We start from the raw sequence: 139877 nt of genomic DNA, 5'->3' as shown, positions 1-139877 counted from the left end.
CTCTTGAAAGTCCCCTGGACTGCAAGAAGGTCCAACCAGTCCATTCTGAAGGAGATCGGCCCTGGGATTTCTTTGGAAGGAATGATGCTAAAGCTGAAACTCCAGTACTTTGGCCACCTCATGCGAAGAGTTGACTCATTGGAAAAGACTCTGATGCTGGGAGGGATTGGGGGCAGGAGGAAAAGGGGACGACAGAGGATGAGATGGCTGGATGGCATCACCGACTTGATGGACGTGAGTCTGAGTGAACTCCGGGAGTTGGTGATGGACAGGGAGGCCTGGCGTGCTGCGATTCATGGGGCTGCAAAGAGTCGGACACGACTGAGCAACTGATCTGATCTGAATAACCTTGAAAGTGTTTGATAAGTGTCTTGTCACGATTATACCAAAAGATTGTGTGTCTTCTGACCTTTTGATGCCAGACGTGGAATGTTATTAACTTGGGAATATGAGGGAGAAGAAGATGCCAGTTTATTTCAGAGAAAGGAAATGATAACTGGAAAATATGTAACCTGTTAGCAATCCAAAAGGAATGTCTCAGTTGACAGTTGCATCTTGAAGTTGAGCCCATAATCAACTCTGCCTACCCTGTGGGAGAAATAAACACAGAAGCTTATGATTGAAGCTTGAAGTAGTCGTGAAAAGTCCAGACTACAAAGGGGAGGTAGGAAGCCCCCTCCCGGTGAGCGTGGGTGGGCGCGGAGACGGTGTCAGAGTGAAAGGGTGTCTTTGCGTTGCTCCCTCCCAAGTGCGCAGGTGGATATAAACTGGAAGAGACTGGGGGAAAGTGGCCTGACAGTCCTTCAAGCTAAAAAGCGTTTCATGATGAGTATTTCATTCGACCACTTATTCAACAATCATTTATTAAGTTTCTGCTGTGTTGATGGCAGGCCTTTTCCATTTTGATCAGGTGATTCAAGAACTGAATAAATAATCCAGGGATTTCCCTGGTGATCCAGTGGTTAAGACTCTGCCTTCCAAATCAGGAGTGCAGGTTCAGTCCCTGGTCAGGTAACTGAGATCCCACATACCACAGCTATGGGGGAAAATGGGCAAAAATTAACATAAATAAATAAAACTTTTTTTTTTTTTTTTTGGTTAAGTATAATCTGAAGAGCCTGTTCCTCACTTGGGTGGGAACTCAGACATGGGAAATGATCTTCTTTATCTTGGGAAGGCAAGGGGGAAATACACTCCTAATGCAAAAGAAAGGGTGTTTGAGGACACCTGGACAATCCCAAGAAGAGTTGCGAGGAGGCTAGAGAGAGGGTTGAACTTTAGAAGGTCATCCTGAAGGATTTCAAGGCCCTTTAAGAGCAGAGCCTTACCTTATACTTGATCAGTCTTGGCAAAGGGTAGCACTCAGCATTCATTAAAATTTGGAAATAGCCTTTCCTTTGAATACCTTTCAGATTCCCATTTCCTTCTTAGTTTGTCTGGGTAATCTTTGTATCACAGGTGGCTTCAGTGGTAAAGATTCTGCCTGCCAATGCAGGATCCACAGGAGACTTGGGTTCAGTTCCTGGGTCAGGAAGATTCCTATGGAGAAGGAAATGGCAACCTGCTCCAGGATTCTTGCCTGGGGAATCCCATGGACAGAGTAGCCTGGTAGACTATGTCCATAGCCTTTGCCTCGTAGGCAAAGGGTCTGACACAACCTAGTGACTGAGCACGCACGTGAATCTATATCTCAGGGGAAGAAGGGGCGGGGGAGATTTTTGGAAGTTAACACCCAAGACCTTCCCGCCCCACTCATCCTTCTCTCCATCCCAAAAAGAAAAAAAAAAAAATTCTTTCAGCTAAATAGAAGGGGTGGATTTTCCCTGGTGTTCCCCGGAAAAGAAGGTGCCAGCACCCTGGCCCGAGTTCAGATCCTGGGGTTGGTACCAGCAGGTGTGGGTTAACTCTGGTCATCAGCAGTCAACATTTGCTTCACCTGCCACTCCCATGACCGTATCACTGACAAGATCCAGGCAGAGATGAGTGTGGATGATGGTGCTGTGAATGTCAGTAACCTCAGATGCAAACTAGAGTTCACGCAGCTCAAAAGAAAAGCAAACCAGCTTCCTCGTGTATTCAGGAGGTGCCATCCTAAGCTACTGAGATGATTCACATTAACACTCACCTTGGCAACCCAGGTCAGGTTGCTGGGATTGAGATCCTTGCCAGGGGTTAATAAGTGACATTAATCCCAAAGGACAAATCTCACCTATTTCAGAGATGTGAACACGGCTGTGATGGAGTTGCTGATCATGGCATATGCACTGAAGACCGCCTGTGCCAGGAACATCATTGGTGTCATCCCCTACTTCCCCTACAGCAAGCAGAGCAAGATGCGGAAGAGGGGCTCCATTGTGTGCAAGCTCCTAGCGTCCATGCTGGCAAAAGCGGGTGAGTGCGGCCCACGCCCGGGGCCCCACACGGGCGGTTAGGACCCTCCCCGGGCCAGAGCAGTCCATACCCCACCAGCCGTAGGTGGTTGGTGGATACCTATTTCTCTGAGTGGTGTTGGGTAGTTTCTTTGTCTTGCTTGCTTTTGCATAATTCTGGTTAAGGATCGTGAACTTAGGTGTACATTTTTTTTCCTCTTTGTCCCACTTCAGAGTGACCTTGTCTGCTTCAGGATTCTTTTCTCTCAACTTGGACTTTTTCCTCATTCTATGTCCTGTTCATCTTATCATCATTGAAATTATAGCTGACCATCCTGGCATTCAGCTGTGATCTTTTGAGCTTCAGGTCTAGATTTGTTGAAACCTTAGCTACCAGGGGGCTTAGTGATAAAGAATCTCCCCCTGCCAATGCAGGAGCCACAGGAGACGCGGGTTCGATCTGATCCCTGGGTTGGGAAAGTCCCTTAGAGGAGGAAATGGCAGCCCACTCCAGTATTCTTGCTGGAGTAATCCTATGGACAGAGGAGCCTGGCGGGCTACAGTCCATGGGGTCACAAAGAGTCAAATGAGACTGAGCACGAAATTCTGTATGTACATAGTAGTAAAACTTTTTTTTTTTTTTTTTTTTACCATTTCTTCAGCTTATATACTCTCTTCTTCCTCCCTGATTGTCTTTCTGTATAGCAGATCATAGCAGATCATTTTCATCATATGTTTTTGTAGTGACCTACTTTCTGTTCAGTGTAACAGCCTTTCAATTGTTGGGATTTTATTTGCTTCATGTTTATTTAAAAACTCAAATACAGATCTGAGTCCTCAGAAACATACTTGAATTCCATTCTTTAAAAATGTGTAATGTTTTTGGAAAGAACAAGTAATTCTGGTTCTTTCCAAAGAACCAGAAATTTTGCTCTGGAAATTTTTCAGTGAGCTTGGTCACTTGCCATGAATGTACATTTTCTTTTGTTTAGCACTGTTGATTAAAAGAGTATGTTTTCACTGTTTTTCTGTAAGCGTACTTCCTAACCCGTTCTCTTAGGACATAACACAGATTTCTCTGGAGTCTTCACTGTCTTATCCTTGCGTTTTGTGGTTTCTTTCTTTCTAGTATGTATATTACTTTGCTTTTGCTTTCCTGTTCCTTCTGCATTTATCTACAGCCCTTCAACATTTCTTCCTAGATTCTTTAATCAAGGCCTTACTTGTTTACATCTATTTTTGCTCCAGTATTTAATGCCCCATTCATATTTTTGCTTCTGCCTGATTTTTCTTTTCCTGGTTTTCAGGCCCAAGCCAATGGTTAGAGTAGAAGAGAGCACTGCTTTTTCTAGGGGTAGTTTTCTAATCCACGTGGAAGGTTATAGGCTCCTTTACATCAGGCTTAACATTGTCTTTTCTAAGTTTTGTTAAGGTTGCAAATAAGGCATAGAACCGGCGCACTTGGTCACAGTGCCCCCTGCCTTCAGTCTTCTGTTAGGAAGCAGGCACTGGGCGTCTAGTTTGTGTCCACTGTAGCTGTCAATTTGTACGGGTGAACTTTGTAATTTTGTGTTTTAAAATTTCAGGTTTAACTCACATTATCACTATGGATCTTCATCAAAAGGAAATACAAGGCTTTTTCAGCTTTCCCGTGGACAACCTTAGAGCCTCACCTTTCCTGCTTCAGTATATCCAGGAAGAAGTGAGGAGCACCAGCAAATACCCCCTTGTCCTCAAAAGAGACCCCATGTAGTTCTTCTCTGGTACCAGGTTTCCATATTGGAAGGCGCAAAGGGTGATCACATGGTCTCTTGCTGAAGTCTTAATACCTGAGGCAGCCAGCCAGGGTCAGCGTTGAGGCACAGAGGATCTTTTATTTTTTAAAGACATTAAAGACAGATTTCCTTCTAAGTATCTTTAGCCATTTGCTTATGTTTTCTAAAATGAAGGTTTTAAGAATTGTTTTTTATCTTCTTGATGTAGCCTACTTTGGCCATGATGCTAATTGATAAGGATTAAAAAAGGGTAACTGTGTGAATGAGATTCTAGCATACTTATTTGCTAATATGGATCATTTTTATAAGAGGAAAAAAGATGTAATGCCAGCACCCAAGTATTTTTGTTTATTTGTTTATTTTTGATACCTTTTCAGTATTTTCTTATTTTTCCAAATCTAGATTCCAAATTACAGAAATGCAGTCATTGTAGCTAAGTCGCCTGATGCTGCAAAAAGGTAAATAAGCCAGACACACTCATCCCTTTCGGGTGCTTCTGAAGTCCAAATGGGCTGTGTTAGGACCCGGGGTCTGTCCTAATACAGCCTGTGAAAGCTCCAAGTCCAGCTTTCCCCCAAGTCATTGTCATACTCCAAACCACAGCTTTACCTCTAGTCTCCAAGTAACAGAGTGGTTCTTAGAATTACTCAGTTTTCCCTTGGGAGAAAATGAAGTTCTTCCTTCAAGTTCTCAGCAAAAGGAAAATAAGAATTCCACAAGCGCCTTTCAGGCATTGGTTTTTGAGACCTTTTTGAACAGAATTCTGAAGATGAGTGACTTCCCTGGCAGTCCAGTGGCTAAGACAGTGAGTTTCTGGTGCCGGGGTCTCAGCTTCCCTCCCTGGCTAGGGAACTAATATCCCGGCGTGACAAGCGGCCAAAAAATAGAGAAAAAACAAAACCAAAAAGCAACTAAAGATGAATGTGAGGCTGTTGGGCAAAGAGTAGAACCAAAATGCCCAGAATCAGATGCCAGCCCACTTCCCCTCTAGGGTGCCTCTTGAGATGTTTGCATTCTGGCCATAGAGAAAAAACAAAACCAAAAAGCAACTAAAGATGAATGTGAGGCTGTTGGGCAAAGAGTAGAACCAAAATGCCCAGAATCAGATGCCAGCCCACTTCCCCTCTAGGGTGCCTCTTGAGACGTTTGCATTCTGGCCTGAGCCTCACATTCTGACTTGTAGAAACAGTTACTTTGTGTGTCTCTAAATGGTGGACTGGTATTTTCATTCTGTGGTTAATGAAGTGATGAGAAAGCCGTGCCTGGGTCTTCCTTCTCATGCGTCTCACCCCTCCCGTTGGCCTCCTCTCAGGGCCCAGTCGTACGCGGAGAGGCTGCGTCTGGGCCTGGCTGTCATCCATGGGGAGGCCCAGTGTGCAGAGATGGACATGGATGATGGCCGCCATTCCCCGCCGATGGTCAAGAATGCGACTGTCCACCCAGGGCTGGAATTGCCATGTAAGAGCAGCCGTGTCTTGATTCTATTTGTAAATTGAAGACAGTTTTGAATAGTACGAGTGGCTAGGAGTTCATTCCTACGTGGATGTATTCTGGTATTTTCTGTTTTTCAAGTTTGAAATTTTATTTCTTTTTTTAGTATTAATATGATTTTAAAATTATTTTATATTGGAGTGTAGTTGATTTACAGTACCGTGTTAATTTTGAGTGTACAGCAAAGTGGTTTAGTTATTTGTGGTTGTTGCTGTTTAGTTGCTAAGTTGTGTGTCTGGCTTTTGTGACTGCGTGGACTGTAGCCCGCCAGGCTCCTCTGTCCATGGGATTCCCAGGCAAGAATACCTGAGTGGGTGGCCATTTCCTTCTCCAGGGCATCTTCCTGATCCAGGGGTCAAACCTGCATCTCCTGAATTGGCAGGTGGATTCTCAACCACTGAGCTACCAGGGAAGCCTAGTTTAGTTATACGTTTAATATTATATCTATTACACATATTATACATATATATACACACATATATCTATTTTTCAGATTCGTTTCCCTTATACGTTATTACAGAGTATTGAGTAGAGTCCCCTGTGCTACACAGTAGCTGTATATTGCTACTATTGTCCTTGCTGACTATTTTACGTACAGTAGTGTATATGTAACATATCTGTTTATCCCAAACTCCTAATTTATCCCCCTTCACACCTCTCCCCTTTGGTAACCGTAAATCTGTTTCCTAAGTCTGTGAGTTTGTTTTGTTTTATAAATAAGTTCATCTGTGTGCTTTTTTAGATTCTATTTATAAGTGACATGCTATCTCAGTATTTTAAAATAATTGAATGGTATTATAGTGATTTTATCTTTTGTGAAATATTTTGTTACACACATTTGTAGGCATTGAGGACAGTAGAGCTAATCTGGGTAGCACTTGGCTTTCCAAGAGTGTGAAATAATTTTGGCTTTAGTAAAAAGTTGTGTGTGTAGTGGTGTGAAATCTCAAGCTTTGTACTTCGGTAAGAGGGTGATGGCGCTTCCCAGGTGGCAGTAGTGGTACATACCCGCCTGCCAGTGCAGGAGGCTGAGGCACGGGTTGGATCCCTGGGTCTGGAAGATTCCCTGGAGGAGGGCGTGGCAGCCCACTCCAGTGTTCTTGCCTGGATAATCCCGTGGACAGAAGAGCCTTGTGGGCTACAGTCTAGAGGGTCACAAAGTGTCAGACATGACTGAAGCGACTTGGCACACTTGCACACGAGATGGATGTTGGCAAACGTTTGTCAAATATCAGGCTTTGGTGATCAGGTAACTAGCATTTATTTTAGTGATGTAGCCCTTTTGACCTGATACACCTGATTTTTTTTGTTTTTAGTAATTTTATTTGTTGATTTATTTTTAGCTGTGCTGGGTCTTTGTTGCTGCACGGGCTTTTCTCTACTTGTGATGAGCAGGGGCTACTTTCTAGGGTGCTTGAACGTCTCCTTGCGGTGGCTTCTCTTGTTGCGGAGCACGGGCTTAGCTGCTCCGTAGCACGTGAGATCTTCCCAGATCAGGAGTCAAACCCATGTCCCTGGCATTGGCAGGCGGATTCTTAACCCACTGCGCCCCCAGGGAGGTCTTGTGAGGGCCTGTTCTCTTAATGCTCTGATGAAGTCTGTCTCTTTTTTAGTAGCCACCAAATTGCGTGTTGAGTTTGTGCTGCTCCCAAAGCCAGTTTTGAGCAGGGACTGAGCGTACCAGGAGTGAAGCTTTTGTTTTCCTAGTCTTTTTTTTTTTTTTTTTAAGCCTTGACCCTAGCCATGTCTGTTTTCATTTCAAACTGACAGAATTTTTGAGGGGGAAAGGTAGGCTTACCAAAGAGTCAACAGGAGCATCAGACTAGAGCTGAGTTTCTGTTTCGGTCTGACAGGAGATACCAGCTTGCAGTCTTTTTCTTTTTTTACAGAGAAAAATGGTCAAGAAGGGACCACATGTCTTTAAGAAGTGGGAAGGTCAGCATAACCACCTATCCCCGTGGTTTAATTTACAGACAGGATTTGAGAAAGGCTTTTCGATGTTAGTTGTTTACTTCCTCCTCTTTTAGGTGATGCTTATACGCAGGGCCTTTGTGACTGGCCAAATTCAGGAAATCGCCTTGTTTCCGGAATGGGAATCAGGAAGTGCCTGTCGAAGTTTGCCAGTAGCATAGTGTTGGACTTCAGCCTGGCCGACGTGCCGGTGTGCGCACAGGGACAGCCGTTCTTCCAGGCTTATAGCACCTGTCGAGAGGAGTCGGCTCTGGAGGATGGCCTGCTGATAATTACTCAACTGTGGAATTACCGTGAATTTAGCCTCTTCCCCTTCCCTCACTACTCCTACAGTAGATATTTCAGAATTAAAAGAAGCTTCCAAGACTTCCCCTGTAGTCCAGTGGTTAAGACGCCACACTCCCAGTGCAGGGGGCACAGATCGGGGAACTAAGATCCTGCATGCCACGCAGAGTAGCTGGGAAAAAAAAAAGTGTTCCAAAAAAAGCAGAATGTCTGTTCTGAAATACTTCTGCCCGCTTGGTTTACTGGGGCTTCCCTGGCGGCTCAGCAGTAAAGAATCTGCCTTCAGTGCAGGAGCCTCGGGAGACGTGGGTTCAATCTCTGGGTTAGGAAGATCCCCTGGAGGAGGGCATGGCAACCCCTCCAGTATTCTTGCCCGGAGGATCTCCCTGTGGATAGAGGAGCCTGGCGGGCTATAGTCCATGGAGTTGCAAAGAGTTACTGAAGCGACTTAGCACACAGCGAGCTCAGTTTACTTAACCCCCTTTTCAGGTGAATTCCTCTGTCCCTTCAGCTTCCTGTAGTTTGCTTTGTATTCGGGATGGGCCTTTTTCACATGTAAATTTTGTAGTAGATAAGAAGCCTCAACTTTAAGGACCAGTTAAATCAGGAAAATCAGGACCAGTTAAACCAGGGGTTTCCCTGGTAGCTCAGATGGTAAAGCGTCTGCCTACAACAAGGGAGACCCGGGTTCAATCCCTGGGTCAGGAAGATCCCCTGGAGAAGGAAATGGCAACCCACTCCAGTCCTCTTGCCTGGAAAATCCCATGGACGGAGGAGCCTGGTAGGCTGCAGTCCATGGGATCCCGAAGAGTCAGACACGACTGAGCGACTTCACTTTCACTTTCTCTTTAATCAGGAAAAGGTGATGGACTTGTGATTGTCTTCAGCTTCCTAATTTTCAGGAAACTGATTATGTCAGTGGTGTAGTTATCTGATAGTGAGGTTACATTCTTTGTCCCAGTAAGGTCACCTCAGAGGAAAATGAAGTCAAGCCAGCTCTGGCAGCATTTCCCTGTTTACTTTCTACTTAGCGGCGTTTGTTTGTTTCTTTATTGTGTTTCTGTTCTGAGTGGCATTGCAGTGGGGCTGCTTCTCTGTGCAGGTGAGATCTTTCTAGCTCTGCTCCTCCACCCTCCATCCAGAGGTCCCCGTGCACTCAGGGTGGTCTGGGTCTTGGGCACACGGGGCTGCTGAGCCCTTGAAATGCGGTTGGTCCCAACTGAGAATCACCACGTGTGGAGAAGGCACACCAAGTTAGGAAGACAGTGATGAAAAAAAAAGTAAAATGTCTCTAATAAAGGTGCATGTCAATTATTTGTCAAAATGATAATATGTTAGGTATATGGAGTAAATGAAAAGTCTGTGAACTTCACCTATTTCTTTTTGCTTTGTGATATGGGTATGGAAAGTTTAAACTCGGCTTCCTTGCTGCTGGACGGTGCTCCTCTAGATAACCCATCTCTGGGAGGCCCTCGGTTAATTAAGGGAAATCCACATATTTTTAAATTGTCTGGGCTCTGCCACCTGTTCCAGGGAATGCGATGTGATGACTTCATTCACCTAGTGACGCTTGGCTGACTGGGGTCTTGTGATTTGTTTTGCTTTCCTAGTGATGATGGCCAAGGAGAAGCCGCCCATAACGGTAGTTGGAGATGTGGGAGGACGCATCGCGATCATAGTGGTAGGTCACCATCCCCCTGCCGTGCAGAGATCACATCAGTTTTAGTAGGTGTCCACCTTGGGATGGGTGTCCAGTGGTGATGATACGTATAAATGGCTCCGTCTAGCCTTGACCCCCCCTAGGACAAGTAGCAGAAACTTTTAACCAGATGAACAGGGATTATTATTACAACTTACACATGTAAAATGAGCACAGTAGTAGCACCTGTAAGTAAATTCAGTTCCACAAATAACCTTTGTCTTCAGGGCTCTGGGTTCTATGAAACCAGCTGACCCTACTCCTCACCCTTAAGTCTGTGGGCCATGAAGTGAGCTAGATGGGCCTTCCATTTTCACTGTTGAGAACGTGTGTCTCCTTTGTTACTTTAACACGATACCTGTGCTCCCAGCTCTTAACTGCCTCTGCTGGGCCACAGGATCCAGCCTTTACTATGGCTCACTTCATTGCTGTGTTCCCATCAATTAACTTCCTCTTGGGCAAACGGTAAATGAGACACTGGCTGTGCGGTTTTCATCAGAAGTGTGAAATCTGGAGAGGAGTCTTGGAAGATCTCCTGAGCTGAAGCCGGGAGGTCAGGTGTGACTGTAAGGCTTTGCCGCGCTCTCCTCGGAAGTTCAGTCCGCGCGGCTCTGTTGCCACTGCCGAGGGCTGTTCAGTCCTGTCTTTGACCCGGGCGATGGCTCTGTTCTTCCACTGGACACCCTCGCAAGCGAAGTGCAGAGAGGCACGTGTTTACAGACGGGGGTGGAGGGACCTCCTCAAGCCCGAGTGTGGGTCTCTCCGCAGGACGACATCATCGACGATGTGGAGAGCTTCGTGGCAGCTGCGGAGATTCTGAAGGAGAGAGGCGCTTACAGGATCTACGTCATGGCCACCCACGGCATCCTGTCTGCAGAGGCCCCCCGTCTGATCGAGGAGTCCTCCATCGACGAGGTCTGTCTGCTCTTTTTGAGGTGTTAAATCTTTATTTTATATGGAAAGAGCTAACATTATTTCTGTGTAAGGTAGACATCCTGGGTGAGCCATTCGGGGACGTTCACTTAGTCCAACTTAGAGGTCTGTGTGCTCCTGAGTCATGATTTGCTGCTCTGTCTTCTGTGAATAGTTCAGTGGTTCAGTCAGTATCACTTCCTCCCTCTCCAAAGGACTGAAATCATGCTTTGGGTGGCTAGCAGTCTGTCTGGGCAGATGTCAGATTTACAGTTAGAAATTGGGCTTGCCTGGTAGCTCAGCGGTATAAAGAAGGCACCTGCAGTGCAGGAGCCGCAGGAGACAGAGGTTCAGTCCCTGGGTCGGGAAGGTCCCCTGGAGTGGGGCATGGCAACCACTCCAGTCTTCTTGCCTGGAGACTCTCACGAACAGAGGAGGAGCCTGGTGGGCTACAGTCTATAGGGTTGCAAAGAGTCGAACATGACTAAAGTGACTTAGCACGCATGCACACGCAGTTAGGAATATATGTCTATTTTCATATAGACTTGCTCTCTGTACTTCAGTATAATTTGATTCTAAAGTACCATTTCTCTCAAGACCTAAATTCTTCCCTAATAGGAAGGTTTCTCACAGAGCTGGGTCTCGTCTCATCATTTCTGCATACATAGACCAAGACCTCCATAAGCTTCTCTTTTGAATCCCTTGCCTTGAATGTAAACCTTCCCTTGCGTAGTATTGGTTTGGTTTGTAACAACACACCCCGTGACACATAGGGTTTTGTCCTTTGAGACTTGGTCTGTGGGCACCACATGTTAGATACACGTTTCCAAGTGACCGCGTCAGGCCGCACAACGTCAGTGACGGTGTTCATTTTCTGTTACTGCGCAACCAGGTGGTGGTGACGAATACTGTCCCTCACGAGGTGCAGAAGCTGCAGTGTCCCAAGATAAAGACTGTGGACATCAGTCTGATTCTTTCTGAAGCAATCCGGAGAATCCACAACGGGGAGTCCATGGCGTACCTCTTCCGGAACATCACAGTGGACGACTAGCTCTGGCGGCGGCCTTGGCCCTAGAGCTCCTGAGGAAAACACGTGAAGAGCAGTGCCTTCAGTTGTGTACACGGGGTTTCCTTTCAAGGGAGGCAGATGGTTTTTCTTGCCAAGTTCGGTGGGTAGGAGGCATTAAGATAAGATAGTCCAGGGGACGACAGGGGCCGTGGGGGAGTGGCCTCAGCTGTCTCCTGTCACCATCCTGTCTCTTAAAAAAAGTTAGATGCCTTCCTGAGCAGGATCTGAAAATCTTGCTGATGTTGAAAGGGAGTGAAAGGCAGATGAAATCCTGACTCTCTAGCTTTCATTCAGTTGTTTCCACCGCAGGGACACGTCCGTGTGAATGTTGAACCTGGTTAAGGAAGCTGAGCACTGTTCCTATTCTACTTGTCGTCTTGCCGGTCAGCTTTCCCCAAGTCTTTTCTAGAGAATCCTATTTTTCTTTAAGAACCTGCTTGCCAACAGGCAGTGACAACGAAGCATTGGGGGTGATGCTCCTAGGGAGGACTTCACATTAGCAAGTCACGCCTATCTCTGGATCCCCGCGTTGCTCTTAAATTGCAAATAAAAGAATTTGCTGTGTTGTTAGTGTCTTCACTGCAGAGCTCCCCACTCTCCTGCCTTCTGTCCAGACGCTGCAGAAGCCAGTGCCTTGAATGCAGACGGCCCAGGTCCATGGCTGGCCCCAGCCCTGGATAGACATACCCCTCTGCACATTCCATCCCCTTACCCTCACGTTCCCTGAAATTAAATTCTTGTTGAATAATACGTGATATTTCAATGTTTGAATATTCATATCTGAATATATGAATGTTCAGTATTTGAAACCTAAGCATTGTTACTTTAATAGACCTAAACTGCACTTTTTCCCTGTGTGCTCGGTGACACTGAGGTTGGTTGCGTTACTTAGGACTGCATTTCATTTTTCTGCCAACATTTAAAATGACACAGTCCTAATTCTGTTATAGTTGACATCTTATTTGTCAGGTAGACTTTTTCTAGTCTGATCCAAGTCAGAACTGAATGAAACGGGAGGGAGCAGTGTCTGCCTGGAAATGAACTGCAGTTGCTCATTTGTTCCGTTGGTTCCTGAGATAATAAACGCCGATTCACTTACTTGTACCATTGCATTTCTCTGCGGGGAAGTTTCCTGGACATTTTTCTCCCTTTCCTAACAGCTAGGAAAGTTCCCCAGCCCACCATGGAGACTTGAGCACATTCCCTTTCTCAAGCACACAAAAAAGTTGCCTTCTGTTAAGAGTCCAAGTAGGAGGATCTTGAGAAAATAACTTAATTGTGAAATAATTCCTGTGGTTGTAGAGGAAGTGCCGTGGCCTGCTGTTACTCAGCAGACTGGTTTTGTCCTGGAGGTTGGGCCAAAGACCCTTCCCGGGTCTGTCTCATCAGCTGTAAAAGGGGAGGTTTGGAATCAAAAGCCAAGGTCCTTTTCAACCCCAAATTCCATTCATACCTCCTGTGAGTGTTCTCTGTGTCTCCAAGAGAGATTTTAAATGTACTTATTTAACAGAAGCATTTAAGTGTACATTTCCTGGGATTAGAATTGGAGTGTATTAGAATAAGCCCTTTGCATTGGCATTTGGTGAGTCCAAGGCAATGGCACCCCACTCCAGTACTCTTGCCTGGAAAATCCCATGGACGGAGGAGCCTGGTAGGCTGCAGTCCATGGGATCGCTAAGATTCGGATACGACTGAGCGACTTCACTTTCACTTTTCACTTTCATGCATTGGAGAAGGAAATGGCAACCCACTCCAGTGTTCTTGCCTGGAGAATCCCAGGGACGGGGGAACCTCGTGGGCTGCCGTCTATGGGGTCGCACAGAGTCAGACACGACTGAAGCGACTTAGCAGCAACAGCAGCAAGCCCACACATCTCACCCTCCAGTACAGCTGACGCTTAATCCAAAAGCTTCAGCTATGACTCTGTGACCTGGCTTTATGTTTTCTAATGTAGGAGTGTATGCACAAAAGACTGCAAAGAATTTTTCTCCCCCTATTTTTTGGCCACTCCTTGCAGCATGTGAGATCTTAGTTCCCCAACCAGGGATCGAACCCGTGCCCCCAGCAGTGGACACGCAGAGTCCTAACCACTGGACCACCAGGGAGGTCTGAATAATTTGTTCTGATCTCAACAACCCATCTGAAGGCCTGTTATGTGTCCGGCTCTGGGAATATAATTGTGAACAAAAATCCTTGGGTGGTTAACCCTCATGGAGGTTACAGACTGGTTTAACTCCATTTCCAAGAAACACTGCTTTTATTTTGGAGGGGGGTAGGGAATGAACATGGAGGAACCAGTTCAAACTAAAAATTTGACTTTGAAAAGTAGTGAAAATAATATCTAGTATAAGTGCCGGTGCAGGTTTTCTTTATCTGGAAGGTAAACTCTGCAAGCGGTACCCATTTCCTGGGAGACTCTGGTATGGGAGAATAAGCCTCAGTTGCTGAGAGCATCACTTTCCCCCTGGTCTTATCTCATCGGCCCTGCCTTGTAACCAGGGGAGATGCTGGCACGTGACCACGTGAGTCTGTTCTAAGCAAGGCCAGGGCAGCACAGAAAGTTCTGTCAGCTGGCGGCTAACTGGAACCACCTGGATACTGTGACTGGTCTTTAAGTTACCTTCCCCTCTGATTCAGCAAAGATATGGGAACTGTGCCCGAGGGGCCAAGGTCTCACGACTGTGTCTCTTGGATTGCCACTGCTCTGTGAAGGGAACACATAAAACCCAGTGGCCATGGGGCCTTTAACTTAAATCTTTGCATTACTGTGATACCACCCGCCCCCCTCCTCAGCGAGTGAATCAGCTGGTATCTAGGTGAGCCTTAGGGGGCCTCCACCCTCTTACCCCCAAATTGATGTGTTCCCTGGGTGGGGGTGGGGGTCGTTTACTGAGAACAAAAATTGGTGGCTCTTTGGGGGTGTGACCAGGGCTTTGCCGACCCATTAGAACAGGCTCTCCTTGGGTCGGGTGGCTTCAAGGACCGGCAGGTCTCCTCGCAGAGGCCAACTCTCCGCGAGGCGCATTCTTCCGTGGAATCCCCCGAATGCGCGTGGGGGCCCCCACAACCGGGCAGCGAACGGGGCCACGAACTTCGTTCCAAACGTCCGCCAGCTGCCTGGACACTGCACTCCCGAGTTCGAGCTCAGTGATCGGATGGCGGCGGGCTGACGGCAGAGGCTCTGCTGTCCCGGGACCCGGGTTTCCCGGGAGCGAAGAGTGGGAAGCCCAGTGGCCCGGCGCTACCTCTCCATCCTCCAGAGAGGCTCCAGACCGAGACTGGTGCCCAGCGCGGCTGAACCCAGGGGCAGGGCCGCCCCGGGGCCTCTCAGGGGCCCGGAAAGGCCCCGGAGGCGGGGCAAGCAGTAAGGCGGGCAGGGCCGCCCGAGAAGGCGCACGATGCCGCCCGCGACGGCGGCCCCCTCGGTCTCCCTCCGGGAGCTGGCCGACCTCGCCATCGGCACTCCGGAGGTGGGCGCCGTCAACTTCACGGCCCTGCACACGCTCCTCGTGGCCATGCTCAAGAGCCTCAACCTGCAGGATACGCGGATCGACTTCCAGTCTCCGATGCTCGACCAGAGTCGCTCCATTGAGTCCCCGCGGGTGTCGACCAGCACCCCGCAGCTGCCGGCGCCCAAAGAGAGGCGAAGGAGCAGCGTGGCCAGGGCGCAGACGCTGGAGACCCAGGTGAAGGACCTGGGCGGCCAGGTCCAGGACCTCGGCCGGCAGCTCAAAACCATGGGGAGCCAGGTGCAGGCCATCGTGGCGCACGTGCAGCACTTCCCCACCCAGACTGGCGGGCTGGACGACCGCGACTGGCTGGAAACGAAGGATTTGGCCCTGCTGACACAGGAGAAGGGGCAGACAGGGCCGACGAAAGGCAAGAGGGACAGCAAGCCGGTCTTCCAGGTGGGTGTGCGGGCGGTCCGCCCCCTCCAGGCCGCTCTCCAGCGCCCCGCCCCCAGGCTGAGCTTCCGAGACTCGTTCCTGGGAGGAGTCCCGGAGCCTGGAGCCCGGAGGCAGGCGTGGGACGGCCAGGCCCAGGCCAGGAGCCCCACGGCTCGTTTTCTACCTCGCAGGGCCCCGAGCTGCTCCAGGACCTCATGGAAGACATGAAGATTTTGAAGGAAGCCCATCGAAAGAAGGAGCAGCCTGAGTTGCAGCCCGAGGTGAGGGCGGCAGGGATTCCACCTTGGGAAGCTGAGTGACCCCCTTCCTGGGCAGCCTCCTTCCTCCCCGCTGTTTACCCGGGGCTCACCCACCACTTGTCAGACACCCATGCATCCTGAACAGACCCAGAGAGGGCCCAAGAACTCAGAATGTTCTGTAAGTGACTTTCCTTTAAACTAGAATAAAGGAGCAAGGTGGTGGGTGTTGAGGGATAAAAATTTGGTCCAAGAAAAGGGAGCTAGAACGCAGAGGGTATGAGTCACCACCCACAGCCCCCCACGCAACACCTCTCTCACTTGGATCTTTGTTTCCTTGGAGAGAGAAGCCAGAAGTCCTGAGCTAAGCATTTCCCAATGAACAGCAGAGTCCTGGCGCGTTTCAGTTCCAGGAGATACCAGGCCAGGCTCCTGTTTCAGGCCCATATGAGGCCGAGCCTAGGATTAGAGCTGGAAGAAGGAGGAGCAATTAGGAGGGAAGCCCAGGGAGAGAAGAGAGGTTTCTTCTCAGCCCAGGCTGAGAAGAGAGACTTGAGGGAGAAGAAAAGCTCAAAGGAGGAGGCCACCGAGACCCTAGAGGGGACTTGCCACCAGGCCTACGTGCCCATTTCATCTCAGGCCTCCAGCCCCCAGCCAGACTCATTTTTGCTCTGGGAAGCTTTTCTTTTTAAAGTTGCGGTGGTTTTAGGTTTGTGGCTTCTCCAGTGGCTCAGCAGTAAAGAATCCCCCTGCAGTGCAGGAGGCCCAGGTTTGATCCCTGGGTCAGGAAGATCCCCTGGAGGAGGGTATGGCAGCCCACTCCAGTATTCTTGCCAGGGAAACCCCAGGGACACGGGAGCCTGGCAGGCTATGGTCCATGGGGTCGCAAAGAGTCAGACACAACTGAAGCGACCAAGCACATTTTTAGATTTGGGGTTTGTCTTTGGCCTTTAGACTAAAGGCTGTCTTACCTTTAGATTTGTTGTTTCTGGAGGTTTGCCGAAGTTCTAAGGAGCCACTTGTTGTTGTTTTGCTAAGTTGTGTCCAACATTTTACAACACCATGGACTGTAGTCCACCAGGCTCCTCTGTCCAAGGAATTTCCCAGCCGAGAATACTGGAGAGGGTTGCCATTTCTTGTTCCAGGGAGTCTTCCTGACCCAGGGATTGAACCTGCGTCTCCTGCATTGGCAGGCGGATTCTGTACCACTGAGCCACCTGGGAAGCCCCAAGAAGCCGCTTTAAGTGGTAGCGATTTGCTTTGATCCTTCAGAGGCACTTTCCCCTTTAAACAGTGCAGACTTTCAGACACCCAGTCATCTTTGTTCTTGAGAGGTGAGGTCAGTCTGATTCCAAAGTCCCACTAGTGGGTTGTATAAAATGCATCCTGGGACCAAAGAAAGGGTCCCACCCCCACACCATTTTTGTCCAAGGCACGCAGCCCCCGGGTACCACTCACCACACCCCATGTCCCTTCCTCTTGTTGGCTGGGAAGAGAATGGGGAGCCTGGCTTGGCAAGCTTCTCTGTACCTTGGGCTCCTCTAAGACCCAAGGACCTCCTTTCCTCTTCTGCCGTGCGTGCGTGTGTGTGTGTGTGTGTATAGGGGCCACTGGAGGGGCTGTTTTGATCCTTAATCTTTGAACTCTTCTTCCAGCACCTCCTTCAACGGATTGAAGAACTGGAGAGGATAATTAGAGAAAAGGACGAAGTCCTGGTAATATCAGCCAGTTCTGCGGGAAAGGGTGGTGAGAGAGGGGGTTAGGGGGTAGGATGGTTGCCCAGAGCCTGGCCCCTCTCCCGGGACTCACCCAGATTCCCACCCCAGGCGTCCCACCCTAGAGTGAAGGGTGATGTATGTCCCCTGCCTCTTGGGGTGCCGTCCCTGGCGTGTGGGAACATCCCTTCCCTGCTCATAGGTCCATCTGGGGCCCACACGGGACACGAAACCAGCCGTCCACAATTCACTGGTTTCCTGAAGGACAGCACTTCTCCTTGGGGCTTTGGAAAGACCCACCCCATCCTGTCCTGTTCTGTTCTGTTCTGTTCCTAAAGCATCCTGGGATTAAACGAGGGGTGTGTGTGTTCGGTGTGTGTGTGTGCTTGTCTGTGCGTGTTGTCTTTTCACTGTCAGGAATTATTAAACCGGAAGCTGAGTGTGATGCCGTCTTCAGAAGAGGCCACCATGGTCACCTGGGAAGAGCTGGAGCAGGCGATTACTGATGGCTGGAAGGGCTCGCAAACAGTAAATAATGGTGGGGGTCCTGGGGGTGGGCAGCCTTGGAAGGGGCCCCTGAACCTCACAGTGTTCTGTTATGTGGATGTTTATGATTTCCTTCATGAGTTTTCTATTAATATTATGGATAGTTTTAATGTTTTTCTCCAAGCTTATAAGGAACTCTGCTCTAATGTGACATTCACACAAGTGAAGGTATTCATAGGGTAAAGTCCTAGAAACAGAATACATGTTTATAGTTTGGCTAGCTTTGGCCCAAATTGCCTTTCGTGGCTGTGGTTCTGATTTGGAGTTCCACGAGCAACGGAGGAGAGAACTTGTTTCTCAAAACTGGATTTTGTTTGTTTTGTTTTTAAAAAATATTTATTTGCTGCATCAGATCCTGGTTATGGCATGTGAAATATTTTTAGTTGCAGCACGTGGGATCTAGTTCCCCAACCAGGGGTCGAATCCAGGCCCCCTGCATTGGGAGCATGGAGTTTCAGCCACTGAACCACCAGGGAAGTCCCCAGAGCATAGATTTGATTTGCTTTCCTAGCTTTTCAAAGTTCCTTTAAAGTCTGTCCTAAAACGCATGAGTCCCTTCACTATCTGTGCACAAAGGTGACCAACCATGGAAATAAAACCCGTTCAGGGAGCCTTTTGCTGATGGTGATTTGTACACACGGGTGGCATCTGCCTCGAGGCAGTGCACAGGGTAACCAAACCAAGCTTTCTTCATCTGAATAAAGTGGGTATTTTCAAATGACCCTCAAGGACAAGGATCAGGTGCCCTTTTGGTCTTGACATTCCTCTTCCTCTGACTTTGTGTATCTGGATTCCTCAGAAAGGGTCCCACGGATGGACCGACAAGCAGGGGAAAGAGAGTGGGCCCTTTGGCGCCACCAAGTGGCCATCTGGGGTGCGCCAAATACCGTCTTGGTACAAAGACACCCTTCTAGTCTCCTTGTTTTCTGAGTTCAGGGCCCTCTTCGAGTAAAGCAGCATCAGAGAGTTCAAAGAAGAGCCTGCAAACCAAGTGACCAGCCTAGAAAAAGGTGGTCTCTGCTTTCACTGTCATTTTTTTAAAGCCAAAGTTTTTTTGCATTTACCCACATATCACTATTCTGTGTTTTGAGTGAGCAGCACATTTTTGGGGGTGCCAGCAGAAGACACCTGCAAGACCTAAAAATAAGCCTTGACAGAAGCACCTCTAGACTTTTTATTTGTCCAGAAGTAAGAAAGTGTCAGGGTTCTGACGGTTGCTCAGAATCACGAACAGCCCCAGAAGCAGATGAGAATAAATATAAATATTAATTTTTGAGAAGCAAGAGTCAGTTAGTAATCATAATGAAAGCAGTGGCGAGTTTCAGTCTCTCAAGCTGAGGAAATACAACACGCTTGAGCCCAATTTTTTTTTTTTTTTTTCCTTTGTTGGCAGTAACTCTAAGGTGATTGTGAGGTATACCGCCTGCATCATGAGTAGACAGGCAGGATTGAGGCTTGGATGTGAGTACAGGGGGTGGCGGGGGGGGGGGGGTGTGTGTGTGATGAGTACAGAGGAGTAGATTCCACGCTTGGAGATGCAGACGTGAGGAAGGACACTGTCCATGTAGCAACTACAGTTCAAGGAGCTCAGAATCCACGTGGAAGATGCTCATCCCAGGACCTGAGTATGGAAGGACACTGACCGCTTGTTCCCCAGGGTGTGTTCTGATGGCTGACGGGGCAGGTCTTTGCAGCTTTGCTCATATGCCCGGAGGTGCTGCTGATGCTTCTCTCCCACCTTCTTTTTCTCTCCTTCCTCCTCCTCCTCATGGTTTTCTTCAAGAAATTCTTGTATCACTTGCATCCCTAGGGGAGAGGTCTTAAAAGAATCTTCTGTAAAATAGAGTTGACTCCCTCCCATGATTCATCTTCTTTTAGAATTTGGTTTATTCTTGACCGCACTGGGTCTTTGTTGCTGCATACAGTCTTTCTCTCGTTTCAGTGAGTGAGGGCTGTTCTCTAGTTGTGCGGGCTTCTCACTGTGGTGGCTTCTCACGTGGCAGAGCCAGGCTCTCGAGTGCGGGCCCAGTAGCTGTGGCACATGAGCTTAAGTTGTTCCACGGCATGTGGAATCTTCCTGGACCAGGGATCAAACTAGTGTTCCCTGCATTGGCAGGCAGATTCTTTAGCACTGGACCACCAAGGAAGTCCAGAAGCATGGAATCTTAACCACTAGACCACCAGGGAGGCCTCTTGGTCCCCTGTAGATAATCTGTTTTCATAAACAATGCCTCAGACTCTGTCTTTGTACATGTATGCCTGTTCTTTTGTGAGAGTCAATACGGACAATTCCTGTCTTTAGAGTTTCTGAGTTTGTGCTTTACATTTTAAATACATGGTTCACTTCCCTACTGTGCATACTTCTACTGCCAGCCATGGGTCAATGGTGGAGGAGACTTTATATTGTAAACTCAATCAATTACTCATGTCCTTTATTTGTAGACTCAGTAAAAGTTGGAGTTGATCACGTGATTTAGCAGGTTCCCCCCCCACACGCACTTTTTTTTTACTTTATAGTTTGGCTGTGGTGAGTCTTCATTGCTACGTGTGGCCTTTCTCTAGTTGTGGCGAGTGGGGAATAGTCTCTAGTTGCAGTGCATGGGTTTCTCGTTGCGGTGCCTTCTCTTGTTGTGGTGCATGGGCCATCTATGCCCATGGGCTTCAGTAGTAGTGGTGTGCAGGTTTAGCTGCCTCGCAATATGTGAATCTTCCCAGACCAGGGATCAAACCCATGTCCCCTGCACTGGCATATGGATTCTTAACTACTGGACCACCAGCAGGCTCCCCCCTCCTGTCTTCTATGAGGAAAATTACATATAAGGATACCATTTACAAATGTACAGACTCAAAAATCTGGAGAACTGTCTTTTAAGCATGTCAAAGTCAGTCTTTGTGTCCAGCTTAGTTTTGTAAGGGTGCTTGTTTTTTCCCCAAGGGCTCTAAATCATCTTCATCAGATACCCCAGACTTCCTACCCTCTGACTCCTACCATGAGTACTTTTTCCTTAGAGTCACTGATTTCTTTCTTCCTCTTTCACCAGATCTCAGAGTCAACAACAGGACTTCAGCGGCGCAAAAGACAGAGTTCCATAACATCAAGTGACCTAATTGCAAGTGGAGTCTCCACAAAATACCCAAGTGTTGACCAGGCTATAGACTCTGCCGGTTTCATCACAAACAAGACCTTTTCAGGAACCAGCGGCATAGGATACCCCTTTGATGGGCCTCCTGGCAGGGAACGAAGCAGAGTTTCCTCTGCCACTGGGTTTCCGGCTAGAGAACAGCACTTAAGGGCCCGTGATGAAGCTGGCTTGGCCAGACCCCATCCGCCATCTATGTCCCAGTTGAAGGCAGAGCCAGATCGCCGCCGGTCTAGAGAGCAGCACAGCTCAGGGCATCTACGCAGAGATGAACGGGATGCCCACCTTGGCCCAGCGTATCAGGATGTGTTCTTGCCCAGAGATCGACACCCTCAGGTGTCTCCAGATCAGCACAGGGGAGTGTTCGCAAGCCAAGGCCACCTCTATGCAAGGCCAGATCAATATGGATTCGGATCGTTTGATTCGGATCAGCTTGATTTGCTGTATCCCAGCGCTTATGTGCCTGGCGTGGTTCCCATCAGTGTGGATCAGGTTGGAGTGATGCTGCCTGGAATGGATGAGCAGGAAGTGGTACTAGCTGGCATGGCTCAGAGTGATGCGGTGCCACCATTGGTGCCTGGCAGAGATCAGCCAGAATCAGAACAGCCTAGTACAGATCAGCCTGGTACAGTTCCGCTTAGCACATATCAGCTTCCTGGAAGGGACGAGAGTGGTATGGGACCACTTGGCACGTATCAGTCTGGAGTGGAACCTCTTGGTGTAGATCAGCATGGATTTGTAATATATCCCATGGATCAGCAAGTTTTTGTACAGCCCAGTTTGGGAACATCTGGCTTCATACAACCTGGCACAGAGCAGCATGAGATGATCCAGCCTGGTGCAGGCCAGGCTGGTGTGGTGCAGCCCGGCGCAGCCCAGGCTGGTGTGGTGCAGCCCGGCGCAGCCCAGGCTGGTGTGGTGCAGCCCGGCGCAGGCCAGGCTGGTGTGGTGCAGCCCGGTGCAGCCCAGGCTGGTGTGGTGCAGCCCGGCGCAGGCCAGGCTGGTATAATGCAGCCTAGAATGTATCCACGAGGTTTGGTACAACCTGGGATGTATCCACGAGGTTTGGTGCAACCTGAAATGTATCCGCGAGGTTTGGTGCAACCTGGTATAGGTCACCCTGGTTTCATGCAGCCTAGAATGCATCCACGAGGTTTGGTACCACCTAGAATGTATCATCAAGGTTTGGTGCAGCCTGGTGCAGGTCAACCTGGTATGCTGCAACCTGATATAGGTCACCCTGGTTTGGTGCAATCTGGTGCAGGCCAGGCTGGTGCGGTGCAGCCCGGTGCAGGCCAGGCTGGTGCGGCGCAGCCCAGTGTAGCCCAGGCTGGTGTGGTGCAGCCCGGTGTAGCCCAGGCTGGTGTGGTGCAGCCTGATGCAGGTCAGCCTGGGTTGGTGCAGCCCGGTGCAAGCCAGGCTGGAGTGGTGCAGCCCGGTGCAGGCCAGGCTGGAGTGGTGCAGCCCAGTGCAGGTCAGCCTGGGTTGGTGCAGCCCGGTGCAGCCCAGGCTGGTGTGGTGCAGCCCGGTGCAGGTCAGCCTGGGTTGATGCAGCCCGGTGCAGCCCAGGCTGGTGTGGTGCAGCCCGGTGCAGCCCAGGCTGGTGTGGTGCAGCCCGGTGAAGGTCAGCCTGGGTTGGTGCAACCTCAAGTGGATCAGTATGGTTTAGTACAGCCTGATAGAGGTCAACATGGCTTTTTTCAACCTAATATATCTATGCCTGGCTTGGTCCCACCTGGGGCATATCCTCCTGGTCTAGTCCAGACTGGTGCCTATCCAGGTGGTTTGATCCAACATGGTGCCTACCCACGTGGCTTCATGCAGCCTGGTGCCGATCAGCAGGGTTTGGTTCAGCCTGTAATAGATCCCCGTTGGGGGAGGCAATCTGGCACAGGTCGAAGCATAATACCACCAGGCACAGGGCTTCTCGGGTTTCCAACATACCATGCCGATTCTCAAAGTTTTACATCACCACGCCCATACCAGCAAGGTGTGGCAGCTCCTGGCAGGGATCAGTATGGTTGGGTGTCATCACTCCTAGCCAGTCAAGGTCTGACACCATCAGGTACAGACCGAGAAGGTTTGGTACTACGAGAAATGTATCGACAAGGTTTGCTGCAGCGTGGCCCAACACCACTAAGCACAGCTGTAGGATCTGCACCCCAGGATCAACAGCATTTGGAAACACCTGAACCAGAGCAGCGTGATCAGGCTGTTCCCGACTCTATCCCAGACTCCCAGTGCCTAATGTATGGTGGCCCAGGGTATCAAGGTGTAGATCAGCAAGTCCAGGTAGGTATGGGTCCAAAAGAACTATATGTCTTACGTCAACCTGGAGTTTCTGTTCAGACTTCCCCAAGCCAAGAGGCCCCCTTTCCCAGGAGCACACACTCCTTTGACTCTCTGAACCGAGGCTCAACCGAAAGGAGTGATACTCAGAGTGAGAGACATGAATCACTGGATAAATTGGCTCCTAGCTTCCCCATAGCAGTGGAAACATTTCGTATGATGGGAGAGATTATCGCCCTCTACATGGAGCTTAAGGAGAACATAAAGGACCTGGATGAGGAACAGGCTGGCCAAACGGACTTGGAGAAGATCCAGTACCTGCTGGCACTGATGGGTGGGTGCTGCATGCACAGAGGAGAGACCATTGTCCTCCTCCTCAGCTGATTTCATCCTTTTCTCCTCCTGAGCCTCTGCCTGAGACCCCCGAAAAGGGCATTTCCATTCTCAGCCATTCTGGGTTCTCCCATAGCCCTCAAGGGTCCGAGTTGTTGGTGTTTAGTCACTAACTTATGTCTGACTCTTTGCAGCCCCATGGACTGTAGCCCGCCAGGTTCCTCTGTCCATGGGATTTCCCAGGCAAGAATACTGGAGTGGGGACTTCCCTGGTGGTCCAGCGGTTAAGAATCCACCTTCCAGTGCAGGGGAACACGGGTTTGATCCCTGGTCAGGGAACTAGATCCCACATGCTGCAGGGCAACTAAGCCCACACACCAAAACTAGAGAGAAGCCCTCGAGCCACACGACAAAGACCCTGAGTGCTACAACTAAGACCCGATGCAGCCAAATAAATAAATATTAAAAAGAAAGAAAGAAAAAGAATACTGGAGTGGGTTGCCAGTTCCTCTTCCAGGGGCTCTTCCTGACCAAGGGATCAAACACACATCTCCTGCTTGGCAGGTGGATTCTTTACCATTGAGCCGCCTGGGAAGCCCTCAGGGTCCAAGGGATGAGATTAAACCGGTAGGAGCGAAGGACCCTCAAGAGAGGAGGAAGGCAGGTTCCTGTGCCTCTGCTGGACTCTCTGGAAAGCAGCCAGGAAAATGCTGAGCAAGAGGAAGACGACTGTGTTGGGTTGGATGGGGAGAGAGAATGTTGAAAAATTAAACTTAACCTTTGCACATTCACAGCTCTAGCCCCAGAGAATTAGGGTTTGAGTGGCAATTGTGGGTTAAATGGGTAATTTCCTTTAGGATATTAAGCATTAGGTGGACTTTTAAGGTTAAGGATTTTGTTGTCATTGTTTAGTTGCTAAGTTGTGTCCAACTCTTATGTAATCCCATGGACTGTAGCCTGCCAGGCTCCTCTGTCCATGGAATTCTCCAGACAAGAATACTGGAGTGAGTTGCCATTTCCTCCTCCAGGGGATCTTCCTGACCCAGGGATCGAACCCATGTCTCCTGCATTGCAGGTGGATACTTTACCACTGAGCCACCAGGGGAGCCCTAAAAAGACACTCCTTTCTTCCCATCCCCTCTCCACCCTAGCCCCCAGGAAAAGCCAGATAAATGATCCATGTTGTTCTTCATTGTGAGGCTGGGATTGGGAGCCATTAGAAATCTGATTTTCCTGACTCTGTTCTCCATAGTCAAGAAGTCCATACCCCCTGACCTGCAGGAACAGCTGAAGACCTTAAAGGCCTTGACCAAAGAAATTCGACAACAACAAGCAAAAGTAAGTAAGGGAGGGTCTACCTGCTTTGCCTTCCAATGCCAACAATCCCACTTTCCATTTTCATTTTCATGGACTACACAGTCCTGTCACCTCCGTTACTATCACATGGAACTTTACAGTCCCCTCCGATGGGAAACACACCCCAGGTTTCAGTGTGTTTCTTTCCTGGATCGAAAACCTGACATTCAAAGCTATTAAGATTCCACTGAGCCAGCAAGGTGGCCTGGGCTCCTTTCATTACATGTGGTCGTTTCCAGTAACACCCACTGTCCCTGGAGCAGCCTTGGAGTTTGTGGGACTGTCTGGGGCCAGCAGTCATGGCGAGGGGCTGTTAGGTCTTCAGTCCTTCTCTCTGTCTCTGTTTAAGGTTTTTATTTTGATGTGGATGATATTTAAAGTCATTATTGAATTTGTTACAGTATTGCTTCTGTCTTTTTATGTTTTGGTTTTCTGGCCCTGAGGCATGTGGGAATCTTAGCTCCCTGACCAGGGATTGAACCCATACCCCTTGCATTGGAAGCTGAAGTCTTAGTCACTGGACTACCATGGACGTCCCCAGTCATTCTCTTAATGCCAGCTCTCTACATCCACGGGCTTCCCTGGTGGCTCAGGTGGTAAAGAATGCACCTGCAGTGCAGGAGACCCTGGTTCAAATCCTGGGTTGGGAAGATCCCCTGGAGGCAGGCATGGCAACCTACTCCAGTATTCTTGCTCCCATAGACAGAAGAGCCTGGTGGGCTACACTCCACGGGGTCGCAAAGAGTCAGACACAACTGAGCGACTAAGCAACAGCATCTCCATCTACAGGGTAGACGGACTGAATGTCAGGAAGGGGCCTCAAGCTTTGCTAGAGGTTTGGATTAGGATTAGGGGGTGGGGTGACTTGCCCGGAGGTCCAGTGGTTAGGACTCTGCTTTTGCTGCCAGCAGCCTGGGTTCGATCCCTGGTTAGGAAACTAAGATCCCGCAAGCCTCACGGTATGGAAAAAAAAAAAAAAGAAAGGATTAGGGAATGAGGGAGGAGCTTGCTGGGCCTGCAGAGGTACATTCAGAAAGCAGAGATCTCAAGCCCTCCTGACACTGCTCTTCCATTGGATTTGTAGATGGAGAAGATGAGCAAGATCCTGGAGGGTCATGGGGAGAAAGAACTAGGAAAGGAGGAGAAAGGTGGCCCGCTGAACCTGCAGCTGGGTATCCTCAGGTAAAATCCCCTGGCCGAGTGCAGCTTGTGTCCTGGCATCACGTGTTCTCAGCTGGTCCCCTCATTCCTGAACTGACTGCTATCTTTGATCTGGATCACGTCTGCTCTTCAGATTGTCCGTACCTAGTTCAGGTTGCTAGCGGAAGTTTCCCAGGTTCTTAAAACAGTTCAGCACCAGGGCTTGGAAGAGCACCACTCTCCCCGGACAAAAAGCTCCCTAGATTCTGTCCACAGTTGGAGGCTTCAAAGCATTTGCTGGAGCCCCTCAGAGCAGTCTCTGTGCAGGGCCAGGCCTCACCCCCTTGAAGCCTCTCAGCCGGGCACGCTGGGCACCCGCCTCCACGGCAGGCAGGGCCTTGGACGCTTTAGGCAAGCCTGGAGAGGGGATGTGAAAGAGCACCGGGCTGCCTCCTGCATCCTTGATGGCCGGCGCTTGGCCATGGCGGGCCCTGGCCCCTGGGCGGGTAGTGGGCTGGACCATCTCTTGCGCACAGAGTCACCATGGCCGACATTGAGAAGGAGCTGGGCGAGCTGAGGGAGAGCCAAGAGAAGGGCAAGGTCAGCATGGAACATTCGGTTTCCGAAGCCTCCATTTACCTGCAGGATCAGGTGAGGACCTTCAGCCACAGGGAGGAGGGCCCTTCTCAGAGCTGGCTGAGGGCGGTGGGGATGCTAAATGCTTATCCAATATATACTGGGCAAGTATTTTCTCCCTTTCTGGGAGTTGTCTTTTCACTCTCCTGGGAGTGTCTGCCTTTACATCGTGAGTATTGGTCACCCCAGAATGTTCCCAGTGAGGACTGTCTGAACTCAGACCAGCTCTCTGAGTGCCCATAGAAGGATCAGATGGGCAAAGTCATGGGCCCAGGGGGCTCACGACAGGAACCCCTTTATGCTAGAGGGCCCATTCAGGACCCCCTCCAAGTTTGCCAGGATGGCGGTGTGCACCATTTCACCACCCAGGACTGACTGTCTTGGATAGGATGGCAGTTGATGGTGTGTTTGAGTCACGTGTTATCCCAAGGCTCAGGCTTGAACTTAGCCACCTCTGGGGCTCCCCAGGGCCACACCTGAAGGGCATCCACCCGCTGCTGGGCAGGCCCAGCTCTTGACTCTTCAGAAGAGTGTTAACTCTTCTGGTGGCAAGAGTCATGCTGAGCTCAGGCCAACAGGAGCCTGGTTGAAAACACAGACGTGTAGAAGAAATTGGGAAGAGCAAAATTCCAGGCCAAGGGGCCAGTCTAGCCCGGGCCACTACCTGTGTGTCCTTGTGTGTCTTTTTTGAAAAAGATTTCTTTCTTTGTTTATTGGCTTTGCTGGGTCTTCTTGGCTGCGTGCGAGGGCTTTCTCTAGTTGCGTTGAGCAGGGGCTAGTCTTGAACGCAGTGCAAGGGATTCTTACTGCAGCGTCTTCTCTTGCCGCGGAGCGCAGGCTCAAGGCGCGCGGGCTTCAGGAGCGGCTCTAGAACGCTGGCTCAGTCGTCGTGGAGCACCAGGTTAGTTGCTCCTTGGCATGTGGGATATTGCCGGACCAGGGATCGAACTGGTGTCCCTTGCTTTGCAAGGCAGATTCTTAACCACTGGACCACCAGGGAAGCCCTCTGTGTCTTTTGTGTCTGTCTGCCTCCGTGTCCCTTTCCTTATCCATCTTTCTCAAATACTGCCGTATCTCTCTTCCCTTCTGTATTCCGTTGGCTTTTTTTTTTTTAATTTATTTTATAATTAGAGGATAATTGCTTTACTATGTGATGTTGGTTTCTACTGTACAACAACACAAATCAGTCATAATTTTATATATATATATATATATATATATATATATATGTATCTCCCCTCCCTCTTGGAGAAGGCAATGGCACCCCACTCTAGTACTCTTGCCTGGAAAATCCCATGGATGGAGGAGCCTGGTGGGCTGCGGTCCGTGGGTCACGAAGAGTCAGACACGACTAAGCGACTTCCCTTTCATTTTCACTTTCATGCTTTGGGGAAGGAAATGGCAACCCACTCCAGTGTTCTTGCCTGGAGAATCCCAGGGACGGCGGAGCCTGGTGGGCTGCCGTCTATGGGGTCGCACAGAGTCAGGACACGACTGAAGTGATGCAGCAGCAGCCCCTCCCTCTGGCGCCTCCCTCCCCGCTCCCATTCCACACCTCTGGGTCATCACGGAACACCAGGCTGGGTTCCCTGTGTCAGTCGGCTTTCTTATCTCTCACACATGGTCCAAAAGGGCTGCCCCAGGCCTTGCAATGTCACATGCTTCCAAGAAGGGGGGCCCTAGGTTGGCTCAGCCCCTCTCCCCGAGGCAGGCAACACGTCACAGATCTTTGGGCGGTCTGGTGTCCACCCAGGACCAGTCCTTTATGGGGACAAACTGGGACCATGGGATCCAGAAGAGAGCAGGAGGGCCAGTGGAGGGAGCTTGTTCCCACCCAGGCCGTGAGAGACCCCTGCAGCGGTGGCGCTGGCCACACCCTCTCGTTTTAATGGAAGTATAGTTGCCCTACAATATTACATCAGTTTCAAATGTACAACATAGTGATTCAGTAGTTTTACAAGTTATACTCCACTGAGGGCGTCCCAGGTGGTTCAGTGATAAAGAATCTGCCTGCCAAGCTGGAGACATGGGTTCAATCCCTGGGACAGGAAGATCTCCTGGATAAGGAATTGGCGATCCTAAACGACTAAACAGCAACACACTCCATTGGAAGTTATTATAGAAGAATGGCTCTGCTTCCCTGTGCTGCACAGTATAGCTTTGCTGTTTATTTATACAGTGGTTTGTACCCCTTAATTCCCTCCCCCATCTTGTCCCTCCCTGGCCCTCCCTCAGCTGTAACCACTAGTTCATTCTCTAGATCTATGGGGTCTGTTTCTGTTTGTTGTATTCACTAATTTATTTTTTAGACTCTACATATAAGTGACAACATACAGTATTTGTCTTTGACTTACTTCACTAAGGATAATACTCTAGGTCCATCCATGAAAGTGAAGTGAAAGTGTTAGTTTAAGCTCACTCATGTCTGACTCTTGCAAACCCATGGACTCTAGGCCTCCAGGCTCCTCTGTCCATGGAATTCTCCAAACAAGAATACTGGAGTGCTTAGCCATTCTCTTCTCTAGAGGTCCATCCAAGTTGTTTTGCAAATGGCAAAATTTCGGTTTTTATGACTGAGCAGTATTCCGTTTTCATACATAAGCCACATCTTCTTTATCTGTTGATGGGAACTTAGGTTGCTCCATGTCTTAGCTACCGTATCTAGTGCTGCTGTGGACATTGAGGTGCGTGCATCTTTTTGAATTCGTGTTTTCATTTTCTTTAGATACATAACCAGGAGTGGAATTGCTGGATCATATGCTAATTCTATTTTTAGTGTTTTTAGAAATCTCTGTACTGTTTTCCATGGTGACTGTACCAATTTACATTCCCAGTAGACTTTTTGATGCTAGCCTTTCTGAGAGGTGTGCAATGATATCTTATTGTGGTTTTGACTTGCATTTCTCCAATAAGTAGCGATGTTGAGCATCTTTTCATGTGCCTGCTGGCCATCTGTATACCCTCTTTGGAAAAAATGTCTACTTAGGTCTTCTCAGTTCAGTTCAGTGACTCGGCCGTGTCCAACTCTTTGCGACCCTTTGGAGTGCAGCACGCCAGGCTTCCCTGTCCATCACCAACTCCCAGAGCTTGCTCAAACTCATGTCCATCGAGTCAGTGATGCCATTCAATCATCTCATCCTCTGTCATCCCCTTCTCCTCCTGCCTTCAATCTTTCCCAGCATCAGGGTTTTTTCCAATGAGTCAGCTCTTCGCATCAGGTGGCCAAAGTATTAGAGTTTCAGCTTCAGCATCAGTCCTTCCAAGGAACATTCAGGACTGATCTCCTTAAAAATTGACTGGTTGGATCCTCTTGCAATCTAAGGGACTCTCAAGAGTCTTCTCCAACACCACACTTCACACGCATCAATTCTTTACCACTCAGCTTTCTTTATAGTCCAACTCTCATATCCATACATGACTACTGGAGAAACCATAGCTTTGACTGCTGCTGCTAAGTCACTTCAGTCATGTCCAACTCTGTGCAACCCCATAGTTGGCAGCCCACCAGGCTCTGCCATTCCTGGGATTCTCCAGGCAAGAACACTGGAGCGGGTTGCCATTTCCTCCTCCAATGCATGAAAGTAAAAAGTGAAAGTGAAGTCGCTCAGTTGTGTCCAACTCTTTGCGACCCCATGGACTGAAGCCTACCATGCTCCTCCGTCCATGGGATTTTCCAGGCAAGAGTACTGGAGTGGGTTGCCATTGCCTTCTCCATAGCTTTGACTAGACAGACCTTTGTCAGCAAAGTAATGTCTCTGCTTTTTAATATGCTGTCTAGGTTGGTCATAGCTTTTCTTCCAAGGAGCAAGCATCTTTTAATTTCATGGCTGCAGTCACCATCTGCAGTGATTTTGGAGCCCAAGAAAATAAAGTCCCTCACTGTTTCCCTTGTTTCCCCATCTATTTGCCATGAAGTGATGGGACCAGATGCCATGTTCTTAGTTTTTTGAATGTTGAGTTTTAAGCCAACTTTTTCACTCTCCTCTTTCACTTTCATCAAGAGGTTCTTTAGTTCCTCTTTGCTTTCTGCCATAAGGGTGATATCCATCCATTTTTAAATCGAGTTGTTTGATTTTTGAATGTTGAATTGTATGAGCTGTTTATATGTTTTGGATATTAACCCCTTATCAGTCAGATCATTTGGAAATATTTTCTCCCATTCCATAGGTTATGTTGGTGGTTTCCTTTGCTGTCCAAAAGCTTTTCAGTTTAACTAGGCCTCATTTGTTTATTTTTGCTTTTATTTCCTTTGACTTAGGGGGCAGATAAAAAAAATATTGCTACAATTTATTTTTGGTTGCGCTGGGTCTTCGTTGCTGCTCGTGGGCTTTCTCTAGTTGCGGTGAGCAGAGGCTACTCTTCACTGCAGGGCACAGGCTTCTCACTGCAGTGTGGCTTCTCTTGTTGCAGAGCACAGGCTCTAGGCACATGGGCTTCAGAGTTGCCGCCCATGGGCTCAGATGTGTCAGGTGGGGTAGTTGCTCTACGGCATCTGGGATCTTCCTGGATCAGGGATCAAACCCATGTCCCCTGCATTGGCAGGCGGATTCTTCCAGCGGACCACCAGGGAAGTCCTATTGCTACAATTTATGTCAAAAAGTGTCCTGCCTGTTTTCTTCTAGGAGTTTTATGGTCTTGGTTTTACATGTAGGTCTTTAATCCATTTTGAGTTGACTTTTTTTGTAGGTGTCATTAGAAAATCACGTTTTCTTATTGTTATTTACATACTAAATGGGGAGAGAGCGTGTGTGAGCCCAGCGCTCCTCTGCCTAGGGCCTGGAGCAGGACCTGAGTGTTGCCAGGGTCCTCAAGTGTTTGTGGACTGACTGACAGACAGCATCACTCTGGGATTTAGCTAGAGGAGATACATTCTCACATTGCACCAATGGGCTGGCTGGAGAAAGGCACAGAAGCCCCCTTCCTGCAAGGGCTTAATCAGCACCTGCGCTCCCCTCCCTGGGAACACCGTTCACTGTTTAATGGACAGACATCAAGCACCTGCCATGAGCTGCATACCCTGCGAGGCACCGAGGCTCCAGCAACGGCCTGGATCACAGAGGTCAGGGCAGAAAGGCTGGCGGTGACTGTGACTCGCTCACTGCCCTGCACCCGCCCTCTCTCCCGCACCCAGTTAGACAAGCTCAGGACGATCATTGAGAACATGCTGGCCCCGCCCTCTTTCCCCGCACCCAGTTAGACAAGCTCAGGACGATCATTGAGAACATGCTGGCCCCGCCCTCTTTCCCCGCACCCAGTTAGACAAGCTCAGGACGATCACTGAGAACATCTGGCCCCGCCCTCTCTCCCGCACCCAGTTAGACAAGCTCAGGACGATCATTGAGAACATGCTGGCCTCGTCCTCCACGCTGCTGTCCATGAGCTTGAACATGGCCCCGCACAAGACCCTGACCACCCTGGCCCCCAGCCAGATCGACCCTGCGGCCACGTGCCCGGCCTGCAGCCTGGACCTGAGCCACCAGGTCAGCATGCTGGTGCAGCGCTACGAGCAGCTCCAGAACATGGTCAGCAACCTGGCTGCCTCCCGGCCCTCCAAGAAGGCCAAGCTGCAGAGCCAGGTGACGCGCCTGCCTCCCTCCTGGGTAGCTGCAAACGACTGCCCGCCAGGAGCCGCTTGGGGAGTCCCCGGGGGAGGGATGTTGGGTCTTTTGCATGATGGAGCCCTTGAGCAACCGCCCGAAAGTGCCTGGTCTTTCTGTAGGGTCACAGCGAGGGCAGCCATCAAGCTGGCCCTGGGGACAGGGGACTGGGGGGCAGAGCTGGGTCCACGGTGGGATGGGGACAGCATAGCTGGTGGAGGGGTGGAGCAGAGCCATTCTCGTGCCTCGGGGATGCTGACATAGCTTTAGGGTTTGTTGCCTGCTCCTTCACACTGGTCTTCTGGTCTGTTTCTCTCTTCTCCTATAAAGGGCAGGCCTGCTGTGGGGAGTGGAGAGCAGGGAGGACCACAAGTCCCTGAGACCTGTCTCTTGGACTCCAGAATCACACTCAGCTCAGGGCAGGAGGGGAGACTGTAGACCACATCCCAACTCTCAGGGGCCCCGGGGCAGCTCACCACCTCTACCGATCACCTGCACCAATGGACGGGGTCCCTGGAGGCTAGTCCATGGAGAGGTGGTAGTGGGCTATGACGGCAACCCAGGAGGCCTAGAGTGGGGTCTGATGTCGGCCTGTCCGCTGGGTGATGTTCTAAGGGCTCCCCTGTCGGGGGGGCGGCAATACCCCAGGTGGGGATGGAGGGGCTGCCCCAGGGAGCCTGCCTTTGTCCTGCATAGGATGAAGAGCTGCTGGGCCATGTCCAGAGCGCCATCCTGCAGGTGCAGGGCGACTGCGAGAAACTCAACATCACCACCAGCAACCTCATCGAAGACCATCGGCAGAAGCAGAAGGACATTGACGTGAGGGCTAGCAGGGTGGTGGGGAGCAGGGCTGGGGCGCGACCGGTTCCCTGCTCCTTATTCTCTGCTCCCTTGGCCTCCCAGGTGCTGTACCAGGGTCTGGAGAAGCTGGAGAAGGAGAAGGCCAACAGGGAACACCTGGAGATGGAAATCGACGTGGTAAGGCCAGGCCTGAAGAAAGGCTACCCAGGGAGGTCCCATCGCTCCCACTCTTGAAAAGGCAGAGAGAGGAGAGGAGCCCAAGGTGGGATGTGGGCTCAGCATCAGAGTTGAGCTACGTGGAGCAGGGCCCCGCCACGGCTCTCTCCCATCTTGGTGGGGGCGCATCTCGTCCCCGTCTCTGGGCAGAAAGCTGACAAGAGTGCCCTGGCGGCCAAAGTGAGCCGCATCCAGTTCGACGCCACCACGGAGCAGCTGAACCACATGATGCAGGAGCTGGTGGCCAAGATGACGGGGCAGGAGCAGGACTGGCAGAAGATGCTGGACAAGCTCCTGGTGGAGATGGACAACAAGGTGACCCGGGCAACGCCTCCTCCTCCGGGCACTGCAGACCGCCACCTGCTTCCTCAGAGCTCACCTGGTCCCCGTCCCCCACTTCCTCCCCCAAGCTGGACCGCCTGGAGTTGGACCCGGTGAAGCAGTCACTGGAGGATCGGTGGAAATCCTTGCGACAGCAGCTCAAAGAGCGCTCTCCACTCTACCAGGCGGACGAGGCAGCCGCCATGCGGAGGTGAGGCCCAGCAGGGGCGAGGGTGGGCCGGCTGGAGGGTCCCCATGTGTGTTCAGAGGGACTGGCAGATCCTATCTGGGACTGTCCAGCCATAGGAAGGGACAGAGCTTGAAAAGCTCTTGTAGCTCAGGCCGATTCATATTATAGCAGAGAGAGGGAAGGGAGGGGGGCGTAAGGTTCTCTGGGCACAGGTGGGAGGGGGTCCACAGCCCCCAGAGATCAGCTCCCAGGGTGACAGGCCCCAGCCCACCAGAGGCAGAGCCTGCGGGGGCAACTCCTCCTGGGGGTGCCTGGCTCATGGCAGCTCGAGTCCCAGCATTTCCATTCCTGGCCACCAGAGGGCTGTCAAGGCTTACACAGGGCACCCACCCCACCCCGGGGCCCTTGAGAGCCCTGCAGGCTTTGCGTTAGGGTAGATGGGTGCTAGATGTGTGTCCAGAAGTGGGCATCTCTAGTAGCTGATGTGTGCAGGGAGTGGGGCCCAGACCTGCCTCTGGTGGCCTGGGGCCCCGTCCCCCTGGGCGTTGAGTGTCCAGCCTACCAGCCAAACCCTCTGAGTTCTCCATCCCTCCCTCTGGGGCCCTCTGGGCAGGGCTCTCCCCATCTGCGTGTGTCCCATCCCTCACAGGCAGCTCTTGGCACACTTCCACTGCCTCTCATGTGACCGTCCCCTGGAGACACCTGTGACTGGACAGTGAGTACCCCCAGAAGGTGGACGTGATGGGGGCGTCTTCTGTCCTCCCTGCCTGCCTCCAGCTCGTCTGCTCCTCCTCTCTCTCTGGTCCACTGTATGCCCCGGGCTGCTCTTACCCCTCGGCCTTCAGTCCCTGGGGTGGGAAAGCTCCTCTGGCAGGTGGAGTGTGAGGAGTGGGTGATGGGTTTGGATGCTGGGGTTTCTCACTCCGACTCTCCCTTCCCTGCCCCTGCCCAGAGTCATCCCCATGACTCCCGTGGGCCCCTGCCTGCCCGGGCACCGCTCCGTCCGCCCCTACACGGTCTTTGAACTGGAGCAGGTTCGGCAGCAGAGCCGCAAGTACGGCGGTGCCGCGGGGTCCTGTGAGGGCTTTGCAGGGGGTCTGGAGGGCGAGAGTGGGGGCTGGGGTGGGGTGATGCTAGGGCGCTTTTTGAAGCAGCTCCCAGCTGTTCGCAGGGCAGGAGCATCAGAGCAGGAGGTGCAGACCTAGTAACCACCTGCCTTTGCGCCCCTGCCAGGAGTCCTGGTGGGACGTTGCCTCTGAGACTTCCCCCCTACCCCGGCCCTTTCCCTGCTCACACTGGGCCTGGGAGGGGGTGTGTTTCATGCCCTCAGGGGCTCCTGCCCTCCTCCCCACAGCTTTCCACCTCCTGAGGCCGGGGGTTCAGCAGAAAGGCTGGTTTTCAAAGCTGCCCTTGGAGCCCACGGGGGCCAGGGGTGCGAGGGGGTCCAACGGACTGGGCTGCTCTCCTCTCTGGCTCTCCTGCATGCTCTCGGCTCAGGAAACCCTCCCCGGCAAGCCCGGCCCTGGTCCCTGGGGTTCGGTGGAGGGGGCTCCCACTCCAAAGGGCCCTGCTTCCCAGGGAGGGTGCTGGGGCGTGGCTCACTCCTCCACTGGGCCCGCACCCCACAGCCTGAAGCTGGGCAGCAGCGGCTTCCCACGGGGGGACCTGGGGCAGGTGGAGCGGAGCGTGGGGCGCCTGCGCACCATGCACTCCAAGATGCTCCTGGACATCGAGAAGGTGCAGATCCACTTTGGGGGCTCCGTCAAGGCTAGCAGCCAGATGATCCACGAGCTGCTGCAGGCCCAGTGCCTCAGCTCCCCCTGCTACAAACGGTGGGCAGCCGGGCTGGGCCCGGGAGCCTGGCACCAGGGAGGGCAGAGAGTGTGTGTGTGTGTGTGTAGAGTGGGGCAGCGGGGAGGGCAGAGAGTGTGTGTGTCCGTGTGTGTGTGTGTGTGTGTAGAGTGGGGCACCAGGGAGGGCAGTGTGTGTCCGTGTGTGTGTATGTAGAGTGGGGCACCAGGGAGGGCAGAGAATGTGTGTCCGTGTATGTCCGTGTTTGTGTGTGTGTGTGTGTGCAGAGTGGGGCACCAGGGAGGGCAGAGAGTGTGTGTGTCCGTGTGTGTGTGTGTGTGTGTGTGTAGAGTGGGGCACCAGGGAGGGCAGAGAATGTGTGTCTGTGTGTGTCCATGTTTGTGTGTGTGTGTATGTGTGTGTGTAGAGTGGGGCACTGGGGAGGGCAGTGTGTGTCTGTGTGTGTGTGTGTGTGTGTGTGTGTAGAGTGGGGCACCAGGGAGGGCAGAGAATGTATGTCCGTGTGTGTCCATGTGTGTGTGTGTGTGTGTATGTGTGTGTGTAGAGTGGGGCACCGGGGAGGGCAGTGTGTGTCCGTGTGTGTGTGTGTAGAGTGGGGCCTCCATGTAGGAAGAGTATGTGATTGTGTATGTCTGTGAGAATGTGAGCGTGCGTATAAGTGTGTATGAAAATGTGGGTGTGATTATATGTGTGAACATTTATGTGTGTGTTTTTGAGAGAATGCAAGAGAATGTGTATATGTGAATATGTGTGAACATATGTGCGAATGTGTTTGAGAATCTGTGAACACATGTATGTGAATGTGTATGTGTGAGTGTGAATGCGTGTGAACAAGTGTGAGAGAGCACTGTTAAATGTATACTGTATGAGCAGATGAATGTGTGTGTATGCGTGAATGTGCGTATGAATGTGTGAATGCCTGTGTGTGCATTGTGAGTGTGTGAGAGAATGTGTGTATGTCTGCGAACTTATGTGTGAATGTGTGTTTAAGGATCTGTGAATACACGTGTGAATGTGTGTATGAGAGAGGGAGTGTGTGTGTGTGTGTGGCCCTCAGGAGGCCACCCTGCTCGCTCACCCCCTGCCCTGTCCTGGCTAAGCAGTGGCCCCTGGAGCACCCCCCTCACCTGCACCCCCCCACCCCCACCGAGGCGTGTCCCGGGACACACCCGCTCCCCGTGACTCTGCCGTCTCCACCGCAGGCTGCCAGACATGGCTGATTACAGCTACTCCTCCGCGCCCCGGCCCTGCGGGGGCAGCCACACCCTCACCTACCCCTACCGGCGCATTCGCCTGCAGCACCTTTCGCAGGGACTGTACCCCACCGAGGAGATCCAGATCGCCATGAAGGTGGGGACACTCCTGGAAACCACCACAGAGGCTCCCCCAGGGGCCCCCAGACTCCCAGGTCCCTCCTGAAAAGCCACCAGCAGTCCCCTGCTTGGCCCTCAGCCTCGGGGGCGGTTTCTTAATCAGACTCAGTCAAAGCCTCAGGTTCTTTTCCTTTCCTGGGAAGAAGACAGCCCTCCCGGCCATCTGGCCCGTCCCCTTCACCCTGTCACTCAGCCCCTTCGAGGGCTCTGAGCACCATTTGGCTCAGAGAGGGGATAGGAGGGGCGCTCAGGCGGCAGGTGGCCATGGGTACCCACCCGTCTCCACAGCACGACGAGGTGGACATCTTGGGCCTGGATGGACATATTTACAAAGGACGGATGGAAACAAGGCTGCCGGACCTCCTGAACAAAGACAGTGAGTGTCCAGATGGCCCAGAGGCCCTCGGGCTCCTTGCTTGGGTCCCGCAGGGTCTGTCTGGCTCCTGGAGGCCCCAGCACTTCTTGGGGCCACCAGACCCCGACTGCCTTCCTCCTCCACCTCCCTGACTCCAAACGCCCCCAGGTCAGTGTTTGCAGAGGGGGACAGCTGTCCAGTCTTAGCCAATTAGCAGGAATGCCGTGGCCCCATCTTTTCTGGCCAGCCTTCATCCGCAGGCTGTCACTCCAGTTTTTCCACCTAAGCCTCTGATCCCAGCATCACCCATTCTTCAAAACTCTTCCTGAGCCCCCTACACTCTGTGAACCTCTTGTGTTTTGGAATGTCCCCTTCCAGTTGGCCATCCTGGATGTGCTTTGTCACCTCCCTCTGGGTCTTAACAGGTGTGTATGCATCTTTCTAGTCACTTCCCCTCCCGAACTGTAAACCCAGGGTCAGAACTCACCCAGCACCTGGCATGGGGCTGCTGTCCGTGGGTAGATATTGGAGTGAGTGGATGGATGGATGGCCAGATGGCCAGACAGACATACAGGGGGATGAAGGGCTTGTTGTTGCTCAGGTGCTAAGTTATGTCTGACTCTTTGCGACCCCGGGGACCGCAGCACGCCAGGCTCCCGTCCTCCACTATCTCATGGAGTTGGCTCAGATTCATGTCCACTGAGTCGGTGATGCCATCCAACCATCTCATCCTCTGCCTCCTTCTTCTTTTGCCTTCAGTCCTTCCCAGCATCAGGGTCTTTTCCAATGAGCAAAGTGCTTGCTTATAAAGGGCATTTCCACGAATTCAGACTGAGAAGGGCGCCCGCTGAGGCAGGCTGAGACCAGCAGCCCACCGCCCTCTCCCCTTCCCCACGGCCCCCTCAGAGTGTGTCTCAGAACTGAGCCTCCCTGCTCCGTCTCCCATCAGACGCGGGGATGAAGCACAAGAACAAGCAGTCCCAGCCACACGGGCATCGGCAGCAGTCCCTCAGCAACGGCGGCCAGCTGCCCTCGCGGCCTCAGAGCGCCCAGACGCTGGCTGCCAGCGACTCAGGTAGCTCCTCCCTGGACGGAGGGTCCTTCTGGGCGGCACTGCCTGCCGACCCTCCTCCTTGCCCTGCCCGGCCCCTCTCCTGCCTGTGGCTGGAATATACCCTATTCCCCCGGAGAGAAGGGCCTGGGAACCGAGGGATGGGATGCGAGGGAGGAGAGAGAAAACCCTTCCCTCCTGGGCGTCTGCTTTGTGCCAGGTCTGTGGGCAGATACTGTCACTGCTCCCATTTCACAGAAGAGGAAACAGGGGCGGGCTTGCGGCCTGAGCTCTGGCTCTAGGCCCAAGTCCTTCCTCACTGCTGACACGCACCGACTCTCCTGGGCCTGCGAGGCCCCCAGGGTCCGTGCTTTCTCCAGAGGGGCCAAATCTGGCCTGAAAGCCCAAGGGCTAAGTGTTCCCCCGAGGTTTGGCTACCCATGGGGGCGAGAGAGGGACAATGGCCTGGAGCCAGGGGGCTAGACCACTTCCGGGTGACTCTGAGCACATCTCCCCCTCCTCCTGGACAGTTTCCTCATCTGTCAATAAAAGGGTGCTGGATTCTGGCTGCTAAGTTAGGAAGCCCCCTGCAAAGTCTAAGAAAGCTGCTGCGTTTCTTCTCATGAAACCTTATGTACCCACAATGCTTTGCAGCTACTTGCTGGAGGCCCAGGGAGCCCCACCGCACCCCCACCCAGGTCTAGAGCCGCAGCCCAAGGTCCTCTGCACCAAGCCTTCCAGTTCCAGCCCCCAGTGCCTGCAGGAGGCAGAAACCAGTACAGGGGTGGCAATGTGCAGCCTCGCCTCTGCCAAGGGTTCCTCACTGCTGAAGAGCTTTACACGTGTGAATCAATAATTTGAATCCTCACACGTTAAAAGATAGGGACCATTGCTGGTCCCACCTACAGCTGACAAAGCCAAGGCACAGAGAGGTTAAAGTACATGCCCAAGGTCACACAGCTAGAAAGCAGCAGAGCCGGAGCTCAAAGGCAAGCTGTCTGGCCCCCTCAGAGTGTGTCTCAGAACCAGCACTGGTGATGAAGGCAAATAGCTGGGGTGGAGGATGCAGCAGTGGGCAGACCGCGTCGGCCTGTGGCTCTGGCTCCCAGGACTGTTCTTGGGGGAACTTAGCTTCCTTCTCCCTGGCACCCCAGTGTCCACTCCAAAGGCACATTACGGAAGCAGGAGGGGGCGCTGTCTTAAAAAGAGAAACTCGTGCCCTGATTTAAGTCAGTGTGGCCCTAACAGTCCCTGTATTAATAGGGGAAATGTTAACAAAGAGGCAGGCTCTTGGCCCCTGACTTATTTTAACTCAGAGTATCAAGGAGTGTGGCTCAGGGGCTCGTAGGAGAGCTTGACCCTCCAGCATGATGTCCTGGCTCAGCCTGGTTAGTGGGGCTTTGGGCAAGCCAAGGTGGGCCACCGGTGGGTGTGGGAGTCAGCCTGAGCCATCTGGGGCCCCTCCTGTCCCGCAGCTCCTTCCCGTCATCAGAAAGACAGACCTGTCTCCACCGAGGGCCGTCTCTCCCAGCCGAACCCAGCCCACCTGCCCGGCGAGGCGGCAAACCTGCCAGCGGGACTGGACGTGCACAGGGCCGCACCTGGGGAGGGGCTCGAGGAGCCCACCCAGGGGCCGCGGGCCACCTCTGCTCACTGAGCAGAGCTATAAATAAACGCTTAGGAGAAAGCTCAGGGCCACGAGGCTCCTCTGGTCCTGGTTCAGGTGGGATAGCAGACTTCTTGCAGCCTGACGGACGTGGCTCCCCCAAACAGGGCCAGCTGTTCTCTGAGGGCACCAGGGCTTCAAGAGGACTGAGTATAGCACCCAGGGCAGGGAGGCGGCAGCGCAGGCCAGACCCCAGGCCCTAGGGACTGGCAGGCCTGCAGGGGTTGGCCCTCTCCCGACCTTGGCTGGACCCGGTGCTAAGGCCTTCTCTGGCACAGGCAGCGCCTTCCCTTTGGGTAAGCGCCCAGGGCACTGGAGGGTTTAGATGCTTCAGGTCCGTGCTCAGGCTGTACCCTGGGGCGAAGCTTTAAGGGTGGCCGCTGGCAGGCTCCTGGCACATCCTGGGGAAGATGGGGCCGCCAGCGCCTGGGAAGGTTCCTGGTTGCCACCTTCTCTGGCTTGCAAAACGAGGGGCCTACCCAGGTGGTGCTAGTGGTAAAGAATCTGCCTGCCAGTGAAGGTGATGCGAGAGACGCGGGTTCGATCCCCAAGTTGGGAAGGCCCCCTGGAGAAGGAAATGGCACCCCAGTCCAGTATTCCTGCCTGGAGAATCCCACGGACAGAGGAGCCTGGCGGGTTACAGTCCATGGGGTCACGCTTGGAGGCTGCCGGAGACTCAAGAGGGGCTGCTGGGTCAGGCTGTGTCCCTGCTCCCCTTCCCTCCCCAGGAAGAGGAGTCTGGCCGTGTCTGACGGCCTTGAGGCCTGGCCCTTGTCCTGCTCCATGTCAGCCTCAACAGACGAGGGGGCTCACTGCTGCCCGCCCGAGTCAACCGTAAGGGATAAGCCCTTGTCCCCAAAGCCCCAGGGACAAGGGAAGAATTGCCTCCCACCCGGATAGTCATGGAAGCAGTTTTTTGTCTTCAGATCTATTCTCATCAGCCCCTTCCTCAAAGGTGGGGTTCCCTCCCCCACCCCCAGGCCCCTCTGCCAGTGAGAGGCCTGCTTTAGGGGTGTGAGGGGCGGGGCGACATACAGCCACAGGAGGGCGTGGCAGGAAATAGCCCAGAAAAGGGTTTCACCGGAGGGTGGGGCTCGCTGGGGGTGTCATGGGTGGAGCAGGCACTCCCTACGGGAAGGGGCACCCCCCTTCTCTCCCTATCTGCTGAGATCTGATTCATCATAGAACCCCGGAGTCCCAGCGGGCACCCGGCACCCTTTGCTCTGCAAGCGGGAGGTAGGCGAGGCCCAGGCCCTCCTCTGCTCAGTGTCCTGGCCTAGAATCCAAACTCACCAGCTTGGCGGGGAGGAGGAAGGAGCAGCCAGGCCCCCCCACCCCACCCCCTCCCCGATGCCCCTGAAAGGACGAGGAGGCCCCCACTCCGCCTTTCGGCACCTGGGCCGCCCGCCCGCCCTCACCCAGCACTGGCCGCCCACGTGCCCGCGAGGGGCTTCCCCTTCCAGCCTGGGAAAGCACAGGTGGGCAGAGTGAGGGGTGCGGGTGGGAGGAATCCCACAGGTCTCCGACCAGGAAACAAAACCGAAAGGACAAACCCAGCCTCGAGCACGTGGTCACACGCAGAGTGGGCGGCGGAGGGCAGCTGCGCCCCAGTCCTGCTCCACGCCCGCGGAGGGGCTGCCCGCAGCGACCCCGTGAAGACACGAGGGCCCAGGAGGAAGGTGGGCCAGCCGGGGCACCCCCAGGTGTTCCTGCACTTTGGGTCTGAACGTGCAGACCTTGCAGGCCTGGTCAACAGCAAGGCCTGGGCTGCCAAGGAGGAGGGAACGCACCTACTCACACGTGCTGGAGGGGTCTGAGGGTTGGGGGGCGGCGGCAAGGGGCTCGAGGAGGAACCGCAAGCCTGGGGCCTGCCATCCAAATCCTGCATTTGGGCGGATGGGCTCCACACCCACCTGGCCACCTGTGTGGGCGAGTCTGAGGAAGGGCCCCACCAGGCCAGGAACTGCAATCACCGCTTCATCCTAGCGCCGGAAGGTGGGAAGGGGAAGAAGCCAGGCCCCTTGGGGACCCAACTCAGGCCTCTGGCTCCCTGAGAGCCGCAGCTGACCTCTGGGACGTGGCCACACAACACGCACATGGGGACAGGGTGCCCCGAAGGAGCTTGTGGGCAGGAAAAGCAGAGAGGGCAGAAAGATGCCTTGGCAGGGGGGGACAGGCTGAAGTGTGGGGCCACCATTGGGCCCCCCGAGGCAGGCAGGCAGCTCCCCCACCACCAACTGCAAAGATAGGGGCTGCTCCAGGGCTAAGGCTCAGCCTGTGGTGGGCTGTGAGGTGGTGGCCAGGGGCCAAGAGGAGAGGGTCACTATGACCAAGCCAGGACCTGTTCCTCCTCCTCCCCACCCCGACCGGATCCGACCTATCAGCCCCCCTTGTCAGAACACCCGACCCCGCCGCATGGCCATGGGGCTGGTCCCCTGAACCACAGCACAGCCAAGGGCCCCCCCACCCCTCTGCCCAAGGAGCACGCTCTCTGCACCAAGGCAAATAAAGGCACCGCAAACCAAGGAAGTTAGAAAAGTCTCTTTTAAGTTTTAAATTAAAATTTCACCCTGGTGAGATGATTTGATTTGGGCACTCCATCCAAAGGCAAGCCCTCTGCTCTGCTGCCTGTGGCCGGGCACACAGTGGGAGAGGCTAGGCGGCCCTCGGGTTGGGGGCCGGCTCACAAGTCCTACACGAGCCCTGCACAGCTAGCCGCTGAGGCGACGCAGGCCAGAGCGCCGCTGACCGGGGGTGGGCAGCGGCCCCCACACCTTCAGCCACCCAGCCCTGCCAGGAGTGCCTCCCACAGCTGTCACGGGGGGTGGGAAGGCCGTGGTCCTTCGCCCGATTCCAGGTGTGACCTTTGAAAGGAGGCGGTGAGCAGGCACCACGTGACTGCAGAATCACACCAACCGGCTCCCAAGCACCTGCCCTGGGACTGGGGCTAGAGGAAGGGGTGCTGGCCTACTGGGTGGCTTCTCTGGCCTTTCCCCACTGACCCAACACCCCGTCGGCTAGCCCCGTTCTCACATACATTAGTTATTTTTATATATTCATATATATATTATAGTTATATATTAAAAAGAGGGGGAAAAAAAAAAAAACTTGCCTGAAGAGAAACTCCTGAAGGATCCAAGTGGCTCAGGAAGTTTACTGTCCCCCCACCCACAAAAATTCTCTTATATAAAATCTTCCAGTGCGATCTTCAGGAAACCCCCGCGCGCCCAGCTTCCCCCCCCCCGCCCCTGGACCGCCCCCCAGCTCCAGCCCAGCACCCGGCGGCATCCAGTCTCATCTCTGGCCGTCCATCGCCGCCATGGCTTTCTGCTGCGTGCTCCCCTGCTGTGCTCCGGGGGGCCACGTGGGCTGTGGGTGATGGAGGTGGTGGAAGCTGTGGGCCGTGGGGGAGGAGGGCGGGATCCAGGCGGCCTGGTGGCTGGGCGGGGACGAGGCCCAGAAGGGGCTGAAGTTTGCAGGGGGTGAGCAGGCCACGGCGGTCATGGGGCTGTTGCTGCTCTGCAGGCCCTCGGAGGCTCGAAGCTTTGAGAACATGGCCAGCGCGTCAGGGAAGTTGGGCGGTGTGGCAGGTGTATTGCTGGGGGTACACATCTGCTGGGAGAGAACACAGGGGTCTCGAGGGCTGCCCACGTGGGCCCTCCTCCCAGATCCCCAAGCCACAATCCGAGGTCCTACAGAGCCTGCCTTCCCGTGGGGCTCACCCAGGCCTGACCCTCTTTTATTTCCCATTGTTCAGTCCAAAAGAGGTTTCAACAGCACAAAAGCACCCCTTGCACGGAGCCACTAAAAACCAAAAACATGGGGATGGATTCCTACAATTTTTGTCAAAACCAAAGTGTTTCTTTTTTGAAAAAATATTTGTTTGGCTGTGCTGGGTCTTAGTTGCAAGCAGGTGGGATCTAGTTCCCTGACCAGGGATTGAACCTAAGCCCCCTGCATTGGGAACACAGAGTCTTAACTACTGGACCACCAGAGAAGTCCCCAGAGTGTTTCTTGATGCTTGGGAATGACGTCCCAAGTGTCAGGAGCAAATGGTTAATTCCAGCCAGGAGCTAGGGTATCAGATTAAAGCTGAGACAAGGGAGGAAGCCCAGGGCACCACTGCTTAGTGCTTCAGCCTGGGTGAAAACCCAGCTGGCTCCTCAATAACCTGCCCTCAGATGTCCCGGGGTGGCCAGTCAAGGGAAGACAGCCAGATCCGGGGTCTCCCTCCAAGGCCAGCCCAGGGGGAGCTGTGCCTGCCCGGCGCCAGTGCTGGTTGGCGGGCGTCAGGGCCTCTGCCTCGTCACCTCACTTCTCACGGGGGTGCCAGGTCTTTCTGATTATTCTCTCTGTGTTAGAGATGAGGAAACTGAGCCCCAGAGCTCAAATCAGTTGACCAAAAACACAGCACAGCAGGGACCTCCCTGGTGGCCCAGTGGTTAAGAATCCGCCTTCCAATACGGGGGATGCAGGTTCAATCCCTAGTCAGGGAACTAAGATTACACAAGCCACGGGGCAACTAAACCCGCCTGCCTCAACTAAGACCCGATGCAGCCAAATACTTAAAGCACACCACCGCAGGGCGCAAGCCGAGCAGCTGGAACCTGGGGGACTCCCAGGTCTGCAGGCCCAAGCTCTTAACCTCCACCCAGCCCCTGCTCATCTGCAATTAGTCAATCTAGTGTAACTTCATGCCCAGGCTCCCCGAGGACAAAAACCAGGGATGTTGGTTTCCAGTGTCCCCAGCGACTCGCTGCCAGTGTCTGGGGGAGTCCACTCAGCCCCTCTCAGCCCTCTTCCCGGGGGTAGCTGCAAACATGCCAACCTCTGCTGTCTTCTGCCACAACCCTGAGCAGGGACTCCAGCCAGGAAGGGCAGGGGCCAGGCTGGTGTGCAGTAACTGGCAGCCTCTCTGCAAACACCAGGGACGGCAGACCCCCCCCCCCCCCCACGCTGGCCCCTGCCATGTGGGGAGCACAGAGGTGCCATCCAGGAGCACTTCGCGGGGGCCCAGGGAGGAGGCAGCAGAGAACACGACCTGCACAGAGCCTGTTGTGACCCCCACGGCCGCTTCTCCCTTTCCCAGGAAGCCATGGGAGCCCTTCTTTGAATTTCTCCTAATTTTAGCAACACCGGCCCCTCCCCCAGGCACAGGGCTCAGGGAGCAAGATTTGAGGACTCTTCACCTTGCAGTCGGAGCTTACACAGCTCAGCAGTTAAAAACTCCAGCCCCCAAATGGGGACAGGCCCACGGCGGTGGGGGGGAGGGCAACCCTCTCTGATTAACTGGGCTGACCCCACCCCCCCAACCATCAGCAGCTGGGGCTCCAACCCGTGTCCTCTCCGGGGAGGCCACAGGACCCAAGGCAGCAGGCCTGGCCCCACCCAGACCACTTCCCTCCTCCCTTCACTATTCCCCCACCACCACCCCCCTTCCAGGGCTGACTTCTCGGCAGCAGGAAACAATGAATGGGGGGTGGGGGCAGGAGCCGATTGCGTCACAACATCGTGACCGACTTCCCCAGTTCACCAGCCAGCGATCTGGAGCAGGCCTGTGCCCGCCTGCCTGTGTGAGCTCAAGCAACTTCCTTAACCTCTCTGGAGCTTCTCTCTGCTTCTATAAAACCAGGGGTTTGGACCAAGTCCTGTGAAAGTCCAGCTCTGCTTCTAACAGCTACGGAGAGCGCGTCCCAGTTCTCAAGCACACCCAGCATCCACTGCCCCCTCTGAACGGCCCACTGTTTCCTGGCCAGTGTTTTTCTCTTCTTCCTGGTCCTTCCAAATCTAACCCGGGAGCCCATCCCCCTCTTATCTGGGAAGATGCCTCCAACTGTTGATGTCCAGTAATCTACGGGACAGCTATTTATCAGTTACTCATGGCCTGGGGCACTTCTGGTATTTTTATGTAACATTTTCCTTTGATTTATTATCTCTTAAAAAAATGACCAGCTCCAAGAGGGCAGGGATGGTGTTCGCTCAGGTTCTGGTTAGGTACTCAATACATGCTACACTCATGGGAGACAACAATCATACCCTCTGTTACAGAACTGGCAACAGCCCTCGAGGGAAGCTTCAAAAGGATCACAAACCCTGCGGGAAAGAGCCACAGAACCTGCAAGGATCACCAGTCCCGGCTCTCGCAGGCGAGCCTCTCTGCTGAAGGCAGCACAGAGCCGCTGAGCCGGAAGCCTGGGCCTTTTGAAATGACCAGTTGATGGAACAAACCTCAAGGGCCCCTTTGAGAGGACACGGAGCCAGGACATTCCCAGGCTCACGCGGCAGCCTCCCCTCAGTCAGGTGGGGGTGGAGGCCCCCCGGAGATGAACCCCTCTTGTTTTACCAAGAGCCTGGCCTCAACTGCCACAGTCCTGCGGCCGGGATAATCCTCATCATACTCCAATGCTGTTTTGTTTTTTGATTTATACACAACGGGCCATTCCAAGAGAAAAGCTGGTTAAAGGGGTCAAAACAGAACCCCCACCACCGCTTGTCCTTTGTAACTAGATGAATACATGGCATCAAGAACAAGACACAGCAGAGGAACCCACGGCAGCTTCTCCAGGCAAAGTGGCCACTCTGAGAAGGGAGCTGTGGGCAAGGACACTGAGCGTGAGAAATGGCAAAAAATACACTTCAGAAGCCGCAACAGATCTGGAGTGTGTTTTACGATCCCTGTCGGGGGGCCCTCCTCCCCCAGCAGGGCACACTGGTGACTAGAGGGGGAAGAGGAGGCATTCAAACCTCTAAAGGGAAGGGATGTCCTGAGCCCAGTGGAGAGCAGAATGCCTTATGGCCAGCAGGGCAAAGGCCCAGGCCTGGCGCCAGCTTGGAAAAGAGAAGAAAGCAAATTCAGGCCTGAACCACTTCTGTTTCCTGTGCTTTGTATGTCTTCACCTACAGAGATTAAACGCATTCTTGGCTTATTTAGTCAAAAACCTGTAAGTCTTCCAGGCGGCTCGGGGTTAGGTCTTTTCCCACGAACAGGAAAGAGTGGACATAACTACCTAGGAAGAGCCCAGCTCCCAGGCCGGAGTGGATTTGTCCCTTTCCTATTACCCGTAGAGCTGGGCTGTTTGGAAGCGGTAGTGGGGCTGGGCGGGGGTTTGCTGCCACTCAACAGCAAGAAGTGGCGCTGCATAAACAGACACCCCCGGGTCCCAGTCCCCTGGGGGTGGGGGGGCGGCCTTCGCTCCCGCTCTCCGTTTCCCCCTCCCCCTCCCCCGATATCCAGTTATCCTGAGCCCCCTCCCCACACCTGCCTCCTGGCTACTCCAGCCACCCTCCTGGCCCCTGGCCTAGGAAGATCGACGGGGCACAAGGCCTCAGGTCGAGCCATAGTGGCCCCGGAGGCCTGACCGCAAAGTTGGGCGAGCCGGCCGGCCCCGGGAGCCGCTCTTTCCTGGAAGACATTTTGGCTCTTTGTTTACAACGCGGCGCGGCGCTCCCCGGCAACATGGCTGTCACTGCCGGCGCCTGACAGCGGCCCCCGGCCCGCGCGCCCGGCCGCCCCGGTGCGCTGCGCCCCCAGCCGCCCCGGGTGCGCCGCAACCGCGGCGAGACCGGCCCTCCCGCCCGTCGTGCCCGGCCACACTTACCATCTGGTGGTGGTGATGGCCGTTGGGAATGTTGGTTTCTTGGAAAAACGTGCTCAGGGCGGTCTGCGGACAAACACAGCGGCAGGGTGGCGGTTAACGGGGGTCGAAGGTAGGAAGCCCACGGGCCCCACCGACCCCACCGGCCGGGACCCTCCGCGGTGTCCGTGGCGCTGCGCTCCCGGCCTCCGGGTCCGACCCTTCAGCCGGCAGGCACGCGTCGCTCGGAGGGGGCGTCCCCCAGACCCCGCAAGGGTGCCAGGCGGCAGGGCCCCGCGCCGCACGCGGGCGCCGATCGCCGTACCGGGCGATATACATAGAGCTTCCCTGCCCCCTCTCCCTCCGCGGCGCGCGGCCGGTCGCCCCGGCATGCACCCCGACCCCAGGGCCGGCGGCCAGCGAGCGGGACCGCCCGGGAGCGCTGGCTCTCGGCCCGCACGCACCTCAAACTGCCAGTGGGCCGCCTGCAGCAGCTGCTTCGCCTGGTCGGCCGCGCAGCCCGCGGCCAGCACGAACTGGTTGATCATGACCTGGTGCCGCAGCTCATCCATGTTCACCGACATGGCTCCGGCCGGCGCGCACTCCCGGGCTCGGCGGCCGCGGGAGGCCGGCTGCCCTCCGCTCGAGCTCGCCGCCGCCACCCGCGGCCTCCGGACCCTCGGCCGCCGCGCCGCCCGCCTGGCGAGTGTTGTTGTCCGACTCGCGCTGCCGGCCGACACCACAAACAACAGCGCGGGGCGGGGCCGCGTGTCCCAACGTTCGGGGGCCGAGAGCCGCCGCCGCTGATTGGCCCGCTCCGCTCGGCCGGGGCCCGGTTCCCGTGCGGACGTTCGATTCGAATCCTGCGGCCTGCGGGCCCGCACTGTTTCTCTTTTTGCCTGGCCGCGCCCATTGGCGGACGTCGGCGCCGTGGGGCTCCCGGGCATTGGCCAGACGCTGTGTTTTGGCTCGTTTGGGCTCCTGATTGGCCCTGACCCGGCGTTTGGGGCGGAGCCGCGCCATCTGATTGGTCTCCCGTGAGTCTGTTTGAACTCAACTTGAAAACCTTGAGTGCCAGCTGATTGGCTGAGGCGCCTCTATTTGCTGTTGTAGTCTTGGGGGGTGGTGCGGCCAAGTTCATTCATTACTTCATTGAAACTGAACATGCTCAGCTGGAAAAGCAAGACAGAGTGGCTTTGACTCACTTCCTCTGAAAGATGTGGTCATCTCGAGAAACACAGTGATCAAAATAGGAAACAGAGTCTTTGAAGCTGCTCAACTCAAAATTATTTATTTTTTTTAAACTTTCAAGCCGCTTTACTTTTTTTTTTTTTTGGCTTTTTATTGAAGTGTAATGTAATCTCTTCATGCCTCCTTCCAGTCCAACCCACCCCAAAAGCCCAACAGCCTTTCCCTACGTTTTTAGGCCAAAAACTTGGCTTTCTGAAGATGTAAACTAATGTTAATGTACATTAAATATAATCGAAAGGAGAAAATGAGACTTTCTCAGACACCAATATTGAAAACTAAAAAAAAAAAAAAAAATGTTTTTCCATAAATTGATTGACCTAACTGAAACTTTGTTTCTATACAGGTACTGGCTCTCAACTCTAGACATTTAAAAACAAAGTTTATTTATATACACTGAGCTTCCATCTTCTGAATTAGATTTAACCTTCAAGTTTTGTGCTTGGGAATTGTCAGGATGGGAAAAGAACTAGGAGTTTAAGCAGACTGAAGACAGGCCAGAGAATTTAGAAAGGTAAATAAACATTGCTAGGAATTCACTGTGAGAATTTCTGTTTCTGAAAAACTTTGTAAGTTCTGGATCTAAAATACCAATCAAAGAGAACATTATAATTAATTATGAGTCTTCAGAACAGGAGGCTAAAAGAAAGGAAGCCATGATTCTATTTTGACTTTGCCTGAAGTGGATTTAACTCTCCATCTAAGAAAACCTAACCATATTAAAAAAAAAAAAAAAAAAAGAATATAAATAAGGAAAAAGTTACACCCAATGTTTATGTACTGAAGAAAACCAGCTTCAGGCACTAAAATGAGTTTGTCCCATTTAGTTAGTCCCTTTGTTTGTTTATTTTGAAGGAGCAGGAGTCAGCTTTTTGCCTGCCCAGACCCATTTCTGTTGCCGTAATTGTACTTCGCTCCCTCCAAGTTTGCATGGGCTGAGACCTGGAGTATGGCTGAAGAGTCAAGTACAGCTTGCAGCCCTTCCCTTCCAGTAATTGCAAGGTGAAAACAAAAGTGAGCAGCCCGCAGCTGCCGTTTGCCAGGGAGCCTGGGCCACAAGCAGCCTCAGAACAAGGAAGTACTGTCACGGTATGGCTCCAGTTCTCACAAGTACAGACAGGTGTCCAGCATGCCAGGGCCATGAGTAGTAGGGTCGAACTGGGCAGAGGCATTGCAGGCTGCAGGAACCCTTATATCTGTTTGTTTGTTTTGACTACGCCTTGCAGCATGTGGGACCTTAGTACCCCAACCAGGGATCAAACCTGTGCCCCTTGCAGTGGAAATGCAGAGTCTTAACCACTGGACCACCAGGGAAATTCCAGGAGCCCTTTTGTTTTGTTCTGTTTAGTACCTAAGTTGTGTCTGACTCTTTGTGACCCCATGGACTGTAGCCCTCTAGGTTCTTCTGTCCATGGGATTTTCCAGGCTAGAATACTGGAGTGGGTTGCCATTTCCAGGAAGACAAAGGTCCTGAAAACACCAAAATTGCCAAAGCTATTTTTTCTTGGGTATCAATGGGGTCTGTTCTGAAGCTTTCTTTAATGTTTACCATTTGCAGGGCACAGCTGTAGACGCCCAGCAGAGGCATGGAAGACCAGGCCCCCGAGCCGTTCTGGTTATCTGCTGTGGACATAAAGTCAACTTGGGCAGAGAAAGCAACAGAATTCTGCCTCTGATTTGTAGCTGTGAGTAGTGGAAATGCTTAATCAATACTTTGGCTTCTGAGAATCTATTTGGCAATGAATAGGAGTAGGGCTTCCCCTTCTCAGGCTGGGAAACAGGAGTGCCCCCCTCCTGGGAGCACAGGAAAATGAATGAGGTCATGTTTGTAGAGGGCTTTGAGCTGTTGGGATGAAAGCAGCTCCCCAAGTGCAAGGTGTTATTAACCGAAGGTATTATTATTTTCATCTGAGAGGACAGTGTGCAGCAGGCAAAACAGAGCAATAAAAACATGCCCATTAATAACGAATAAAGCACAGTAGTAGTCTCGGAAGGAACAAAATCCTTGTTACATCAATGGTCTAGGCTACAGAAAGAGCCATGATACAACAACTAGGAGAAACAGTCTTAGCTAGTATTTCCTCGGGGGCGGGGGAGGTGGGACGGGGGTCCAGATAACAAGGATGTTGGGAATGCAAGTCACTGAGTTGGTGGAGAGACAGGCAACAATAAATCGCTGGATCGTCACAAACAGTTGCAATTAACCAAGCATTTCTGGTGAGCCAGGCATCTCTTGAAGAGTTTATTGTTGTTTAGTCGCTCAGTGGTGTGCGACTCTTTGTGACCCAGTGGACTAGCCCACCGTATTCCTCGATCCATGGGATTTCCCAGGCAAGAATAGTGGAGTGAGTTGCCATTTCCTTTTCCAGGAGATCTTCCTGACCCAGGGATCAAACCCAAGTCTCCAGCATTGGCAGGCAGATTCTTTACCGCTGAGCCACCAAGGAAGTCTTTCAAAGAGTTTACTGTCTGTTAACTCATTTCAATCCATGACAATCCAGAATTCCATTTCACAAGCGAAGCAATTAAGGCACAGAGGAGGGGAGGAGCTTACCTAAGGTCACAGTAGTAAACGCTGGAGTGAAGCATCGGCCGGTGTAGTTCCAGAACGTTGTGGTTAACCATTACACCACACTACCTTCCTTAATCCTATAGTGTCACCTCAGTGGGGCTCACAAAGAGCCATCAAGGGCACTGGGACTTGCACAGGGGTTGCTTGGAAAGAAATGAGCCGCAGATGAGGAAAAGGAGGCATCTGCTCTCTTGGGCAATCATGGGGGCGGGGTGGAGAACTGACATTCCCAGGCCATCTCTGATGTACATTCCATTCCTATTTCTTTCTTCTTCCTCTCTGCTTCTTATTCTCTGACCCAAACAGATCCAACAAAACTGAGAGAAGGACTTCCTTGGTGGTCCAGTGGTTAAAACTCTACACTTCCAATGCAGTGGGGCGCGGGTTTGACCTTTGGTCAGAGAACTGAGATCCCACATGCTGTGTAGAACAGCCAAAAAATTAAAAAACAAAACAACAACCGAGAGGGGGAACTTGAGGATTCTTGGTATGTAAGACCCACCATATGCAGTCTCCTTGCTGAAATTTTGTACCCCCTGAACATCTTCTATAGTTTGAAACTTCCAATAGGCGAGGCTCAGACAGGGTGAGGAACTTATTCAAAGTCACTGCTTGATTTATGGGAGCACTAGGATTAGATCTTTCCTTCTTTCCTTCCTTCCCTCCCTCCTCAAATTCCTATTTCTTGTTTCCCTACTGTTGCTTCAAGATACCGAGACAATAGGACAGGGTGGCTGGGAGAAGCAGAAAGATGTTGAGAGGAAAGAATCATGGGAGAGGATGCAGTGTCAGGGAAGGGGTCGAATGCAGACAAAGTTCGAGGGGCAGCTGGGTTAGGCTGGAGGTTAGGCCTGCCTCTCCTTTTATGGACTTCTAAAGCAATTGCCAACTCTTGCTTGTTTGGCACAACCTATTTTTTTTTAACTTTTTTTTCTGTTGCGGTGGGTCTCAGTTGCAGTGCTCAGGCTTCTCTCTAGCTGCAGCCTGTGGGCTCTAGAGCACTCAGCAGTTGCGACACAGGGGCTCAGTAGCCCTGTGGCATGTGGGGTCTTATTTCTCTGACCAGGGATTGAACCTGAGTCCCCTGCATTGCAAGGCTATTTTTACTATATGATGGTTAAGGTAAACTTGGCCACTTGTTTTTCTAGTCTTTTTCCTTAAAGAAAGGGCTTCCGTAATGGCTCAGATGGCAAAGAATCTGTCTACAATGCAGGAGACCCAGGTTTGATCCCTGGGTCGGGAAGATCTCCTGGAGAAGGAAATGGCAACCCACTCCAGTATTCTTGCCTGGAGAATTCCATGGACAGAGGAGTCCATGGAGTCGCAAAGAGTTGGGCACAACTGAGCAACTAACTTTGCTTAATGGAGATAGGGGCTTGGTGCATAACACCTCTAGTCCAGGCAAATCCCAGTCCTCCTCTGTGATCATTGAGATTCATGTCTGTCGAGAATGTTCCCTGAACCCAGCTCTGTGCTATTCTTTATTTGGATTACCTTTTTTAATACAACAACCCAGTGAGGTGAGGCCTGTGCTTATCTCCAATTAACAAAGAAGAAAAGCAGGGTCAGAGAGGTAATAAGTGGCCAAGTCACCAGTTAGCTCAGGGTGCAGTTGAGGTCTGAACCCAGGTCCACGTGTTTGCTCCCAGAGCTTATGCTCTTCAATATCACAGGCTCCTTTCTAGCTCTGTCCACCCGCTGGAATCCACCTTCATTGATACAAAAACTGGTCTGTATTGTTGGAAGTAGTGGGAAGGTCAAAACCAGACCTCAGGGATGAGTTCATACTGGTTTATACCAGATTACATTTTCACTAGATGTCACATGTCCACAAGGGACAGAGTTCATACCACTCCCAGCAGAGTTAGTGGCATTTCCCAAAAGCAGAACTGGTGGCCTGTACTCTGAGTCCTGTACCTGCCAGCCCTGTGATAAGCTGGCCCCGCCTCCCGTTGCCAGGTGTGTCTTATGGTAGGTAGGTCTCTGGCAACCCTTTCGAAGGGACAACATCAGAGGGGGCCCTTGGCCAGAGGGCAGGAGACAGCCTTCTTAGGAAGGTCTTCCTTCTCTGGGGTCCTCAACTGTCCTCTTGGATTCAGGCACCAGCCTCTTTCAATGGGACAGAAATTGATGAGCCTGGCACTGGGCCTTTCTAGCCCCACCCATGCTTCTAAAACACAGGAGGAGGCCGGTTGTTATGACCGCCACTGACTTTAAGGTTTGAGACAGGCTTCCAACCTGGCACACCTTTTTTTTTTTTTGAGAACTATATCCTGCATTAGGTTTGTGTGTAACCTATACACAGTTTGAAGCATAATGAACAATCACCCACACACCCAGCACAGAACTCAAGACTACTACCTCTGAAAGCCATGCCTCTCCTCAAATGCATATTCCTTTCCTCCCCAGACACATAATCCTCAAACTTGCATTAAGCATTCCCTTGTTTGGTTATTTTTTGTCATTTAATCTTATGTGTATGTATTTCCAGACAAAGGTGATTATGAGTCTAAGAGATTGATTCCAGGGCACAAATGACTCACCTTTGCCCGGGCCCAGTCCCTCTCTCCCCTAACTCTGTTGGGTGAGCCCAACGGAGCCCCCAAGCAATACGAATCCCTGGCTCTTTTTCGTGACCTCAGACAGAGACACTGATCCAAACTAGCAATCATAGGAGATAGTCCAATAAAGTTCCTTGGAGGAGGGAAATCTAAGTTGGGAAGGATTTGGGTAGATAGAAAGGAGAAAGAAGAGAATTTTGGTTTTGTGGGTTTTTGGCTGTGCTTGGTCTATGTTGCTGTGCGAGGGCTTTCTCTAGTTGTGGTGAATAGGGGGGCTACTCTGTAGTTGCAGGGCTCTAGGCGTGAGGGTTTCAGTAGTTGCAGCCCACAGGCCCAGTTGCCCCTTGGCATATGAAATCTTTCCAGACCAGGGATCGAACCCCATGTCCCCCACACCAGCAGTGGATTCTTAACCACTGGACCACCAGGGAAGTCCAGAAAGGGACTTGAAGAGTTACCTTGAAAGCAAGTTCATAGCAAGACCCATTGGAGCTTCTGTTGGGAAGCTCCAGCTTCTGTTGGGAAGTGGAGGGGGGAATGTTAAGCTTGGAAAGGCAAGGGTTGGAGTGGATCTGTGCTGGGCAGCGGGGGAGAAGGGGGCTAAAGTATCACTTCCTTTATCCATGAAAAATGGTACATCCTTCTTCAAGTTGCTGCCAAGACTCTTCAAATTAGGTTAAGCTAAGCTATGCTGGGGTAACTACAATCCTTACTTGTCACCCATGCAAAGTTTGCTGTGGTTCGGTGACTTTCAAGAAAAACTGACCTCTGGGCAATGATATAACGATCCAGCCTATGGGAGCCTCCACTGCCTTGTAAACTACAGCCCTCAGGCTGCCTCCTGTTTTTGTAAATAAAGTTTTATTGGAACACAGCTACGCTTATTTGCTTATGATTCATCTATGAGTACTTTTGAACTATAGTGGTTGCCGAATGAACAACAAAGCCTACAACGTTTCCTGTCTGACCCTGTGCACCAGCCAGAACTTGGCAATGAGGGGTTGGAAGGTTGAGCACTGGCAATTAAGCACTTTAGTGCAGAAGTAGTACACCTCTGCTCATGGTTCATTGTCCGGAAAAATCACATGGCTACACCTAACTTCCAGGGAGTGGCCAAGTCGATCCACCACACACCCAGAAGTAGAGAAGGAGGGACTGGTGAACATCAACAGTGTCTAAACAACCTCTCTGAGGCCCTTCCACAGGTACCAGGCTGTCAGGCAGTGAGGATGGGCTTATTTTCCCTTGCTTATCTGTAAATCCCAGAGTCATAGAGGGAATATAAATGGACCAGGGCTCAGCAAAATGGAGAGAAATATTGGAGAGGTCTGGAGTTTACAATGAGATGCTACTTGAGGTTGCAGAAATTTTCAGAAACACAGGAAGCCAGGGTATGTTGAGGAAGGAGAAAAAAAAGGGAAAGCAAGTCCTGGAGGGGAAGTGTTTGTTTAAAGTCAAGTCCTTGGTTGGTTTTGTTTTGTTTTTTGTTTTTTTCTCAAGTTTTGTGGTAACAGGTACCTTCCTCCTTTGGGAATACAGGGCACCTTGGAGCAGATGATGGACTTTTGCTATTTCCTGACCCCAAGAGCTCACGCCACATAGATCATTCTCTGGACCAAGCAGGGTGCTGTTAATAAACACAGGGCAGCTTTCCACATAAAGAGGAAGGAAGTTTCTACTGAGAATGAGAACTCTGGGTTGTACACAACAACTGGGAAACTACCAGAACGCGCCTTTGTCACCAGCAATACCCATGTCCATCAAGCCTTGAGAGCAGCCAGAGGAAATCCTATGACCTGTCCTTGGGGAGCTGCCAGACCAGAGCCGTGCTACTGACCAGGCTGTGCACAGAGCCCAGTCATCAAACAGGATTGTGCAAGGATTTCTGTCCAGACCTGAAGGCTCTTAAAGAGCACAGGCGTCACCAAAGTGTCTATAGGAGAGAAGTTTAAGGCCAAGAAAGACCTAGGAGGGGTATCAAAGGGCTTGTTGAAAATGGTCCTAATTCAGATAAGGAGAAGAGGTAGAAGGAAGTGGGATGAGGAAGGTAGGTTAAACTTACAGGGACTTCCCTGGTGGTCCAGTGGCTAAGACTCCATGCTCCCAATGCAGGGGGCACCGGTTCAGTCCCTGGTCAGGAAACTAGATCCGACATGCTGTGACTAAAGATCCTACGTGCCACAATTATGACCTGGCACAGCCAAATCAATAAATAAATATTAAAAAAAAAAAACATGGAGAGGCAAAGTGAAGGTGAGGTGGAGAGCCATCCCCATGTGTTGCCCTTTTCACTGGTGGCCCTACAGAAAGAACTACTCTGCTAGCTGGGTGACCAGCAGGCCTGGCCAAGGGACAGGTTTTCCTCATGGAAGCTGGTAGGACTGGTAATCTGTGGGTAAGACCTGGGGCTTTAGGCTCAGGTGAACCTCAGGCAGGTTCCTGCTCCCTCACTTGGTTGAGTGAGTTTCAGGTTCTTCATCTGGGAAATGGGAACAATAACCATACTTATCGCTTCAGGGTTGTTTTGAAGATTAAATGAGATAACGCATTCAAAACTGCTTGGATGGCGTCATTGTTCAAAATCGATTATTCTTTGTAAGTATTTAGCAAGTCATTTATTGAATGACTCACATACAGGAAACAGGCTTCCCAAGTGGCTCAGTAGTATAGAATCTGCCTGCCAATGCAGGAGAAGCAAGAGATTCAGATTCAATCCTTGAGTCTGGAAGATACCTTTGAGTAGGAATTGGCAACTCACTCCAGTATTCTTGCCTAGAAAATTCCATGGATAGAGGAGCCTGGCGGGCTACAGTCCATGGGGTCGCAGAGTCAGACACGACTGAGCAGGAACACACATGTGGGAAACAGTGCGCCCAGTCCTTCTGAGGGATTCAAAGAAATCTAAGACTGGGGGTGTGCTGGCAAACTGGCTCTGGGGTGTGGGGCAAGCCCTGGTTTGCAGCTTTTGGTGGTTTCTGTGGTTTAAATAGTTCCATCACGACCAATTTCAAGCTACTGGCAGTTTAGCAATTGGCTGGCAAAATTCCAAATAATCCGCTCTAGAGAGCAGGCCCCCAACCCAATGGGCTTTCTCTGTAGTTAGCAGATGACACACCAGTGAAAAATTAACAGTAGTGGCTGACAGATACACAGCCCAGTCCATAGATGGCCGATCTAGAGGGCCTTTGAGGGCCCTGTTTTCAGGGTACAAGCAGGGATTTCTGAGATGCAGAGGGAGAAAAGGGCTCAGGGATAAAATATCCATCTTGTGTAAGGTAATAGGGAGCCACTGGAGGTACATGGGCAAGAGTATATGATGATGATGGCTGCATATCAGTCAAGTTAAGCTGGGAGTGCTTTTTAGAATGGATGAGAAGAGAGAGGATTGAGAGGCAGGAAAACCAGAGGGGAAGCTAATGAAATCGCTAGATCTCTTTTCATACACAGATTGCATCTTGGACTAGGAAAGGTAACAGTACACAACGAAGCAATATAACAAACATACACTTCGTGGAACATAATAGCAATCTGAGGCTTCCAGCAGTTTACCCTGAGAACCACGGTGGTGAGTAGCATCTCTGTTTATTACTCTGTCAGGCTGAACACACAATCTTTGAAGAACCCCTGATGAAGATAGTAGGTGTCACTTAAATGAATAAGCAATTAGCTCAGGAGTAAATGTGTCTTGTAAATGGAGTCAGGCTTCCCAGGTGGCTCGGTGGTAAAGAAGCCACCTGCCAGTGAAGGAGATGTGGGTTCAATCCGAAGTTGAGAAGATCCCCTGGAGAAGGAAATGGCAACCCACTCCAGTATTCTTACCTGGGAAACTCCATGGACAGAGAAGCCTGGTGAGCTACAATTCAGGGCGCTGCAAAGAGTCAGACATGACTGAGCACACACACACACACACACACACACACAAAGTCATGGAACTGGTCGGTGATCAAACTTTAGCGAAGAGCTGACTCACTGGAAAAGACCCTGATGCTGGGAAAGATTGAGGGCAAAAGGAGAAGGGGGCGAAGAGGATGAGATGGTTGGATGGTATCACCGATTCAATGGACACGAGTTTGAGCAAACTCCAGGAGACAGTGAAGAACAGGGAAGCCTGGTGTGCTGCAGTTCATGGGGTCGCAAGGAGTCAGACGTGACTTAGCACCTGAACAACAGCAACAGACTTTAGCAGGGAAGCGCCCTGAATGTGTATGTGACACTTTTAACTATTTGCTTAGAATCTGATCTAGCCCTCGGGGTGATCCTCAACCCTCTTTTCTCATCTGCCCTTTGGTTTCCATGCCTGGGAGGAGATAAATGACCCATCTGACCTCAGCTCCAGTTTCAGGGGGATAGAGGGAGGGTGTAGGAAGACTACTGCTCCCTGCTTGAGCTCGAGCTCAGTACTGGGTAATTTCCGTGGGAGGGTGGTGTATGGTGTGTTGGGCCTGGCATCCCAACAGGTGAACATGTATTCACGCTGATTTGTCCTCTTCTCCTGGCACTAGAAGTCAACCTACCCTGTAAATAAAGACACCAAACCAGCAATTCGGGTTTCCCACAGCGAGGCCCGGAGCACGGAGCCTGGGATCCCTGAGTTCTGAGCCAGGCAGCCACTGGCCTGAGCTTGGGCAAGTCCCTTGCCTTCCCCAGGCTAGAGCTACATCCGACCTGTCAGGTGAGGGGCCCTGGATTACATATCCTTCCAGCTTCTTTTAGACCTGATGTTCCAGCCAGCACTCGGTGTTGTCAAGAAACCCCGGGAGAAGGAAGAGAATTTGTTCTCAGCTTCTTCCTTTGATTTTCTAAGTAACCGCAGTTGAGCATAGAGGTGTGGAGGCTGTCGGCTCTGCCTCTTCCACATTCTGGTTTCTCTGGCTAGCAGGTGACAGATGCTGGGCTTTTTGCCTGCCTGGAGTGTTTCCCCCGGAGTAGGCAGAGCGGGCAGCGGATCCAAAGTGGGCTGAAACGTTAGTGGCACCTCCTTTAGCACAGATTTCATCACGTAGCACGTGCAGCCCCAGATGGGGCTGAACTCAAAACCAAAAGAAGGACAGGGAAGTGAAGGCAGAAGTGAATGTACGGAAACGAGCTTAAGGGCTCTAGTGTTTGACAGAAACAATCTGGGACTAAACTAAAGCAAAATAGAAGGAACTCTCCTGATTTCTTTAAATGAGTGCTTAAATGGGATTAATGTCCCAGGTCTCTCCTTTCTCCGGAGGCCTGGGGAAGCAGGGCTGGAGGCAGGGTGAGGTGCCTTGTGGGACACTGAGTGCCAACTTCAAGGTCACACCCCAGGCACCTCACTCTCCCCACCCAAGCCACACTGGGCAAGTGTAAACATTGTCTTTCATTTCAATCTTAACTTGAAAAATAGATTAAGAAGCTACAAACCCAACTGGAGTCTAAACAGTTGCCCTTTGTTAGAGGCACGCAGCTGAGCAGGAAATTAACAATGAGGAATTCACACTTGGCAAGACGCAAAAATATGAAAGGCCGATGGCTGATTTCCTAGTGGGTAAGGTTATTTTCCTCAACAGAGAGCTTTCGGTTGTCGGAGGAACAGTTTGCTGGGTCCCAAAACATTTAGGATCAGGCCCCCGTGTCCGCATCAGCCTGGCGTGCCCATCTGGAGCAGGATGTGAAATTCTCTGCTTGTGGTTTTAGCTTGAATCCACTGAAGCCAAGGGCCAAGGACTGAGAGAGAGAGATGAGGGGCTATGCGTTGAGATTGGGGCCCTTGTTTGTTTGTTTTTTAATTTGGCTGCTCTAGAACTTCATTTCGGCACACAGGATCTTCCATCTTCGCTGTGGCACAGGTTCGGGGCGGGGGGCGGGGGTCTTTGCTTTAGTTGTTGCATGAGAACTCTTTAGTTGTGACATGTGAGATCTTAGCCCCCTGACGATGGAACCCGAGCCCCCTGCTTTGGGAGCATGGAGTCTTAGCCACTGGACCACCAGGGTAGTCCCTGGGGCCCATGTTTTGGATACTCAGGATAGCCAGAGTTCTAACTTTCCTGTCACCCAGCCCAGGCAGAAGGATAAGGCAAACAGGCAAGAAGGAGCCTGTCATAGCTCCTTCAGGTCCCTGAGGCATGCCCCCCGACACCCCGGCTCTGCTGCCTTGGGAACTCTGTGCTACCATTAGGACAGCATCTATCAGCTCTTCACCGGCAAGTTCTCTCTCCCCCTCCTTGATACGGGCATCTGTGCAAATCTTTGAAATCAGTGGATGTGTCACAAAAGGTGGAAAATGCACGACGGGGCTGAAACCAGGACAGCCAAAACGAATAAAATTAAAGGCTCAAGGGGACTAGCTGACCTAGAAATTACTCATCCCTCTGTTCTCCTCCCCGCAGGCTTCTCCTTTCTCCCTTAGACCCAAGGTGGAGAAGAAGGGCTAAGACCTGATAAAAATACACGGGCTTGTTACTTCCCTTTCTTCATTGGATGATTAGAGGGAACCCCTGAGACCCTTAAGCGCTGGCTTCTCTCCTAGGGTTCTCCCAAGGGCTGCATCCGCGAAGGCTTGGAAATGGTTAGAATGCCTTGAGGCTATTTACACAAAGGATGTGTGGTATTTGCATGTAATTTCCCTCTGCGATCTGCGCCTTCTCTCCCCAGACCATTTGTTCAAGTTAAAAGTATTTTTATGACTCTCTTGATGGCTCTCGCTTCTGGATTTTTCCTCTTGTCTGTGCCATCTTTTCCCTCAGGACCTCTCCTTGGCCCACATCTCTGGCAAGGGGAGTCCGGAGGCACCAAGGAAGGACCCGGGAGGAATGCAGTGACGGCTCTTTCAAGGGTTTGCTTATCTCGCCTGCACCCTGAGCACCGGGGGAGGTTCTTTTTTCCAAAACGGTAACACTGTGTGATTGCACTGTAGACCGTGGGACTCTAACCTAATTCACAGAAAATCTCTTTGATCTGGAATTTTCTCTGAACTACCAGCATCCCTTTCTCTTCTGCCTCCTGACCCTAGTCAGCCCCTTACCATTATCACTTCTTCTTTTTTTAAGTCTTAACTCTTTTTTTTTTTTTTTTTTCCGGTTCTGCTGGGTCTTGGTTGCTTCGAGCTCGCTTTCTCTGATTGCGGTGGGGGGGGTGGGGGTGGGGGTGGCTACTCTCTAGTTGAGATGCTTGGGCTTCTCATTGCAGTGGCTTCTCTTATTGTGGAACACAGGCTCTAGGCGTATAGGTTTCAGTAGCTGTGGCATATAGGCTCAGTGGTCGTGGCTTGGAGGTGGGCTTAGTTGCTCTGGGATCTGCCCAGACTAGGGATCAAAGCCACGTCCCCTGCATTGGCAGGCGGATTCTTATTCACTGTACCACCAGGGAAGTCCCGATCACTTCTTTTTTTAAACTGAGTCTTGATTGACTAATGGCTTCTTTGTAATAGCTGGTAAGGATTGGAGGAAGAACAAAGTTATAGGCTTGGGGAGTGTTATCCAAGATAGGGAACAGGGCTTCCCTGGGGGCTCAGTGGTAAAAAAAAAAAAAAAATCTGCCTGCCAATGCAGGAGACATGGTTTCCATCCCTGATCCAGGAAGATTCCACATGCCTCAGAGCATCTAAGCCCATGCGCCAGTTATTCAGCCTGTGCTCTAGAGCCAGGGAGCTGCAACCACTGAGCCCACGTGCCCTAATGAACCATGTGCCCTAAAGCCTGTGCTCCACAGCAAGAAAAGCCACTGTGCCTTGAGAGCCCATGCACTGCAACAGGAGAGTAGCCCCTGCTTGCCTCAACTAGAAAAAAGCCTTAAGCAGCAGTGAAGACCCAGCACAGCCAAAAATAGATAAATAAAAATAAAATTGTATTTACATATAAAAAGATAGGGAACAAACCCACTTCCCAAGATCAGAGGCTGAGATGGGAGAAAAACAGATCGTTGCAAAAAACAGGAACAGAGCCGCTTGACTGAGCTACATCCTGCCTGATTCTGGCCGCAGATGTGGGTAAATCCACTCAGGGATGGTGCCCCCTTTACCAATGGCCAAGGGCAGGAAGGACAAAGACTTCTTTGATAATAAGATTATAAGGCATTTTACTCTGTGATGTGCTAAAGGCTTTCTGCTTTGAGGCCATACTGATTCTTCATGACTTGTATTTTATCTTTACCCAGTAATTACAAGGTAGGCCCTGTGTGTGATGAAAAGGGTAGCTGGTAGTCATTGGTTCCCTTCCAAAGATATGTCTAAAAGCCTTCTAGTGGTGAGGGTCAAGGGTTGGAGGGAGGGCTCTGAACTCTGCCACGGAGCCCTGGTGCTTGGGAGAAGCTTCCATCTGCTGGCCTGGGCCAGGGACTTGCCTGCTCCTCAGCATCACTCAAAAAAAAAAAAAGACAAGTATGTGCTCCTGCCATCCTGGGGACCCTGAAGACAACCAAGGCAATTGGGTGGCAGTATCTTTGTCACCAGGTCTGCAACTGAGAAGAAGACAATTAAAAGTACAAAAGAGGAAACTCCCTGGCAATCCAGTGGTTGGGAATCCACCTTCCAGTGTTGGGGGATGCTGGGTTCAATCCCTCATCAGGGAACTAGGATCCCATGTGCCCACCAGTCAACTAAGTTCCCTCTAGGCAACTGCTGAGCCCGTGCACAGCACAACTGAGACTCCAGACAGCCAAGTAAGTAAATAAATGGATAAAAAAACTAGTATAAAAGGTAATCAGGAAAGAGGCTTTGTGAAATGGCTTTTACAAATCTAATCAAGGGAACCCAAGGGCCCAACAGTATACTGAATGTTGTTGAAACATTGCTGACATCGTGTTCCAGCAGTTGAAGTTTTTGCTTATCGGTCTACCCTCTCACCAGACCCACACAATAAAGAAAAGGTTTAAAACACACATGTCTGTAATTAAGCTCTGGAGTGGTGTCTTCTGTCTGTCCCAGTGACCCACTGTGGGTGTGTGTTCTCATTCAGAGAAGCCTTCTCCACCTGTCATCCCGCCTTGACTCTCCTTGCTCCCAAAGTTTCCAAAAAGCATGATCTGAGCTTGACTGTCTTGATCTACTCTGAGTTGAGGGTCTCCTAACTTCAGGGCTACATGAGCTGCAGAAGGGACCCATAAACAGAGAATGTGTATAGAATTCTGCTCCTTGAAAGGAGCTAAATGAGAGGGTTAGAAGTAGAAGTGGAAGTAGTGTCAGATTTTGTTTTCTTGGGCTCCAAAATCGCTGCAGATGGTGATTGCAGCCATGAAATTAAAAAGATGCTTGCTCCTTGGAAGGAAAGCTATGACTAACCCAGACAGTGTCTTAAAAAGCAGAGACATCACTTGGCAGACAAAGGTCTGTCTAGACAAAGCTATGGTTTTTCCCGTAGTCAGGTATGGATGTGATAGTTGGGCCATAAAGAAGGCTGAGCGCAGAAGAATGGATGCTTTTGCACTGTGGTGTTGGAGAAGACTCTTGAGAGTCCCTTGGACTGCAAGGAGATCAAACCAGTCAATCCCAAAGGAAATCAACCCTGAATATTCATTGGAAGGACTGCTGCTAAAGCTGAAGCTCCAATACTTTGGCCATCTGATGCGAAGAGCCGACTCATCAGAAAAGACCCTAGTCCTGGGAAAGACTGAAGGCAAAAGGAAGAAAGGGCGATAGAGAATGGGATGGTTGGATGGCATCACCAACTCAATGGACATGAGTCTGAGCAAACTCTGGGAGACAGTGGAGGACAGAGGATCCGGGCGTGCTGCAGTCCATGGGGTCGAACACGACTTAGAGACCGAGGAACAACAAAGTGAGACGGATGTCGGTGGTGACGTCTTCTGAGCGGGTCACCAGCACTGATCAATCTCCCTGACCCCGGGGAGTCCCTTTGAGGCTACGGCGCTGGGGTTGGGGGGAACCCACACGAAGTTCCTCGGCTGGGGCGGGAGGGCTAGGGGCACCCCTCTGCAGGGTTTCTGACCATTGGCTTTGGGATGCTGAGGGGTGGGGCTGGAGAAGGCATCCTCCCGGCCGGGAAGCCGCGTGCGCCCTTCGGATGCTGCGGATAATGGTGAGCGAACTCCTGGGCCTCGACCTGGCGCGCGCGGCGGGACGGCGGCTCCCGCGCAGTCAGCTGAGCGGGGTCAGCTGGCTCCACGGGGGCGATGCGTCCCCGGCCCCTTCAGCCCGCGCTGGGCCGCGAGCCCGGAGCCGGCCGGGCGCGCCCGGCGGCCGCTCCGCCGAGTGCCGCCGCCCATTGGCTGGCACGGCGCGGCCCGCTCCCGCCCCGCCCCGCCATTGGCCGCGGCCGCCGCGGGCCCCGCGCGCTAGCCGCGGCTGACATCACGAGGCCTGAGGCGGCGGCGGCGCCCCCGGCCCAGCCCGCAGCCCCCCTCGGCACAGGCGCCGCCGCGGGGCCCGGCGGAGGATGGTGCGCGGCGCGACCGGGGCTCCCCGCCGCCGAAGCCGCAGCGCCGAGGCAGGAACGGGCCGCGGCGCGCAGCCGACCCCCGCACCGGACGCGGGGCGAGCTGCCGCCGCGGTGAGGCGCCCAGGGCGGCGAGGGCGCAGCGGCCATGGGGGCCCTGACCAGCCGGCAGCACGCGGGCGTGGAGGAGGTGGACATCCCGTCCAATTCCGTGTACCGCTACCCGCCCAAGTCCGGTGAGCGCGACCCGGGGCTGCGAGGAGGTCGCGATGCCCCCGCGCGGGGGGGTTCCCCGGTGGCCCAGGGGACCCAGAGGCCGACGGCGCTGCAGAGCCATCTCGGAGGGTGGGAGGTGTTGGACCAGGTCTGGGAGGGGCTGCTTTAGGGCCCTTGGCGGGGGTCGCCGGGGTGGGCAGCCCCTCCGCCGGGGGCTGGGAGCGGCCTGCGCGCCATCGGGTCCTGTGACGGAGACGTGCGCTCTGGGGACTGCGGCTCCGAGGGGCGGGGTGTCCACGGCGCAGGCCGGGTCCCTTCCTTCCCGCCCGATGCCCGGGCCCCCTCAGGAGCTGAGGGTGAGGTGGAACGGGTTGGCATCCGAAGCGGGCACCTGTGCTAGGTGCTGGCCCTGGTGGCCTCCGGAGAGGGAGGCACAGGTTTGAATTACTGGTTGCGGGGTTGGGGGGGCGGGGGGGAAGCTGCTGGAGGATGGCGGCCGAAAATGCGTTTGCTGTTGCGGGTGCTTTTTCGAGAGGCTGTCAGAAGAAAGGAGTTTAACAGAAATGTATCAGAGTCATTCAGGTTGTCGCTTTGCCAGAGTAGTGGCAAGCCTGGCATTTGGAATGAGAATAGCCCTGGGATAGGGCACAGGTATTGACAGTGTCTAGAAGTATTATGTTTGTTTTCAGAATCATTAAAACGATAAATGTCTCCAGCCTCTGGCTTGTAGCATAAATATTGGAAGTGGAGGAGAATTTTGACAGCACAGAGAGGCTCACAAGTGGATTGAGCACCAGCCAATTCGAAACTGCTGGCCCAAGACCTAAGTCCTGGCTCTTTGTTTTTCAATACTTTTCTCGAGACTTGTGGGGACCCATGGCTACCATCTTCCCTTCGGCTTTGGATCTGATGAGGATTTTCATGATCTTGGAGAGATGTCAGAATTACAGCAGTAGAATAAAGACATGCTAATGAGATGAGCTGGTTTCTCAGCAGTGGATCCAGTTTGTGCCAGGTGAAGGCTGGGACCAGACAATGAACCTGCCCCCTGCCGTGTGTCTGCCAGGGCCGTGTGGCACACTGCTTTTGTGCCAAAGAATGAATCGTCGCAGACATGAATATGCTTTTGAGCTGCTTTAGTACAGTCTGAGATCAAGGGAGGCATCATTAGTGTTTTAATAAAGCTCTGGCTAATTACGACTGTATGAACCCAGTGCTAAAGGAGGCATGCATTTTGCTTTTTAGTCGACAAAAATACACACAATTATTTGTGGACTTTTCCGAAATCACTTAGCTTTTATTGATTCGCATATGGAGCGTGTTTTGCTGAACTTGGAGTTCACTGCCTCAGAAGAGTATTCATCCATCCTTCACTTATCAGAATAAGCATAGGTCGATCAAAGTCCCCAAAGGATATCGATGCAACTGTGGATCTTGGATGATGATAATAAAAGGGTAATGGACCAAACTGAAACTTTGCCTAACCATCACCCTCCATACTTATAGTCTTCAATCATCATCTCTGCTCTACCAGTCTTTTTTAAAAGTTTCACCTAATGGTAACTCATTTTTTAATCAGAGCTCTTGCACGAGAGAAATCTTTGTAGCAAGTGGACCAAATTTTGTATGTTGAACGTAAAACACAGAAAATAGGAATCAGAACATTCATGTCCCAGTTGGCAGACCTCTGTGTACTTGAAAATTTGTGTACTTGGCGTATATGCGCTAGTCTAGAGGCATATGCTATCTTTCTCGTGATCTTTATCATTATTATTGTTTTATTTATTTGGCTGTGTTGCCTCTTTTCGGCACACGGGGATCTTTCTCTGCAGAGAATGGACTCTCTCTAGGACTCTCTCTAGTTGTGGCTCGAGGGTTCAGTAGTTACAGCACAGAGGCTTAGTTGTTCCATGGCATGCGGGATCTTGGTTCCCTGACCAGGGATCAAATCTTCGTCCCCTACATTGCAAGGCAGGTGCAAGTCCCTCGTGTGGTCTTTAAATTTACCTGACTATTGGATTATAATATTTTTTGTTTTTTTGGCCGGGCAGTGCAGCATACAGAGTCCCTACCAGAAATCGGACTGATGCCCCCTGCATTGGAAGCTTGGAGTCTTAACTGCTGGACCATCAGGGCAGTCCCTGGATTATAGTATTTGAGCCCCAAAGGAACCTTGCAGAGAATCTGGCCCCTGATCCATTCGTTTGGCGGGTAAGAAAATGGAGACTCAGAGAAGTGAGTTGGTAAAGGCCAAGGTTACCCAGCAAGTTAGTGTTCTTCTTACTAAACCATCAGCCTCTGCCTTTCTTAAGGAATTGGATTTTGAACCCATCCTTGATGATTTGTGGAATGGAGGCTATTCTGCATCAGTATTGGTACAAAACTCAGAGGCCTGTCTCCCTGTTGAAGGATCAGACTGGGTTGATCTTGAGGTCTCCCTATCTTTGGTACTGAGAGTGGAACAAAGCAAACAGCAGGATCAGCTTTCTCCAGGTGACCAACCTGGCTGAGCTGGGACCGCCCTCTGGCTCACCAGGAAGTCTCTATAACTTCACAGCAAGCACAAGGTCATCTGTCCCTGTAATGATGGTCACAGTGCCCAGCAGAGATTGGTTTTTCTGCTTTTTGTATTTTTTAAAGGAACCCCTTAATTTTGTACGCATGTTGACCTGGAAACATTTAAAGGATATTGAGAACAGCTGATTTCATGTTGGCACTTGGGTTTATAGCTTTTTTTTTTCTTTACTAGAGATAGGCGAAAATAAAATAGCCTAAAATTATTTAGAATTAATTATTTGTTTGAATTAGTCATATAGTCACATAGTTCAAAGTTGAAAAGAATGAAAAGGCATACAGTGAGAGTCCAGTTCTCACAGTGCTGTTCATCTACCCAGGTCCTCCCTGTATGCCGCCCATACCTACCTAACCACTTTCTGGAATTCTTCCAGAGTTTCTTGTGTAAATACAAGTGTAACTATTTAGACTGCTCTGCACCTTGTTTTGTTTTGGTTTTTATACTTGCAAAGATACTGGAGATCTTTTTCTATTATCTCCATATTAGAGGTTTTTTTGTTGTTGTTGCTGTTATTGTTGTTCTTTTAAAAAATAAAACAACTATATAACATTCCTTGGTGTGTACATGCTATTAGTTTTTCACAGTCTCCTACTGGTGAACATTTGGAAGAGTCTTCCCGCCCCAACCTTTTACTGTTACAAACAATGCAGCAATGATTAATGTTATGCATATGTTCTCAGGCAGTTTTTAGCTTTGTTAATAAATACACAAATATTAATCATTTAAATAACAGGAGGTATGATGGGAATTTGTTGCTGTAGAGTGTTTCTACATTAGCATAGAAAGATGTTTTTAGCACTGTTCTTCACAGTGCTAAAAGGCACAGGATTGTGCCTTTGTAATTTTTGAGTTGGAAGCCATTCTGTGCTTTTAAATCGTCCTCTGAGATCTTTGTTTCTTTCAAAGCCCACGATCATTTGTTCAGCAAAGGTATGGTTTTGCTGAGGTGTTGTTTTTATGCGCGCAGGCCCAATTTTTGAAAGGTGTCTCCATATTGATAAGAGTCATTGGTTCTGTTTTTCTCTGTAGCATACCGTAAAGACATTCATTTTAATTCAGTACCTGATAAATCAAGTTCATTTCCCTCTTGCCTATTTGAGCAAATTGGAAAATAGGAGTAATTCATTTTGCTCAGGTGTTAAGAGGGAAACCTCTTATTATAAAAATTTAAGATGGGGAAGGGATAGTTAGGGGGTTTGGGATGGACATGTATACACGGCTGTATTTAAAATGGATAGCCAACAGGGACCTACTCTATAGCACATGGAATTCTGCTCGATGTCACTGGGCAGCGTGAATGGAAGGGGAGTTTGGGGGAGAATGGTTACATGTATACGTATGGCTGAGTCCCTTCGCTGTTCACCTAAAACTATTCACAACATTGTTAATTGGCTATACTTCAATACAAAATGTTAAAAACATAAAATTAAAAAATTAAAAATGGTGAAACTTCCCTAGTGGTTCAGTGGTTAAGAACATGCTTTGCAATGCAGGGGATTAGATCCCTGGTCAGGAAACTAAGATCCCACATGCCCCAGGGCAGCTAAACCCCCAGCCAAACACCGCAACCACTGAGCACCACAACTAGAGATCCCATGTGAGGGGACAAAGATCCTGCGTGCTGCATCTCAGGCCTGATGCAGCCAAATAAGTAAATAATTTTTTAAAAAGTAAATAAAATTCAGAATGGTAATCAAAGTCCTGGGCAGCTAACATCATCATTCTCCAAATTTTTTGTTGTATTGGAGTACACATACGCTTGTCAAGTGGGTCTGTCCTAGGGCAAGAGCAGTTTCTAAAGTGTGGGTACTAAGTCTTTGCTGGTCGTACAGTTATAAAAGTTTCTCTTAGCTTTGTTGTTGTTTAGTTGATAAGTCATGTCTGGCTCTTTTGCAACCCTGTGGACTGTAGCTGGCCAGACTCCTCTGTCCATGGGATCTCCCAGGCAAGAATACTGGAGTGGGTTGCCATTTCCTTCTCCAGGGGTCTTCCCAACCCAGGGATCGAACCCTCGTCTCCTGCGTTGGCAGGTGAATTCTTTACCACTGAGCCACCAGGGAAACTTACTGCAGAATAAAGAAGTATTTGGTTTTGGCAAATTTTGATTGATGCATTAACCAAAATTAAGCAGGTCTCTTGGGACTTCCCTGGTAGTCCAAAGTTTAAGACTTAGCCTTCTAACGAAGGGGGTGCAGGTTCAATCCATGGTTCAGGGAGCTGGGATCCCACGTGCCTTGAGATCAAAAAAACCAAAACATAAAATAGAAACAATGTTGTAACAAATTCAAGAAATACTTTAAAAATAGTCCACACATAAAAAAATATTTTAAAAAGGTAAAAAATAAAATTAAGTAGGTTTCTAAAATTTTTAGTACATACATTTAATACCATAATAAGGCTAATGATTGTTCTATTTAATGATGGAGTCATAAAGATCAAGAGTTCAAATGCTGGTATTATTTCTGAATGCTTAGAAGGTGGTAATTCTACTTTCGAAACCTCCAGTATTTTTGCTTTATTTGTACGTTACTTCATTGAGAGCAGACTGACTTCTTTCACTTTTCGATATTGTCTTATGATTGAGGGCCTTTGATTTCCTTATATGATAGTGGTTGTGTGCTTTGTCTCCTAGCAACCCTTTTCTCATGCTGTTTATTACAGTCAGTGCACATTATCAGGCACTGATGCACTGTGCTGTGTGCTAGTGTGTAGATTCTGATCCTGGGATTTTGATGCCTATGGCAAGCATCAGGATAGAAGCCCTCAAATCAACTTTGTAGTTCATGATGAGGGTCACAGAAGGGAGGATTAACAATACAGGCTCTATGGTGGCTGTATCACCAGGGTTCTCCAGAGAAAGAGAACCCATGGGAGATGTACACATATAATTGGCCTCCATTATTGTGAGGCTGGCAAGTCTGAAAGTTGTAGGGCTGGCCAGCAAGCTGGATTCTCAGGAACTGATGTTGTATTCGTCAGTCTGAAATCTGTAGGACAGGCTGCGAGACGAGAAACTCAGGCAGGATTTCTGTGTTAGTTTTTTTTCCCCATACTTTAAACTGTTGGTTTTGCATTGGGGTATAGCCAGTTATAAGGAAATGGCAACCCCCTCCAGTGTTCTTGCCTGGAGAATCCCAGGGACGGAGGAGCCTGGTGGGCTGCCGTCTGTGGGCTCGCACAGAGTCGGACACAACTGAAGCGACTTAGCAGCAGAGCCAGTTAACAATGTGTGGTAGTTTCAGGTGAACAGCAAGGGGACTCAGCCGTACATATGTATGTAAGTCTTACAGCGGAATTCCTTTTCCTCTGGGAAACCTCAGTTTTGGCTTTTAAAGCCTTCAACTGATTGGATGAAGCCCACCCACATTCAGTTCAGTTCAGTCGCTCAGTCGTGTCTGACTCTTTGCGATACCATGAATCGCAGCATGCCAGGCCTCCCTGTCCATCACCAGCTCCCGGAGTTCACTCAAACTCACGTCCATCGAGTCGGTGATGCCATCCAGCCATCTCATCCTCTGTCGTCCCCTTCTCCTCCTGCCCTCAATCCCTCCCAGCATCAGAGTCTTTTCCAATGAGTCAACTCTTCGCATGAGGTGGCCAAAGTACTAGAGTTTCAGCTTCAGCATCATTCCCTCCAAAGAACACCCAGGGCTGATCTCCTTCAGAATGGACTGGTTGGATCTCCTTGCAGTCCAAGGGACTCTCAAGAGGCTTCTCCAACACCACAGTTCAAAAGCATCAATTCTTTGGAGCTCAGCTTTCTTCACAGTCCAACTCTCACATCCATACACGACCACAGGAAAAACCATAGCCTTGACTAGACGGAACTTTGTTGGCAAAGTGATGTCTCTGCTTTTGAATATGCTATCTAGGTTGGTCATAACTTTCCTATTGGCCTTTAGGGGAATGCAAATCAAAACTACAGTTAGATTACCACTTCACAGCCACTAGGATGGCAATAATTTTTAAAAACAAATAGTAAGAGTTGGTGAGAATGTGGAGAAACTGAAATCCTGGTCCACCATTGATAGGAATGTAAAAAGGTACAGCTGCTATGGAAAACAGTTTAACAGTTCCTCAAATGCTTTGTTACTTTATAATTCAGCAGTTACAGTCCTAGGGATGTGTGTGTGTGTGTGTATGTATGCCCAAGAAAAATGAAAATAAAAGTATTCCATACCAAAACATGTACATTAATGTTCATAGCAACATTAGTCATAGTAGCTAAGAGGTGGGAATAACCCTAATGTTCAACAACTGGTAACTGGAACAACTGATAAAATGTGGTAAATCCGTGCAGCAGAGTGTTATTTGTCAATGAAAAGGAATGACATATTGATATGTGCTATAGCTTAGCTGAAACCGGAAAGACACTAACACGAAGTAAAAGAAGCCAGAGGCAAAAGGCCATATACTGTATAATCCCATTTATATGACATGTCCAGAAGAGGCAAATCCATAGAGACAGAAAGGAGATTAGTGACTGCCAGTGGCTGGGGGAGGGGGAGATGAGAAGTAATTGCTAACAGGGTTTCTTTCTGGGATTATGAAAATGTTCTAAAATTAGATAATGATGAATAGTTGCATAACTCGTGAATATACTAAAAAACCATCTAACTGTATGTTTTAAATATATGGATTGTATGGTATGTGGATTATCTCTCAATAAAGCTGTTTTTAAAAGGAACCTAGGACTTCCCCAGGGATTCCCTTGGTGGCTCAGATGTAAAGAATCTGCCTGCCAGTGCAGGAGACTCAGGTTCTATCCTTGGGTCAGAAAGATCCCCTGGAGAAGGAAATGGCAACCCTCTCCTGTGTTCTCATCTGGGAAATTCCATGGACAGAGAAGCCTGGTGAGCTATAGCCCATGGGGTCACAAAAAAAGTAGGATACGTCTTAGTGACTAAATGATGGCAAAGAGGACTTCCCTGGTGGTCCAGTGGTTAAGACTCTACCTTCCAATGCAGGGGGTGAGAGTTCAAACCCTGGTTGAGGATCCCACATGCTCCGTGATGGGGCCAAAAAAAAAAAAAAAAGTCTTAGATTCAAGAGTTAGAACTATAAAACCCCTAAAAGAAGGCATAGGAGAAGCTATGTATTTGTTTCAGATTGGGCAGAGTTCTTTGATACAATGCCAAAAGCTAAATCCATAAGGGAAAAAACTGATAAATTGGATTTCTTCTAAATTAAAAATGTTTTTACTTCAAACAGCATTAAGGAGATGAAAAGACAAGCCACCTTCTGAATGAAAATATTTGCAAAACACATAGAAGATTTACATCCAGAATATTTTGACAACTCTTACAACTCAATATTAAGACGACAACTCAATTTAAAAATGGACAAAAGAGTTGAATAGACATTTCACCAAAGAAGATACAGGAATACCCAATAAACACATGGAAAGATGCTCAGCATCAGTAGTTATTAGGGAAATACAATTAAAACCACAATGAGATAGCACTTCAAAACTGCTAGGAAAGCAACAGTAAAAAAGACAACATCAGGTGTTGGTGAGAATGCAGAGAAATTGGGATCCTTGTACCTTATGGATGGGAATGCAAAATGGTAATGGCCAATTTGGAAAAGAGTTTGAGAGTGTCTTAAAAAGTTAAACATAAACTTACCTTATGATCTAGCGTTGCACTCCTCTTGTTGTTCAGTGGCTCCGTCGTGTCCGACTCTTTGCGACCCCATGAACTGCAGCACACCAGGGCTTCCCTGTCCTTCACCATCTCCCGGAGCTTGCTCAAATTCATGTCCATTGAGACAATAATGGCATCCAACCATCTCATCCTCTGTCGTCCCCTTCTCCTCCTGCCTTCAATCTTTCCCAGCATCAGGGTCTTTTCCAATGAGTAAATCTATTCAAAAGAAATGAAGACATAGATACCCACAAAGACATGTGTTCAATTGTTCATAACAGCATTGCTCATAATGATCAAAAAACTGAAAGTAATCCAAATGTCCATCAACTGGTGAATGGATTAACAAAATAAGGTATATTCATACATTACAATACTATTCAGCAATTTAAAGAAACCAGCTATTGATATATGCTACACAATGCAGATTAACCCCAAAAACATTGTGGTAAGTGAAAGGAGCCAGAAACAAGATGATGTATTATTGTATGTGTGGACTAGAAACAGCAAATACAATGAAATAGAAAGCAGAGCAGGGTTTGCTTAAGGCTGGGGGTGGGAGGGGAATTAGTTGTAAATGGACATGAGGGAGCATTTTGTGGTGGTGATGTTTTCAACTGGATTGTGATGATAGTTGCCAAAGTCATTGAATTGTAGCACGGATGAATTTTATGCTGTGTATGTTATACCTCAATAAAAACTGTTTTTAAAAATAACAGTAAAGAGACTTCCCTGGTGGTCCAGTGGTTAAGACTCTGAGCTCCCAATGCAGGGGGCTCGGGTTCGATCCCTGGTCAGGGAACTAGATCCCACACGCAGCAAAGATGGATGATCCCGAATGCTGCATCTAATTCTCAGCACAGCCAAATACATAAATAAATATGAAAAAAGGCAATACCGAGTGTTTTATGCCAGTTGAATAAAATTAAGAGAAGAGCTTGAGGACTTCCCTGGTGGTCCCGTGGTTAAGAATTCATTGGCCAGTGTGGGGGACACAGGTTTGATCCCTGGTCGGGGAAGATTCCACATGCCTCAGGACAACTAAGCCCGCACGCCACAACTACTGAGCTCGTGCTGCAGAGCCAGCGAGCTGCAACCACTGAGCCTAAGGGCTGCAGCTCCTGAAGCCCTCAAGCTCTAGAGCCCTTGCTCCGCGACAGGAGAATCCAGCACGGTGAAAAGCCCCCTCACTGCAACGAGAAAGCAGCTCCTGCTCACCACAACTAGAGGAAGCCCACCACGTGCCACAACTAAGGCCCAGAGCAGTCAAATAAAGAAGTGCTAAAAAAGAAAGAAATTAGTGTGGAAGTCTTCTGAGCATTCATAAGGTGAATGAAGTGTGAGAAAAGACAGTTGGCCTGGTTGGCGTTCCAGAGAAGAGTTTCAGCGCAGTGGTGGAAACTGCTGTAAAGATTGGAGGGGTTGTTGGATGTGGGGGTGGGAGCAGACAGAGGATGGAGGAATGGATGGATGGATGAATGGGTTGGTGGGTGGATGGGTTGGTGGGTAGATGAGTGGGGGGGGGGGGTGGATGGATGGGTGGGTGGTTGGGTCTTAAGGCATTTGTTTTTAAGTCAGGGAGAGAATATGTTTGTAGAGGCAAACAAAAAGCCAGTGGAGAACAAGGAATGGAAATCTTGAGTAAGAAGGATGGTTGCTGATGAGGTCTGGAGGAGGTAGAGTTAGTTGGGAATGAGAACCTAGGTGAAAAATAAAGCTTGCGATGGGGAAAATAGGAATATCTTCTTGAGATGGGAAGAAAGTATGGATACAAATATAGGGAAGTTGAAGGTATTGAAACTTTGGTAACTGAAAAGGGTTTTTAAGGAGTGCCACAAAGTAGAAGCAAAACAGGTAGAAGGGTCAAGGTTGGGGACTTGAGAAGGTTGGAAAGGTTTGGGTCCATTGACTGTGCCTTGCTGTATATACTGTGAAGCTACAGTTGTTAAAACCATATTGTGGGACCTCCCTGGTGGTCCAGTGGCTAAGACAACCACACTTCCAATGCAGGGGCCCCGGGTTTGATCCCAGGTCAGGGAACTAGATCCCACATGCTGCAACTAAGGGTTCACATGGCACAGCTAAAAGATCCTGCATACTACAGCTGAGACCCCGGGGCGCTCCCCCCCCCCAAAAAAAACCCCTATATTATACTTGTTCAGAATAGAATAGGACCCAGATCATAGCATGATAAAAATCAAATTTCAGTTAGTGGAGGAGCCCATGGGCCACAACCTTTGAGCCTGTGCTCTAGAGCTCAGGAAGCACAGTTAAGGAAGCCCAGACATCTAGAGCCTGACTGAGCAGCAAGAGAAGCTACTGCAATGAGAGGCCCAGGCCCCGCGAGTAGACAGGAAGCCCACTCGCCGCCGCTGGAGAAAGCCCAGCAGCAATGGAGACCCAGCACAACCATAAATAAATAAGAAAGTAAAATAATTAGTGGGGGAAATGGAATAGTCAAGAAATTATGTTAGTGATGTTTCCTATTTGGAAAAAAAAATTAAACCCTTATCTCACACAGTTCACAAGGACAAATTCCAGATGTAAAAACAATTAAAAAAAAAAACCAAAAACAGGCAAGCAACATAAACTAGAAGGAGTAGGGAGCGTTTATCAGGAGGGAAACAGTTAATTCAATCTGGACACTCAATGGGATTACAGTATAATAGTTAAGAGCACACACAGGCTCTGGAATAAAAATAGCTGGATTTGGGGCATGGCACTGCCTCTTCTTAACTGTGTGACCTTGGACAAAGTCCTTAACCTCTCTGGGCATTCAATTCCTCTTTGGTAAAATAAGAAAAAAAAAATAGTTAACACCCACCTTATAGGGTTGTAAGGAATAACCTATGTAATATTTGTTAGTATAGCGCTGGTATATAGAGTAAGCTTTCAAAAAGGGGTTATTATTATATAGTCATTAAGAACAATGAGGTTGGGAATTCCCTGGTGGTTCAATGGTTAGGACCTGGCTGGGTCTGGGTTCAATCCCCTAAGGAACTAAGATTTTGTAAGCTAATTGGAGTGGGCCAGAAAAAAAAGAACAATGAAGTCAATCCATAAGTCCATAAGTACAGACATGGAAAGATGCCAGTGTTACATTAGAGGAAAAAAAGCTACATGCAGATCACTATGAGTAATATTTTAAGTAGGTTAAAAAACAAAGTAAAGCAAAACCGAAAACTTGAATGTGCTTATATATGTATAGGAAAACCTAGAAGGCTGCAAACTGTTTTTTGTTGTTTGGGGGAAGAATCATTATCTTTTTTAAGTTAATTAATTTTGTTTTCGGCTGCTCTGGGTCTTCACTGCCGTGCACAAGCTTCCTCTAGCTGCCGCGAGCAGGGGCTACTGTTCGTGAGGGTGTGCAGGCTTCTCACTAAAGTGAGTTGTTACAGAGCACCGGTTCTAGGCACGTGGGCTCAGTAGTTGCTACAAGCGAGGTGTGTGGAACCTTCCCAGACGGGATCGAACCTGTGTCCCCTGCACGGGCAGGCAGATTCTTAACCACTGGACCGCCAGGGAAGTCCCCCCAAATTAAGAGGTTTTTTTTGTTAACATTTAGGGTATCCATTAAATACAGAGTTGAAGAAGAATGAGAAGTGTCAACTGCCCTTTATCGTGTGATGTAATAGTTCATAGCGGTTTGGTGGCAAATGTCAGAATATCTCACTGGGGCAGACATAAATTCTGGAACCCACTGGGTAACATTTACTTTCGTTATGATGTTAGGAATATACCCCAGTAGTGTAAGTTCATTGGGTAAACGATTTTAGATTGTTAATTTCAAGATATTTCTTTTTCACATGGTGAGTAACAAAGAGCTGTGTTCTTCTTAGCAGATAGTCGAGAAAAGAATGTGACTAGCACCTGAAAATATTTTTATATTGATTACATGTTGAAGTAATATTTCAGATATATTGGGTTGTTAGACTATCTAACATTGGGTTAAATAAAATATATTCAAATTAATTTTGATTATTTTTACTTAAAAAAATATGGCTCTTAGATAATTTAAAATTACATATGTGGCTTGCTTTTTTTTTGGTCACACCTCCAGACATGTGAGATCTTAGTTCCCTGACCAGGGATTGAACCTTTGACTCTACAGTGGAAGACCAGAGTCAACCACTGCACCTCCAGGGAAGTCCTGTCATGGTGTATTATTACTGAACAGTGCGATCTGGAAGAACAATAATAGTGTAATTTTCTTCCCTTGTGAGTAATTTTTTTTTTTTAATCTGGATGCCTTTTTTTTCTCTAATACTAAAAAAAAAATATATATATATATATACTGAATTGTACTAGTACTGATCATTCTGGGCCATACCTTATGGGGTTTTCCCCCCTTGATGTTTTATTTTTATTGTGGTTAAAAATGCATAACATTAAACTTACCACCTTAACCATTTTCAAGTGTTAACAGTTCATTAGTGTTAAGATCTCTAGAACTTTTTCTTCTTGCAAAACTGAAACTATACCCATTAATCACTGACTCCCCCTTTTCCCTCCCACACACACCTTATGTTTTAAATACAATTTGGGGGGTTGAGTGATAAGTTAGGAGTTTAGGATTGAAATGTCTGCACTACTATATGTGAAGTAGATACCAACAAGGACCTGCTGTATAGCAGAAGCAGGTATATTCTTTACTCGGTATCTTGTAATAACTTGTAATGGAAAAGTATATCTATAACCGAATCACTTTGCTATACTCCTGAAACTAACACACCATTGTAAATCAACTATATTTCAATAAAAACTTTTCTTAAAAGTATATAATTTTTGTGTATGATGTGGCTTCTTTTTTCCAGGTCTACTGAGATATAATTGACAACATTCTGTAAGTTTAAGGGGTACAACATGATAATTTGATCTGTGTGTATCTTGCAAAATGATTACCACAAGATATGTCTTTTTAAAAATAAGGTTTAGATTTTTTTTAATTGAATTTATTGTTGGCTGCCCTGGGTCTTCATTGCTTTACGAGGGCTTTTCTCCAGTTGCGGCGAGCTGGGGCTGCTCTCTAGGTGCACTGACTTCTCTTGTTGCGAAACACGGGCTCTGGGCACTTGAGCTCAGTAGTTGGGGCTCTTGGGCTTCGTTGTTCCTTGGCATGTGGAATCTTCCCGGACCAGCGATCAAACCAACATCCTCTACATTGGCAGGTGGATTCTTAACCCTCGGACCAGGGACGTCCCAAGATGTAGCTTCTTAAAGCCTGCAAAGAATTCCAGTTATGATTTGGTTAATAAATTATAGCCAACTATGGGACTTCGCTGGAGGTCCAGTGATTAGGATTCCATACTTTCTGTGCGAGGACTGCAGGTTTGATCCCTGGTCGGAGAACTAAGATCCCGCATGCTACATAGGTGGCCTACAAAGTAAAATAAAAACTATAAAATAAGTAAAAATTATAGCCAATTAAAAAAAACTTGCAGGTAATCTACTAGTCATGTGTGTTGTTTCCTACCCACACATGGGCAAAGACATGTTTTCGTGTAGTTCTTTTTTCCACAGCATTTCTGATCTTAGTGCACGGCGCTAAGAAGCAAAAATGTGCACGAACCGTCCACGAGGCACTTTTTTTTCAGGGACTGTTGGTGTGTTTGGTGTTCCCATCTGTTGATGTGGCCACACCGTCTAGGTCACAGCGCCCTGATCCCTACCTCTGGGCAGCCTGAGCAAACGGAACGTTTTTCTTTTATCTGATGAGGCATTCGTATTTTAACTGTGTCGAGGGAGATCAGTGTGGCATTGACACTTCTCTCAAAATGAAAAAATTCTCCTTTTCACCTGTGGATTATTGGCCTTCCTTTTAGGTCTTTGTATATGTGTGCTCTTGATTTTTAATGCCAAGCAAGGCTGGATTTCCCTGGCACTCCAGTGGTTAAGACTCTGAGTTTCCAATGCAGAGGATGTGGGTTCGATCCCTGGTTGGGGAACTAAGATCCCACATGCTGTGCAGTGCAGCCAAAAAAAATTTTTTTTTAAATAGTCATAAAATAAAATAGAGACTTCCTTGGTGGTCCAGAGGCTAAGACAGCAAGCTTCTATTCCAGGGGGCCCAAGTATGATCCCTGATCAGGAAACTAGATCCCATATTCGGCAACTGAGTTCACATGCCTCAACCAAGACTCTGTGCAGCTGAATAGATTTATTTAAAAATTAAAAATTAAGTTAAAAGTTAAAAAATAAAATTAAATGCCAGACAAGGCTACGGTTAGCTCTATAAACTGCTTTCTGGGTAATTTCATTTATTATCATGGCTGTCCCCAAAAGGGCATTTCCAGTAGAACCCTGCCATCTTTAATGCTTTAACCCCGAAGCCTTTAACCCTGAAGCCATTAGTGCTCTTCTCTTGCCAGAATCAATCACTACCATGTATAAGCTGATTATCCGTTGATTTCATTGTCCCCACATCCCTCACCTGATGGCTCCCAGGTCCTGGAAACTCAGCGTGTCCCAGATTGAACTCAGCCTGTACCACTCCAGACACCAAACCTGCTTCTCCCCATTCTTTATTCATGATCTGGGCAAGCCACCCATTAATGTAAACATGTTTCCTAATTTCACCTAATGTATAGTAAATGTCTAATGTCTAATGTGTAAAAATATATTTTCCTAATGTTCAACAGTAAATGACAAATTCTTTGAGATGGCTGCTTCTGTTTGTGACAGCTAGGCACCTCCTTCTCTATAAATTATGCACGTGGAAAATAGGGCTAGTAAGTGCTAGACATAAATAATTTATAACTAAGCTCCTAAATGATGAATCGCGCTGTGTATCACTGCGGATGGCTGCCCCTGTGTGTTTTCATGTTGATGGGTAACTTTCAAGGGTTCCTCCTCGATTGCTTTGGTTTCAGCTGCTTTTACCCTCAAACAAGGGGCTTTCCAGGTGGCTCAGTAGTAAAAGAATCTACCTGCTAATGCAGAAGATGCGGGTTCAATCCCTGGGTCAGCAAGATTCGCTGGAGAGGAAAATAGCAACCCACTCCAGTATTCTTGCCTGAAAAATCCAATGGACAGAGGAGCCTGGCAGGCTGCAGTCCCTGGGGTCCCAAAGAGTCAGACACGACTTAGGAATTAAAATAACAACGACTCTCAGTGTTTTCCTGCTTGCTGGTTAATTAAAGAATTGCCTCACTTTGTGGCAAGGGATTTTATCCATGTTGTTTGGTTTAATGTGTTTCTAGACCAAAGCAACTCCTTGAGTAGAAAATCCAAAAAAATGAATGTTTGATTCCATTTTCCTGTTAGAGCTTTCTTCTCTGCCTTTGTTGCTGCGGCTTCTTCACAGGCTGAAAGTGCTGAATCTCATTTTTTAGAGTTTTCTGTAAGCCTAAAAAATTGAAACATATATCCTAGCCATATAACACATAAAGAAGACTTTTGCTGATTCTAAGTTCTTTGTATTAATCCAAGAACTGGGGTAAATGAGAGATTGATGGAACGTGATATGGCCGAGTCACTCACTTTTGAACCATTCACCTTTATGGGAGAGTTAGATTATAGAAATATGAGCTAAGAAGCATGTGGGGTTTGTTGTTGTTACTGTTTTGCTTTTATTGATGTATAGTTGATTTACAATGTATTAATTTCTGCTGTACAGCTAAATGATTCTGTTTATATATATACATTCTTTTTTATACTCTTTTCCATTGTGGTTTATCACAGAATATTGAACACAGTTCCCTGTGCTATGCGGTAGGATCTGTTGTTGATCCAATATGTGAGAAGCATGCGTTTAATCAGATTTGGAGAGTGTTCCCAGATGGAATGGGCAGTGTTACCTAAGCCTCCCTTGGTTACTTAGTGCCATCATGTCCTGGCTTGCGTCCTCCATCTGTCTGGATGAGGCAGCTGGGGATCCTGACCCTGCCTGCAGATTGCCTCTGGTTAGTGGAGAGTTGAAAATATTCCTGCCTCCTGGCTGGTCAAGGTGGGGCCTGACTGATGTCCCTGTAACCTTGGCCATGAAGACTGCCAGTGAATTTGGGACTAGGGTGTATATGCATGTCTGTGTCTTTCAAAATCACTAAACTTGTCCAGTTAAGCCATATAATCTGTGGTATGTGAGTGCCCAGTCGCTTAGTTGTGTCTGACTCTTTGAGACCCAGTGGACTCTGGCCTGCCAGGCTCCTCTGTCCATGGAATTTTCCAGGCAAGAGTCTGTGTGGTAGTTGATTGGTAAAGCCTGGGGCAGTGTTACTTAATTTGTATTTTCCTATTAAACCATCATTTTGAAGCAAATATGGAACACAAGGAGCCTTCATTGTGGCGGGTGATGGAGGTATACACGGAACTGGCAGGGAAATGCTGAGACTACTATGTCTGGGTATGAGCCAGTGTATGAAAAGTCTAGGCAAAGGAACGTATGTGCGTGTGTGCATGTGCTACCTGCAGTTAAGATTCATGAGTACATGCAGGATAAGGAATAACCATTTCAAGTGTAAGGGAAAATTCAGGAACAAAATACATATATATATATTCATTAATGTGCCTTGTGGGGCCTTCTGGTCTTTTGCTTCTTGGTGTGATAGGCAGATCACCGTAAAGATTCAATTAAGAATGTCAAAAGGGACTTCCCCAGTGATCAGGTGGTTAAGAATCTGACTGCCAGTGCGGGGGATGGGGGATTCCATCCCTAGTCTGGGAAGATCCCACATCCCACAGGGCAACTAAGCCCGTGTGCTGAGACCACTGAGCCAGTACACCACCACAAGAGAGGCCCTCAGTCACTGTAACTAGAGAAACACCACATGAAGTACAGCCAAAAAAAAGAATGTCAAAAGGAAAACAGTGATCTATTTCATATTTGATAATCTTGGGTTCTCACTGCTAGGATTTTGCGTATTTGGTGCCATTATCCCCAGTCAAGATAAGAAAATTTCCCTAGGGTTAGAAATGGCTCTAATTGTTTGTTGAAGGGTTAACATTTTTTTTCTTTCCCCCTGAATCCGCTTGTTCACTTGGCTTAGTTTGACTGGTTTCTGTCTCTCGCCCTCTAGGAAGCTATTTTGCCAGCCACTTCATTATGGGAGGAGAGAAGTTTGATTCAACTCACCCCGAAGGCTACTTGTTCGGAGAAAACAGCGATCTGAACTTTCTGGGGAACAGACCAGTGGCGGTATGGTTATCATCCGTTTACTTCCACTCGGGGCTAAGTGGCTGAGTCAAATGGTCTTGTCAAAATAAGTTTGTAATTGCTGGTTCAGCAGTGTCTGCGGCTTGGTCTGAGTTGAGAGGAGCCAGACTGCAGCCTCTTTGGTGGAGCAGGGTCTCCTGGCACCAGAGGCTGCCCCGTGGAAAAGTACCCAGTCTGCCTGAGGGTGAGGACAGCTCACAAAACCCAGCTTTCCTAGGATCTGCCCCTCTGAAGCTCTGCCTGAACGCCGCCTCTGCAGACTTCCCTTGCCCAGTCCCTAGCTTGTCCTCACCTTGCTTTTCATTCCTCTTCATAGCAACTAATTATCACGTTGTTGTTTTTCAGTCGATAAATCATGTCTAACTCTTTGCAACCCCATGGACTGCAGCATGCCAGGCTTCCCTGTCTTTGACTATCCTCCAGAGTTTGCTCAGATTCATGTCTGTTGAGTCAGTGATGCTATCTAACCATCTCATCCTCTGCCACCCCCTTTTCCTCCTGCCCTCAATCTTTCCCAGCATCAGGGTCTTTTCCGATGAGTCAGCTCTTTACATCAGGTGGTCAAAGTAATGGAGCTTCAGCATCAGTCCTTCCAGTGAATATTTAGGGTTGATTTCCTTTAGGATTGACTGGTTTGATCTCCCTGCAGTCCGAGGGACTCTCAAGAGTCTTCTCCAGCACCACAATTCGAAAACATCAGTTCTTCCTAATACCACATAAGCTTCTGTTGCCTTGTCACCTCTGTTATCTGCCTTTTGCATCAGAATGTACATTTCCCAGGGCAAGGGGGCTGTGCCACTGTCGAAACCCAGCACCCAGAGCAAAGCCTGGGACATTGTGATAAGCCTTTCATAAAGATCTGTTGAATGAATGACTGACAAATTTCCCCTCGATATCTGAGTTGATATCAGACTGTCTCTCCATTCATTCAACTCATTCCATAAATGTTTATGGGGCATTTTCTCTGCACCCAGCATGAAGCTTTGCAAAAATAGCTGCCATGTGGCTACTGATTGGCCACTTTGTGCTAAGGAAGGCCCTAGAGATTTTTCAGACATTATTTCTAATCTTCATAAAGACCCACTTTAGGACTTCCCTGGTGATCCAGTGGTTAAGACTCCGCACTTCCAACAGGGGCCAGGGTTCAGTCCCTAATCCGGGTACTAAGATCCCACATGACACATGGCAAGGCCCATAAATAAATAAATAAATAAAAACTATTTTTTTTTAAAAAACCCTACCTATCAGAGAATTTGTTATCAGTATTATTTTGTAAGTGAGAGAACTGAGGTTCCGAGAGCTGAACAGTGGTGATAGCTTTTGTTGCTGTTGTTTAGTTGCTAAGTCGCGTCCAACTCTTTTGTGACCCCATGGACTGTAGCCCGCCAGGCTCCTCTGTCCATGGGATTTTCCAGGCCAGAATACTGGAGTGGGCTTCTATTTCCTTGTCCAGAGGATCTTCCCAACCCAGGGGCTGAACCCACATCTCCTGCAATGCGGCGAATTCTTTACCACTGAGCCACCAGGGAAGCCCAGTAGCCTTTATGAAGTGCGCACCGTGTTCCAGGCCCTGTTCAAAATGCTTTCAGAAAATTTTTCCCAAAGCCACATAACTAGATCTGCCTAGCTGCAGATCAATAACCTTTCCACTGCTTCCCTCTGCTTCACAATATCCTGCCGTTCTCCAGAAACTCCTATTTTAGTGGGGCAGGCCAAACACAGGAACAAGAGATACTTCAATAGCAATCAAGGTCTGAAAGGGCTGGGATTCTTAGGTATAGAGAGTGGGGGAGGAGAATCGCAAGGGCCGGTGCTTTGGTGCTGGTTTTGAGAAGGAGCCCTTGGAGGATGGCCGAGTCTTCATGAAGTGGGTGGGCGAGGGGCTTCCCAGGAGGGAGGCACAGGGCACAGGCGTGAACGCATTCACATTTCTGTCGAATCAGCAACCATTTACTGAGAAACTGCTGTGTGCCAGGCACTGTGGGAGGCGCTGGGGACACAAAGCTGAAATGAGCATGGTTTGTTCCTCCCCGGGAACAAATAAGGAAGCCAGTCTGGCAGGAGTGGACCTTTCCTGGTGGAGAAGCAAGGCTGGAAAGGTAGGTGGGGGCTCCATTCCCTCAAGGTGTGTTCCACCCTCTCCCACAGGCTCTGGGGGAATACTGAAGTGTTTTAGGCAGATGAGCGCCCCAGAGAAATCATTTGTTTTTTGGTCTTTAGGAAGGTTAATCTGATGACGATTTTCCATCTGGAGCTTTAATTAAAAAGCATTTTGGTTGTTGTTGATGGTTTTTATTGTTTTCTTCCTTTCCATCTGGGCTTCGCTGATGGCTCAGAAGGTAAAGAATCCGTCTGCGATGCAAGAGACCCTAGTTCAATCTCCTGGAGATGGGAATGGCAACCCAGTCCAGTATTCTTGCCTGGAAAATTCCATGGACGGAAAAGCTTAGGGGGGCTATAGTACATGGGGTCACAAAGAGTCAGAAACAACTGAGCGACTAACAACACTTTTCTATCTGGAGTGACAACCCCCCCACCACCACACCCCGGTGCTGTGTGCTCAGTCATGTCCAACTCTTTGTGAGCCCATGAACTATAGCGCCCCCCCACCCCCCCCCACCCCCGCACCCCAGGCTCCTCTGTCCATGGAATTTTCCGGGCAAGAATACTGGAGTGGGAAGCCATTTCCTTCTCCAGGGGATCTTCCCTACTCAGGGATCAAACTTGCATCTCCTGCATTGGTAGATGGATTTTTCACTGTGCCATCTCAGAAACCAATTCTTAGTTGAACAGTACTTTCAAAATACCAAGTACTTTCTGCTTCACAGTCAATTATGACAATTCATACTTATCAAATGTCTACTATCTGATTTTTCTACTGTTACCTTAGCCTTTAGAGTGGAATGATCTTTTTTTCTGCTTGAGCCAGATAAGAACTCCCTTACTTCCTGGAAGTAGGCTCATGCTTGAAAAATAACCCTTTCTTCTCACAGGGACTTGGCCATTTGCATCCGCTTCTTCCTCCCTTTTTTCTTTCCTCTGGTGTCAGAATAGTTTATATACTTTTTTAAAGTGTAGGTTTTTTTAAAAAAACTTTTTCAGGCCATAAAGATGATTTAAAAACAAGGGAACACTTCTTTAGGCTAATTTTGAGGTTTATGCTGGCCGACAAACCTCCCCAAAGTGTAACCGTCTTGTTTACACTTCTGTGAGCCCGGGAATGACCGAGCTCTTCCAGGAGCCCCGGACAGCAGCGTTGACCTTCACTTGCAGGCTTTCTCCCAAAGAAGCCATCAACATTGGCCTTTTTGTTGTTGTTTTTGTGGACTAATCGTTAAACATGCTTCATGTTGCACAGAGCAAATGTTTTCAAAGGAGATCATCATTTCACGTTAAGAAAGCAGATCGGAGTAACTTCAAAGAGGGAGGTGGAAGTAGAGAATGCAACACGTTTCCCTTTGCTGTTTCCCTTTCTTAGTTAATAATAGCTAACATTTAGTGAACCCTTACCATTTGCCAGGGCTGGTTGATCCAAGTTCTCTGTATGTGTTGACTCTTTGTGTCCTTGTTGATGCCAGTTCAAGGGGGATGCACAGTGAGGCGGAACTGAAACGCCAGAGTGTGGAGCAGAGAAAGGTTTACTGCAGGACCGTGCAAGGAGATGGGTGGCTCATGCTGTAAAAAGCCTCAACTCTTCAAAGAGTTTCAGCATAGCACTTTGAAATGGCAGGCGAGGCAGGTGGGCGGTGTTGTGAGGTATGTGATCGCCTTGTGCACAGTTCTCTGACTGGCTGATAAGGAGGGAGCAGGGGGTGTCACAGGGGTTCACTTTATCAGTCCTCAGGCTCCAGGAGGCCTGGGGCTGTGTGCTCGTGGTCATCAAGTAGTTCTTCTATTTGGTGGGAGTTTTTTCAGATCTGCAAAACAACTCAGGAAATTTGCATCACATACTATTATCTAGGTGCTTCAGAGAGGAGCTGAAGCAGAGGATATGGGGGAAGGCCTGTCCAGGGAAGGCCCGCATAGGGTCCTACTCGGTTACATCCTCACACCCTAACAAGGAGGGTCCTGATTTGACGGATGAAAAGCAAGAGACACAAAGAATTGAAGCAAAGATTGCAAAGCCTGGAAGTGACTGACTCAGGATTTGAACCCAGCAGTCCAGCTCCAGAGCCTGGGGTCCTCTGCCCTTTCCTGCTGGTCAGGTTGGGGGTACTCAGGACCCCTGCCCACATCTTGTATGTGAGTCTGAGTAGATCCTCGAGGGCAGTTTGTGAAATGTGGAGAGAGTAGCCAGCATGGCCATGACACGTTCTCACAAGTGTCTCTTGAGAGAGTTTGTATTTGGTGTGTAATTCCACCGGCTGACCTGACCTTGGCCGCCTGCTGTTACCGCACGTCAGCTTGTTTAGGGGAAGGCCCAGCGGCTGAAGGCTGACTGGTCACTTGAGTTCTCCAGAGCTGACCTCTACTCTCCGCTAACATATCTCAGTGTCGGTAGACGGGCGTTGGGTTGCAGAGGAAAGAGAACAGCCTTATAAAGCCATCCAGCAGCCCCAGGCAGGAATGGCTCCTCTTTCCAAAGAGATGGGGGCACAATATGTTGAAATAAATGGTTAGATTAAGTTATAAAGGCCATAGACTTCCTGGCTTCTGGGACTTGTCGTATTTCCTGTCATCTTTTGAATGATCAGACTCAGATCATACCATTCAGCTATGGCTCGGCCTGTAGTTTTTACGGAAGCTCATCTCCCACTTAGGATAATCTATCCATCAAAGTCAGATGTAATATCAAGTCTTCAGGTCAGATTTAAAGAACCAGAGTGTGTATGTGTATGGAAGGACGGTTGAGGAGAGGTCGGAATCAAGATTGCAAATTTTACATACATATTGCAACCCTGGCAGTGAAGATTGCAACCCAAACTCTTTGCAACCCTGGCAAGGGTCCATCACTCAGGCTCTCAAATTACGCTCTTGTAACGGGGAGGCTGTTCTGACTTTGTAGGAATGTCATGCTTGAAAAATGCATTGGAATTGCTAGGGGAAGAGAAGTATGCATCAATGCTAGCTGCATGCACTCGCTAGCCTTTCAGGTTGGATATTTCTGCAATTACAGTTCTGGGTGGAGCACATACTCACTTTTTTTTGTTTTTTTTTAAGTTAGTTGTGAGTTTTTTCTTATTTTATTTCAATTTTTTATTTTCTTGGCCAAGCCACGTGGCAGGTGGGATCTTAGTTCCCAGACTAGGGATTGAACTCATGTCCCTTGCATTGGAAGCTCAGAGTCTTAACCACTGGACAACCAGACAAATCCCCTCACTGGTTGTTAACTATCTTAAGTAGTGAACAGGGCTTCTACAGGTCCTTCTGCTCTGGTCTCTGTATAGAGGAGGTGAGATGGTGGTGTTTGTACATCACAGTGGAGGCCACCCTCCCCTTCCCTAGGTGGCAGAAGAACTGATGCTGGTTTTTTGGTCCTTTATTGCATCAGATCTTTTTTTTCTTTAAGAGTTTTTTTCCTTTTCTTTTTTTATGGCTGCACTGGATCTTGTTTGCTTTGCTGGGGCTTTCTCTAATTGCCACGAGCAGGGGGCTGCTCTTCTTTGTGGTGCGTGGGTTTCTCGTTGTGGAGGCTTCTCTTATGGTGGAGATCTAGGCACACAGTCTCTGTAATTGTGGCTCCCAGGCTCCAGAGCTCGGGCTTCAATAGCTGTGGCACACAGGCTTAGTATGCTCCATGGCATGTGGAATCCTTCCTGACCAGGGATTGAACCTGTGTCCCCTGCATTGGCAGGTGGATTCCTATCCACTGCAGCATCAGGGAAGTCCTAGATCTTATTTTATTGAGCTAAATTACTGCTAAAACTCTAAATCATTTGGAGGTTTAGTGACCTTAGGATTGTCAGTTATGGAGAGATATCTTGATTCCAGAGGCATTTAAAAAAATATCCATCTTGCTGGAATATTTTAAGAATTCGAACAGTGACAAGTATAGTGCTTTGATTTCCATTTTAGAAAGTTAATTCTTTAAATCAACCCAGAGTGTAGAGCGAGTCAGAAAGAGAAGAAGAGGCCAGTTAGGAAGTCGTAGCTTATCTTACTTTTCAGATAAAAAGTGCATTTATCTAGAGAGAAACACACTCCATAGACAGAGTGTGGGCCATCTCAGAAGGCGAAAATAGCCCAGAAGTCATAGTTTATGTTGGTTAAGAATGAAAAGTGTCTGAACTAGGATATCGACATTAAAAAAAAAAAAAAAAAAAAAAGAGGATCCAAGAGTTCTGGGCAGTTCAAGTTGAGGAAAGGGGAGAAGTCAAGACAGAGGACACGGAGGAGCAGAGCCCCTGGGGGCAGCTACCATTTAAACAGGGCACTCTGCAGGTGTTTAGTCTGAAGGTTGGTTTGTGCCCGGGCCCCAGTGTAACCAGGCAAGTTGGCCACAGGTACAGTGATATCTACGGCCTTAGAGCCTCTATTCATCTGCGCAGGCTACTGTAACAAAATACCATAGGCTGGGTGGCTTAAACAACAGATATCATCTTTCATGGTTCTGGAGGCTGAGAAGTCCAGGATCAAGGTGCCAGCAGACCAGGCTGCCAGTGAAGGCCCTCTCTCTTCTTTACTTGCCATGACTGCCTTCTACTGGGTCTTCACACGGCAGAAAGAGCCTGGGGGTTCCCTAGTGGTTAGGATTCTGGGCTTTCACTGCCAAGGGTTGGGTTTCAGTCCCTGGTTGGGGAATTGAGATTGTGCAAGCCTCTCAGTGCAGCCAAAAAGGAAAAAGAGAGAGAATGATAGCTCTATTTCTGCTCCCATCTTGAGGGGCCCACCCTTATGACTTTATCTAACCGTATGTTGTTGTTTAGTCACTAAGTTGTGTCCAACTCTTTGCGACCCTATGGGCTGTAGCCCCCCCAGGCTCCTCTGTCCATGGAATTTCCCAGGAAAGAACACTGGAGTGGGTTGCCAGTTCCTTCTCCAAGGCATGAAAGTAAAAAGTGAAAGGGAAGTTGCTCAGTCATGTCCAACTCTTAGCAACCCCTTGGACTGCAGCCTACCAGGCTCCTCCGCCCATGGGATTTTCCAGGCAAGAGTACTGGCGTGGGGTGCCATCACCTTCTCTGAAGGAAACCCTGTCTAACCTAATTACCTTTCAAAAGCCCCATCTCCACATATAGTCACTTTGGAAGTTGGGCTTCAATGTAGGAACGGGGGCGGGGGCATAATTGAGTCCATTGTTGTTGTTCAGTCGCTAAGTCCTGTCTGACTCTTCGACCCCATGAATTGAGCGTGTCAAGCCTCCCTGTTCTTCACTATCTCCTGGAGTTTGCTCAAACTCATGTCCACTGAGTCAGTGATGCCATGAGTTCATGGCACAATGTAAAGTCCATGGAAGGAGTGTGTGGGTGTGTGTTTGTATTAAATTGGATTTTTTGCCCTTTGTCTATCTTCTTTCCCTCTTCCTTCCTTTTACTACAGCTGTTTTTTATTTTTTTGGACATTCAGTTTGCAGTACATATTTACTTTTCATCTATGGCCCAGCTATTTCTCGTCTCCAAATGTCCATGTAGAGGAAGAACATACTTCCGTGTGTCTCCTCTGCTCTCAGTATTCTCCTGCAGCCCTGATTCACTTTGACACCAGATACGTGTGAGTTTTCCACACATTAGGCAGGAATCATCAGATAAATTATAGCGTGTCTATACTATGAACTAGTACTCAGCCAAAAATAAGGTAGAGCTGTATTTACTGAGATGAAAATGTATCCATTACCACGTCATTTACCAAGAAAAGCAAGTTGCTGTATATAATGTAGAGTCTGGTTTCACTTCTGATAAAAGTATTAGTAACAGTGTATAAAATATTTGTGCATACATTTATGTTGATATTTACTGGTGCATAAAAATACATGAGCACACAGCATTTGAACCTGTGACAGGGGTAACTCTTGGGGCTGCATCAGTGACAGGAGGTACTTTCTTCATATCCTTCTGTGTTGTTTGAATTTTCCCCAGTGGACATGTTTTTATTTTTTAATTGAAAGCATTTATATTTTCTCTAAAAATAGAAAAAGGATTATCGCTAAGCACAGGAAGGAAATAGGCCTAGGAGAGTATATAAAAGTAGGAAAATGAAGGAAGTTCATAGAATAATACTTTTTTTTAGTGAACTGCAGGAAGGGTGTGGTCTGCTGAGTGGGGTTGCATGCTGAATCAATCAATCCTGTCTTTTTGTGACCCCACGGACTGTAGTCCACTAGGCTCCTCTGTCTATGGGATTTCCCAGGCAAAAGTACTGGACTGGGTTGCCATTTTCTCCTCCAGGGAATCTTCCTGAGCCAGGGCTTGAACCTACATCTCCCAGGTCTCCTGCTCTGCAGGTCCATTCTTTACCACCGAGCACCGGGTTGCAATGTGCTAAGAAATGGTTGCGGGCTTGTAGAGAAAGACAAAGACATCAGAATCAGCATGGGGAGGAGTAGAGCTGGGAGCTTCAGCCTCTGGGTGTCAAGGTGCAATGATTCACCTTTAGAAATGTCAGATTCAGTGTGACTGGGTCCTGTTTTTAACAACCTGAGAGTCCAAGAAAATCCAGACTATAAAAAAGCTAAACTATGAATATTTATACTTTTAAAATGCGAATAGGGCTTTACAGACCTTTATGTAAGGGTTTTTTTTTAAAAACAGCACTTTTATAATACCTGTCTCCCTACTCCTGGACTCTCCCCAGAGGTGACTACCCGCCCAGTTCGGTATGTTATCTTCTCAATCTTACTTTCATTTTTTAAAACTGTGACAAAATACGCATAACGTAAAAGGTATCATCTTAGCGATTTTAAGTATGCCAATGTCAGTACATTGACACTGTTTTACACCCAAGCTCCAGAACTCTTTTCATCTTGCAAAACTGAAACTCTGTCCCCATTAAATACGAACTCGCCCTTTTCCTTTTCTAAGAATTTGACTTCTAGAGAAGTCTGTATCATGGAGTCTTACAGTATTTGTCTTTTTGTGACTTATTTCATTGAGCATAATGTTTTCAAGGTTCATCCAGGTTGTAGCCTATATCAGAATTTCCTTCTTTTTTTAAAAAAAAAAGTGTCAATGGCTGTACCAGGTGGTAGTTGTGGCATTAAGGAAATTTTAGTTGAGGCACGTGGGAGTCTTGTCTTGCAAACTCTTAGTTGCAGCATGAGATCTAGTTCCCTGACTAGGGATCGAACCCAGGCCCCATTTTTTGGGAGCTTGAAGTCTTAGCCACTGGGCTACCAGAATTCTGGCAGTCCCAGAATCTCCTTCCTTTTTAAGGCTGAGCAATATTCCAGTATATAGGTAGACCACATTTTGTTTATCCTTTCATCTGTCAATAGACACTTGGGTTGCTTCCTCCTCTTGGCTGTTGTGAATAATACTGCTAAGAACATGAGTGTTACATTCCATCTTTAAGGCACACATGCCACTATTGGCCTAGGGAAGAGGACGATTCACTTTTAGAAATTATGTAAATAAAATTATTGTACATCTTCAGTTTTGAAATGTAACTCGTTTTTCGTCGTTACCCCTTGGCTTTGGGCTAAGATGTGTGCTAGTCGCTGAGTCGTGTTGGACTCTCTGCGATGCCATGGACTGTATAGCCTGCCAGTCTCTGTCCACGGGATTTCCCAGGCAAGAATACTGGAGTGGGTAGCCTTTCCTTTCTCCAGGGGATTTTCCCAACCTAGGGATTGAACCCAGGTCTCCTGCATTGCAGGCAGATTCTTTACCATCTGAGTGACCTATTCTATTTATGTTAGCTTGTAATTCTTAATAAAGATGAAGAAATCATTTCAAATGCATTCTTTTAGGGAAAGTTGCTGCCTACCGCTTTAGTTCAGTTCAGTTCAGTCACTCAGTCATGTCCGACTCTTTGCGACCCCATGAATCGCAGCACTCCAGGCCTCCCTGTCCATCACCAACTCCCGGAGTTCACTCAAACTTACATTCATCAAGTCCGTGATGCCATCCAGCCATCTCATCCTCTGTTGTCCCCTTTTCCTCCTGCCCTCAATCCCTCCCAGCATCAGGGTCTTTTCCAATGAGTCAGCTCTTCGCATGAGGTGGCCAAAGTACTGGAGTTTCAGCTTTAGCATCATTCCTTCCAAAGAACACCCAGGACTGATCTCCTTTAAGATGGACTGGTTGGATCTCCTTGCAGTCCAGGGGACTCTCAAGAGTCTTCTCCAACACCACAGTTCAAAAGCATCAATTCTTCGGCGCTCAGCCTTCTTCACAGTCCAACTCTCACATCCATACATGACCACAGGAAAAACCATAGCCTTGACTAGACCGACCTTTGTTGGCAAAGTAATGTCTCTGCTTTTGAATATGCTATCTAGGTGGGTCATAACTTTCCTTCCAAGGAGTAAGCATCTTTTAATTTCATGGCTGCAATCCTACCACTTAGTGAATAAATATTGAATGTGCAAACAAAGACTTTTGCAGTGTGCAGATGCCATCCTATTGTATTTCCAAATACTGAAGGACTATAACCAAATTGTAGATTTTATTCAAGAGTTAGCTTCAACTGTCTCTTGATTCCAGAGATAACATTAAAAAACTGGTACTTTTGTTTTAAAATGTATTTATTTATTTGATGGTATTGGGTCTCAGTTGAGACACATGGGGTCTTCGTTACATCACACAGGAGCTTGCATTGCTGTGCACAGACCCTAGCTGTGGCACTGGGGCTCAGCAGCTGTGGCCTGTGGGCTTAGCTGCTCCACTGCATGTGGGGCTTTAGTTCCCTACTCAGGGATCAAACCTGTGCCCCCTGCTTTGAAAGGTGAATTCTTAACCACTGGACCCCCAGGGAAGTCCCATGCTGGTTACTTTTACATGCAGTGTAGGACAGATTTATGTTTTAGGTAAATAAAAGCATAAAAAATAAGAGTGTGTGTCATGTTAGCTCCACCTTTGGAAAATAAATTATAACATAAAAAAGACAGCTTTGAAAGCTAATCGGTTGAGTCCAAGCGTTTGCTATCGTACTTGGCACGAAGAAGGGATTTTTAATGTGACTTCTGTGCTGGTTTTCCACCCTGAGACCTCTGTTTTATGGAGCTGAGTTTCTGTAGGTGACGGGTCGTGGGATGGGAAAGCGTTCCACTGGTGCGACAGGGCAGGAGAGTGGCGGGGGGCCCTGAACACACCGTCAGGTTCACTGTGAGGTCCCAGTGATGAGGAGGAGTGTCCCAAAGATGTCAGGTCAGCTGACAATGACTGTTCTGCCACCTGCTCCTTTTTTTCTTTTTAAGCTTTCTTTTCTGGAAACAAAAGCCATCTGCTTTTAATTTACTTTCTTTTTTTTTTTTTAATTTTAACTTTTGTATTGGGAGTTGTGAAATATTTGTATGGAAGTATATAAACCACATATCTACTGTTAAAGAAACTATAAACAAACACCCTTGGATTCACCACCCAGATCAAGAAATGAAGCATTGCCAGCACCTTGGCAGTCCGCCCTGTGCGGGACCCTGGTCACAGCTTTGCCGAGATATAATTCACTGTGGATTTCTCCACAGAAGCATTACCATCTTTCCCATGGTAGTTAATAAGTATCTTGGGGAAGTTAGTTGGAAACTACTGTCTAGATGTCTTCTCTTTTTAATGCGAAAACCACTCACTGAGTTTGCTCCTTTCTTCACATAAAGGTGCTTCACTGGCTGAGGTTAGTGAACTAGGACTTTGCTTATATTGGATCTAGTGCATCGCTGAAAGATTCAAGACAGAGACTGTGATTCTATCTGTCTGGTATGTCGGGTTCAAGGTATAGTCTTATGGAATTAGAGGTGTAGAAAGGAGTGGCAAGGTAACCTGAAATTACGAGAAAAAGGAAAACAGAAAATTCCCTAGAGAAGAAACGTTGCTGGAGATGAACAAGGAACAGGAACAGTGTTTAGGGACTTCCCTGGTGGGCCAGTGGCTACAACTCCGCACTCCTGGTGCAGAGGGGCCTGAGCTGGCTCCCTGATCAGGGAACTAGATCCTGCATGCCACAACTCAGAGTTCGCACGCTGCAACTAAGACCTGGTGCAGCCAAATAAATAAATAAGTAAATAAAAAAAAAAAAAGAAGGGGCTTCCCTGGTGGCTCAGTGTAACCAATCTGCCTGCCAATGCAGGAGATACAGATTTGATCCCTGGTCTGGGAAGATCCCACATGCCGTGGAGCAAGTCAGCCCCTGTGCCCCAACTACTGAGCTTGTGTTCTGGAGCCGGAGAGCCTCAACCACTGAGCCCTCGTGTGGCAGTTACTAAAGCCCTTGCAGCCTAGAGCCCGCGCTCCACTACAAGAGAAGCTATCACAATGAGAAGCCCGTGCATCACGACTAGAGAGTAGCCCCCACTCACCGCAACTAGAGAAAAAGCCCAAGCAGCAAGGAAGAGCCAGCACAGCCCAAACTAAAATAAATCTAAAGAAGAAGAAGAAGAAGAGGGCCTGATCTGTGAGGCAGAATCAGTGTAGTCTCTAGGCTTTGGTACTCAGACTGTGTGCCCGGCCCTCTCAAAGGACACAGCCGGCTCATGGCTTTTCCTGCTGTATGTGGCAGACCCTTTCTAGTACGCCAGCTCCTCTAGGTCCCATGCTGGTTCCTTTTACATGCAGTGTAGGATAGATTATGTTTTAGGTAAATAAAAGCCTAAAATAAAGAGACTTAACGGTATGTGTAATGTTAGCTCCACCTTTGGAAAATAAAAAGACAGCTTTGAAAGCTAGTTGGTTGAGTCCAAGGGTTTGCTACAGTACTTGGCACTAAGAAGGGATTTTTAAAGTGACTTCTGTGCTGGTTTTCCACCCTGAGACCTCTGTTTTATGGAGCTGAGTTTCTGTAGGTGACAGGTTGTGGGATGGGAAAGGATTCCACTGGTGTGACAGGGCAGGAGGGTGGCGGGGGGCCCTGAGCCACACCGTTGGGTTCACTCTGAGGTCCCAGTGACCACAAGGTCTGTTTTTCCAAAGAGTGCTGTGCCAGTTCTGGAATCATTTAGTGTGGTCCATTGCTCTTCTGGGGTTCCCTGGTGGCTCAGAGGGAAAACGATCTGCCTGCAGTGCAGGAGACCTGGGTTCAATCCCTGGGTTGGGAAGATCCTCTGGAGAAGGGAACAGCTACCCACTCCAGTATTTTGGCCTGGAGGATTCCATGGACAGAGGAGCCTGGCAGGCTGTAGTCCATGGGGTCGCAAAGAGTCAGACACGACTGAGTGACCTTCACTTTCACTTCACTGTTGCTCTTCCAGGCTCCTAAGAAGGCCCCCGCCCCAGCACATGAGACCCTGACGTTTGCCAGGGTGTTCCTGGGAGGATGTCCTCAGCGGCTCTTCCCCATCCTGCTTTATATTCCGCACCCCTGACTGATACCGCAGGACCCACGCATCCTTTCAGCTCCTGCCTCTGTGCACGTTAGCCCGATCCCCTGGGGTGTTTGGAATGATGATCCCAGCAACCCCATTGGGTGATGCTGAGATTTCACCCTCATTATGGTCTAGTGGCCAGGAGGGAGGTGGGGGCAGTCCTGAGTAGGGCAGGCAGTGTCTTGTAAGAGGCTTGTCTTATTTGAGACTGCCGCTGTGGTCTTCAAGCAAGGGGGATTCCTCTGTTTTCCAAGGAGAGGGAGTCAGCCGCTTTGTGGGCCCAGGTAATCTGGGGTTTGAGGTTCTCAAGTAAATAGACACAGACACCCCCATCCTGAGGCTTCCCAGGTGACTCAGTGGTAAAACAACCTGCCTGCCAATGCAAGGGATGCAAGGAGAAGGAAATGGTAACCCACCCCAGTATTCTTGCCTGGAAAATTCCATGGACAGAGGAACCTGGCAGGCTACAGTCCATGGGGTCGCAAAGAGTCAGACACGATTGAATGACCTAGCACAACACACATCCCCATCTCAAGCCTTAGAGTTCACGCCTTTCCATCAGGGCCTTGACTTTGATGTAACAGCCTTGCCTGGACTGAGTTCACCCTTCTTAGTTTTTTTTTGCTGTGCTGGGTCTATGTTGCCTTGCAGGCTTTCTCTAGTTGCAGGGAGCGGGGGTCACTCTCTAGTTGCAGTGCTTGGCCTTCTCATTGCAGTGGCTTCTCTTGTGGAGCTTAGGCTTTAGGGTGCGCAGGCTCAGTGGTTGTGGAGCACCGGCTTAGTGCTCCAGGGCAACTTCCTGGACCAGGGATCGAACCCGTGTCCCCTGCATTGGCAGGCAGACTCTTTTAGTCACTGGACCGCCAGGGAAGTCCTTCTTCTTGGTTCTGCCACTCCTTAATATCAGGTGCTGTGCCTGCGGGGGGTGAGTGCTTTTAGGCCGTCTGTCATACTTGGCTTCACGTCGTCATATCTGAGATTGTCTTTTTCCGTTTTCATTGGACAGATGATTTTTAATATCAGCCACCCAGTCCCACGGTGCTTCTTGTGGCTGTTTCTTCTGCATCTCCAGTACCAGAGACATGAAACTGGTCAGTGTGCGCCCCCCACCCCCGCCACAGGTCATAGGACCCCAGGGACCTTCACCCCACTGATGGGTCCACGTCACCATCTGGCAGGTGAACGACCCACCACCTCCAGAATCCCACCTGCCGAGTCCACTTCCATAGGCAACGTCTGATGCCACCTGTTCTAAGGCAGACTCTCTGGAAGCAAACCTGCATTGGAGATCTTTATGAAAACTGTTTATTGAAGGAATGCTCTTTGGAGAAGAGGTAAAACGGAAGCCAGATGGTGCAGGGGAGCATAATCAGCAACAGTGTGGTCTTGGCAGAGTCTAGCTCCAGCCTGGTCCCTCGGAAAAGCTCTGGAGTGCAGCTTGCACCACAGAATCCCCCCATCTCGAGGACAGGGGGCTGGCCTTTTGTACCCCCTGCCCTGCTGCTGTGAACCTTCTATTGTATGAATTTTGTTCAGCATGAAAGTGAAAGTGTTACTTGCTTAGTCACACGACTCTTTTGCAGCCCCATGGACTGTAGCCCGCCAGGCTCCTCTGTCACTGGGATTCTCCAGGCAAGAATACTAGAGTAGGTGGCCATTCCCTTCTCCAGGCGATCTGCCCAACCCAGGGATTGAACTCAGGTCTCCAGCATTGCAGGCAGATTCTTTACCATCTGAGCCACCAGGGAAGCCTTCGTTCAACATATGCATGCATGTTTGTTAGGTGTATGCTCATGCTTGGCATTGCTGGGGCACCCAGTATGCTGTAGAAGACTCTGCCAGACAGTTTTCCAAAGCAACTCTGCCAATTTTACTCCTACTAGGAGTGTTTGGGGTCCCTGGCACCTCATTATTTTCCATCTTTTTCATCTTAGCTATTCTGGTGGGAATGCACAATTGATTTCCATTTTCTGGATGACACAAGAGGTTGAGTACTTTTTTTTTTTTCCTTAGTTTTTTTTTTTTTTTGAAGTGAACCATTTTTAAAGTCTTTTCTTGAATTTGTTACAATATTGCTTCTGCTCTATTTTTATTTTTTTGGCCATGAAGCATGTGGGACCTTAGTCCCCTGACCAGGGATCCAGCCCATAGCCCCATCATTGGGAGGTGAAGTCTTAACCGCTGAACCACCAGGGAAGTCCCAGTGAGCCTGAGCACCTTTACATGTGTTTAGTGGCCATTTGGATCCATCCTTGGAAAAGTGTCAGTTCAAACCTTTTTTCTTAGCGCAGCTGCTTTTTCTTCCTTAGGAAGGAAATAACAGGGCGGCATGAGTCTTTGCTCAGATAAATACATTGCAAATATCTTCTCCTAGTCTCTGCTTGCTTTTCACTGTCTCTTTTAAAAAAATTATTTATGAGAGTTTCCTGGTAGCCTGGTGGTTAGGATTCGGTGCTTTCACTGCTGTGGCCCAGATTCAATCCCTGGTCAGGGAACCAAGATCCCACAAGCCATGCAGCCAAAAATAAAATAAACAAATACATTTTATTGAGACATAATTGACAGGTAACTATTGTGTTAGTGTGAGGTGAACAACCTGTTGACTTGACACATTTTTATATTGCAATATGATTACCACCAAACGCGGCTGCTAATACCCACCTGAGGGCATGCCGTTCTTATTTCTTTTCTGTGGTGAGAAAGTGTTTAAGACCTAGTCTCTTAGCAGCTTTGAAGTTCAATGCCTTTTTCATTCTTTTCATGGTATTTTTAGTTGAGCAGAAGTTCTAAAGGTTAATGTAGTCCAGTTTATCCACTTTTTTCTTATATGGTAGAACTTTTTTGTATCCTATTTAAGGAATGTTTCAAATACCAAAATCATGAAGATGTTTTGGTTTTCCTCTAACAACTTTGTTTGACCTTTCACATTTAGGCTTGTCATCCACCTGGAATTGACCTGGGGGTGTGCTGTGAAGTAGGGGCCAAGGTTCTTTTTTGGGGTTTTTTTTGGTACTTATGTATTTGGCTACTCTGGTCTTAGTTGTGGCAAGCAGGATCTTAGTTGCAGCATAGTTACCTGCTGCTGCTGCTACGTTGCTTCAGTCGTGTCCGACTCTGTGCGACCCCATAGACGGCAGCCCACCAGGCTCCCCCGTTCCTGGGATTCTCCAGGCAAGAACACTGGAGTGGGTTGCCATTTCCTTCTCCAATGCATGAAAGTGAAAAGTGAAAGGGAAGTCGCTCAGTAGTGTCCGACTCTTAGCGACCCCATGGACTGTAGCCCACCAGGCTCCTCCATCCATGGGATTTTCCAGGCAAGAGTACTGGAGTGGGGTGCCAGGGATCAAACCCGGGCCCCCTGCACTGGGAGCTTGGGAGCTCAGAGTCAGCCACTGGACCACCAGGGAAGTCCCAGGGCCAAGCTTCTTTTCCTTTTTTTTTTTTTTTTGTTTAAATTGACCCAACACCGACTGTGGAACAGGCTGTCCACCCGTTTCTCATGGCGCTGCAAATCAGGTGACCGTATCCAGTTTCTGCAGTAAAGAATCCACTTACGTCCAGCCTGAGGGCCACAGGGGTGGAGAGGGGAGCGAGCCTGGTGGCCGGTTTCTGGGAGATCCTCGAGGAAGGGGCTGACTGGTCTCAGCAAGCTTCCTTTCGAAGCCCTTTTATTTAGCTGTCAGTTTTCACAGAGCTCCCTCGCCTCAGCCGTACCCCATGTCCCCGGGTCCCCGGGACTGTCAGATCCTCTGATGTATTCTCTGAGAAACCTGACTTTAAGAAAAAGCAGGAATGTCTTAAAAAGGAGGAGGAGTTCACAGACATGCCAGCGCCCTCTGCAGCCTGGTCTCCACGTGGTCCGGGGAGCCCCTGTGTGTGGATGTATAACAAGGAGTCCCCGAGACACCGCGTGCATGCGCTGGTGGGAGCAGGGACAGGTCAGCTCCGCTGCTCCATCAGCAGCCCTCAGCCAGAGGGGTCGGTCCCAGCTCCCCACCAGCGGGTGCCTGAGTCTCCCTGCAGAATGCAAGCAGATTGTCTCAGACCTGAGCTTTGTGTTCTTCACTGGTTCATGGTTGCTTTGAATTGAGTGCAGAGATCACGCTTGTGCGCTGGACCACTAGGGTCACAGCAGACAAGAGGCAAGTTAGCTCCGCTCTCATTTTACCTTAGACCGTGTCTCTCATGTCCTTCTAATCATAAACTGAGGATCTCAGAGAGCCTTCCAGTCACTGTGGTAAGAATTTTTATGCCTACGCGGGGAGGCTGGGTGCTGTTCCCAGGAGGTTCAGTTCCAATAGCCTATGTGAAAGATATGCAGTCATTCTCCCAGGTAAAAGTGAGATGTGTCCTTAACTGTATTTACTCCAAGTGTTTTGGGATTCATGGATAAGAGATACTTATCTAACTGCTGATAATTTGTGTATTCTTTTTTCCAAGAGTTCAAAATGGCATTACAGGTAGAATTTTTTTTAAAGAAAATAATATTGTCACAAATAATCATCACTAATGATCACTTCAGTTCAGTTCAATTCAGTCGCTCAGTCATGTCCGACGCTTTGTGATCCCATGAATCGCAGCATGCCAGGCCGCCCTGTCCATCACCAACTCCCAGAGTTCACCCAAACTCATGTGCATCGAGTTGGTGATGCCATCTAGCCATCTCATCCTCTGTTGTTGTCCCCTTCTCCTCCTGCCCCCAATCCCTCCCAGCATCAGGGTCTTTTCCAATGAGTCAACTCTTCGCATGAGGTGGCCAAAGTATTGGAGTTTCAGCTTCAGCATCAGTCCTTCCAATGAACGCCCAGGACTGATCTCCTTTAGGATGGACTGGTTGGATCTCCTTGCAGTCCAAGGGACTCGCAAGAGTCTTCTCCAGCACCACAGTGATAACCTATATTTTCATAGCACGGTGTGATTTTTAGAACATTTTCTATTTGCTCTTAATCCAGTATTCTGGCCTGGAGAATTCCATGGACTGTATAGTCCATGGGGTTGCAGATAGTCAGGCACCACTGAGTGACTTTCATTATCTTCTTACTACTTACCCCACCTGATCGATAAGGGCTGTAAATCCCATTTTACAGATAAGGAAACTGATGCCACAGATGTTAAATTACTCACCCGAGAATAGAAGCAAGAACTTGGATCTTCCCTCCTGGTGTCTTATCAAATTGTTTCACTTGTATTCTTTCATTTCATGCTTGCACACAGCTCACTGGCAGGACCAGAGGATCTTAGCTCCTGGTTGAACTTAAAAAATATTGTTCCATAAAGCCTGTATTAAAAAGCACATGGCAGGAACTTCCCTGGCAATCGAATGGGTAAGATTCCGTACTTTGAATGCAGGGGACGTGGGTTTGATCCTTGGTTGGGAAACTAAGATTCCACATGCCGCGTGGTGCCGGCAAAACCAAAACACAAAAAGCACGTGGCAAGGAATTCCCTCATCGCCTGGTGGTTAGGGCTTGGTGCTTTTACTGCTCTGCACTGGGTTCAATCCCTGCTCCAGGAACTGAGATCCTTCAAGCCAAGCAGTGCTGCCAAAAAGAAAAAGAAAAGAACAGAAAAAGAATGTGGTGGGAGGGGGTTTCAGGATGGGGAACACATGTACACCCATGGCTGATTCATGTGAATGTATGGCAAAAACCACCACAATATTGTAAAGTAATTAGCCTCCAATTAAAAAAAAAAAGTATGTATATGGGTAAAACGGAATCACTCTGCTATACAGCAGATTGGCACAACATTGCAAATCGACTATACTTCAATTAAGAGTAAATAAAATAAAAAACACGCAGTCTGTTTTTTAAGTATTTTGTGAGTATTAATTGTGCCAACCTCTTTTTAGGGCAAATATTCAAACTCCAGGTGCTCACCATGGGCACACACTGTGCTTCTCTGAAGACTTTATTCGTGTCTTCATTTTACAGATACCCGTTGTAATCATTTATGTGTGCTGGTCTGGTCACTCTGGGTGATACAACGATGTCTCTAGCATAGACTTTGCCCTCGAGTTTATCATCTTGCAGGAAGCTCAGACGCATACACACAAAAGGGGAAGTGATAAATGAAGTGTAGACTGAGCTTCCAGAAGTTCTAAGAAACTTTACTTTGTGACATAAGTTTTGCTGACTTGGAAAGTGCTGCTAAACGCTGGAGCTTTGGGTTTGTTGTTTAAGGCTGTGTCTCTTAACAAACCAGGGCACAGAGAACTGCTGCGGTTTTCAACAGTGAAACTAAAGCTTCTGTGTTGTAGGAATTTCCTCGAAATTTCTTTGAAACATACTGAAACCAAGTACACACTCTCACCTCTTGCTTCCTGTTGTCAGGGTCCACCCCGGCTTACGGGAAACTACAGGTATCTGTGTTGCATTTCAAAGAAAAATTTGGTTAATTTTTTTCAGCTTTTAAAGAGATCCAAAATGACCTTACATTGTAAGAAAAGTGTGGTGTGTGGGTTTTTTTTTTTTTCACAAAAGTCTATAAAAGTCAAAGACTTCTGAGTCAAATAATGTGGTTATATGTGGATAGCATCCCTGAATGGCACACTTATTTCACTCAACTAAAATAGTAGCTCTGATTATTACAGAAATGAATCAGACGTGTGCTTTATCTTTAGAAGAGAGGTCTGACAAAGTGGGCTTTGCGGTAAAGGTTGCTATAATTATAGAATAGAATGTAGTTCCATAGTTTCCATTTATTAAAAATGTAAATGCTTTTAATACCAAAGGTGCATGTCCTCTGCTAACCCAGACTGTTAAATGGTTTCTTTTTTTTTTTTTTTTTTGTTAAATGGTTTCTTAAAGAACGAGAGAGAGATGACTTCCCTGTCGGTCCAGTGGTTAAGACTCTGAGCTTCTACCACAGGGAGCAGGGGGTTCCTCCCCTGGTGAGGAACTGAGATCCCACAGCCACGAGGTACAGCCCAAAAAACAGTTAGCCCAGGCACTTAATAGAAATGATGATAGTAGTAAGTGCGTGCCATTGACAGTCTACAGTTATTTCACCGTTAACAGTCCAGCTGTTTTCTCCCAGCCCCAAATCACCCTCTAAGGTGAGCAGGGGTAATGTTGGGGAAGTCTTCTCCCAGGTCTCTCCACTTCCAGGCTCTGCCAAGAGAGTCTGCAGGCCTGGAGGAGGAGGAAGGGTGGTACCCAGAGGTGCCAGCTTCTGGGAGCCTCTAAGATCTGATAGCCCCAACCTCTCCCCCTGGTCCCCTCAGCACTGGGGACTCCCCGAGGTGACTGTGTCAGCTCCGTGTCCCCTTTTTTGTTTGGGTTCTCCAGTGCCCGTTTAACCAGTTCCTTCTATTAAATTCTCTGTTAAAATACCTGGGGTGGTTTGTTTTCCTGACTGGACCTTGATTAATGTAACCTTTACTCTCTCAAATTATAAGGCAGCTATTATCAGGCATATTTTACTGATGAGCAAGTGGAGACTTAGGGTACAGCGGTTTGTGTAAAGTTGCACAGCCGCTAGTACAAGATCCAAGACAGGTCCACCTTCCGTTTTGAGATCCTCTGCTTTCCATTCCTTCTCGTCCTTTCTCTTGCTTAACTTCCTCCCTTCCTTTTTTTTTTTTTTTTAATAATTTTATACCAAAAGGAAAAGGACTTCTCTGGCAGTCCAGTGGTTAAGACTTTGCACTTCCACTGTAGAAGATATAGGTTCAACCCTGGTCGGGGGACTAAGATCCCACATGCCCCTCTGCACAGCCCAAATAATAACAATAATAATTTTATCCTTAACAGAAGAACTGCAAAGGTAGTGGGAAATTCTGGTATACCCTTCACCCAGCTTTCTCTGATGTTAACGTCTTATACAACCATGAAGCATTTATCCAAACTAAAAATTAGCATAGTAACATTACTATTTTTCAAAGCTACAGATTTTATTAGGAGTACACCAGTGTTTCCATTAATGTCTTTTTTGTAGTTCCAGATTACCTTTGGTTGTTATGTCTCCTTTATCTCATCCAATGTTTCTGTTTTTCCTTGTTTTTCATGACCATGACAATTTTGAGATGCACTAGTTAGATATTTTGTAGATCTCCCATCAGTTTGGGTTTTCTTGTGATTAGATTAGAATTACGGTTTTGGAGGAAGAACACCACAGATCTAAGTGCCCTTCTCATTGCATCAGGTCAGAGGCACACAGTAGTTCATGCTACTCGAAGTGATGGCAACCTTGATCGCTTAGTCAAGGTGGGTGTCTGTCAGGCTTACCCACTATAAGTCTTTCCTTTTCCATAATTTATTTGTTTAGAAGCTAGTTACTAAATCCTCTTGCTGAACTTTTGACTTCCCACTTAATCCTCGGGCTCTGCTTTCTTGGCAGATTATTAACTAGTGCTTAAAGAATCTTTGTATTAATTGACTAGGCTGAGAATTATAAGCCTAGGAGCCAGACTAACCATGCTAAGATTTATGGCTGTGTATTACTTCTTGGAAAATTATTAGCTGTTGCACCATTTTTGCCTTGCACTATGTTTAAACATGGAACTTGGCTATTTTTAGTCTCAGAAAGCTTATGGTTAATGCTAGGACACCTTCTTTTACTTGATGAACTGGAATTACCTCTGACAAGCCCAGAAAGATGATCAGAAGCCCAGGGTCTTAATAGCATGCAGGAAATCAGTAAAAAGCATAAGAGACAGAGAGAAGTGGTTGCTGAGAAAATTGGAAGGAAAATTGGAAGGGCTGAAGGATGCGGTTCGAGGAGTGGAGATTTACAAGGATGAATGAGAGGTGACAGGTAACAGATGGAGGGACACAGAGATCTCAGGTAGGAGGTCAAAGAAAGGTTAAGGATGGAACATAGGATGAGAGAGAAGCCTGTGACGTGAATCAGCCTTGAGGCTGGACTCTAGACTTGATATATTATAAATATTTGTAGTTTGTCCTGAGATTCACCATCTAGGATATAAGATTTATACTTCTAGCTCTAGATTTCATTATGGACAGACTTTAAGTGACCTTAGGCCTCAATATCAGAGAAGGCAATGGCACCCCACTCCAGTACTCTTGCCTGGAAAATCCCATGGACGGAGGAGCCTGGTAGGCTGCAGTCCATGGGGTCGTTAAGAATCGGACACGACTGAGAGACTTCCCTTTCACTTTTCACTTTCATGCATTGGAGAAGGAAATGGCAACCCACTCCAGTGTTCTTGCCTGGAGAATCCCAGGGACGGGGGAGCATGGTGGGCTGCCGCCTATGGGGTCGCACAGAGTCGGACACAACTAAAGTGACTTAGCAGCAGCAGGTCTCACTATAATATATTTAATATGTAAACCAGAGAAAGTAGTTCAGTTGGTTTATATAGCCTTGGCTAATCACTGTTATTAAGGAGTGACTGAAGAATAATCAGAGCTCTCAAAACTTTTGGAGGCTTAGCAAGACAAAATGAAGCAGATGGTGCCTTGTTAAATTAGCTACAAATTACAGATCTTAATATTAACAATTTAGAAATGAAAACTATCAGACATATGCTATAGGCTTTTATTTTATGCTATTTTGTTCTAATTATATGGGATTTCCATATCTCATGATTGACTAAACAAAATAAAATCTTATTAGAGTTTTTGAGTCACTAATGGCCTTCTTCCTAAGCCTGAGGCTGTATCTGCAAATATGTAGCTTAGCCAAGATAACAGACCTCACCTGGGCTTAGAATTCTGTATTTGATTGGCTTGGTGGTGATTTAGTCACTAAGTCTGACTATTGCAACCCCATGGACTGCAGCCCACCAGGCTCCTCTGTCCATGGGATTCTCCAGGCAAGAACACTGGAGTGGGTTGCCATTTCCTTCTCCAGAGGATCGTCCCAACCCAGGGATCGAACCTGGACTCCTGCATTGCAAGCAGAATCTTTACCGACTGAGCTACCAGGGAATTGGCTTAGAAATCTGTATAAACTTAACTGTTTCTATATTTCATACTATTATTCTTTTTCTGAAGCTGAGATTCCTTTTTTTTTTTTTTCCAAGATTTTTAAAAATGTGGACCATTCTTTTTAAAGTCTTTTGAATTGGTTGCAATATTGCTTCTGTTTCATGTTTTGGTTTTTTGGCCACGAGGCATGTGGGATCTTAGCTTCCTGACAAGGGATCAGACCCCCACCTCCTGCATTGGAAGGCCAAGTCTTAACTGCTGGACCACCAGGGAAGTCCCTGAAAAGCTGAGATTTCTAACACAGCAGACTTCAGATGTGATCAAGTGCATTCAGGGTGGTGTGGCCGTACACAATAGCAGACCTCAGAGCATATTTCCCTTCTAGCAATTTGAGAGATGGAGACTTGAAACTCTTGTAATTGATCTTGAATCTTATATAGGTAGTTTACAGTCAGTATACTTCAGGAGGGGCACAGGTGGGCAGCTTGGAGTTTTTCAACTTGAACATCAACTTAGTTTTGAGTTTAGGTTTTTAAATATTTATTTACTTGTCTGTACCAGGTCTTAGTTGTAGCATGCGGGATCTTCTATCTTCATTGCAGCATGTGGGATGTAGTTCCCTGACTAGGGATTGAACCCAGGCCCCCTGCATTGGGAGTGCGGAGTCTTAGCCACTGGACCCCCAGGGAAGACCCAGTTTTTAGTTTTGAAATATAGACTGGGGAAGACTTTAGTCCACTTGGCCTTCTTAATAATTGGCCTTTTGAAAATGCCTCTGTGTTAGAAAAAAAAAAAAAAGACTGGAAAACTAACGCTTGGTGGCATTAGAACATTCATGTAAAAAAAAAAAATTCATATGCTTCTTTGGGAAAAAAACATGTTGTGTATTTTAAAATGTCTATTTTGGCTGATGCTGGTGCTTATCCTTCTGGGCACATTTTTTACATACAGGATTAGGCATCTTGAAATCTCTTACTTAAAAGTGAATTCTTATTTGTAGACTAAGTTACCAGTCTCCTGACCAGGTGAAATCTGAAAGTCAGGCATCTAGAATAGAATGATGGTCTGAAGGGAGTCATTTCTCTGATGATTAGTCATTATTTACCAACTTAACTGGAGGGAAAAGATGACGGTGTCTGCTTTACTAAAAGCCCTTTTTTTCCCCTTTTAATGCTCCTTAAAATTAGCCGGTGTTAGGCAGAACCCTCTGTATCTAAAAGTCAGGAACCGGAAGTCAAGTAGGTTTCACTTGTGATCAAAACCACATATTTGATGCACTTGATGTCAGAGTGCACAGAACCCATTGCCTGGTCTGAGTACTCCTGAGCAATGTGAGTCAAGACCCAGATCATAATAGAGGGAGAAAATGGGTCTGTGATGGTTGTTAATGGAGACCTGGGCGATTTTGTGATGGGTGCTTTTCTCTGCAGTGGATCTTTCATGCTCTGTCATCACCTGTCAAGAGAGAACTGGGTTATTGGGCATACCCATAGTAGGGCTTAAGTATTTTGGAAAGGTCAACCTGAGAGGCGATATCATGTAGCCAGGACATTGGTCCTGTGTGCCCCTTGCCAGGGGGCCTGGCAGAAGAGTTAACAGATTATAAATAGACTGCCCTCTTGGAGGGATTCCTTTGGTAACCAGACCTGAACACAGAGCATCTTTGAGTCAAGGTCAAAGATGTGACCTTGTGACCCCCTCTCGGTGTCTCCCTCACATCTTCAATTTGAGTGGAAAGGATGTCTTTTCACATCTTGTCAGCTTTGTGGTTACCAGCCTTTCTACACAAGTGATTGATTCCTCATGAGGATTGGATGGAAAATTAATGTAAAGGGGTTTTACTGCTGTAAATATAGCTCATTGACGTTTTGGTGGACAGCAGGCACAATACAGCCTGTCCCAGGGCTACAGCTGGTTAAATAGGGAAATTTGTATTCATTTCACAGCTTTCAACCAGAGTAAACTGTTCTCCCCAACACGGATCTTAAGAAAATGTTCTGAAATATCACCAGTCTAAAAATATCCACTGGTAAAGTTTTAGACACACTGTGTAACTGAGAAGAGGGGAAGTAGAGAAGGCTGAGAAAATAACCAAACATCAAATAAAAAGGAACTGAAATTTAAATAGAAAAGCCCTAAAATCTATAAAAGCAAGCACTTATGTAAAAGAGTGCTGTAAATGAGCTATTCATATGACCCCAGATGTTGATTTCCATATTAACTATTATTTGTTTCTCTGACACAAGTGTTACATGTCTGCTATGTATAAAATCAGTACTTTTCTATTTTCATCATAGTTTGTCTAAAAATAATTTCCTTTCTCTTCAGAAGCAGATTTTTGGCATTCGGGGCTTTTTGCTTCGTAAATAAAAAACTGCGTTAGGTTGTATTCATTTGTTTTTCTTTTATGTCCCTCTCCCTTTTTTCCTATTAAGTTTCTTTTCAGGGAATGTGTATTGTGTGATTGTTTGTAAGAGTGAAAACTGGAGATAGAGCAGGTGTTCCATCAATAAAAGATTAGTGAATGCATGATGGTCTGAGATAGACTTCTCTAGAAAGGAACCAGGGCTCCTTGGAGACATGGGGTTCGAGGAAGGGGACAGAAAAGCAGAAGGTGAACCTGGAGTGTCTTTCTGTGCCAGAAAGTAAGCAAGTGCTTCAACAAGTGATTGGGGCGGGTACCCCCATGGTGGTCCTGTGGTTAAGAATCCACTTGCCAGTGGAGGGGATTCGGGTTCGATCCCTGGTCTGGGAACTAAGATCCCACATGCCACAGGGCAACTAAGCCCATGCACCAAAACTCCTAGGGGCTGCAACGAAGACCCAGCACAGCCAAAAATAAATTAATAGGCAGTTTTTTAAAAGTGATGGGGGCAAGTCTAAAGGACCCAGGAGCCATTGAGTGAGCTCCTGCAGGCCATATCCAGGCTGCTCTGTGGGTGTGTGGTCAGGCCCAAAGTTAATGGCAAATGTCAGCAAATTGTGTACCTTTGAAAACCCTTTTTATTTAAATTAATTATTCATTTTTATGACTGGATTATAGTCCCTTTTACAGACTACTGGGAATCACCCAATAATTTACAACTGAAGTAAGATGTTCTGTAATCTCATATGCACTGGGACCATATTTTTTTACAACAAAAATGTGCAAAAGTAGGGGGTAGTTTAACAAAATATTTGAAATTAGGATGGCTAGAAAATTTAGGATACATGGCTGATATACACATACACATATGTGTGTATAAATATATACATATGTGTTGTGGTGGTGTTGTTCAGTTGCTTAGTCGTGTCTGACTCTCTGTGACCCCATGAACTGCAGCATACCAGGCTTCTGTGTCCTTCACTGTCTCCCTGAGGTTGCTCAGATTCATGTCTATTGAGTCAGTGATGCCATCCAACCATCTCATTCCCTGTCACCCCCTTCTCCTCCTTCCCTGTCTTTCCCAGCATCAGGGTCTTTTCCAAAGAGTCAGCTCTTGGCATCAGGTGGCCACAGTATTGGAGCCTCAGCTTCAGCATCAGTCCTTCCAGTGAATATTCAGGGATGAACATGTACTGCTGCTGCTGCTGCTAAGTCGCTTCAGTCGTGTCCGACTCTGTGCGACCCCATAGACGGCGGCCCACCAGGCTCCCCCGTCCCTGGGATTCTCCAGGCAAGAACACGGGAGTGGGTTGCCATTTCCTTCTCCGATGCATGAAAGTGAAAAGTGAAAGGGAAGTCGCTCAGTCTTGTCCGACTCTCCGCGACCCCATGGTCTGCAGCCTACCAGGCTCCTCCATCCATGGGATTTTCCAGGCAAGAGTACTGGAGTGGGGTGCCATTGCCTTCTCCATGAACATGTACACACATGTTCATATCCATATCAGATCTCTGTAAACTGGCAATTCCACATTCGGTCACCAGGTGGCGCCTGGCTGGTGTAAGAAAAATGTACAAGGAAACTGAACACCAGGATAAAAGGCCAATGAGCTTTGTGCTCACAAAGTCTTCTTCAGCAACCCCTGGGAACTCATTGAAAGAGTTTCTGTGGCTGAGTGCTATACAACCTCCTCCGTGAAGCCTTCCAGAGTACCTCAGCCAGAAACAGTAACTTCCTTATAGTTGCCCTTTTGTTTGGCTTTTCTCTGCTTAATGTTCCGTTTTTTTGTGTAGCAATATGATCTTCCTTATATGCTGCTTCCTGAAAGAGCAGGACGTTGTCTTTTCCACTTGAAGTCTCTCTTTACACCCAGCACTGAGGGTTGCGGATAAGACTCTGATTGGGTTAATGAAAGGCTGCTAAGGCAGAAGCTTTGGTAGGTAGGAGCCTACAAACCGGGTTAGTTTCTCCTAAAGAGATTTTCAATGGTTTTCTTTTGTGGTGGGGGAGAGAGGTAAAGAGCTAAAATGTAAGCATGGATTTAATTATACTATAAAGGCTGTATGCTTAGTCACTCAGTCATGTCCAGCTCCTTGCGACCCCATGGGCTGTAGCCTGCCAGGCTCCTCTGTCCATGGGATTCTTCAGGCAAGAATGTTGGAGTGGATAGCCATTCCCTTCTCTAGGGAATCTTCCCGACTCAGGGATTGAACCTGAGTCTCCTGCATCGGCAAGCAGGTTCTTTACCACTGAGCTACCAGGGAAGCCCACTACAAAGGATAGTTTTGTCTATATAAACAGTTGATCCCGGGATGTCTTTCCTTGAGCGCTGAATAATTTGCATTCCATTGCCAGTTATCATCAGATGTTATATTCTAAGTGGGAGATGAGGAACACTAGCTTTCCCCCCACCCTTTCCTTTTGTTTTTCTTCTTTGGGGGGAGGGTGTGGAGAAGGGGCAAAGAATGAAGGGAGAACCTCTAATTTTTTTTTTTTAATTCAGGTAGAAGTTATGGATAACTCTCAAATACCCGTGCAAATAAATATGATTAACTTTGCTACTCCAGAAAAAAATTTTAATCCCAAAGTCATTTATTTTGGCTTTAGAATAGACAAGCATTTGTGTCGGGATTTCCTGCCTAATTACTTTTTGCTTAAGCTTATTTAAGAATTGTTTTAAATTCCTTTAGTGTGACAGCCCAGCAAAATGGTCGGGGGTGGGGTGGAGAAATGGGCCACAGATGGGGTTTGAACCAGGATTTCAGCTTTCCTATATAAAAGCCTCCTGATACGCTGCATGCAGGAGAGCAATGTTGAAATTAGCTTTCTGGAGAACAATTTGGCAACATAGTTTTAAGAGTCTTAAAAATATGCTTACTCTTTGATCCAGTAATTCCACTTCTAGGAATTTGTCCTAAGGAAATAATCAAGCAGGCACGCAGAAATGTAGGGACAAGGCATTCACCGTGACATTTAAGGGAAAAAAAAGTAAAACCCCAACTGGAAACATTGAATAATGTGGAATTGATTAAAGTAGACCCCGTCTTCATTGTGGCATGCTGGATCTTTAGTTGCGGCATGTGGGATCTAGTTCCGTGACCAGGGATCGAACTGCAGTGGGAGCGTGGAGTCTTAGCCAGTAGACCACCAGAAAGTGTTAGTTGCTTAGTCATGTCCAACTCTTTGCAACCCCATGGACTGGGGCCCGCCAGGCTCCTCTGTCCATGGGATTCTTCAGGCAAGAATACTGGAGTGGGTAGCCATTCCCTTCTCCAGGGGATCTTCCCGACCCAGGGATAGAACCCGGGTCTCCTGGATTGTAGGCAGATTCTTTACCATCTGAGCCACCAGGGAGGCCCAGACCACCAGGGAAGTCCCTCAATGTATTCTCTTAAGGGTCACATTCATACACATGAAGTATCAGCGATCACACTGAATATACAAAATCAGATGTATAATACCATAGATTCAATTATATTTCCCAAGTAAAACAGTTATAGTCAGCAAAAATCCATGAAAGCATAGAGTTTCGTGTGGATGTTCAGTTTTCTGAAAGCAGCAGAAGGGACCAGACTCTTCAGAGCTAGGAGGGCCACGTTTTTGCAAAGCTTCAAACACTAGTAGGTTTTCGGGAAACTGTATATAAAAAATGTTTACTGCCCAAGTGATATTATAAGAATACCAGGAGCATTGTAGATCACCCTGATTCATCTTCTCCAAGCAATTCCCAATTAAATGTTTTAGTGTGTTCCCCTTTCTTATTTCCTCATTGTTATCACCTCACAACTCCAAACCCAGATGTCTAAACGGGGAGAGAGAGTGAAAGTGTAAGGTAAACGATGGACAATTGAAAACCTTTGATAACTCTAGAAGAGCTCCTGGCTCATGGTTTTTTTTTGTTTGTTTGTTTATTTTCTAAAAACCCTCTGCTTTATATGATCAGCTGCAGAGGAAATTTGTTTTTCACTGTTTGCGGGCCTTCAGTGTACACACATTGGGGTTCTTTTGTGTTTGCAGTTCCTAAATTCTTCAGACACCATGCAGCTTCGCCGAAGGACCTTGCAGGTCCGGCTCCGCGTGGTGTAAGGTCAGGCGGAAAAGCCTTTTGTGATTAACTCGGCCACCATGTGTTGCATGGTATTTGGAACTGCAGCAGGAGCTTTTATTAGTTGTCCACATTTTGAATGCTGACTCACATAAGCTTCATCTAATGGGAAAGGCAGATAAATGTAGCATTCTGGACGCCAGAAGGCTCCCACCCTGCCCTCCCAGCAGCTATGACCTTGAGCAGGTTCACTTACTATGGTGATCCGTCTTTCTAAACACACTGTCTTCTCCCACTTTGTCTCTGACACAGTTTCCTTATGCAGCCCCTCCTCCCCAAGAACCAGTGAAGACTCTGAGGAGCCTGATCAACATCCGAAAGGACACACTAAGACTCGTCAAGTAAGTTCAGGTTCCCAGCTGGGGCCAGGTTCCAGGGGCCCTTCTTCAGGCAGGGGCAGCCGACTCCCCAGGGGACCCACAGAACTGTTTCTGCCAGACCCAGAGCCCGGCCTCCAGGCCATGGGCTGCTTGCATGAGATGCGCCTGGATCGTTCACAACTTTCTGAGACAGTCAGTGTTGGTGAGGAGCCTTCTCTTTTCTGAAAGCCATCGTGGTTATCCCAACCTGATGAACTGTCCAAAACAAAAGAGTTGTTGGGGGAGAAAGTGAATTTTGCAGATACCTGGACAAACCTGTGTGAAAATGGGATATTTGAACTTGGCACAGGAAGTCCTTATTTTCCTGCTTATATTTACTTTTTGGTTTGTTCTTAATCTCGTGTGCCTTTCCTCTGGCACCCTGGGTTTGCTGTTTAATCACCATTGTCATCGTTAGTTATCATCAGCATCTGCCTTCTTTGTGCTATCTCTGAGATAGTGTGTGTGTGTGTGTGTGTGTGTTTGGCTGCACTATGTGGCTTGTGGGATCTTAGTTCCCCAACCAGGAATTGAACTTACACCCCCTGCAGTGGAAGCTCAGAGTCTTACTGCTGTACCACCAGGGAAGTCCCGGAGATAGTATGATTTTTAAACCGATGCTGCCCTCCAGATAGCAAGTCTGTCCACCAAGAGTTTGGGTTCGAATTGGTAGTTAATGCATAGAGAACTAAGCAGCTGGGGAAGAAAGAAAAAAGAGCACAAACTCTAATAAAAGCTTATGCAGGAAAAGGAAAATGATTAGAGATTACTCTGTGGCTGAGCTGTGAGTAATGTTGATAGACTCACATTTGTATAGAGGAAGATGTACTGAGCTAACAAAATCATGATGCACTTTGTTGGGGAGCACCCCTGTGTGGAGCAGAGGGAAGGAAGGGAAAGAACGTCTTGGGACTTCCCTGGTGGCTCAGTGTTAAGAATCTGCCTGCCAGCTCAGGGGACACAGGTTCAGTCCCTGGTCCAGAAAGATCCCGCCTGCCACAGGGCAGTGAAGCCCGTGCGCCGCAAGTACCGAGTCCACGCTCTAGAGCCTGGGCTCTGCAGCAAGAGCAGCCACCGCAACTGGAAGGACCCGCACGCAGCACCGACATCAATAAATGATAACTTTTAAAGAACTTTAAAAAAGAAAGCCTTGTTCCCATAGTAGAAAGTCAATAGACAACGCCTAACGCTGAAAAAGTAACCTGAGCCTGTTATTTCAAAACATGCAGGTAAATGCCAAAAACAGTCAGCTGCGGAGGGAAAGGCGGTTTTCTCTGAAGAAGCGGAAAACGGGCAGAAAGAGACCCGCTGCGTTTTTGTCACAAGCCTTGTGGAAACTATTTGAACAATGGCATGAGTAACTTTGATTAAAGTAAAAGCTATTTTTTTAAAAAGTCTGGCAAACGCACAAGGCGCTTAACGGCGGCACCATGAAGTATCAGAAGTTGCCTAAATCCCCCCCAGAGGACCAACAGGGTGCTCTGCCGTCATTCAAAATGAGGGTAGAGGCCTAAGTGTGTGATCATGGAGGGTAGCCCACAGTAGATTCAGTTAAAAAAAAGAAGAGAAGGGACTTCCCTGGTGCTCCAGTGGGTACGACTCAGGTATCCAACGCAGGGGGCCCGACTTCCATCCCTGCTCAGGGAACTAGATCCCATATGCCGAAACTCAGAGTCTGCATGCTGCAACTAGATCCAGCACAGCCATTAAAATAAACAAATAAATAAAGTTGTATAAAATAGAAAAAGAAGGGAATTCCCTGGCGGTTCAGTGGTTAGGACTCCTTGCTTCCACTGCAGGGGCCGTGGGTTCAATCTCTGATCAGGGAGCTAGGATCCCACCAAAAGAAAAGGAAAAGAAAAAAGATCACCATAAACATGTTAACAGGCTGCCCCCGAATGCCAAGTCTTTGTGGTTTTCTAGATGTGCTGAGGAAGTGAAGACCCCCGGGGAAGAGGTGGGCAGAGCCAAAGTCCACTACAACGTGGAGTTCACCTTCGACACGGATGCTCGGGTGGCCATCACCATCTATTATCAGGCCACCGAAGAGTTCCAGAATGGCATCGCCAGGTAAGAATGAGGGGCCGGGGAGCCACGTCCTTCCCACACAGGCCAGGGTCCATGCCTGATGCGCTCCCTTGCGGAGGAAAACATTCTTTTTCTACACGCAGGTGAGAACTGTTCCTGAATTTGGATTTTCTTACTCACACAGTCTTACTTGTTGACTTTTTCTCTTCAAACTATGCTGTCTTGGTACAGTGACAAGTACCAGCATATTCCTTCAGGTCATCACGATGCTGTTAGAAATCAATTAGGCTGGGTTGACTTCCTGGTCTAGTGGCTAAGACTCCACATTCTCAATGCAGGGGGCCCGGGGTTCAATCCCTGGGCAGGGAATCTAGATCTCGCATACCCCAACTAAGACATAGCACAGCCAAATAAATAAATATTTTAAAAATCTTTTAAGCTACATTTCTGTGGATATGTGGGTTGAATAGATACCTTTTAAAAATTACTTATTTACTTATTTATTTTTGGCTGTGTTAGGTCTTAGCTGTGGCAGGATCTTTTCTGCAGCATACAGGATCTTTTCATTGCAGCAGGAGGATTAGTTTTCCCAAAGCAGGTGGGATCTTTGTTCCCTGACCAGGGATCAAACCTGCGTCCCCTGCATTGGAAGGTGGATTCTTAATCACTGAACCACCAACGCTCAGTCACTCAGTCATGTCCGACTCTTTGTGGCCCCACGGACTGTAGCCCGCCAGGCTCCTCTATCCACGGGATTCTCCAGGCAAGAATGCTGGAGTGGGTTGCCATTTCCTCCTCCAGGGGATCTTCCTGACCTGGAGATCAAACCCTGGGATCAAACCCAAGTCTCTTGCGTCACCTGCATTGGCAGGCAGATTCTTTACCACTCGCGCCACCTGGGAAGCCCTCACAGGGAAGTCCCTAAATAGATAACTTCAATAACATCACCAAGCAAGGGCAAAGAAAAGAAATTATAAGGAGATCTTTTTTTTTTTTCTGTTCCACTCTATACTGAGAGGCTGTTGATAATTGACAGCAGACACGGAACAGAGGAAACCATCAGATCCTCTGGGCCAGACGGTAACTTGTGCTTTGCTTCCCACTTTGACCAACAGCTACATCCCCAAAGACAACAGCCTGCAGTCGGAGACGGTGCACTACAAGCGCGGGGTATGCCAGCAGTTCTGCCTGCCCTCGCACACGGTGGACCCCTCCGAGTGGGCGGAAGAGGAGGTGAGCAGCCGGCGGCCGCCGGGAGAAAGCGCAGGGCAGGTTCCACGCACAGACCTGCAGGGCGCGGGAGCTCCTCGGGACCCCGACCGGCAGCACAGGACCGGCCCTGGTGCTCAAAGGCGTGCTCCCCTTCAGCCTTCTAATGACTTCGTGCCCTGGGAAGGACACATCTAATTTTTATCCCAGAGCAGCCCCATTAACCTAGGATATTTTGAGAAAGCCGTGCCCAAAGGAAAGACCTACAGGTTAGCAACCTTTACATCTATGAGGTTTCTTACAGAGAGACTGGTAGCCTTCAACTCAATGGACTTAGGTAGTTGGGAATGGCAGCCCACTCCAGGATGTGTGCCTGGAAAATCCCAGGCACAGAGGAGCCTGGTGGGCTAACGCCCATGGTGTTGCAAGAGTGGGACACGACTTAGAGACTAAACTCCAGGTAGTCACCAGGTTGACGGGTGAAGAGCTACGATGAAGTTAAGGCCTCCCTTTCTGGTGGGTAACTGTGCCGTTTGGATGTAAGGCCCCCTCCTCCCTCGCTTTTTCTTTTCTTTCCCTTCAGCTTGGCTTCGACCTAGACAGAGAGGTTTACCCGTTGGTGGTCCATGCCGTGGTGGATGAAGGCGATGGTACGGGTGCTTCCCGTCTTCTGGGCTGCACGTGGGCCCGTTTGCGGCAGGCAGGCTGGCAGCAACTGCGGCCTCAGATCCACAAGGCTCCTCCGTGGGCGTCAGTTTCCACATCCCGGCACCCTCCTGCTCCCAGCTTCCTCAGGCACTGACAGTCCTACTGGGTGACTTAACCTGCCCCTTGCTGTGAAGCCAGAAGGTCACAGGGGCTCGGGGAAGGTGGGTGGGGTCAAGCTGTATCATTAGCTGTCTTCTTCCCCATCCGTGTGCCTTTCTTTCTTTCAGAGTATTTTGGCCATTGCCACGTCCTGCTGGGCACTTTTGAAAAGGTCAGTGGGTGACGTTATGGGCCTTGCTTTGGTACACACTGCTCTGTCTCTCCTCCGAGGACACGTGGAGGCCCTTTCTCTGGCTGCCTGGGCTCGGCAGAGCGGGTCTGGCTGGGAGGCTGCCAGAAGCCGGGGGAAGCACCCCCTTGCACACCCAGGGCCACAGAGGGCCAAGTTCCAGCTCAGCCACCAGCTTGCTAATGCCCCTCGACTCCTTAGGCCTCGTTTTGTCTTCTTAAATCGGAAGGGCTAGACTACATGCTTGAGGACCCTTCTAGAATGAGGAGTCTGTCATTCCACTCTCCGGGGGGTGGGGCTGGGGGGATCCAAGAATATGCCTAATTGAGAGAAGTAACAGGAGAACAGCTGGTCTCCCTTCTTCTTCGTCATAACTGTTGTGTTTTCGTGTTTTCCCTCCAGCACTCAGATGGCACTTTCTGTGTCAAGCCCCTCAAACAGAAACAAGTGGTAAGTATTCGAGGGCCGGGGACTGTTGGTGTTTCCCCACTTTGCTCTCTGTCTCTCTCTCTCTCTCCCCACTCTTCTGCTAAGCGCTCTTCTTCCCACCTCCCGGCCTTTTTTTTTTTTTTAATCAAAGAAGAAAAGCAGAAAGGGATGCTTTTCTGTGTTAGAAACGACTTGGGTGGCCTGAAAGGACGAGATTTGTCTCCTGACATTAGGTTTAGGGAGAACTCTTTTCATTGAAAAGGCCAGGCTGAGAAACTAACATTTCCAGCTAAAAGAATAAACTATCAGGGTCTGATTCAGGGCCAATTAGAGCTCTTGGCTTAATGTGTCCCAACATTTCTCAAATTCAAAGTCTGCTGGCCACCTGCCCCCTTTCAGGATGACGGGCAAGTTATGCAGGTGTCTGCTGGGAGCCCTGACCCCTGAGGCGGGGGAGAGCCGTGGAGGGCAGGAGGGGAGACTGGAGTCAGCGGCTTCACCCAGCGAGGGTGGCTCATCATGTGGAGGGTGAGGGGCGGTCGAGTGTGGGGTGGGGTACGCCTCGGTTGAGATGCGAAGGAAGCCTCCCTCCCCCACGATGGCCGACAAATATCTGAAATTCTTTTTTTTTTTTTTAATTTCATTTTTTAAAAAATGTTTTTAAGTGGAGGAAAATCGCTTTACAATGTTGTGTTGGTTTCTGCCATACAACAACGCAGATCAGCCATAATCATACATGTATCCCCTCCGTCTTGCGCCTCCCTCCCCTGCCCCCACCCCACATCACCAGGCTGGGCTCCCTGTGTTACAGAGCAGCTTGTCACCAGCTCTCTGTTTGACACACGATAGTGTATATATGTTAATGTTACTTTCTCCATTCATACCACTCTCCTCTTCCCCTCCTGGGTCTGCAAGTCCATTCTCTATGTCTGCGTCTCCATTCTTTTCCTACAAATAGGTTCATCCATGTCATTTTTCTAGATTCCATATACATGAGTTAATATATTTGTTTTCTCTTTCTGACTTACTTCTCTGTGTAAAACAGGCTGTAGGTTCATGAAATTCTAGTTCTTCATTCTTTGAAGTACTAAGCGCTCTCCGCCCTTAGTGAGGTCAATAGTCGTCAGTAATACCTTAGTATGAATTTGTTAATAATGTCCTTCCCGGAATCATCACTACATTAAAGCAAGTTTTAAGAGAGGCAGAGGAGATGACAGAGCCTGAGCCCGGGGGTGCTGCCTGGAAAGGCCGGGCCTCGTGAGTTGCCTCACGGGGAGGCCTAGTTCTCCAGGATGCCTGCATGGGCTGGAAAGGCTCGGGTACCGCAAGGGAGTTGGTTCATCCCTTCTCCTGTCGCTCGATTGGCATCAGCAACAGGCTTAGTCTAACTGGAGACTAGAATGTGCAATCGATAATGGACTGGGCCTTCGGGGAGGGGATCACTGGGGGTAGGGGGAGTGAGGAATGAACTGGCATGAGGAAAGCATGAGGAAACGAGGGAAGGGCCAGCTTTGGCAGACGTGGCTCAGGCTGTCTGAGTCGAACTGGGCCTTGAAGTTGGGGTTTTAATTTTTGGCCAAGCTGCACAGCATTCAAGATCTTAGTTCCCTGACCAGGGATTGAACCTGGGCCCCAGAAGTGAGAGCGCTGAGTCCTAACTACTGGACCATGAGGAAAGCCCTGAAGTTGGGGGTTTTAAGAGGCAGGACTTGTTTTTCAGTTGCCAAGTTCGTATCCAACTCTTTGCGACCCCGTGGACTACAGCACGCCAGGCTTCCCTATCTTTCACCGCCTCCCGGAGTTTGCCCAAACTCATGTCCACTGAGTCAGTGATGCCTTCCAACCATCTCATCCTCTGTCGTGCCCTTTTCCTCCTACCTTCAGTCTTTCCCAGTATCAGGGTCTTTTCCAATGAGTCAGCTCTTTGAAGGACTAACGGGTAATTTTGCCCACCTGTTGGTGATGGGGGTGGCTCAGTAGACGGAGAGGGGTGCAATCGGCCCTCCTTCCAGAGCCTGCTCTCTCTCAGTGTCTGCATTTTCCCTTCCCCCCTTTTCCTTGCCCATTTCTTCTCTTTCTTTCTCATTTCCATTCCTTCCTTTGTATACGGTCTAAGCTCAGCTTTCATTCCACAGCTAGCTAATGCATCTATTTTGACCTGTGGTCCTCCACCCTTTGCCTAGTCTCTGGGCTCTGTCATAGTGACCTACAGTACAAGGATTTCTGTTGTATTTATGAATGTTCGTGTTCCCTGTTGGACAAAAGAGTGGGTGAATTAAGCTTCAGATTTTCTTTCCCCTCCCAAAGAGAACATGTAAGTAAATAAGGGCATCCTGTGCTTGTCCAGGCCTTCGATTGTTTCCATTGTGAATCTGTAGTCCTTGGTTACCGAAGGAGGTTCATGGTGGAGGTGTGTAAGTTCCCGCTTTTATCTTTCATTAGAACCAGCCTGCCCTTGCACTTTTCCATTTGTTCTTCAGGTGGATGGGGTCAGCTACCTCCTTCAGGAGATCTATGGGATTGAAAACAAGTACAACACTCAAGAGTCTAAGGCAAGTTCCATCCATGGTTCTTTTTTTTTTTTTTGGCCTTTCCCTGCAGGATATGGGCTCTTAGTTCCCCTACCAGGGATCAAACCCTGACCCGCTGCAACCGAAGCACAGTCTTAACTACTGAACCACCAGGGAAGTCCCCCATCCACAGTTCTGAATGTCCTCTTCCCAGGAGGCAGGGTGAGACTGTCTCTGATCCAGCCAGGATCTAGGAATTTAGCACACCAAACTCTGAAGTTTGTCTGGTCCTAGAAGGGTATTTCTTCTTCCTCATTTCAGATGATTATAATTATATTTAAATTTGGAAATGAAAAAATGGGCTGGTTTGGATGGGTTCTTCTACGGGGCTATGCTCACCTAGTTCCCTGGACCCTCAGTTCGTCGCTGCCCCCTTCCCTGTATGGCCTTCTGGGCTCCTTTAGCTCTGACTGATGGAGAGCACCAGATCTCAGCTCCAGAGGAGGAACTTGGCACACACAGTTGCCGAAAGCGAAACTGGGCATGCACATGCACTTGGTAAACCATGAAGTTCAATGCAGGTGCAAGATTCTGTTCACAGGACTTGTCTCAGCTCTGCAGGCAAGCTGCCTTCTAAATCATGGGGGATTTCTCTGGGGGTCCAGCGGTTGAGACTTTGCCTGCCAACACAGGGGTTGCAGGTTCAATCCCTGGTCAGGAGGCTAAGATCCCACATGCCTTGCAGTGAAAAAACCAGAATATAAAAATAAAAAAACAGAGGCCCTATAGTAACAGATTCAGTGAAGACTTTAAAACTGATCCGCATGAAACAAACAGATGAATAATAAAATAAACCATGGTCATGAGAGTCTTTGTGACACTGGCTGTCTGCCCGCCCCCCGGCCAGGTCGCTGAGGACGAGGTTAGCGATAACAGTGCCGAGTGCGTGGTGTGTCTCTCCGACGTGCGGGACACGCTGATCCTGCCCTGTCGCCACCTCTGCCTGTGTAACACGTGCGCCGACACCCTGCGCTACCAAGCCAACAACTGCCCCATCTGCCGACTGCGTAAGCCCCCCGAGGCCCCGCTGGGCCCCCCAGGTCACCCCCCTCTCCCAGCCGGGCTGGCTTCCGTGGAGGCTCTAGTCCCTCCTGACTCCCCCATGTCCTGACGACCTGTTTCCCTCTTGACAGCCTTCCGGGCACTGCTCCAAATCCGAGCCATGAGGAAAAAACTGGGCCCCCTGTCCCCAGCCAGCTTCAACCCTATCCTCTCATCCCAGACGTCCGACTCAGAAGAGCATTCGGTAAGTTGGGCCTTTTTTTTTTTTCCCCACCTTCTGTCCTTCTTCACGTGGCTTGGCAGCAAGTAAGTGAATCTTGGCACTCTGAAGTATTGAGTAAGCTGGCCGAGATCGCATTGTGTTAGAACCAGCCTATAGTGCAGTGGAAAATGATGTTCTGATCATTAAAACCTCCCCTTGCCACCTTGGGAACTCAGTGTCCAGTTAATATTTACCATCACTAGAGCCAGCGGCTTGCTGTTTCACTCCGGAGGTGGGGTCAGTTCTGGAACGCCCCCAGGCAGAAACAAGAGGATGATTGTTTGAGGTTTAGATTCAACTTACTATTTTTATCTGAATCCTCAGAGAAGGTGACTCTTTTTCTTTACCTCGTTTCATGGCTTCAGATACTAGGAGCCAAGTAGATGAAATAATTCACCTTGGTCTCATAGTGTAAGTGATGGTGCAAAGCTTCCGAGCTTTGTAGTTACAGACTAGAAGGTCTTGTCTTTAGGTTAATATGTGAGTGGAAGAAATTAATTATTAATTATTCAGTAAGTGGTACTGGAATGATTAGGTAGCTATTTAGAGAAGAAAAATCAGTTAGTTTAGCACTTCACGCCTTATCAGATCATGAATTCCAGGTGGAGGAACTAGTTAACTACCCTAAAGGCAAAGCAAACCAAGCCTTAAAAACCCAGAATACTTTACAGATGAGTCTTCAGTTGACTATTGATGGGGGTTCTCTAGATGGGTACTCTAAGCCTGAAAACAACCCAAAAAAAGAACATGTAGATTTTATCACATAAGAAACTTTAAACTTTAGATATGTAAAAGATGGCCCAAATTAAAACACAATCAATAAATCCTATAGAGAAAAAAATGTAGGCACAACAAAATGTAGTCAAACGAAAGGCTAGGATCTCTAGAATAACTCACCTGAATGAAACAATAGATAAATGGGCAAAGATATATATAAAAAAATTTCTCAAAACAGGAAACATAGCTGGTTAATGATCAAACACATTAAAATTTTAAGTCAACCACATTAAAAATCAACAACATGCAGGTTAAAATGAGAGACCATTTTTCACCTTTCGAATTAAGAAACTTCCTTTTTTAAAGATACCTCATGCTGTCCAAGAAGCAATTAAAATAGGTATTCTGTCCTGCTTATAGGAGTATACTTAGAAAGTTCACTGTAAAAAAAACAAACAGCTATATATATCAAGAGCCTTAAAAAACATTTGTACTTAGGGATTTCCCTGGTGGTCCAGTTGTTAGGACTCCGTGCTTCCAATGCAGCAGCCGCTGGTTTGATCTGGTTGTGGAACTAAGATCCTGCCTGCTGCACGGCACAGCCAAAAAATAATAATACAAATAAAATGAAATTTTAAAATGGCTTTATAAAAAGAAAAAAGGTGTGTGATAGGGTGAAGATTTAATAAAATTAATAATTGACGAAAAAAAAAAAAAAGAATCTTTGGACTTGGTAATCTAAGGTCTTAGAATTTAATACCCAGAAAATGATCTGAAAAAAAGAGATGTGTGCATAATAAATGAACAGATGTTCATCAAAGTGCTGCTTACAGCAGGAGATGGATGCAATTAACTAGCCAGCACCAGGGGAAGAATTAGGAAAGGTATGGTATCTGTGAAAAGGGACACAGGTGAATGAAAATATTATGTTCTGTGAAATAAGCTTGGTATAAAATTATTATTTACAGATTGATCACAACTGTGTAAGCAGTACAGAGGGAAAAAATTGGAAGAAAATACACTAGAAGGCTGGCGAAAGTTATCAATTGGGTGACTCAGTTACTTTTTTTCTTTCTTTCCATTTTTAGATGTTTTCCAAATTTCCTGTAAAGAACACATATTTCTATTATAATCAGAAAATAAACATTATTAAGACGAAGCTCATGTATGAGTAGAGTCTCGGCACATGTGGTTCTCTGATATTTTCTCTTTCTTCTGCCTCTAATAGAGAAGCTTTTCTTGGCAGAACCCCCAGACTAGATATAAAAGAAAGCATTTTTCCACCGTAGAGGAAGAAACACACTCCTCCCATAAAATGAAAAGTATCTAATCAATTTGTCAACCTGTCTCTGATTCCCCTAGTCCTCAGAGAATATTCCGCCAGGCTATGAGGTGGTGTCTCTTCTGGAGGCCCTCAATGGGCCCCTCACCCCATCCCCAGCGGTCCCCCCGCTCCACGTGCTTGGAGACCGACACTTCTCAGGAATGCTGCCTTCCTACGGCAGCGACGGCCACCTGCCTCCCGTCCGCACCTTCTCCCCCCTCGACCGCCTCTCCGACTGCGGCAGCCAAGGACTCAAGCTCAAAAAGAGTCTCTCCAAGTGAGTAGGCGGCGAGCGACGGCATTGGCCCTGGAGCCCTTGGCGTGATGCTTTCGGTCCATCCTTCCGCTCCTCCGTGCTCAACTCCAAACCGGGGCCCCAGGGGCAGCGTAGACCCTCTGGGCTGTTGCCAGAGTTGTTCATTTCACTGGAGACCTGGGCTAACAACGCCTGAGGGGGAGTTATCCCATCCCTTAGGAGAGGAAAATAAGATGGTACATGGGTCCTTAGGCAGATCCAGACGGATAAAACTTACAAGTTCTGTTTCGGGAGGAGGGTATAAGGTATAGGGAAGATGACATCATTAGGGTCATCTATGGGAGCCTCCCTGGGGAGCGTCACTTAGTCTGAGGACTGAAGGAGCCTTGTGATCTGTATTTCTTAAGTATTTACATCCACCTTGGCACAAGTCATGGAGCTTCCCAGCTGGCATGGTGGTAAAGAATCTGCCTGCAGTGCAGGAGACGTGGGTTCAATCCCTGAGTGGGGAAGATTCCCTGGAGAAGGAAATGGCAACCCACTCCAGTATTCTTGCCTAGAAAATTGCAGGGACAGAGGAGCCGGGCGGGCTTACAGTCCATGGCGTGGCAGAGAGTCAGCCATGACTGAGCATGCATGCACAGGCACAAGTCATAAGTTTCCCTGAAAGAAGAAAGGAGGGTATTTTACAGATGAAAATACTGAAACCCTAAAAATGTCAGTGGTTTCCCCCAAGTTCAGACACAACTATTTGAAGGAGCAAAAGGGAAAACTCAGATTTTTCTGACACCCAGAAGAGGTCTCAGACCCCTCGGTGCCTTTTCCCACGTCTCTACTCCTTCCTACGAGGTGAGTTCCCTGCAGTTCCCCCCATGGCCCTCTGACTTCTAGTTGATGGGGGTGCAGGCAAGTTCTATTCTTTAAGTGGGCATTGGCTGCAGCTGTTTCTCCCTCCGGCCTCATGCAGGTCCATCTCCCAGAATTCTTCTGTGCTGCCCGAAGAGGACGATGAGCGTTCCTGCAGTGAATCTGAGACGCAGCTGTCTCAGAGACCGTCAGGCCAGCATCTCGGAGAGGTAATATATTCGCCATCCTTGTTCAGTTTTGGACTCTGGGTCCTTTCCTTCCTGCCTGCCGGCCTCTTCCAGTCCATCTGTTCTCATTCACTCATCAGACACCTTCTGAACACTCTCTGAGACACAGCAAAGGTGTCTCTAGACTCATTCTTTCCACAAAATATGGGGTCTGTGTATCTGACCAGGCTTGATCCTCTGTGCTAAGAATAGCAGCAGTGGAGAGACACTAAAGTCCTGCCCTCGTGGTGCTTATTATAGGCTTGGCAGTCGGGGTGGGGTGGACACGCAGGACAGTCAAAGACAGTCAAAGTGTATGTGGCAGGTGGTACCACTGATTAGGTAAGGGAGGGTCGAGGCTAGGAGCAGGGATGCTCACTTTAAAAAGTGGCCCATGGTGGGACCTCCCTGGCGGTCCAGTGATTACAACTTCACCTTCCAATGCAGGGGGTGCAGGTTCAATCCCTGGTCAGGGAGCTAAGATTCCACCTGCCTTGTGGCCCAAAACCCAAAACATAAAACAGAAACAATATTGTAACAAATTCAATAAAGACTTTTAAAATGGGCCACACACACAAAAAAGTGGTCCATGGATAATTCCCGGGCTGTCAAGTGGTTAGGACTCTGCACCTCCACTGCAGGGGGCAAAATTTCTCAGACATTGAAGAGAAAGGTGAGAGAAACATTCCTGGTCGTAGGGACGGTACACGTGGAGCACAGAGCAGAAGTGGGGGCCCTGAGCAGGCCAGTGGTACAGCGGGAACTTGGCCCCACCAGGCCCCCCCAGCAGAGGTGTGCAGAAAGGATCAGGCAGGAGACAGACCGAGCTAGGCAGGGGGGATGCCTGAACTACAGTTTAAGAAAAGAATGCCTGGAGGAGAGAGAACCAACCGACCTTTGCATCTGCCCGGGGTGGACTGAGGTTACCAGCCCAGGTGACGGATGGCGGGGTGGGGGTGGGGGGCCTGTGCGGGCTGGGGAGGGAGATGGTGTTTATGTTAGATCCATCGATCTGGAACCAACCCCCGCAACCCAGAGGAGAAGCCCAGTGGGGCTCCAAGGCCTCGACTGGTTTTGTGTTCCTCCCCTTCAGAAGGAAAGCTGTTTGTAATCCTGGGGAAGCCTGGGGTGTTCCCGTGTCACAGCTGCTAGCTGACCTGGGTCATCTGAGCTGCCGTCTTTGTGTGGCTCCAGCAGGTGCTGGGCCTCGGGCAGGAGGCGCTCGCACCTCCCCAGGGAGACAGCCAGCCAGCCCAGATCAGGGCTGCAGAGAGTGATGACAGAGGAGAAACCGGCTCTGCCTCGCACATCACCCCCCACCATCCTCGCCCGGGCCCCCTGCCCTGACCCCTTCCGTCCAACTCTGCCTCTCCCCAGGAATGTGGTGTCACCCCAGAAAGTGAGAACCTGACCCTGTCATCGTCAGGAGCTATTGACCAGTCGTCCTGCACGGGAACCCCGCTCTCCTCCACGATTTCCTCCCCAGAAGGTACCTGAGGAGGGCGGGAGTCCACAGCGCTTCTAGTATTTCCTCCGGGATGGACTGGGGAAGCAGCCAAGTGATACCTCAGAGGCCACACCAAGTAGGGCCCGACTTGAGAGGAAAGCGGGACTCAGTGTCTTGAAATGAGAGGGTGGTCTTGCCACCCAGCTAGGGGGAAGGCAGGTATCTTGCTCCCAGTCCTGCTGTGGTAAGGTTTTTTTTAACATCGTAATAGGGAAAAGCAAATCCCTCACTCCTGAGGTTGAGTTCAGAGCTCTAAAATGTAAAGGATAAGGACTTGGCCTGGGGTCCAGTGATTCAGACTCCGAGCTTCCAATGCCGGGGGCTCAGGTTTGATCCCTGGTCGGGGACCTAGGATCCTGCGTGGCCCACAGCGTGGCCAAAAAGAAAAAAATTAAACTTAAAGCATAAAGGAGCCAAACCTTGGCAAACCTTAAATCTAAACCCTGTTTGGTGAGGGCAAGGCCAGGCTGCCATGGTCCTCATGACCCCCGGGTGTGGGGAGAGAACCCTGCTCCCAGTCGGCTCATGGCAGCTGTGTCTGACATCCATCTCCTCCCCCCTTCCCCAACTCCTGTCTCCAAAGACCCTGCCAGCAGCAGCCTGGCCCAGTCGGTCATGTCCATGGTGTCCTCCCAGAGCCAGCAGTCCCAGATCAGCACCGACACCGTCTCCTCCATGTCCGGCTCCTACATCGCCCCTGGCACGGAAGAGGAGGGGGAGGCCCTCCCCTCCCCCCGGGCCGCCAGCAGGACCCCCTCAGATGAAGAAGAGGTAAGCGGCGGGTGCGGGATGGCCCTCGCCGCTCTGGTTCTGCAGGCTCATCCCAAGCAGCTCAATCCAGGGTCTGCCAGGGCGATCACAAAGCCCCCCCAGTGCTCGGGAAGGGAGCCCAGAAAACAGGGTACCGCGTCCTTAAGTCGAAGACACCCTCGTATCTGATCTTTGGTTTGGCACCACTTCTGTCCTGAGGATTGGTTTGGGCTGGCTGCCAGGCGAGCTGGGGAGGTAAGCTGGTGGTGTCTGCACCTTGATTTTTGCTGCTTTTCTGCAGGTGACGCCTGCGGCATCTCCAGACTGCAACTTCATGGGCCTCGCCGCCGAGGAGCAGGACGCAGAGGTAATAGCCAGGTGGAGGACGGTGGTGGTGCGGGGAAGTCTAGGGGACTTCGGTGCCGGCAGAGGGTGCGAATGGGATGGGAGCTGTTCTGGAAGAAACTTGTTAAGAGACGGGTGCAGAGCCGAAGGACTGCCCGATTAGCGAGGGCACTGGTCTCAGTGTAACAGGAGTGGAGAGAGTTCTAGAGGGAAGTCTTCCAGGCCAGACCCTCGAGAGGGTGTTTGTCCTCCATTCGCTTAGTATTCACCTGGGACAGCCGGCTCACGGGTGCTTCCTGGCACCTGGGGGACACCGACCACGTGACGTGGCTTTTGCCTGCCTGTCACCCACTCTACCCATCCAGGAGCTCCATCCGGTGGAGGAGTCAGGATTGTAATTCAGCATGAGAAGTGCTCAGACCCAGCTGTGGGGCCGTATAGGAGCACTTGGCTCACAGTGAGGCCTCCGGAACTTTTTTTTGAGCCACAAGTTCTCAAAGGCATATCTGGAAAAGGTTTGGGATCCTAAGGAATTTCTGAAAGTGCTTTGATCTCACAGTTTGCTTTTTCAATGCACAACTTTGACATCCACCTTAGAGAGACAGTGTGAGCTAAACTATTACCTAGGCTATTCTTGAGAGTCCTAGGATCTGTCTGTAATGTGCCTCAGACCTGGTCCCTACAAGCTGATCCTGTCTCGCCAGGCAAAATCTGCCTCTGCTGGGCCTCCGAGCCGTCTCACGTGGACGGGAAACGCACCGAGACCAGGAGGGTGGTTAGCGCTGTTTTCAGCCACTCGGTACACTCGTGTCACTGCTTTCTGGACTCATAGCGCCTTCCTTCCGTCCTAGGGGAACGATGTTCTAGAGGAAGAGGACACATCACCCACACAGGAAGATGGTAAAAGGCCTGGTCTTTGGTTCCCTGTTACCACATTTCTTTCCTGGGTATTCGCTAAACGGTACAGAAAGGGGCACTGGTGTGACTGGGTGGAACAGCAAAAATTTGCTTGATGAAACAGCAAAAATCCAGCAGGGTATCCGAGGACCTCAGTGGCCTTCCCAGCTTTTTCCAGACCCCCGAGCCAAGGCTGCAGAAGATATCATTCAGGTGGTTCTCCATCTACGTGGAGTAGATTCTGAAGCTTCTTGGGCAACTCCCTTCACCTTCCTTCCTGCTTCAGCTTCTCAGCTGAGTCTCATGAAGCTGGTCGGGCAGCCCTGGAGCTGAGCTGCAGCAGGAGCAGAGGGCAGTTTCCATCGCTTGGTGGGAAGGACTGCAGGCAGCAGGTCTGGTTTTGCTTTAGTGAAGGAAAGGGCTGTCGTTAGAGCAGCAGCGGGGCCTTAGCAGCAGCGGGCACAGAGAAGGCTGCAGCAGAGACTTTGGCAGCTCAGGGCAGGCCAGTGTTCTGTAGGCTACGGGGCAGACTCTCTTTACTGTCATTCAGGCCTCAATTCGGAGAAGGCAATGGCACCCCACTCCAGTACTCTTCCCTGGAAAATCCCATGGATGGAGGGGCCTGGTAGGCTGCAGTCCATGGGGTCGCTAGGAGTCGGACATGACTGAGCGACTTCACTTTCACTTTTCCCTTTCATGCATTGGAGAAGGAAATGGCAACCCACTCCAGTGTTCTTGCCTGGAGAATCCCAGGGATGGGGAAGCCTGGTGGGCTGCCATCTATGGGGTCTCACAGAGTTGGACACGACTAAAGTGACTTAGCAGCAGTAGCAGGCCTCAATTATATGTTTTTTTTTTTCTCAGTTGGAGTAGTTTACAATGTGTTAGTTTCTGCTATATGGCAAAATGAATCCATTATATATATATACAATATATAATATTGTAGGTATTATGTATAATATTTTATTATATACATACATACATATAGGTACAACCACTCTTTTTTAGATTCTTTTCCCACATAGGTCATTACCCAGTATGAGTAGAGTGTCCTGTCCTATACAGCAGGCCCTTATTAGCTGTTTTACATATAGCAGTGTGTGTATGTCAATCCCAATCTCGCAGTTTAGCCCTCCTCCTCTTCCCCCTCCCAACCATAAGTTTACTTTCTACATCTGCGACTCTATTTCTGTTTAGTAAATAAGGTCAATCATATCTTCAGGGGGAAGAATTTTGTTTCTAGTAAGCCTAGAGAGGACCTACAGGCAGAGCAGGGAAGCAGGATCCGGCGGGGCTGGGACTCCCACCTGGGAGGGGAGGACCCCGCGGCCCAGGAAGCGGTGTCTCTTCCCTCCGCCGCTCTGAGGCACCTCTGCAGAAGGGCGACCTCCAAAGCAGACCCGGATCCCAGCCTGGACGCAGGTGTCACGCTGGACGCTTCTGCTTTGGTGCTGGCCGTTGCCAGGGGTGGGGTGCCCGGGGGGAGGCCCACGCACACCGGACCACTCCCACCTGGCCGGGGAGCCGGGGAGGAGGAGCATGGAGAACCAGACTGCGCCTCCGTGCCAGAGCGGGGTTTGGGCGCTGCAGTTGATGTCTTGAGGGTTGAGTTCCCCGCATTGTGATTGTCGTCCTGGCAGTTAATATTAGCTTCTGGAAAGTGCAGGGCAGCAAGTGGTTTCTGCCTGACATTCCAGAGCCCAGCACGGTAGCTGTATGTTTCTTCCTCTCCCTTCCACCAGGAACAAAAAAAGGGGGGAGAGTCTTGAAAAAAAATAACATCTAAAACTGTCCCCATCTTACATGACTGTAGGTTTCCAGTCAATCCCTTAGAACAGGGGTCCCCAACTTCCAGCATCTAATGCCTAATGATCTGAGGTGCAGCTGATGTAATCATAATAGAAATAAAGTGCATGATAAATGTAATGAGCTTGATTCATCCTGAAACCATCCCCCACCACCCTCTGGTATGTGGAAAAACTGTCTTCTGGGAAACCAGTCCCTGGTGGTGAAAAGGTTGGGGACTGCTGCCTTAAAACATACTCAGAACAACAAATTAAGCCTCATCAGAAAATAAATTGTAATTTTGTGAACTAAGCGATTCTTTGATTTGATGGGCAAAATTGTGGAACCGAAGAGCTTTAATTGCTGTTTTATGTATTAGTCATTTCGCAGAGCCTTGTGGTCATAAACACACCCTATACAAACCCACAGTCACGGGCCAGAGGCGGAGTCGCTTCCCCGGTGGCTCCCCCCAGCTCTTCCCAGCCTGACTTAGTCCTGCTCAGGGCCTGGGCCCACATCCTGCAGCCCTCCCCAGGGTCTGACTTCCCAGGAACAAAGGCTGGAAAGGAGCCTGTTAAAGAAACAGCAGGACAGGAGAACACAAACAAGTTAATTCCTTTTTTGTCCACTCTTTACCCACTTAATTACTGTCTTTTTTTTTTTTTTTTAACATATGATATGATTTTTTTTTTTGTCTCCATCTTTAAGATTTTTATTTTAAGGACAGCAAAGCAGAGGAAAAACACAGCCAGCCCCTCTCTAACTGCCTTAACTCCGTTACAGGCCAGAGGACATGCGCATTTCTAGGTATGGAGTGTGACAATAACAATGACCTTGACCTCGCCAGCCTGAAAGCACTGGACAATAAGCTGTGCTCTGAGGCCTGCTTACCCGGTGAGTGGCAGTCTGCTGAACATGAACTTGGTGGGAGACGCTCCCTCCCCTGCTCGCACCCCTGCTCGCACCCTGAGACACCCACCTCCTGCCCTGGAGTTCGTGCAAGAAGGCATGGGCTTTGCTAAGATGCTGGAAGCCAGTTGCTGAAAGGAGAGTCCTTGAGCAAAGAGAGACCCCTGCTCTGAGCGAGACTGTTAAGGCAGGAAGAAAAGGGGCAAAAATCCCTCCCATTTCTTCCGATTTGTCCTGACGGGGCGCATGCATCACAGTCTTACAGATCCCGTGGCAGGGAGCCACGTCTTGCTTCTATCAGTAGCGTGGGAGGCAGACATCACCTCTGTGAGAAAGTCTCAGAGAGCCCTGAGCCCTTGAAAAGGGAACTTACAACTCCCCAGAGGAGCGTGGATCGTTAGGATCAGAGAGGAATTTGAGAGACAGTGTTTCATAGATGAGCGAGTGGCTCTGTGACCCAGAGCCTGGGTGACCACCAGTTGCCTTATGCTCACTGGACGTGGATCCCAGAGGAGAGATCGGGGGTGGAGGGTGCCTCCTCTCCCTGGAGCCGTAACTCAATTGGCCCTCTCCCAGGGCCATCAGGGTGCCCCTGACGTGTTCCCACGATGCTAAACTGAATCTGGGATACATTCTCACAGAGAAGCCCACCTGTCGGTCACACTCCAGGCACTGAGGTCCCTCTGCTCCTTGCTTACCAAGGGCCCCACCAGCAGGCCTCTAAAGCCACATCTTGCCCAGTGAACTAGGTCGAAATTGCCTCTCCTGGGTTCACGGCAGAGATTGCCTTCACGTTGCGTGGTTCTGTAATCTTTTAAAGTGCCCTGAAACGAAGACTTCCTTCGCTTCAGGACAGCCACGTCTTTGTCGTGGGTCCAGTGCTTTACTAGCTTGGCGACATGGCTAGGGGCTGGAGGGACAGCCTCCTGTGGTTGCCACTCTCCATCAGCCTGCGGAAGACCCGGGTCCTCACCCCTCTGGCCCTGCGCAGGCTTGCGGCAGGGGAAGCCATAATTCCCAGAGACACCTCCCCACTTAGCGCTGACCCTGCCAAGTCTGTGCCAGGAGCGTCTGGGCCCAGGGTCCACTTCATTCCTGCCTTCCCGCTCCTTACCTGGCTTCTGTCTGTCCATGTGTTTCTCATGTCTTTTTGCCAAATTTGTAAGTCTGTCTGTCCGGTTTGTTTATTTTGAAACTCATTTATGTTATCCAGACTCTGTGAAAGTTCATGTTCACTCATGCCCCGAGCCTGCTGGGCGTGCGCACACCCAAGGGGCTCTCGCTGGGGCTTCCGTTTTTAACTGTCAAGGGCCTATATTCCACATGCTGGGATTTTTTCAAGGAAAAAGAAAAATTGTGAGAATAGATGAATCCCTGTTCCACAAAAGTGTGGATGCGTCCGGGGCAAAGGTTACGGGAAGAATTTGTTTTGGTCAGTAGTTGGGGAAGATGACCAGGGGTTCCCTGGTGGCTCAGATGGTAAAGAATCTGCCCACAATGCAGGAGACCCAGGTTCGATCCCTGGGTCGGGAAGATCCCCCGGAGAAGGGCATGGTTTACCCACTCCAGTATTGTTGCCTGGAGAATCCCATGGACAGAGGAGCCTGGCGAGTCCATGGGATCACAAACAGTCAAACATGACTGAGTGATTTAACACTTTCACTCTGGGGAAGATGACATCCCCTCACTCTGCCCTGTGTCTGTAGCAGCTGTGCCCACTGGGCTTTAAGAGAAATCTAGGTTCTTGCCTCCCCCCGGGGACCCCCCTTCCCACTCTCATTTTTTGGCAGAGGGTGGGGATTGTTTCAGCCGACCGTGCTGGTGGAAACTGATCCCATTCTGTCTGCTTCTTCCTCTCCCTACCGCCCTCTGGCCAGCATGCTGGTGGATCTTTATTCCACTCTGGGCTTGCAGGAGCGGGGTGAGACCTGGGATTCGTTATGGTGATCTTGGGAGCCAGCCATTCTCAGATTAAACCAAGTTCACCATTCAGGCCAGATGTGAAAGCACATGCCTGGGGTGGCTGCTCTGGGCCCAGGCATGTGCTCGAGGGGGTCCCTACGCAGCCTCACCCAGAGGTCTCAAAGGCTCTCGTGGGAGAGGGCAAGTGCATCTGCTCTCTCAGTAAATGTTTCTCCAGTTCCACTGTTAGCATCACACTGGTACCAAAGTGCTGGGGAACTCTCTGGAAGGATCTGTCGGGTTAATGACAAAAGTACCCACTTTGGTAGGTCCCATGGAATAGACAGGCTTCGTCACACTCAGCTGGAAGTTTGGAGTTCCATCCTATGGCTGAGGTACTGCAGGCTGGCGTGGCCACCAGGACAGCTTCTCAGGCACTCGGTCTCCCTCTCTACAAGGATGTCAGTCCCCTCACGGAGGGCCCACAAGCAGCAGAGCCCGGGGAACATCCCATGGCCCACTGCCCCCAGCCACACACGTGCTCTGCCAGGATCCCTAGCTGGTGGCGAGGACCACTACATCCCCATCCTCCCCACTCTTGTCACCCATGTGGGAGTGATGCTCAGAGAGTATCTGTTTCAATCCAGCCCCTCTTTCTCTAAGAAGCTTCTGGATCTTCTTGGACCCTAAAACTAAAGCGGGGTGTGAGAATATTGGTATATTCTGAGGTTGTTCTGAAAGATTCCCAAAGGGAGGAAATCTGAGTTGAGAGGGGTAGGTGGTGAGCAGATTAGAATGCGTGCTAGGCAGATGTGGTTGCAAGGAACATGATGGCATATCACACAGGTGGCAGGATAGTAGTCAGGGGACTGGTGACAGTTCTGTGCAAAGGCTCTGGGGAGTGATAGGGAAAAGCAAGGATAATTTGGTTTAGTGGAAATACAAATGTTTTTAAATGACTGCATTGTACAGGAGTGGGTATCACCAAGGAGATGTAAAATACTTATGGAGGGAATCCCCTGGCAGTCCAGTAGTTAGGACTTGGCACTTTTACTTCCATGGCCCAGGTTCGATCCCTGACTAGAGAACGAAGATCCCCCAAACGGTGCAGCATGACCAGAAAAAAAGAAAACAAGTACTTATGGAGACCTGAAATAACCCAAGACTAAGACAATACTAGCAAGGGTTACACTTCCCAGATACTAAGGAAAAATTGAAATGAACATCCTCTTTTCCTGGAGAGACTCTACAGAATGGTCGGAGCTGTTACAGCCCTTGCATTTAATTAGTGGCTGGGCAGAGACAGGAAGATGGCTCAGACAGGAAGGAATCTGCCTACAATGCAGGAGACTGGAGTTCGATCCCTGGGTTGGGAAGATCCCCCGGAGAAGGGAATGTCAACCGACTTCAGTATCCTTGCCCAGAGAATTCCATGGACAGAGGAGCCTGGTGGACTACAGTCCATGGGCTCGAAAAGAGTTGGGTGTGACTGACTAACACGTGCAGAGACAGGAAGGGGTGTGCAAAAGCACCCTGGATGTGCTTCTCAAATCTGCCTCTAGAGGTCTCTCCACTCTCCCATTTCTGAGTCCCCAGGATGGAATTGAGCGAGAAGCACCTTTTTCTACCCCTGCTGAAAGATCCTGAATCTCCTGGCTCCCTTTTCTGGCTGAGGGCTGGACACAATGGCTTACCTGCTGCACCCAGGCTCACCCTCTGAACAGGAGGAGCCGAGCAGCAGCAGGGTTTGGCCATGGGTCCAGCAGGGGCCCTTTTGAGCAGAAAGGGTACTGTCACGAAGCCCAGGAGCACAGAGGCTTCAGGTCTGAGTCTTGAGGTGTTTCAGAAGGAGCTACGTGTGCGCCCTGGCTCAGGAACTGGACCAGTGGCGTTGCTAGCAAGGACTCAGGCATTCAGACCTGGCAGCCGGTGGTAGAAGCCGCGTAGTGGAGGCGTTTGACTTTGTACGTGCGTGTGTGTCTGTGTGTCTTCTCTCTCGTTTACCATTTGCTTTTGGTCTTTCCCACCAAACAGCCGCCGTTCCGGAGTCCTGCCCCCTAAATATTGAGGAATAGGTATGAGTTCTACCAAATTATATACTTGAACAACAACTCACTCTCTCTGGGGGTTCTTAACTTAGAAGGGCGATCTGGCTTACTTGTCATGCCGTCACACTTAGAGGGCCATCCTTAGAGGGTACCAGACTGTGGTGCCCCCAGGGAATAGGGACCCCCACATTCTGTCTGGCTGCGAGAGATACCTAACAGTTCTCTGTCCCACGGACTCCTTTGGCCCAGGGTCCACCTCTGCAGGGTAATATCAGAGGTTTAGGATGGATGATCACACCAGGACATTTATGCGAAACACTCAGTTTCTACCCACTTAATCCTAGTGTTTCTGCCATTAAAGGGTTTCCTGTCTTGGGCTGGCCTAACCGAAGGCTGACCCCAGACCCTCATGAGTGGCCTCCATCAACAGGAGAATATACTGAGCCTCAGGCCCCCAGTCCAGGGTCACGGGCTCTGTCCTCTGAATGAGCCCCCTGCTGGGCCGGGTGTGCCTCTTGGCTCTGCCCAGGAGAAGGTCACAGTGCAATGGAGGAATTCAAGGATTCAGCGATTTTCATGGCATGAGGAGGGGGGCAGTGCAGGCCGTGGGGGAGCAAGTCGGCACACGCTGGACCCTCTTTGGCTGGGGGGCCGTGTGGGACAGGCTGGGAGAGGCGGCTCAGAGGTTCTCAGGCCAGAGGTTGGATGGCTTTCCCCAACCCCAGGGGGTTAGGGCTTCCTCCTCTCCCCTGGAAGGAGTTTCTCGCTGCACTGGAGGGAATGAATAGATGGAGCCATTTTGTGGGCTGGAGGAATGCTGGGGGGAGATGAACCTGAACAAGGCTGGGGGCGGGCCTGGTTGTCGAGCACATTCTAAGAGTCAGGCACCCTGCTCAGCACTCTGCCGTGTCACCTTGCTTACCTCTCCCAGCAACTCTGGGGGCTAAGTTCTCATTTCCATCTGATAGACGGGAAAACTGGAACTCCCAAGTACAATGACCTGCCCAGGGTCACACAGTATGTTACAAGTTGGGGGTGTACCCAGTTTTCTGACTTAAAGATTTAGACATGACTAGAGAGTGAACAGCACTTGCTTTGTGGCTCAGCGGTAAAGAATCCTTCCTGCCAAATGGGAGACCTGGGTTCGATGATCCCTGGGTTGGAAAGATCCCCTGGAGAGGGAAATGGCAACCCGCCCCAATATTCTTGTCTGAAAATTCCATGGACAGAGGAGCCTGGCGGCTACAGTGTCTGGGGTCGCAACGACTCGGACATGATTTCGCGACTAAACAGCGGCAGAGGGTGAACAAGCCAGAGGTCGTGACTGGATACACAGCACAAAGGAGAGAGAAGCCCCAGTCCAGGGGTGTGGGCGTTCCCAGCGTGGGCAGCCGGTGCTTCTCAAGCAGGAGCCGTGAACTGGGGACAGGACGATGAGTTTAGAGGATGGTGCTCACGGGACCCCACGGCTCTGGGGCTAACATCTCCTGGGCTTGATGGCACCAGCTGATAGCAAACCTCAGCGGGCTGTTTGGGTGCAGAAAGAGAGAAATGGCTATTGCACTGTCCTCTCCCATGCCATTCAGTCCCTGGCACCCTCTGGGCAGCCAAGCACTTCCTGCTCCACCCTGGCCCCCACAGCAAATGTCAACTCTGGGCCCAAATTAACACATTCTTCTCCCTCCCTTCCACTTCCTCCTGCTTCACGAAAATCTCAGCTAGACCCAGTTTCTTTTCCTTGTCCGCAGTAACACTGAGCAAACTTTAAGACCAAATAAAGATACAAATGTGGGTCCTAGGGCAAGGTCCCAGAAAACAGGGACCATCCCATGTGTCCCGCCATTGTGGGCCCCAGTGTCCGTGACTGTCCCTGACCCAGTGGGCACCACTGCTCCTGATTCCTCACGTGCTGTGGTTGGCACACCGTGGGAGCTCCAAGTCATGGGCAGCCTGCCAGTTTTTGTGCTGAACTCCCAGGCTGCCCTGCTGGGGACACCATCTGGACCGATTTGGAGGTCCAGCTCGAGTAACCTTGCTTTTCTCTTCTCAGGTGCCTGGCAGGCCGATGACAACGTGGTAAGTCGTCGGAACACGCAGCGCCGGCGCTTGTCCTCTGGAAGCCTGGAGGACCCCGAGGACAGGCCCTGCGTGTGGGGGCCTCTGGCCGTCTGAGAACCGCGGCCTGTGTGCCAGGGCCCCCCTCCTGTCCTCGCATCCCTTCCTGGCCTCACTGCACCGCTGACCTGCTGGGCATCCTCAGCAAGACACGTGGAGACTCTTTAGACCCACGTGGAAGCTGGATGCTTGAGGGCACCTGCTCCTTCTCCCAGCCTTCTGCAGTCGTGATCCTTCCCCTCTCAGAAGGGACCAGAAGCCTCCTTGCTCCTTGAGGGCTAAAGCCACGGGATGAACTGCAGCTCCTGAGACCCTCTGCAGAGACTTTTTGCAAACGTTTCCACCAAATCTTGACCTTCAGGTGGAGCTGAGGCCCGTGGACCACTTGTTTCTCGTGCATCTTTGTCTCCTTAGGCGGGTAGACCAAGAGGACTCGGAGTTTGCGTGACTTCCTTACAAACACCTGGCGTTTTCTGGTCTCTGGGACATCATGACCAATCTGAAACCTCCAGTTCGGGGTGGGGGGTTGGGGGATGACTCCTGCGAAAAGGGAAAGCCATATTGCACTAGAAGCGGAGTTCCCCCTCAGAAAGTGTTAGGAGCTCCTTTCTCCAGGACAGGAAACAGTGGCAACCACTGGAATGTTGGTTGGGAAAACAGTTCTTTCTTCTTTCTGATGGCAGAGGCAGTGCCTCATGTGTCTGTCTGCTTAGGAAGGAGGCTAAATCATGCTTGAATCTGAGAATCCCTTAGTTACGTGGCTCCCCTCCGGAGGGTTATTTATGATCAGGTGCACTCAAGAAGGCCTGGGACTCCATCCTAAGGTGACACCGCAAAAACAGTTTGACCCCTTCTCTGTGCCAGGCACGTGTTAGGAGCTGTCGTGTGGTATCACGTTTCATCACTACCACCCTGTCAAGTGGCCTTCTTATCCCCACTGTAGCCATCTCCACCCCCTTTTCTTAAATAGTTGAAGAAACAGATTGAGAGAGGGGGTGGAGCGGTGATTCTCAACTGGTGCCCAGGAGCCCCAAAGGAAGTTGGGGAAAGGGCTGAGCTGGGGCCAGGGGCAGTCCAGGGGGCTTCCCCACGACCCGCTGTCCTCCCCTGCCTCCCCCCAGGTCTGTGAGCCTGATGGGGGAGGTACTGCCTTCCATAGGCTCATTAGAGATTTAGAGGTATTGTTCAAATCATACGTCCACCCCACCCCACCCCAGTCCCGTGTAGGACATACAACTGACACCCTGAAACAGCAAGGCCAGCCCGGAAGCTGTTGGCTGTTCCTGTCTCAACACTGGTGTCGTCAGTGGGTTTCTCCAGGCTCTCAGATAGATGTGCTGTCTGCCGGCTTTTGGAAGAGGTTGTTGTTCAGTGGAGCCTGAGACTGGGAAGCAAAGCTGGATCCAACAGTTTGTGAGGCAGAGGTGTGATTGACAGAGCCCTAGGATACGTCCACTGCAATGACCTGAATTAATAGTTGGTATTGTGGCCCTCGAAGAACTTTTCAGGTCCTCCCCAAGGCCTCAAGGCAAGCTCAGTGCCCAGGGGACCTTTCAAAGCTTCTGTGTAGTTTCCTGGCGATGCCAGGCGGGTGGTGGCCCGCACACTGGTGGCTGTGGGTCCCATCCTGCTCTGGGGGATGGGGAGGCCTGTAGTCCCAACAGACACTACACAAGCCAAGCCGGAACCTCTGCCTCTGTCTTGAGTTTCTCATGTCCACCTTCTCTGAAATCCTGCAGCAGACTCTGCTGTTTCAGGCCCCACTTCATGTTCTTTCTCTCCTCGAAACATTCGTATGGCCCCTATCTTATTTAAGATATGAGCAATAACCCCACTTACTGATTTCCCTGAAGTTTGAGCCCCAGAAACATTAGGGAATGGGACCTCCCTGAGCCTGGGGTGGTGGCATTCAGACCCACCTGCTCTCCCGGCAGGTAGTATTCACAATGTGCTGTTACTTGAGATGAAGGAGAGGCAGGTAAACAGTAGCCACAGCGGCCAGGAACCCTAAGAGGAAGCCATTGTCTTCACCCCTTCTGGAGGGTCTGCCTTCTCCAAGGAAGAAGCCCAGAGAGATTCCTCAAGGCCTTGGCTCCATAACCAAGACTGACCTGGGTGAGAAATGGCTCTTCATGCCTGTTTCTCAGACAGTTCCTGCTCTCTCCCCAAGCCCCCCACCTCTCTGCTCTCATTTAGCTCTTTGGCAAGTAGAACTTTCCCTGGTGCTCTAGTGGTTAAGACTCTGCACTTCCACTGCAGGGGGTGCAGGTTCGATCCTTGGTCTGGGAACTAAGACCCTGCATGCCACATGGTCCAACCAAAGGGGGGGGAAAAAGATTCCTAGAAATAGCTCATCCAGACAGGCTGGTCTTCAGCCTGGTCAGGGAACAGGGCAAATGCCCCAGCCATCATCTGGAGACCATCATGTTGTAAGCAGGTGACCCAGAGAACCTGTGACAGGGCCTGGCTTCTCCCACGAAGCCACAGACTCCCCTGAGTTTGCGGTTCCTTCCTGCCTTGCTCGGGTCTGAACTCACCTGTGAGCTCACTTCTGAGTGGTGCCATGACCCTGGCCTCCTCATGGAGCCCTTTTTCCTTCACCTACCCAGTCCCATCCCCCCAGAGGTCATGCCCACGCTGGGGCATCGCCTGGACACAGATCCACACACTGTAAGCCATCTCACCTGGGAAGAGTTCGTGTCCTGTCCACCTGATCTCGGCATGCTGGTTTCTCACTTTGCTTTAGGATCTGCACACCTAGTATGTGGGATCTGTACCATCTGTGTACCCCTCACCCCCCGGAGTACACTTGTGGGCACACTACAGTGGGGACGTCAAGGATGCAACATTTATGGATTGCTGCATGATTCTTAAAAATGAATAAAACTGTTGACAAGGGAAGGAGAGCCGTTAACTGCGGACTGGCTTATTTGTGAAAGTTTCTCTCACTTTCTCCAGCACTCTATTATTTTTCCTCAAGACAAGCTGGATATGAAGGAGTGAACTAGGACAAGGGATAGGGAAAGACATGTTCCTGGATGGGAGTTGACTGCTGGCCTGGTCACAGCTCCTGTGCAAAGGCGTGATAACAAGCCCTCCCCCCAACCCCCACCCCCTCCCCCCGCCCTTAAACCGGAGAACTTCCAACTGCAGCTGCTCAATAATTGAAGAGCAGGAAAGCTGGTGACTGGAGGGAGGCTGGGAGTAGGGAGGAGAAGGGACTACAGTCCGCTGTTGGTCCTCATCACTTAAAGGCTAGTGAAATTAACGGAGCAAATGATTCTGGTAGGAGAATTTGGCAAGGGCATGGCTTTTCTGGGTACCACTCAGTGACTCAGCTTCCTCGACTATCTGGAAGGGAGGGAGAGACACTTCCGAAGAAGCTCCTGGGATGTCCACTTCTGGGAACCTTGCTGAGGATGGGGTTGGGAGGGAGCGCTTACCAGGAAGAATGATTACCCTACCTGCCATGGGGGCGTCTGCGGACCTAAGC

The 139877-nt window shown here is 49.3% G+C and overlaps 4 protein-coding genes across 12 annotated transcripts in view; 3 read left to right on the top strand and 1 right to left on the bottom strand.

Annotated features, from left to right (window-relative positions):
* PRPSAP1 (phosphoribosyl pyrophosphate synthetase associated protein 1) overlaps positions 1-12669 on the top strand; it is a 27377-nt gene extending 14708 nt beyond the window's left edge. For 2 of the 3 annotated variants that reach the window (XM_055575200.1, XM_055575198.1), the window contains exons 4-10: positions 2219-2391; positions 3956-4071; positions 4547-4602; positions 5457-5602; positions 9502-9572; positions 10359-10505; positions 11395-12669. In XM_055575200.1, the coding sequence (XP_055431175.1) occupies positions 2238-2391; positions 3956-4071; positions 4547-4602; positions 5457-5602; positions 9502-9572; positions 10359-10505; positions 11395-11553 (849 nt within the window). In that variant the 5' untranslated portion in view covers positions 2219-2237 and the 3' untranslated portion in view covers positions 11554-12669. The remainder of the gene's footprint in view (positions 1-2218; positions 2392-3955; positions 4072-4546; positions 4603-5456; positions 5603-9501; positions 9573-10358; positions 10506-11394) is intronic. The other variant, XM_055575199.1, reaches the window with a different exon arrangement.
* Positions 12670-13127: 458 nt separating this feature from the next.
* On the top strand, positions 13128-40566 carry QRICH2 (glutamine rich 2). Of its 4 annotated transcripts, XM_055575194.1 has the most exons (20): positions 13128-15479; positions 15650-15739; positions 17371-17430; positions 17848-17958; positions 21018-23739; positions 24991-25076; positions 26179-26276; positions 26771-26885; positions 32186-32446; positions 33164-33286; positions 33371-33445; positions 33635-33799; positions 33895-34016; positions 34645-34710; positions 34948-35049; positions 35624-35827; positions 37010-37157; positions 37469-37556; positions 38485-38610; positions 40062-40566. In XM_055575194.1, the coding sequence occupies exons 1-20, from the start codon at positions 14970-14972 to the stop codon at positions 40241-40243; spliced, it is 5454 nt and encodes a 1817-aa protein (XP_055431169.1). In that variant the 5' UTR covers positions 13128-14969; the 3' UTR covers positions 40244-40566. The 4 variants fall into 4 exon arrangements, with proteins under 4 accessions (XP_055431169.1, XP_055431171.1, XP_055431170.1 ...); XM_055575196.1 differs by lacking the exon at positions 35624-35827; XM_055575195.1 differs by lacking the exon at positions 38485-38610.
* A 2215-nt stretch (positions 40567-42781) lies between these two features.
* Positions 42782-48689, bottom strand: UBALD2 (UBA like domain containing 2). 2 transcript variants are annotated; one of them, XM_055575191.1, is made up of 3 exons: positions 48291-48689; positions 47851-47913; positions 42782-43867 (listed from the first exon to the last, which is right to left on the bottom strand). In XM_055575191.1, the coding sequence occupies exons 1-3, from the start codon at positions 48408-48410 to the stop codon at positions 43547-43549; spliced, it is 504 nt and encodes a 167-aa protein (XP_055431166.1). In that variant the 5' UTR covers positions 48411-48689; the 3' UTR covers positions 42782-43546. The 2 variants fall into 2 exon arrangements, with proteins under 2 accessions (XP_055431166.1, XP_055431167.1); XM_055575192.1 differs by having other exon boundaries at positions 42782-43864; positions 48291-48685.
* A 15752-nt stretch (positions 48690-64441) lies between these two features.
* RNF157 (ring finger protein 157) lies at positions 64442-139292 on the top strand. Of its 3 annotated transcripts, none has more exons than XM_055575190.1 (20): positions 64442-64798; positions 66830-66989; positions 82013-82131; positions 112153-112241; positions 114183-114329; positions 115403-115520; positions 116080-116146; positions 116432-116475; positions 116896-116943; positions 119403-119474; positions 120340-120499; positions 120626-120738; positions 122836-123074; positions 124021-124129; positions 125504-125615; positions 126217-126404; positions 126685-126750; positions 127580-127628; positions 130194-130304; positions 136320-139292. In XM_055575190.1, the coding sequence occupies exons 3-20, from the start codon at positions 82039-82041 to the stop codon at positions 136439-136441; spliced, it is 1947 nt and encodes a 648-aa protein (XP_055431165.1). In that variant the 5' UTR covers positions 64442-64798; positions 66830-66989; positions 82013-82038; the 3' UTR covers positions 136442-139292. The 3 variants fall into 3 exon arrangements, with proteins under 3 accessions (XP_055431165.1, XP_055431164.1, XP_055431163.1); XM_055575189.1 differs by lacking the exon at positions 66830-66989 and adding an exon at positions 134256-134296 and having other exon boundaries at positions 136320-136434; XM_055575188.1 differs by lacking the exon at positions 66830-66989.
* The last annotated feature ends 585 nt before the right edge of the window (positions 139293-139877 follow it).

Source organism: Bubalus kerabau, chromosome 4 (genome assembly GCF_029407905.1).
Source record: "Bubalus kerabau isolate K-KA32 ecotype Philippines breed swamp buffalo chromosome 4, PCC_UOA_SB_1v2, whole genome shotgun sequence".
NCBI classification, from domain to species: Eukaryota; Metazoa; Chordata; class Mammalia; order Artiodactyla; family Bovidae; genus Bubalus; species Bubalus kerabau.
This window is presented reverse-complemented; position numbering and strand designations above follow the sequence as displayed.

Coding starts and splice junctions, on each gene's coding strand:
- QRICH2 (XM_055575194.1), top strand. CDS start 14,970: ATGCCGCCCGCGACGGCGGCCCCCTCGGTCTCCCTCCGGGAGCTGGCC. Junction 26,277..26,770: donor CTGCAGCTGGGTATCCTCAG/GTAAAATCCCCT, acceptor TCTTGCGCACAG/AGTCACCATGGCCGACATTG. Junction 38,611..40,061: donor GCTGGCTGCCAGCGACTCAG/GTAGCTCCTCCC, acceptor CCTGTCCCGCAG/CTCCTTCCCGTCATCAGAAA.
- UBALD2 (XM_055575191.1), bottom strand. CDS start 48,410: ATGTCGGTGAACATGGATGAGCTGCGGCACCAGGTCATGATCAACCAG. Junction 47,914..48,290: donor CGGCCCACTGGCAGTTTGAG/GTGCGTGCGGGC, acceptor GTTTGTCCGCAG/ACCGCCCTGAGCACGTTTTT. Junction 43,868..47,850: donor GCCATCACCACCACCAGATG/GTAAGTGTGGCC, acceptor GTTCTCTCCCAG/CAGATGTGTACCCCCAGCAA.
- RNF157 (XM_055575188.1), top strand. CDS start 64,711: ATGGGGGCCCTGACCAGCCGGCAGCACGCGGGCGTGGAGGAGGTGGAC. Junction 82,132..112,152: donor TGGGGAACAGACCAGTGGCG/GTATGGTTATCA, acceptor TCTCTGACACAG/TTTCCTTATGCAGCCCCTCC. Junction 124,130..125,503: donor CAGGCCAGCATCTCGGAGAG/GTAATATATTCG, acceptor GCCTCTCCCCAG/GAATGTGGTGTCACCCCAGA.